The 144,179-nt window shown below is 38.3% G+C and overlaps 5 protein-coding genes and 1 long non-coding RNA gene across 13 annotated transcripts in view; 2 read left to right on the top strand and 4 right to left on the bottom strand.

The window, feature by feature from the left end:
• Positions 1–2,801, top strand: part of LOC111582940 (hydroperoxide isomerase ALOXE3-like) — a 10,399-nt gene extending 7,598 nt beyond the window's left edge. Inside the window, exons 6-8 of the mRNA XM_055014096.1 lie at positions 413–513; positions 1,602–1,772; positions 2,028–2,801. Of these exons, the coding sequence (XP_054870071.1) occupies positions 413–513; positions 1,602–1,754 (254 nt within the window). The 3' untranslated portion in view covers positions 1,755–1,772; positions 2,028–2,801. The remainder of the gene's footprint in view (positions 1–412; positions 514–1,601; positions 1,773–2,027) is intronic.
• Positions 2,802–3,326: 525 nt separating this feature from the next.
• Positions 3,327–6,007, bottom strand: LOC111582939 (trafficking protein particle complex subunit 14-like). Its single transcript, XM_023291825.3, has 3 exons — positions 5,892–6,007; positions 4,297–4,411; positions 3,327–4,218 (listed from the first exon to the last, which is right to left on the bottom strand). The coding sequence occupies exons 1-3, from the start codon at positions 5,914–5,916 to the stop codon at positions 4,062–4,064; spliced, it is 297 nt and encodes a 98-aa protein (XP_023147593.1). The 5' UTR covers positions 5,917–6,007; the 3' UTR covers positions 3,327–4,061.
• Positions 6,008–7,748: 1,741 nt separating this feature from the next.
• On the bottom strand, positions 7,749–8,785 carry LOC111582938 (odorant receptor 131-2-like). The gene has a single exon (XM_023291824.3). It carries the CDS (start codon positions 8,716–8,718, stop codon positions 7,750–7,752), a length of 969 nt encoding a protein of 322 aa, XP_023147592.2. The 5' UTR covers positions 8,719–8,785; the 3' UTR covers position 7,749.
• Positions 8,786–34,349: 25,564 nt separating this feature from the next.
• Positions 34,350–53,708, bottom strand: LOC111582944 (uncharacterized). Of its 6 annotated transcripts, none has more exons than XR_008602950.1 (7): positions 53,568–53,708; positions 47,074–47,354; positions 43,516–43,581; positions 42,845–43,041; positions 42,577–42,670; positions 36,063–40,526; positions 34,350–34,850 (listed from the first exon to the last, which is right to left on the bottom strand). It is a non-coding gene; the product is annotated as an uncharacterized LOC111582944 (long non-coding RNA). The 6 variants fall into 6 exon arrangements; XR_008602952.1 differs by having other exon boundaries at positions 34,350–38,980; positions 40,377–40,526; XR_008602953.1 differs by having other exon boundaries at positions 34,350–38,911; positions 40,377–40,526.
• On the top strand, positions 49,342–62,656 carry lrrc53 (leucine rich repeat containing 53). Of its 2 annotated transcripts, none has more exons than XM_035957964.2 (9): positions 49,342–49,490; positions 54,573–54,681; positions 54,764–54,883; positions 55,785–55,883; positions 56,821–56,996; positions 58,362–58,525; positions 58,623–58,812; positions 59,007–59,199; positions 60,239–62,656. In XM_035957964.2, exons 2-9 carry the CDS (start codon positions 54,675–54,677, stop codon positions 62,458–62,460), a joined length of 3,171 nt encoding a protein of 1,056 aa, XP_035813857.1. In that variant the 5' UTR covers positions 49,342–49,490; positions 54,573–54,674; the 3' UTR covers positions 62,461–62,656. The 2 variants fall into 2 exon arrangements, with proteins under 2 accessions (XP_035813857.1, XP_023147597.1); XM_023291829.3 differs by lacking the exon at positions 49,342–49,490 and adding an exon at positions 53,569–53,706.
• A 6,245-nt stretch (positions 62,657–68,901) lies between these two features.
• Positions 68,902–137,290, bottom strand: tox (thymocyte selection-associated high mobility group box). Of its 2 annotated transcripts, none has more exons than XM_023291827.3 (10): positions 136,700–137,290; positions 116,956–117,021; positions 110,220–110,330; positions 95,010–95,294; positions 85,108–85,353; positions 82,234–82,458; positions 80,991–81,071; positions 78,887–79,378; positions 72,073–72,233; positions 68,902–69,134 (listed from the first exon to the last, which is right to left on the bottom strand). In XM_023291827.3, the coding sequence occupies exons 1-10, from the start codon at positions 136,802–136,804 to the stop codon at positions 69,098–69,100; spliced, it is 1,809 nt and encodes a 602-aa protein (XP_023147595.1). In that variant the 5' UTR covers positions 136,805–137,290; the 3' UTR covers positions 68,902–69,097. The 2 variants fall into 2 exon arrangements, with proteins under 2 accessions (XP_023147595.1, XP_023147596.1); XM_023291828.3 differs by having other exon boundaries at positions 68,902–69,131.
• Positions 137,291–144,179: the final 6,889 nt, after the last annotated feature.

Below are 144,179 nucleotides of genomic sequence, written 5' to 3'. Positions count from 1 at the left end.
GTGCATGCAAATCTATACAAAAGTGAATGTATACAAATACTAAAAATAAATTAGTCTAATAAGTCTCGGTAAATGTGTACACAAATGAGTGTAAACCCGTACATAAACTATTAAAATGTACACAAATCTACAGACAAAAAATATCTACAGAAAAATATATGTGTTCGCAGGTCAGTCATATGTCTGCAAATCTACACAAATACTGTATATACACAAATATGAAAATATTTACAAAATGTGTTCAGATATTTACATATTTATAAAACTGGAAATGTAAACACAAAATTGTAAATGATTATATACAAATGTACAAATGTGTAAATATCTACACCAAAAATGTAAATATGCAACCAAATCTGTAAATGTGTGTAAATATTTACATGAATGTGTAAATGTGAACACGTCTGTGCAGGTTTCCCTCAGTCCTTCAACACCAAAGCTGAAGTGTCCAAGTTTGTCACGATGATCATTTTTTCGTGTTCACCTCTGCACTCTGCTGTTAACTTCTCTCAGGTGAGTCAAACACAGGCACACTACAGAACAACAACAATAGAAATAAAAATAACAACAACAGCAATAAAAACAATAACTAGAAAAGTACTCAGAGAGCTCAGTACTCCTCCAAGGCCACTCATTCCCCCATATGGCATTGTCAGAAATGCAGCATTTTTCTTTAGAAATGCAGTATTTGTTTATTTATTAATTATTGATGATCAGAAATCACAGCACCATAGAATATTTCTGTACTCGCAAACAAAATGACCTTGCGCTGAGCACAGGTGTGTGTTCTGCATGTGTACGTTATGTACAGATACCAAATCACGTGACCTAAATATGTAGTGGGCAGCGGGAATTGATGGGACTCAGAAACACTCCACAATTTAATTAGTGTTCACTTTTTGTCATGGCTATCTGGCAATGATACGGAAATCTTAAACAAATCACCACATTTGTCCAAAATGATTAGAAATTTGTTAAACATCTAGGATGGCTTAGAAGAGTTCCAAAAATGACTAAAAACAATAAAAAAAACACGTACACAATGACTCATAAAATAAATGTGTTCTCAAAATGTAACTTTAACAAATCCGTGGATCCAGACTATAAGCCACATCACTGCCAAAATCTAATTACTTGGTCCTTGTGTCATTTCTGACCTTCCTGAAAATTTCATCCAAATCCATTAGTCCATTTTTGAGTCATGTTGCTCACAGACAGACAGACAGACAGACAGACAGACAGACAGACAGACAGACAGACAGACCAACACAAATCGTCAAATAACTCCACCGAGGCTCTGCCTCCTTGGCGGAGTAAAAATTCTCACTATGATGACAATGTGTATAAAAATATTACAAAGGAGAGAAAAGTTGATCATTGGTTGAGTCATTCTGACTGTATAGACGTGAGATTTAAAACAATTTAAATCTGAAAAATAAAATTTCTCTCACACTGAACCAGGAAGGTTTTCTTTGCTCACAAATACAGGATTCATTTCATTCATGTTTTCTATACTAAAGGCCTCACACTGCTTTTCTCTCTGAACATCTGGAACATCTGCTCCTTCATTCCTTTAACATCTGCTCCTTCCTCTGCTGCAGCTGGACTTCGCTCTCTGGATGCCCAACTGCCAGGTGGCCATGTTGCGTCCTCCTCCGCAGGTCAAAGGCGGCGTGACGGAGGACGACATCCTGTCCTTCCTGCCCGATGTCAACTCCACGTGTCGCGTCCTGATGACACTGGAGATGCTGTAACAGCCTGCCCACGACTCTGTGAGGCTCCGCCCACCTCGATAATAAACAAACTCGAAATTAACGCGTTAAAATCCCAGCCCTAAAAATAATAGTAAAAGTTTTTTTTCTTTCTGTGCATCCCGGTGACGGTCTGCGGCCCGGTGGTTGGACACCCCTGTTTTAGACGAGGCGTGACTTTGGCTGCGCCCATCTTTCCCAGACAGTCTGTGGTCGCTGTCTTAATATAACGCGATATATAATATAAATAATGTGAGTGTGTGTCTCCCCCTGCAGGTTCCTCTGTGCCACTACAACGAGGCCATCTTTGCAGACGGCGCCCACCGCAGGCTGGTGGAGGAGGTGCAGGCTCAACTTGCCACCATTTCTAAAGACATCGTCGAGCGCAACAGCCGGCTGGAGCTGCCGTATCCGTACCTCTGTCCATCACACATCGAGAACAGCGTCGCCATCTGACCTCATCCGACAGCAGCAATTATTGATAACAGGAGTGAAAATCCATCAAACCATTATTATTACTATCAATTAATTGATTCTATTGTATTTTAATCAAATTAATGTTCTGTAAAATGTCAGAAATCATATCTAGTGATTGATTGTTTTAGCTCATGATAACAAAGAGCCAGCAGTGGAAGAAGTACTTTAAATACTGAAGTAAAAGTAGTAAAATTCTACTTCAGTATAACAATCAACGGCCCATATTAGAGTCATATTTATCATGTTACTGGATGAAAACCATGTGTTTGTGTGCTTTTTAAGGTGAAACCAATTTAAATTAGTTGAATTTTCTTCATGTGATCAGTAGTTTTATTTTAATCTTCCATAACGCACCGTGATCTGTTTTCTTATTACATACTGTGCTGTTAATCTGACTCTAATCACTTGGAATGCAGTAAAAAGTGCAATATTTCAGTCTGGATATACTGGAGTACAAATATAAAGTGGTATAAAATCAAAGTAAAGTCCAGGCACCTCAAAACTGTAATACTGCAGCTGCATACATGCCTATAAATGTGATTTAAATTTTAAAAATTTAAATAAAATGCTTGCTTACACTGAATCTTTGGATTCGTTGGTTTTTCATGTGTAATTTTATAGGATTTTAACCTTAATATTAAAATTAATAAATGATTAACAACATTCTAGCCTAAGTATTTATTTATTCATTCATTTTTATTTAATTTTATTATCCCTTATTAATCCCACGAGGGGAATTTCTGATTTTCGCATCTCTCCCCAATTGGGGGAGTCAGAGCGACGGGTCAGCCGCGGTACAGCACCCCTGGAGCAGGAAGGGTTAAGGGCCTTGCTCAAGGGCCCAACAGTGGTTGCATCGGGGCTTGAACCTCTGACCTTCTGATCAGTAGTCCATAGACTTAACCGTTGTGCCACCACTGTCCCCACATTTAATTTAGTCACATAAATTATCATTTGATGTCTTAACAGTGATATTTAAACGTGTGGAATCCACTTTGGCTCCGTTGTTCTCTTGGTTTGAAGATGATGAAAAATAAATGTTGTGACTTCAGAAACACGAAGCCAGGTTGTAATTTCAAAATAAAAGCACCTCCAGCTTTGCTCCTCTCGGATTTACCTGCAGTAAACTAAACAGATGTGGTATGACTGAAACAAAGCAGGACACGTGAATTCTTTTTAATAATAAAATCATTCTTTCTTGCATGCAGTTTATTTAGTTTCTTGTGTCGCATTCACTCAAAATCTGAAGGCACAACTGTCCAAAATAAAACTACTGAGAGAATAACACTGAGAAATGAGACAAAAGTTTCTCTCAATGTTAAATAATACAGTGAAATAACACTTTTTTTTTTTTTTTTTACGGTTCCTGTATTTTCCAACTCATTTCCACTAGAAGCTGTAAATAAAATCCTGTGAAATGTGGTGATAATTATAAAGGGAAATCTTTTACAGATGGTTGCAGATGTGCTTCTGTAAATGTTTTACTGATGTTTCTGCTTTCTGACCTGCAGTGGAAAACAAATACGTATTTTTTAGATTAAAAATTATTTGCAAAACCGTAGCTCTGCTTTCACCGTTTCGCTAATAATTAGTAATTGTGCAGGAAGTTCTTGGAAATTTCCTGATTTTTTTTGTACATTTTGTTCAAATGAGCAGGAAAACATGATCCATAAAAGCTGTGTCTCTGGATGTGATAATACATTAAATATTTCGTGTGAAGTTTGATCATGGCGGCTCCTCTCCTCATGAATCACAGTTCCATCAGACCCGTCGGTGTTTCCTGCAGCTTGCTTCGAGGTTAAGTCTCCTTCCAAATAAAAGCCTCTTCGCCCTCTAGCTGGTGGGATCCACCACCAGGACTTTGCACTCCCTCTTGGCGATCTTGTCCAGCGACAGCAGCGTCTTGTCCTGCGGTGGCAGGTAGAGCGGCCAGCCAACCGGCGAGCCGACGGGCGGCGTGATGGCCCGGTGCTCCATGGCGCTGCCCGTCCTGGAAACACACACCGACATCATCAGATAACTACCTAATCCAATGTGATATCCGCTCGGTCTGGAATGAGAGCTTTACCTCATGATGTGCGATCGAGACGGCTGCTGGTGGGAGAAGGACTGAGATCGACCCAGACTGGCCTGGTGTCGGTCCAATAGGTCTCGAACCGCCGGGCTGGACGGGCTGTTTTTACCTGCGTGATGATGAGACGATGAGATGACAGCTTTTACATTGAGCAGTAGAGGCTTTGTGGTGTTTTAGTGACATTTATTCACATGAAAAAATGAGAACAGATGTGAAAATGTTCAAATGTGGACTAACCTGGAACAAGCATACACTAGTTTATGGACATGAGAAGTTCATAATGTTTAAAGTTTGTGTTGAGATAAAACATTTTTAGACTCGCCTTCAAGTAAAGTTCCCTTTTATTTCTCTTTTATCACTCTCTGCCTTTTTATCCATTGTAAAATGTTCACTGCTTGTTGTCCCTTTTTCTATCCTCCTGATCTTAATCTCTTTCTATCTTTTATTTTCTCTTCAGTTTCTCTCTTAATACCCGTGTGTGATGTTGTCCTTTTAACCATTTATAGTTTTAAATGTGTAATTCATTTTGCAATAAAAACTGTTTATTTTGGATGTTTACCACAGGAATGGAGAAAAAAGGATGAATATCTGTTGAGTGTTTTGTTGTTGCAAGTATGAAATCTCGAACTAAGAATTGGCTATCGCAGGATATTCATGTAAGCATGGTGGGATATAACACTGAATATGTATAAAATGGAAGAGATGACAGCGTTTGTAAACAAAAAACAAGACTGGTTTGTAGCTTGTTGGGGAAAATGGGATATAAAAATTAAAAAGCCCAATTTAATTTTGAGTATGAAAATTTAAAGACAATGTAATGGTCACTCCCTAATGTTCCTAAAGATGCAAATGTTTCCGTTTATTTTATTTTATTTTATTTTATTATTTTGATGGAAAATTGATTTCTGAATAAAGAAAAATGATAATATTGTGCACATGTGAATTATACCCATCACTAAAAATTGTTGAAACTGATAAAGAATTAAAAAAAAAAAAAGTTAATGTTGAGATTTTGATCTGTTTCTTTTCTATTTACAGATTTAGAACTTCCAGAAACGTTTTTCACACCACTTTGCATGTGAGCTCTAGAAAGAAGTTTCACCATGCTGAATGTATTTCCAGCAACTTGCTCCTCTGTTCACTGTTTTTGAGCCATGCTGCATTTATTTTACTGACTCTGTTTATTTTATTTTCCTTTCAGTCTCTGCTCTGTGGAAACTGCCTGCAGTTCATCTGAAAACTTTCAGATTTTTTTGTCATATGAGTGTTGGTGTTTGTTCTGGATACTCATTCTGAGGAGTGCAGATTTTTTTGTCTTTTACAGAATCTACAGAATTTAGTGCAAACAAATGATTTTAGCCTATTTTATTAGACATGTAAAGAAAAGGGATTTGGTAAAGCATCATAATTTTACGCTTATATTTGGTTCATTTTCCTGATGGATCAACGCATCACAGATGAGTAGTCGACGGACCATCAGAAAGCTGAAAATATTACAATTACTTCTGTGGTGTCACTTTTCTGCGTTTTAATAAGCTGAAGCTTTCGTGTCTCTCAACCAAACGCCGGGAAATACATGAAATACTCACACTGCGACTCCATCATCTGCACCATGGCGACAGAGGAGGAGGAGGATGCTGAGGAAGAGGAGGAGGACCAGTGGATGGGACAATGACACAAACACTTCCGATTACGTCACACAGAACAGCCAAGCGGTGCGCCCCCCAGTGGTGGATTCAGAGGAGCAGCTGCAGGCCACTTCTGCACCATCAGTAGCATGGGGGCCAGTACAGAAGTGAGGGACTGCTGAAGTCCATGGGATATATCTTGCATACAGTTCTATTTGAAATTCATTATGATCACGTCTTTACAAATTTCATAATTATTTGAAATGGAAACAATCATTTATTAATAAAAAAGTGACTAGATATCACTAAAATGTCAACTATGATACAAAAAATCCCGCAATTATATATTGACCCATACAGAATGACTTGAAAATGATCCACAATTACAGAAAATTCGTCCAGAGTAACAGGAAATTACTTGAAAATTATCCCAAAAACACAAAAATGATCCAAAATGATAAAAAACGATCCAAGCTGACATAAAGCTTGTTGAAAATAACAGAAAAAAATTGTCCAAAATGACTTTAAAATTATCCATAATTCTGGAAAATTGGTCCAGAATGACATGAAATTTGTCCTAAATGACTGGAAAATTTATATATAATATACAATAGAGGGACTTTTGAAGTCCATGGGATGTATCTGCATACATTTTTATTAAAAGAAGTGACTGTATGAAAATGTTCTGCAGGACTTTAAACCTTCATGTTTTCTTTCTGTACCTCTGCATGAATCACTGACCTCTTTTGACTCGGAACTTATTATCACAGACTATTTTCTGTATTGTACACCATGTGTACACTTCATGTTTCATTTCTATTGTCTGGCTAATCTATGTCTTCTGTTCAATCATAATTTGACTACGTATCTGTCGTAGTCATTATGATTTCTATTTTCATTTTCTCAAGCTGCACTGCAGACCTGGTAAAGCTGTCTTTTCTGGTAGGCAATGGAACACAATGATCATCATCTAAATTATGCAGATTTCTGCACATTAGTCTGTTTTGAATTCTTCAGAGTCCTGAATTAAAAACCTGACCTTTGGATGTGCTTTTCTTAATACTTTATTTTACATTGCCTCCCTCATTTCTCTTTTACGGTTTTGTCCTATCTGTATCATTTTTCAACCTCTTATCAAAGTCCCAGATTTTCTTCAAACACAATACATTTGTTGTGATGTTATTTTGCTTTCAGTCGTCCCTTCTTGTAAAATTTTGCCAAACTGTGGCTGCATCAACTATAATATGAATAAAATGACAAACAAGAAAAGGCAACCATCAATCACTTTTGTTATCAGACAACTGTTTCCCATTTGTGGCTGAAACATTTTATAAATGCAAACATATTTTTCTTTCTCTGGCAGCAACACAGCAGATAAAAACTCCAGTGAAAGATGAGACAGAGATGTTTGGAGAGGTTAAAGGTATATTTCAGATGCGGTGGCTGATGCTATGTAGGAAAGAGAACCAGGTAGAGTTAATTTCCTTCAGAGAGCAGCAGAGGAAAAAAGCAGCAGAAAATCCTCAGAACTCAACATGATCAGTGTAACAGCTGACAGTAAAAATTCAAATGTAATGTAACAATCACAAATAATATAATCTCAGTAAGAACAATAATACTTTGTTGTGACAGGATTCTAGTGTCACAGAGAGTTTAAGACAGACTGACAAAACTACAGAACGACATTCTCAAAACAATGTAATGTCTGTGAAGCTCATTCAGAAGCTTTCAAGCTAAATCAAGGATTTGGTAGCTTTAGGATGTTATTTACCATTTATACCACATTGCCAGGCACACATAAAGCTTTGTCCATTTACATTTAAGCCGAGGATGAGACGTCAGACTTTACTCTGACAGTTGAAAGTCTCAGTCGGCAGCAGAGGTAAAACATGAGGACAGGCCTGATGCTCTGATCTCTGAGGCCATAGATGAGTGAACTCAGACATCTGGGCACAATGAAAATAAACATATAAACAAGGCTTTGGATGCGGAAAAACACAACCCTGACCACTACTGTTGACAGAGCAATGAGCAGTGGATAGTAAACTGTGGAGGAGAGGCTGAGGCCCAACTGCACCAGATGCAGCAGCAGTGTGTTTCGAGCCTTATGGGCTGAAGCTTTGTCTGCAGAGGCCGACCTGGCTGCTGCTGCAACACCAATATAGGAGGAAATGATTGCCACACCGGCTGATGTGAACACAAAACCTGCGAATGCTTTGTTATAAGCATGAGATATTGGTCCAACTAACATGCTTAAGCCCGAACAGAATCCTTTGACCTGTAGATTCAGCAGGTTGTCAAAAGGAAGTTCTAACAGCAGAAGAACTCGAATGACAACATTTAGAGAAGAAAACGTCCAAATCAAAATTATTGACACACCTGTGTTTCTGACAGTGACGATATCAGCATGTCTCAGTGGGTAACACACAGCAACATATCTCTCCACAGACATCACCACCAGAGTGAGAGGAGAGATCGTAGTGGTGAGATTAGCAAGCTGGGTGAGGAATCCACATAGAGGATACGTCATTATTACACTATAAGCAGCCAACAGGAACAGAACCTGACTCAGAACCAGCTGCACAGTTTCAGCAAACAACAGGTTATACAGCAGAATGTACCGAGCAGTCTCACAAAACACAGCTTTACTCCTCAGAGTGAACAACATGATCCCATTAATGTAGAGAAACACACAGGATGGAATTGTAGACAGAGTTGAAACCATCAGAATTTCAAGGAACCTGTCATCCTGAGCTTCATCGTGAATGGAATCATTCGCATGAGACATTTTGGAGAAAAACTGAACCTCTCATTATCCCTGGAAATAAAACACAAAGACAACCTGGCAGTTTGTATTCAAACCATGAAGATCCAGAGTCATCACAGGCATCTGTTGAGTCTGCAGGTTGGAGGTTGTTCTGGTTTCCAGGTGAGCAGAGCTGGACTGCAAGGTTTCTACCATCACACACTGTATATGAGCTTCGTCCTCACAAACATCTCACGTGACTTCATCACCTGTCCATAGGGTTAACAGCCGATCAACAGATATTTCCTGCTGTATTGCTGACATCACAATAAAGGAGCTGTTGTGTCCTTGGTGACATGTGGTGCTGTTTTAATTTGTTGTTGTGGGTCAATTCAGACAAAATCCAGGAAATATGTTGCTTCCTCCCAACAATTTGAGTTGGGAAGCCCTTCTAAGGGTTCAGTATTGTTAGAGTTATTAATATAACTGCCATTGTCACAAAAGGTTGTAAAGACTCAGACAACATTACTTCTTCCAGATTTGAATGGCAACAGCTGGTGCCAAATTTTTGATCACTATCCCTTGAAATTGGACAAAAAGGGCAAAAGTTTAAAACAAGGGTGGTTGTGGAGCCCCAGAAAGTTCCTGGAAGTGTGTGTATAGGGATGAATAGATAATCCCTCCTCAAAATATAGTCTTTGGTCAACATTTCACTAACTTTTTAGGCCTCAAACATCAGTGGAACTAAATGTGTGGCATGTATGACAAGACAAGGTTCTAGTTTTTGCTATTTTAACAAAATGGTGATGTGGTTGGAGCACAAAAATTGGTGTGCAAAGTGTACTGTATATTGTCTTTTTTAACACAATTCATTAGAATCACGCTTGATCATTAAATGTTAAGGAGTGTTATATTGATGATGACTGAGTTGAGTTGCTGCCATGTAGGGGAAGGCTTTGTCAGGGATCAGCGATGGCTACCAAGATGGCAGACTCCCAAAAAGCCCCCCCATAAGGATGAAATGAAAGAGTGGGTCTAACATACTGCAGGTCTGAATGGGTGGAGCACATGAAAAGCTGACATGCTTGCAATGACCAACAGCCCATGGCCTGAAATTAGGTGCTTCAGAAAGACTCAGCTGGCAGCTGTTAAAACTGTGCCAATACGCCAGGAATGGCCAGAGAATAGGTCAGAGAAGATTTGGAATGTTGTCAGAATTTGCAGGAAAGGGAACCAGGATCAGGCTGCAACTTGAACAGTCTTGGTAATGAACAGCAGGGTCAGATGGGAAAGTCTATTGACATTTTCTGGTCTTTTTCAGATGTACGAGAGATAGAGAATGAGGGAAACCATGAAAGGCTGATGGAACCATGAATTCCAGAGTGTGGGCTAGTTGATGAGGTAGGAGGTTGGAACGTAGGGTGTTGATGATGGCACAGAGGATGAACTGGTCAGTGACTGACAGCCAAGTAAAGCAGCACACGAAAAGCGTTGTTTACATGGCCATGAGTAAGGTCAGAAAAACTGCTCTTTTAGAGTCTGAGAGTGGTGCACAGGCCATTGCTCTTCAAAATCCAGGAAACACTCGTCAGCAGGCAGCTCAAGCCCTTGGCAGAAGTATCCGCTGGTGGTAAAGGTACAACAAAGACAGATCCTACAAAGACTTGCCTCGCTCAGGACGTCTATCTGGCCTAACTGCAAGAGCCAAGAATCTAATAAGAAAGGCCAAGGGTAAAAGATACCAGTCATGCCAACGATTCAGTCAGAGGCTGAAAAATCTTTGAGAAGATGTTTTGAAGAGCACTGTGCATAGTTATGTAACACAAACATTAGGTCTGAAACTGCAAAAGAAGAGACTGGCTTTCACAAATAAATACATAAATCTGACTCCAAACAAGTGGGAGAACTGGATTTTCTCTGATGAATGCCCTCTTTACTTATTTTTGATACCCAACAGCCAAAACAACCGTATCAATAAAGATGATCGTGAAAAAGTACCATCTTCAGAGCAAGTGAAATTCAGTGCCCATAGTATGGTTTGGGGGGCTATAACTGCTTCAGGTCTCTCAGAGCTGCACATTGTGCCTCAAGATACCACTGTTAATGCACAATATTAGACCAGCAACATTCTAGAAGAGGTACTACTTTCAGTTTTGGCCAGGAGGAAAAAAATCAGGGCCTTTGACTGAACTGAAAATGTTTAACAGATGTTTGGAATTGGTATTTATGCAAGATGGTGCCCTTGCTCACACTGTCCTTATGACCCAGCTCTGAGCATCTACCTGTCTTTCTGTGTAAGGAGGAATGGCCACCAAACTCCTCTGACCTCAACCCAATTGGGAATTGATTAACTATAGAGGTTAAGCTGATGAATTTAGATCGAAGTTTTTGACAAAAATATACATGAAACCCCAACAAATTTAAGGATTGCTTGGATCCTCTGTGAGCAAGCATGGTTTTTATTTTATTTTAAGTGGATTTTGTTTTGTTTTTTGTTCCGTTTTATTTCAGTATTTTACATATGTTATATTTTTTAATATGTATTGGTGAAAATATAGAGGAACGATGTAGAATAGAAGTGAACTAAAGACGATGTTAACATGTGATGATAACGGTTTCCTCTTGGGTAAAGTCGCTGCCATTTGCAGTGAAGATGAATGTACACAGTGAGTGAAGATGAAAATTAAGAAGTGAAAGCTAAAGTTAACACCAAATGGCGTCCCGGTAGCTCAACTGGTTGAGCGAGCAATGCAGTGGTCATGGGTTTGAATCCAGCCCATGGTCCTTTGCTGCAGGTCCTCACCCCATTCCTCTCCCCACTTTCCTGTCTCTCTCCACTGTCCTTTATAACGAAGCCTAAAAGGCCAAAAAAAAGAAAGTTAACAGCAAGAGAAGGTGAAAGGAAACTGTGAAAACAAGAGTTACCAATGAGAAAAAAACAAAAGCAGAGAGTGAATAAAAACAAAAGTAAACACTGACAGTCGGCAGCGAGTCAAAACAAAAGGAAACAAGTGAAAATGAAAGAAGACAGAAAGTGGAGACAACAATTACCAGGGAATGAAAAAGAAAGTAAACTGTGACCCCCTGAAAAAGTTAAACAGCTTTCAAAAATCAATGTTAACAGTGAGTGAAGGTGAAAGTAAAGAGAAAGAAATTGAAAGAAACAGTCATATATGAGATTTGTATATTATGATAATATACACTGTCTATTAGGATTTTACATAATGTTTAATTCGTCTGGATTTGACACCTAACGTCCACATCCATAAAAATATATGAAAACTGTGAAGTATTTTTGCGTTATCGTCTAATTCAAACAACAGCAAAGATAATAAAGAAAGTTATGAGTAAAAGTTGAACTGTTACTAAACTTTGCAAATGATGAGGCGTGTTATTGTTGTTCTGGAAATGTTGTTTTCAGTTTGGTGAAATACTCCGAGTTGTCACAAAGAGAAATCCCCACATCTGACCATAAAGTTTGTAACTCTTCTGGATTTCACATCTAACGTCCTCATCCATAAAAATGTATGAAATCTGTGACTAAACTTATCAGGCTTTTAGCACGTAGTTCATGTTGTGAAGGGATTAGTTTCACCCCAAATCACAATTTTCATGAATTTAACCAAATAAATTTGATACATAAATTTCACATACATAAATGAAAATAAACTGTGAGCGACAATGACAATGATTATTGCTCATTGTTTACTTTTATTTTCGCTCACTGTCTACTTTTCTCGTCATTTTCACTTGCTGTTTACTTCTGGCTTCACTCTGTCTACTTTCATTTTAGCTTGCTGTTTGCTTTTGTCATTGCCTGCTCTTTACTTTTCTTTTCACTCGTCTACTTTTGTTTTCACAAGCTTTTTACTTTTATCTTCAGTTGTTGGTTACTTTTAACCAAGCTCACGAGTAACTGTCTTTTCCAGAAGCTGAAAACTGTCATTTTGCTCTGTTTATGTTCACTTTTACTTGCTGATTAGTTTCGTTTTCAATTGCTGACTTCCATTTTCACTTGCTCTTTGGTTAAATTCATGAAAATTCTGATTTGGGGTGAAACTAACCCCTTCACAACATTAACTATGTGCTAAAAACCTGGTAAGTTTAACCACCAAAACTATGTGGTTAGGTGTCAAAAAATATTCTGATGAGTTTAGATACGACCCTTTTAGAACATGTTTGGATTTTTCCTCCATGTTCTGGGTTAACAGGCACCTTTAACATGTAAGCAAAGTTTTCAGGACAGACGCTGAAGTTTCTTCCATTTACTTTAGACTTGCTTGTGCTTGTTAAACTTTGTCTTTACAGAGGAACACATCATCTCCTCAAACATTAATGAATATTTAATGCATCTAAATGAGTTGTCAGGGGATGAGGTCAGATGTGGGGATTTCTCTTTGTGACACCTCGGAGTATTTCACCAAACTGAAGACAACATTTCTAGAACAACAATAACACGCCTCATCATTTGCAAAGTTTAGTAGCAGTTCAACTTTTACTCATAATTTTGTTTATTATCTTTGTTACATCACAGTTTTCATACATTTTTTATGGATGTGTACATTAGATGCCAAATCCAGAAGAGTTCAAAACTTGATGTAAAATTCTAATAGATGATATGATGTTACATAATAAGCAATAATGAAAGTAAACAACATGCAAAGACCAAAGTAAACGGTATGTAGAAATGAAAATAGACCCTGATTGAAGTCACAAGTAAACAGTGAGCAAAAACTAAAGCAGAAAGCAATTGTGAGCCAGAAAAGAAGATGAGAATAATCAGCAATTAAAGATGAAAATAAACGGTAAGCGAAAACAAAAGTAGATACTGAGTACAAATGAAATAGCAAGGGGACTGAAGACAAAAGTAAACAGCAAGCAAAAACGAACATAGATAGTGATCTGTGACATTATTTGGACGTGGCGTTGATGTTGTTTTAAGGATCTACATCTGCAGCAGAGCAGCCAGCCCAACTACGCTGCATGTTTACCTCATGGCAGTTTGTTCATGTGACTGATGCATTGCTAACTTTCCTTTTCTACTTTGTACAAGTTTCTGAACTTCAGGAGTTAAAAAAACTCAATCAACAGCCTTTGAATTGTACCTTGAAATATAAAGTAAAGATGAAGTTAACTGCAGTGTCACTGTTCCTTCTGTTTAGGGATGTGTTTCCTTAATTAGTCAGGGCCTTTTGCTAACCTCTTGAGGGTAAATGTTGTTTGTCAGCTGCCAAAAATGTTCCCATCCAACAATCTCCTGACAACTCATTTAGTCACATTAAATATGCAGACACTCACTAATTAATGTTTTCAGTAAATGTTGACATGATTAATGACTCCCAGGGGCGTTTTTAGCAGTCTTCATGTAGAGGGGAATAACATGCACCACCATGAGGACAAATGGTGGCAAAGTTTGACAAGAATAAACAAAGTGACAAAAGTTTACTTCGGCGTTTAAATGTACAAAGCATCTGATGTTGACTTTGTTTTAGTGAAAGTATAGATTTTTATTTTTGTTTTAGTCACAAAACTCAAAATATTTAACTTATATTTTAGCTTTTATCTTGTGGACAGTTTTAGGCTGCAGCTTTCACTGTCTTAGTGTATGGTTTCCGTGGTTACCAGCATTATTATGGTCCATGACTCAGTGTCGATCGTCCCTCAGTGCTGCAGTAATACAGCAGACTATCCATAGTAAATGTAGTTATCATTTCTATACTCCAACTGCTTTGTCCAGCTTGGACATTGGACAGATATTGGGGGTAAAAAAATGTCGGGTTAGGTGGGGTTCGGGTTAGGTGGGGTTCGGGTTAGGTGGGGTTTGGGTTAGGTTTAGGTAAAAGTGCAGTGCTCCAATAAGAGCACTGCAAGGGACACGGGCTCAGGGGGACTGCTGGATTTAAAAATCTTAAAATTCCTTTAAAATAAAGGCCAAAATGGTGTGTCAAACCCACTAAAATCATCGAAATGAGGTAAACTGGGCCACCATACAGGAAGAGCAGCAGGATCCTAATCTGTTAACAATTTCCTCTGCTTTTCCCGTGGTCTCAATAAAGAGAGCATAGATCTGTAGATTAAAAGATCCTGGAGAAGATTAAAATAGTTAAGAACATACAGTTCATATACATGTTCACATATAATAAATAAAATACATAAATAAATGACAGACTTAAAATAAGTGCTAAGTAATCAGTGCTAAAAGTAAGAAAGTGCTAAGGAATACATGCTTAAAATATATATACACTCATAAAACCAACTTCATACCAATACAAAAATAAATAACGGACTTTAAATAAGTGCTGAATAATACGTGCTAAGAAAACATGCTAAAATAATACGTACTTAAAAGATATACACACACATAAAAACAACTTCATAAGTCAAAAACAGGCCATCATAAAATCATTATACATAAACCAATAAATAATTATTAAAACACAAACAAGAATAAATAAAAGCCAGGATGTGAGCAGAACTGGAGTGGCTGAAAGAGTAGAGCATTGGAGGTTTGTTTTCACTTTGTCCTATCTGAATCTTATTTGGTTCATTTCAGTATGAGTACTTCCTACCTCTGTTCCAGCCAAGTTGTGAACCCAGACTGGCAAGCTCTGCTCTAACCACCACACCATGTATGACCACATACCTGGATCTCTCTGGAGGTGTGCCAGAAGGCAGTAAGAGCTTTTAAAATGTATGTGAATATGTATGAAACGTGCTGTTTATGCGATTAATTGAAAAATCAAAAATAAGATAAAAACCAGGATCTGAATAGAAGCGGATAGCCAAAGCAGTAGAACTTATGGAGTGCTTTTTCCATATGGATTTTATTCACGTACTGCCCGGGAGTAATAATAAATAAAAATTCTATGAAAATTAACCAATGAAAATCAAACATTGCTTTTGAACCGTGGTTCAACTGAATTATTTTTAAAAATAAACCCTTAAAACAGGCCTGGACAAAAATGATGGTACCCCTAGAAAAGACAGAAAATAATGTGACCATAGGGACATGTTCAATCAAGGTGTGTCCTCTAATTAGCATCACAGGTGTCTCCAACTAGTAATCAGTCAGTCGGCCTATTTATAGGGTTACAGTAGTCACTGTGCTGTTTGGTGACATGGTGTGTACCACACTAAACATGGACCAGAGGAAGCCAAGGAGAGAGTTGTCTCAGGAGATTAGAAAGAAAATTATAGACAAGCATGTTAAAGGTAAGGCCTATAAGACCATCTCCAAGCAGCTTGATGTTCCTGTGACTACAGTTGCACATATTATTCAGAAATTTAAGATCCATGGGACTGTAGCCAACCTCCCTGGACGTGGCCACAGGAGGAAAACTGATGACAAATGGAAGAGACGGATAATAGGAATGGTAACAAAAGAGCCCAGAACAACCTCTAAAGACATTAAAGGTGAACTCCAAGGTCAAGGTACATCAGTGTCAGATCACACCATCCGTCGTCGTTTGAGCCAAAGTGGACTTCATGGGAGACGACCAAGGAGGACACCATTGTTGAAAACAAATCATAAAAAAGCCAGACTGGAATTTGCCAAACTGCATGTTGACAAGCCACAAAGCTTCTAGGAGAATGTCCTATGGACAGACCAGACAAAACTGGAACTTTTTGGCACATCAGCTCTATGTTCACAGATGCAGAAATGAAGCATATGAAGAAAAGAACACTGTCCCTACTGTGGAACATGGAGGAGGTTCTGTTATGTTCTGGGGCCGCTTTGCTGCATCTGGTACAGGGTGTCTGGAATCTGTGCAGGGTACAATGAAATGTCATGACTATCAAGGTATTCTAGAGAGAAATGTGCTGCCCAGTGTCAGAAAGCTTGGTCTCAGTCACAGGTCATGGGTCTTGCAACAGGATAATGAGCCAAAACAAACAGCTAAAAACAGCCAAGAATGGCTAAGAGGAAAACATTGGACTATTGTGAAGTGGCCTCTATGAGTCCTGATCTAAATCCTATTGAACATCTGTGGAAGGAGCTGAAACATGGTGTCTGGAGAAGGAACCTTCAAACCTGAGACAACTGGAGCAGTCTGCTGATGAGGAGTGAACCAGAATACCTGCTGAGAGGTGCAGAAGTCTCATTAACAGTTACACAAATGGTTTGATTGCAGTGATTGCCTCAAAAGGTTGAGCAACAAAATATTAAGGGTTCCATCATTTTTGTCCAGGCCTGTTTCATGGGTTTATTTTTTAAAATAATTCTGGTGAACTACAGTTCAAAAGCAATGTCTGATTTTCATTGGTTAATTTTCATAGAATTTTTATGTATTATTGCTTTTGTCAGATTCAAATTATTTCTGTGACTATTGTGGGCTTTTCTTTCATTAACTGAGGGGTACCAACAATTTTGTCCACGTGTGTACAATTGCGAGGCCGCACTTGTTCCTGCTCTGTCCGGACCGACACCCCGTCCCGGCTGTGGTTTCCTGGTGGAGAGGCCTTCCATTAAAGGTAAGTATCTATCATAGAAATTTCAGGTGTGTACCGTCATTAAGACCGGAAATGTCAAACATAAAATAGTCAATAAAAAATAATGTAAGTGCCTTATAACATTTAAAAGGTAAGTGCTATATACATCAAAATTCACAATCATGCGATAAAAACAAACCAGTTTTTGAAAAGATAAAAAGACAAAAGCAATCAATATTATATCCAAGAGCAATTGATTAAAATCAACCTCAAAATAGTAAGTCAATCAATCAATCAATCAATCAATCAATCAATCAATCAATCAATCAATCAATCAATCAATCAATCAATCAATCATATCTGAGTACATATATTCAGTGAATAAAATGTCCATTTCCAGTCTAAGTGGTACCTTTCTGAAGTAATGTCTCCTTGTTTGTTTCCTTTTTCCTTTTACAGGTATGGCTGCCTTATGAAGAGTTGCAGTTGTAAGTCATTTTTTTGTAGGGACCTGTAAATGAAATTTTCAGTTAGCAATTTTCACATACTCAGCCATTCATTCATCAGTCCATAACAGAGTGACCTTGTGTGTTCAAAGGTGCACTAGCTCCTATGTGGACATAGGCCGACCCATGAGAACCTCATAGGGGCTCAGTCCTGTGGTCAAATTTGCAGTGCTGCGGATTGCATACAGCACAATTGGGATAATTGGGAGAGCATCATGCCATTTTAACCCTGTTTTCAGCATGGTTTTTTATTTTTCTTTGATAGAAAAACTTAATCTTTCTACCTATAGTATGATTAATTCTTTCTACCTATCCTGAGTTCTGTGGAGACCTTAATATTTCTGCTAATCTGTAAATGATTGACTGATCTCATCTATCCCTCTTTTTCCAACACGAGTTGGACTGCATACAGCATGAGAGAATGTAGATGAACAACGTAACCCCAAAAAACACTCCTAAGTGTCTGTACCACATCATCCATGAGTGTGTAACTATTTATCAACCATATTTAACTTAAAAACACTCCTAGTTTTCAGCTGGAAAGAAAATTTCTTTAACCACAAAGCTTTCTTGTTAAACAAACAAACACCCAAACATGACAGAAAACTCAATTCCCTTCTTGAGTTATTTGTTCCTCACACAGTTTTAAACTTTACATACTGCGTGGTCTAGTTAGAGATCCAGCGTTAATTCATCTAATTTCTTTTATTGATTATTAGATGATATATTCTAAAACACCAATAACAAATTTTTAACACCGGAGGTGAACCTCAAAGTTATTCTCACTTCTGTTATCAGTTTAAACCCACAAAATTCACCGAAGAAATATATCAGTGCTCCAAACAAAACTTGAGTTAGAACTTAGAAGTAAATCCTTCCATCTGACTATTCCACTGTTGGTTGGAAATAGAATTTCTGTATTGATTTAGGTAAAACTTGACTTCACGGCATGTTGGAGCAAAACAACCAGATGAAAACTGTGATGGTGTTGGATTGTCAGACTGTAATGTTGCAGCTCAAAGCAGCTTTTCTATCTCGGTTCATTCTGACATTCAGCTATGAATCAACACAGCAGATGGTGATCCATGCTGTGGAAGTCTCACATCTCCTGATTTAATGAAGCTGCTTTGCACTTTTTATACTGTTTATTCACCAACACTTTATTTAATCAAAGTCCCATCTAGTTTTTATGAGGAATGTGATGTTTTAATTTCTCTGAATAACTGCAGTCTAATGCAACAGCTGGAGTTGTAACATCTGTCCTGATATTGATCATGAAGTATTGATCAGAATCAAGAATTAGGGAAGCATATTCTATTCACTAAGGTTATGGTCAGCAGTCATCCCTGAAGTTTTAAATTCAAATCTTTACTTGTGTTGTGAACTTTGGTAAGAAGCAGAAACTTTACCGTTGCCATGGATACGTGAGTGGAGACTGTAAATATTATCTGAAAGTCAGGTTATTGTAGTTTATCAGCAAAATACAAACGACAGGCCAAATTAAAAAAAGATTAATGTTAGGATTACCATAATTTCCGAACTATTGAGCACACCTAAATATAAGCCGCACCCACTAAATTTTAAAAGAAAAAAAGTTTTGTACATATATAAGCCACACCTGACTATAAGCCGCAGGTGTCTACGTTGTAACATGAGATATTTACACAGAAAGATTTTTTTTTTTTAACCTTTAATTAAATACATGCTTTTTTTCCCCAAACAGTGCCTGTAACACGGCAGTATCCATCTTTTAATAAAAGCTGTGTTACCAAGCCGATTCTGCTCGCCGCCGAGCCGTGGTTGGGCAGCCTCGGGTAGTGCTAGTCTGCTTAGCTTAGCGGGGCTCGTTACTGTTAACAGCCAGATATAAGTCTGGACAAACTTGCAGGGGGAGAACGAGGCACTTTATTCAACCAGCAGCAACTGTCCACACATACAGTTCATCCAGGGAACACTGGCTTCTCACTCTTGTCCTGTATATAACTGGCTGTATCATCATGGTGCATATCGCTATGCCTCCACTTCCACACTCGTCTCTGCAACAACACACACCGCTGCAGCGCTCCTCCTCACGTCACCCTCACACACACACACTCTCTTTCTCTCTCTCTCTCTCTCTCACACACACACACACACACACACACACACACACACACACACACACACACACACACACACACACACACACACACACACACACACACACACACACACACACACACACAGCAAACTGCCTAGGTTAAAGGAGAGCAGGCTTGGCCTGCAACAGCTGCATCATATGCATTTCTTTGTGTGTTTTCCATGATGAGGGTGTGTACATGAAGCGCAAAATGACTGATTTGAAGAATTTAGTTTGAGTGTGTTTGATTTAATTGGAACAGTTTCATTGGTCCACTGTGACCTGTTTGGTAATTTTATTGGTCTGATGTGACGAGGCTAAATGTATTGATGGCATGAAGCTCGCACGTAAAAATCTATACATTAGCCGCATCGTTGTATAAGCCGCAGGGTTCAAAGCGTGAGAAAAAAGTAGCGGCTTATAGTCCGGAAATTACGGTATTCCAGTTAAGACTCTATAATATCATGATTTATGTAAATTTACCTCAATAATATAGATTGTACAGTGATATTTATTCTGTAAGTTTATGACTCTGCAATACAATATTATTTATTATTTAAATTTACATAATTTTAATATTTAGGTTAAGACCCTGCAGTTTTGAGATTGAGAAATAAAATATTCTATAACATGCAAATGCACTAATTTGGATATATTTAAGTGAGACTACAATATTATTTATGACACAAATCTGCCTAAAGAATCAAAATTTTAATCATTTTAACTCCAGACTGATTTAAATATTAAAATCACTCCTTTCTAATCCTCTGCTGTACGTTCAAACCTGAGGCCTTAAATAGAAACACACAAGTATCTGATTGAAGGAACTTCTGCAGAGTCCTGGTTCCAGAACATGATGATAGAATTATAGACAAACTTTAACAAAAGCTGCCTGAGAGTTTACAGGTGTTTATGTTAGATTTCTTCAGTAATTTAATGAGAGTTATCAGCAAAAATCAAGTGTTCATTTGATGAACTTCATTTCCTAAAACATCCAGAATTGGAGCTCATATCTTTGGCAGCTGTAAAGTTTCTGCTCCTTCAAAGCTCACAACACAATGAATGAATTCCTAAAACACTCTCAATGCTGGAGAGCGTTTGTGATGCTGAAGCAGTGACCAGTTTTTCTGTTTCTTCTCTGGAGATGCACAATGAGGGACGTCTGCAGAGACTGAGAAAGAGTCTCACCACATCCTGACATGAGGAAAAAGACTTTATTGAAGACTACAATGAGAAAAACTATCAGACAGCAGACGGCTGCATTCAAGGTGAGCTCTGAACATTTGATCTGGAACAGGAATTCAATAACGGCAGCATGAGCTTCATTTCAGTCTGTAGCTGCTGAATTCATGGATGAATCATCTGGCACTAGAGAGGAAGACCATCAAACATCCATGTCAGCTGATGGAGGTCCAAGAGTCTCACCCAACAAACAACCTACAGAATGAAGACCTCCAATCTGAGTGGACGGCCTCCTATTCAGCCATATGTGTGAATAAATGCCTCTAAGTTGATTTTTTTTCTAAAATAAATCTAGTTTGTGTCCTAATCAATGCCTGTGTGTTTTGCTTCTTTACACCGCTGTTAACAGTTTAGGCTGTTAGATTGTTCCAGATAAGACAAGTACAAGATACTTCAGAGCCGTTCTACCACGAGCCTGACAGGAAGAACTCCAACAGCTACTGAATGTTCCTGTGGTTCCCTCAAGGCTACAGGAGGAGTCCTACGAGGACGAGCCGGTCCACCTGATGGTGGCCAGTCGCTGCGGTTCAAAGCCAACACCGACTACATGGACTTCTACTGGACCACACGGAGGCCTTCAAACTGGACCAACAAGTTCAGCGACTCCCCGACTCGTGGGTCTGACGACACCGCCGAGCCTCGGTCCAGCCGGCCACCTGTCTGTGGGTGTTTGAGTGCTGAGAGGTTTGTGGATGCATGTGAACGTTCTGTGTTGAAACTGTTCTGAATGACGGCTCGGGTTGCTTTGACAGCATTTGACTAAGTAATGCCGGTAAAAACAAAGTGCTCCTTTGTTTGTGACTTCCATACTAAAAAAAAACTGATGAAAATAAGTTTGCCAGGTCTCTCACTGATAACAGATTATTAAATAATGAAAATAATAGTTTAAATGTTTCTTTAACCCTTTAATGTCCCACGAAGAAAAAAAGCAATGAAAAAATTCTTTCTTTATATTTCTTATTTCCTTGGGGCACTAATAACAATCAATGTTTTTTTTTTATATGAATAGACCCATCAGTTTTTGAAATATTGACCTCTACCAAACGGGTGAGATGTTGTTTCATGGTAAAAGTGCGATTCAAGCATCTGCATACATTTTAATGTATTTAACTGAAATAAAAGACATTTCTGTGCCTAAATAACTCTTTCTAGTTTCAAAATTGAAGAAATTATAATAGCCAATGTCTCGAAATAAATTTACTTTCACACTTTGGCCACCAGAAAGCAGAAATCCTGTGTTCTGTGTATTATTTTCCTTCATCATTAAGCAGAAGAGGATTCTCCAGGTGAGCGGCAGATTTACGATTTAAACTTTACAAACAACTGCAAGAAACACAATCAGGGCATGTGGAGAAGTTATCTGACACAGAATTCAGCTTTGTTCACACTGACAGTCTTTAAAATTCTTCCAATCATCTTCTAGTTGTTCATCAAAGCCGACTGCAGCTACTGAAACTTCACTTGTTTCACATTTAACACAATCCCGTTAATACATCAGTTTACACATAAAGGCTGCATCCTCCACGGACAAAAAAAAAAAAAGACAAAATGCTTTTGTTATGAAGGAGGAACAGGAAATGTAGCGTATCTGTAATACTGGCTACTTTACGTCGTCGCTGTTGCTAGCTAGTTAGCAAGTCTTGATTATTGAATTAATTTCTATATGGTCAAGTTAAACACAGTCACATAAAACATTACACCTCAAAGTAAAATTCCACTACAGCTCTGTATCTTACCGATTATTTTAAAAGCTACTTATTTATGGATAAAGGATAAGTCCTTTATTTCTCCCCACCCCAGGCTAAATTCACATTGTTACAGCAGTTTATGTAGTAATAAAATAGTAATATTTGCAATATGTACAGGGATAAGAACTGAAATAAAACCAATAAAGAATAAAACCAATCTGGTTTCATCATAATACTACATTAAGCAGCTTCGAGCATTGGTTTGATCACATTCAAATTAAATCAATTTGTAATTTATATTTTAAACTATTGAGAATGCTTTATTGTGAAAGGATCTAGCAGGAAGTGCGGCTGTTCTGTAATTTGACTAACTTTACATACATGTAGTTCCGGTCTGTGTCCACCAGGGGCAGCACCGCCTCATGTTCTGACTGATCATCACTATATGTGGCTTCAGCTCCACATGAACAGGAGGATTTTATTAGAGGAAGTCAGACAATCACAGTGAAACATTAAACCTCAGAGTACAACGGAACTACAGCTCTGTCTCCTGGAGAGTATTTACTTTAAAAGCCGCTAAAGTTACGGAAATAAAACGAGAGGAGACGCTTTTATTTTGTCAGAAGTAACCGGAAACGTTGGTTATCCGTAATTTCGCTAACTTTACGCTGCAGTTACCACCTGTGGCCACAAGAGGGCACTGACCCTGTTCTAACTGATAGATATAATTAATTTTAGACTCTACAGAAGAAGGTAAATAAACACATTTAAACATAAATATGAAGATTATATACAGATGTTCTTTATATATTCACTATGCATCAGTTTTTAAATGTCAAATATATTTTCGAGACATAGTTGATGAAATAAAATAGCTTAGTTTATGGGAAAAAAAATACTGAAATGTATCAGTGATTAATCTTAAGTGTGAAACCTTTACTTTGCACATCATTTATTTATTTTACCGAGGTAATTTTAAAGGAAGACATTAATAGATGGTTTTGTAAAATCTTTAATTCAATTTGTTTATTTCAGTTTTAAATATCTGGAATTTATTAATACAGCTGTGAACTTTTTTCCATTGTAGTGAGTTATATTTTATATTACTATGAATTCTGAAAAAGAGCCACTAGTTATTTTACTTTCTGGTTCACTGAAACCCTTTCAGCTGCACTGAACTTTAACATCTACTGGTTTGAACTGAACCAATCTTACCCTAACACTGGACAACATTAGCTCTCTGAATCTCCATGATTTCATAACACCCCTTCTCTCTTCCACTGCTCAACTTTAATACAGTATATAAAGTGACGTTAACAGTGTATAAACTAACAACCAGACATTGTATTTCTTTATTATTGCATGTATTTGTAGATCCAATAGGGCCTGTAGTAAGTCAGCTCAAATAATATAAATGTAAAATAGGGGGGTTGTTGACCTATAACGTTCAGGTGGGGGGGTACACGTCAAACAGCAGAATGACAACCCAATGTTTCCGTTAAAAAGTTTGTTAATAATTACTACGGCTTACACCCTAGTACCATCAATCATATACATATACAGATTTTTATTAATTCCCAGGCTGGTTTAGTAAAGTTTACCATAATAACTACATCAGATAAATCTTTGTAGCAGTTGGAATTTTGCAGTTTTGGTCCAGACCGAGAGATGGAAGGTTTGCAGTTCTTGTTTTAGCAAAATATGTTAGAATAGAATATCTTTATTGTCACTGTACATGAAATTATAATCAAAACAGCAAAGTGCATTAGTCTGAGATATGGAAAAGTAAATTAGTCAAGGAAAATGCTTCTAAAACTAACAATAAAAAGATTATTTTTAAAAATAGAAGAAAAGCTACTACAAGGTAGAAGTACTTGGGTTCATTACTGATATTGTCAAGTTTTCCTAAAAGTCATGCTACTCGTATAAAATGATGAAAGTTAATAAATTGTATTTGTCTGATCTGTGTTTGATTTTAGAATGCAATGTGCTCCAAATGAAACTAGAGTTAGAACTTAGAAGCAAATCCTTCCATCTGAAAGGATCCAGTTGCATTAATACTGCAAAGAAAATATTTTAATGTAAAACTTCAGGGATGACTGCGGACCAAAAGTATTCTGATCAATACTTCATGATCAATATCAGGACAGATGTTACAACTCCAGCTGTTCCATTAGACTGCAGTTATTCACAGAGAAATTAAAACATCACATTCCTCATAAAAACTAGATGGGACTTTTATTAAATAAAGTGTTGGTGAATAAACAGTGTAAAAAGTGCAAAGCAGCTCCATTAAATCAGGAGATGTGAGACTTTCACAGCATGGATCACCATCTGCTGCGTTGATTCATAGATAACCTCATAACATTCTAATTTTTATTCCAGTCTTGGTTAGAAATAGAATCTCTGTATTGATTCAGGTAAAAACTGAACTTAACAGCATGTTGGAGCAAAACAACCAGATGAAAACTGTGATGGTGTTGGATTGTCAGATCGTAATGTTGCAGCTCAAAGCAGCTTTTCTATCTCAGTTCATTCTGACATTCAGCTATGAATCAACACGTTATCGGATCTTACATCTTGTCATGAGCAAAGACGTTGCATTTTGTTTGGAGCCTGTAGAGAGAGCAACGGCGGCATCCTTACGAGTCGCATGGATATTAGGTAAAAAGAAAAATCCGTTTACAGACTCAGAGACTGTCAAGGAGTGTATGCTAGCATCCATTGAAGAGGTGGTAGCAGATGAGAAAAGCCGAAAAAGCATTATTGATTCCATCAAGCAAATTCCAATATCCGACACGTCAAATATGAGGAGAGTGGAGTCCCTTGCGTTGGACGTTTTCGAGACGCTTTTGGACAAGCTGAGGAAAGCTGAGGTGATGTCTTTGGCCGTGGACGAGTCGACAGAAAACAGTGACGTTGTACAGCTGGGCCTCTATGTGCGATTTTTTGATGGGAAACTTTTTTATGAGGATCTGCTAATTCCTATGGAGGGGCACACTACCGGTGAGATTCTTTTCACCAAAATTATTTGGTTCTTTGAGGAGAACAACTTGGATTTGACACACATCAACATGCTGGTGACAGATGGAGCTCCCTCGATGGCAGGCAGGGATCAGGGGCTGGCAACGAGGATGGCAGCCTGGTGCTTCTCCGGACTTCAAAATTGACAAAAGTTGGCAAGTTTCTGTCTCTGATGGACAACGACGATGTCGAATGCTGCTGTTTGTTTTCTGAGCGACGTTTTCCATCATTTGAATGAACTAAACCTGGAGTTGCAGGGCAGAGATAAGACCGTTGCTGAGCTTGTGGAGAAGCTTCATGCTTTTCACAGAAAGATCTCACTCTTCTCTGCTGATCTTTGTCCTGGAAGGATGCTCCACTTCCCCACATTGAGGAAATCTGGCCTGCAAATTACCGAGGTGATGTCAGGCTTTATTGACTCTTTGAAAAACAACTTTGCCAGTAGGTTTGATGATTTCAGCATCTCCACTGAAGTTATGAGATTTATGAAGGACCCTTTCTGTGTGAATGTTGAAGCAGACTTTGCTTTGAAAGCAAAGGAGCTGGTATCGTCATTGGATGAGGGTTCTTTACAACTGGAACTCATTGACATTTAGTCGTCAGATGACTTGCGACAGTCATTGCAGCAGGCAGGTTTTGAAAAATTCTGGACCCGTGAAGTCAGCTGAGAGAAATTTCCACACTCAAGGGGTCTTGCACTTTTTCTCCTGACAATGTTTGGTTCAACGTACACTTGTGAGTCATCATTCTCACACATGAATGCCATTAAAACTCACAATCACATATCCCTTACTGACCAGCAGCTGTAAAACTGCTTGCACATTGCCCTGACAACCTATACACCTGACCTCACTGCTCTTGCTAAGTCAAAAAAAGCAATTTCTCTCATTAGATGGCAAATCTTGGCAAACTGCTTGCAAGTTAACAGTAAAGCAAGCAATGAGGATTGATTTTTGAACAGTATGATGCAAATAACATGTTATTCAACTCGTATTATCCACTGACTGTTTTTCTTGAGGTGGAATGGCTCAACTGGACTGAATATTGAGGTGTCTGATGCAATTTCATCAATTCAATCAATTTCAATACAGACAGATAAGGAAAAAAATGTAGTGAAAAGCTCTCACCAGATGTCTGTGTGCTTTTGTCTACAGCAGACGAACTGCTGAACATTGGCGATGTAGAGAGGCCAATGAAGGGATAGTCACAGTGATTTTTCTGTCCTAAAATGGATTAAGTGATTATTGTTAAATGTACTTTGAAGCATTTTGCCTTGATAACATATCTTGCATGTTGTTATAATTCTATTCAGAGGCATAATATGCAAGTTTGTTTTGTATTTGTTGGTGCACTAGGAAGTTGTTTACCAGTTAAATTAATTAAATTCTAAACAACTGATTTGGCTCACCTGAACTGAGTGCTGCAGTTTGAAATACATTGTATTGATCAAATACCAGGCACTGCTATGTCGTTGCAGTTCTATTCTGTACCACACTATGCACTTTGTTATTTTTGTTGTTGTTGGTGGAGATAAATTTGATGTTGCCTGTTGCTCAAATGAGTGAAATCTCAAATATAAAGGATAGCAACCTGTAAAATTGTGTTGGTACAGTTATGTACAATTCAGTGCATGTTTTCTGTTAGTTAATTGCTTTCCTCTAACTGTCTGTAAATGTGGCTTGGATACTGCTCACCTGGTCAGATTGACAGAACAACAGAACATTGTTGAAAATTTAAATGTAACAGTGCCTTGGGCCTATCTGTGTCAGTGTATTACAGTGTGCATTGTTAAGCAGTTACAAAATACAATATATTGATTTCTTCAGTAGGTTGTTATAATTTCTTTTTTTGTTACCGTGATTACTCATATTGTCCAGCCCCTTATTTTTTCTCAGTTTCATGAACTGGCCCCAATTCAAAATTAATTGAATAGCTCTGCATTAAACCAACCTTTTAGGTAAATGTTCCAGGATGTTGGGTAGAATATACCATCAGATCAACCTTTTAGGTCTACATTGGAAGATTTTAGAGTAGAATATTACTCCAAACCATCCTTTAGGTCTACATTTAAGGTGGAATACTCCTTTACACCAAGATTTTTTGGTCTACATTGAAGGATTTTAGGTGGAATATTCCTTTGATTGAACTTTTTAAGTTTATGTTCAAGGATGTTGGGTGGAATATACCATCAGACCAACCTCCAAGGTCTACAGTAGTGAATTTTAGGTGGAATATACCATTAAACTCACCTTTTAGGTCTACATTGGAGGATTTTAGGTGGAATTTTCTTCCAAACTGTCTTTTAGTCTACATTTAAGGATGTTTAGGATGGTATATTCTTCCAAACCAACTTCTCAGGTCTACATTTCGGGTGAAATATTCCTCCATACTAACTTTTTTGGTCTACATTGAAGGATTTTTTCTAAACCACCCTTTCAGGTCTATATTTGAAGTTTTAGGTGGAATATTCCTTTTAAACAGCCCCTCAGGTCTCTGAGGATTTTGGATGGAATACTCACTTAAAGCAACATTTTAGGTGCATGTCCAAGGATTTTTGGTGGAATGTTCCTTTAAGGTGGATGTGTGAGGACCTTGTAGGTGGAATACTTCCTGAAACCAACCTTTTAGGTCAACATTCAAATATTTAAGGTGGAATATTCCTTTAAACCAACCTAAATTTCTTGTTTTGATCATTATCAAGTGAGAAACCTCAATCCAGACTCCTCATAATGACGTTTGAGATTTATGCTGCTGTTATTTGTTTAGTCCAAACTGAACTACAGAAATCTTTGTCATTTTGCATCAGTTCTATACAGATATTTGACACCACAGCCCAAAGAAACACAGCAGCTAAAGGTCAACATGTCCATGGAGATGAGGTAAACGCATCGTGTTACAAACTGCATTTGACATTTCAGATGTGTTTCTGTCTTTGTGCTTGTTGGGAATGTCATCTAATTATTCCAGGAAGTGAAAACTGGATGCAACAGGTTTGGACTTCTACCGCCAAAGACGATCCCACAGACCTGGCAGCGGTTGATCTGAGGTACATGTTGGTACGAGGACTAACTGTAAAGCTTTTTTCTTTCTGGAAAAAAACATCTTTGACCTGCCGTCCCTGTTCAGCTGTTTGTTGTGGAGACCTTTGGAAGAACGTCAGATTTTCCTCCTGCTGATGGTAAGACATGCAGTTTATTGCTTTAAACTTTCAGGAATTAAATGTTTATGGGTCTGTCAGTGAATTGAACTGGTTGGTTTGTTCTGTGATGAGGAATGAGGAACCCGGATTATTACCCAGATTACAATGAGGGTTCTACTATGGAACCAGTTTGACATGTTCAGGTGTTCTTTGTGTGAAAACTCAGAGATTTCAGGTATCAGAAGGTGGTTTTCAACTTTCTTTGTTAACTTTCTGCTTCAACTTTAAACTAAATTTCCTTCACTAAGCCAGCCCTCTGGACTTCCAGTAAGCTGTGTTCCTATTGGCTGTCCAGGTGGCTGCTTGGTGTTATCAGGAACACCTGAGCAGCTCAGTCTCTTCCTGCTTTATTTAGCTGCAGACAAACATTTCCTCTGCTTCTCTCCACCACTGAACCGGGTTTGGCTCCCTTGCTTTAGTTTGTTCTTTAGGCGTTGGCTTGCAGCTTCCAGCAGTAAAATCATCTTTAATGTGTTTCTTGGTGTGTTTTAGGGCTTTGTACTGGATAGTTGTCTTGGTAAATGTGGTTCTTTAGCCACAGTTAGCACATGGTGCTAGTGTGTGCAGTGATTAGTGGATTTGGTACAGGTGAGTTGTGTCCTTATCTTGGCTGTAGTGAGTCTTTACAGGTTTTTGGTCAGACACATTCTGTATTCTTGTTTGTGAACCAACGTTGGTTGTCCAGAAGGTAAGAGTTCCTGTCCTGATTCTCTGTTCTCAGAGGTTCTCTGGTAGGCTGCAGGAGACTTTAGCGTTTGGGTTGTGCTAGTTTGGTTTTTGTAAGGTTTCATTTGGACGACTATCTTGAGGCCCCTCCATGTGGTTTAGTGAGGTTTTCTGGAACAGTTCTACAAAGCAACCTGCAGCAGAAGAGACTTTGAGAGATTTTAGGAAGCTCTGGAGACCAGACTTTAGAGCAGCAGAAACATTTATCAGCAGTTTGAACAGGAGAAGGTGAGCTTCAGAGTAGAAATGAGACAGAAACCTTCTTGACCCGTGTGGTGAGGTCCTGTACCAAGAGTTTGAGCAGGTTGTGAAGAGTCTGTAGTTCTTTAGTCTGAAAGCACAAGAAGAGTCGACTCATTAAAGGAGAAAACAGGAGATATTGTTGGTTCTTCTGTCGCTCTGCAGTTTCCTTAGACTGAATATCAAGTTTATATTTTAAATGATTTCCCATGTGAGCCCAAGAAGACTTCAATAAACTCCCTCCATCCCCTGGACACGTTTTATTACGATGCTAAATTTCATATGTATGTATATATGTATATGTATATATATATGTGTATGTATGTGTGTGTATATATATATATATATATATTTATATATATATATATATATATATTTTTTTTTAAAAGGATGTTTTTGAGTTTAATCATACTTTTAGCACAGTGTTTTTCTCTTTGCTTGTGTAGTTTTCATCTGAGTGAAAGGTTTGAGACAAATAAAGTTTATTTGATAAACTGAATAATTGACTAACTCATGATTGTGACAACAGAAGTATTGTCATTGTGATTTAAGGTTTTGTTTCATTTTTAAGGTTGGGGTTAAAATCTTGACAGAAAAAATAAGATTACAAAAATAAATTACATTAAGAAAGCAATGAAATATAATAAAACAAAGAAAGCATTTAATATGATAAAACTAATTAAATTAAACACTAAATAAATAATTTAACATTAAAAAATCCAGTTAATTAAGAATACTAACAATAAAGATAAAATATTTAATTAGATAATTAAACATTACAAAATACACAGCATTTAATTACAAATATAAATAAATTAAAAACAATTAACAATTAGAATATTAACCATTAAAGACAAAATATTTTAGGTAATTGAATCTTAAAAAAATACAATTAAACTGAATATTAAACATTAAAAAAGACAAAACATTTAATTTAAAAATTAAACGAATTTGAAAATTAAATCTTAGAAAAGAACATTAAAACATTAAATCGGAAATTAAACAATAAAAATACAATGAAGCATTTAATAAGAAAATTAAACATTAAAAGATGATAAAACCTTTAAAAAGTAAAATCTTAACAAATATTTAATCCAAAATCTAAACATTGGGAAAGAACAGGAAAATGTTTAACCATAAAACTTACAAATGTTGATAAAACATTTGAAAACGCAACAATTAAACATTAAAAAGACAAAACATTTAGAAATCAAATGAGACATTAGAAAAGAAATAAAATGTGAGAAAAGAGCAAAACTAAACATTTAAGAAGAATTAAACTGAAGACAAAACATTTGAAAAGACACCAGTTCGACTTTAGAAGATCAAATTAAACAGAAGAGACAATAAAACGATCAAAAAGAGCAAAAACATAAAGGTCTTAAAGCGTTTTCTAGTCTGAAATGAAAACATCAAGTTGTTTCTTCAAACATTTCCTCTTTCTATGTTCTTGGTTTGATTGTGGACAGATTTACTAAGAACTAATTTCAGAAAACTGCTTTCCAGATAAAGTCTACTAGTAGTTGAAGGCATTGATCAAACTAATGTTACCTTCTGATCTCCACAAACTTTACTCTTCAGTGAAGAGAATCAAAGTTTGTTCAGGATTTCTAAAAAACCCACAGATGAAGGTTTGTGAAGAACTCAGATGGATGGTCTAAATGTGAAATCAAGACTCATGGTCACAAGTTTTAAGGCTTCTGTTAACCAGAAAGTTCAAACTAACAGAGAAGTACTGAGAAACTTTTAAAATTTCAGTCCTCAGACTGTCTGAAGGTTCAAACTAACAGAGAACTACTCAGGAACTTAGAAGATATCAGTCCTTGGACTGTCGAAAGGTTCAAACTAACAGAGAACTGCTCAAGAACTTAGAAGATATTAGTCCTCAGTGTCTGAAGGTTCAAACTAACAGAGAACTACTCAGGAACTTAAAAAATTTCAGCCCTCAGAGTGTCTGAAGGTTCAATCTAACAGAGAACTACTGTGGTACTTAGAAAATTTCAACCCTCAGACTGTGTGAAAGCTCAGGTCCTGAGGACTCGGGAGGTGTGGAGGCTTTGGAAAGTCTTGGAACTGAGGGTTCCACCCTCCAGCTCAAAGGCTGAAGTCCAACCTCCTGAGAAAAATGGTCGAGATTCAAGTTAAAAAAAAAAAACCTGAAAATGGCAAAAAATAGATGATAAATGCGCAAAAAAAAGAAGAATTAGTATCTGAGCGAGTAGCTCAGGGGAAAAGAAGACAGACTCCCAAGCGGAGGGTCGCAGGTTCAAGACCCGTCGCTGACTGCTTTCTTTGTTTGTCTTTGTCAGAATTTTGATAAAACTTAAGAAGGGTCTGGTCTTGAACCAGCGACCTGCAGCTCCATAGGCAAATCCTTAACTCACTGAGCTACAGATCAGATAAAAAGAAATAAATTCGTCGTCCCTTTGGCATCGCAGTTTCTCAAGTGACCACATGGGTGGAGCCAAGGCGGAGTCTGGGTGGAGTCGGGGTGGAGAGTAGGCGGGGAGGTGGGTGGCGGCCTCCCCCCTCTACTCCCCCACCGCCCACCACACCTTCCCCCGCCCGACGAGTTCTTCGAGTCTCCACGAGTTCTTCGAGTCTCCACGGGTTTTCCCGAGTTTCTGGAGTTTCCACCAGGTCGGAGGCAGAACAAGTTGTCATGAAGAGATGTTGAAGTTGGCCAGGATGGACTGACTTTTTACAGCAACTAGAAGGAAGACGACTAGAAGAGCAGGTCTTTAACCACCATCCATAAAATCCATGGAGTCGCTCCAGAGAAATGAAGGGAGGTCAACTTTTATCAACCTCCATCCAAATGTTCAACTTCATATCTTTACTTTGACATTTTTAGCACCACAAACCTTTAGTATCACGCTTCATTATCATTGATTAGGACTTTAATGGAATCCACCAGCAGATTTAGTTTTTGTTGAGAAACTTTATTCTTGTCATCGTGGGACTGCAGTATTTCAAACTGTTCCTTCTATTTGACCTCATGTTTATTAGTTTTAGTGGAGAAAGTTACTTTAATTATTGATTAGTCTCTAAAAAAACAAGTAATAAATTGGATTAGTCAAGAGGTTTAAATTTCTTACTTTGTCATATTTTAAATATGACAAAAAATATAAAGTGTCTTGAGACAATTTGACCTGTATTTGGCGTTATATAAATAAAATTGAATTAAAATTGTATGTATCTTGTAATGTTGGAGTAATTCAGCCATATATGTTGGAAAACACATTTTCTTTGTCCATTAATCTGTTGATTGTTTTCTCCAGTAATTCATCTATTGTTTTGGTTTATAAAATGTCAAACCCAAATATATTCAGTTTACTGTCATAAAAACCAAAAAGATTTACATTCATGATGCAGGAATCAAGCAGTTTTTAGTTTAGTCAGAAAGATAGTTGATAATGTGTGAATTGTTGCAGCTTGTGAGCCGTAGAAGGTTTTAATCTTTGGGGCTGAGTGTCAGAAAACATTTAGAAACCAACATCAACAAAACACTCAACAAAGATTTGAACATCATTAAAGGGAAATCCAACTTTTGCATGGCAATGTCTAATTAAAGGACATTAATTTCCAATGTAAATGTGTGATATTCATCCTCTGGAGCTTTCTCTTCACATCGTCTTCCACCTGGACTGGTTTGGTCAGGAGCATGTGCAACAAATATTTGAAAAACTGCACTTTAACATCAATGAATGACACTGAAGTTTAATCTCTACATAAATGAGACTGAGTCTGGATGTGCTGCTCTGTCATTAACTCCTAAGTTTAGGGAAAGTTCAAACAAAAGAAGACAGTTCAGATCAGACTTGAGAATGAGCTTATTCTGAACAAACATCTCAGACTTTGAGCTTCAGCAAATCTAGCAAGATATTTTAACAACAAGCAACTCAAGAGATCCAGAAGTTGGAGAGAGTTAGCTTTAGCTGAGCCAAAGAACATGTGGGACGCTAACCTAGCAAACATTTCAGACTTTTCTCTGTGAATTCTGAGAAATAATTTACTATTTAAAGACAGAGCTACACATCTTAACTCAGTCTCATTAAAACAGACTCTAATTCAGTGTCATCCATCCATATTAAAGTGCAGTTACCCAAAATGTTTGTAGCATGAGCTCCAACAAAACCTGTCCAGGTAGAAGGCCACTTTGACAAACAGGAAGTAGAAGATTCCAAGCAGATTTATAGAAGGGGGAACCGGACTGTACTAAGTGTGGTCGAGTATAGAGGGGTGTTTTGTGGGTTTTTAAGGCTGATAATGATTATTAGTGAGACATTTGGAGTAGATATTCATTTGCAGTAAATGAAAGTATTTAAAATCTTGGAGTTAAACTTCGAAGAACACGAACTCTAACAGAAAACTTTGTTGATACGTTTTTGTTTTGTTTACAGATGTTAAGTTAAAGGAGTTTTATTCATGACGTATAACCAATCAAATCACTCCAGAAGACAGAGTGACCACAGGTAGATAAAGGTTCAGAGCCAAAGTAGCGCCATTTTAAAATTTATTTATTACCATAAATCAGTAAAAAATAAAATACTGATAATCAGTAAATCAGTCAGCCCACAATTACTACAATTCTACAATGTATGTCTCTTTCCTTTGACTTGTTATTTGTACAATATACGATGTATATGATGGCGTTTTTTCATACCAAAGGCTATACTATGATGTTTTCTAAGAGACATATGATGCTACTGTGGTTGTTCTGGCTGCTGCACTCCTCCTCTGTTGTTTTCTGGATTGTACTCAGCTGCATGCCTTCGTCCACCAGGCCTCCGTTGACTCGTCCCGCCTGCTGTCTCTGGAGCTGAAGCTGGATTGGAACAGACCAAAGTACAGTCCAATCACGATGCCAGCTGCCTCTCAAAAGGCTCCTTCATCTGGTCGGTGGCGGCACTTCTTCTGAGGGGAAGCTGAGCTGGTCCAGCAGAACTTTGGAGATGTGTTCCAGTGGTTGGTGGATGTGTGGGGAGATAGAGAGGGACCTTTGAATTGTTCACAAAGGAAAACAGGGAACCCATTGGTAGTTTTAGTTTAGGGTGCTACTGCGGTGTGTTTTTGGGTTTTAAGAGATGAACAGGAAAAGTTTTTTTTCGTATTGATTATCTTTTACTTTGTTCCTGGTTGGAATGCCCATCAATGTCAACACGAAGTTTACTTTTAGTTCTGTTTATTTATTTTTATTTTACTAACACCCATTTGTTTTTAACCCCCTCACATGTTGTGTTGTTGTAAACTTACTCTTTCAAATAAATTCTCATCTAACCCTCTGGAAACCAGCGTTTGGACTGTTTTTTTGTTGCTCCTCACCTACTGACAGCTGTGGACATTAACATACATTAACTGCTGCTGCTGATACTGGCACTGCTACTACAACTTGTAATACTATTACAAATGCTGATACTACTTCTATGACTCTAACAGCTGTTTATACTACTACTGCTGCTTGTACTTTTAGTATTACTACTACTGCTTGTACAACTATACTACAGCTACTATTAATCGTCTGGTATTTGGTTGTCAAGCTGCTAGCTCGCCTTAATTCAATTCAATTCAATTCAATTCAATTTTATTTATATAGCGCCAATTACAGTCAAATTGTCTCGAGACGCTTTACAGAACCCATATGCCTGACCCCCAGAGCAAGCCAAAAGGCGACAGTGGCAAGGAAAACACCCTTTTAACAGGGAAAAAAACCTTGAGCAGAACCCGGCTCTAATGTGGGGGGACCCATCTGCCTGCTGGCCGGGCGGGTTGAGAGGGACAGAAGAAGTAGGGAGGTTGAGATAGAGGGGTAGAGATAGAGGGATACAGATAGAGGGGTAGAGATAGAGAGGTGGGGGGGTGGGACACAAGGACCATAAAACACAGCCACACATCTGAAGCATCCAGCATCCAGCTCTGGGACCAGGGACACTCGGAGAAAGGACACAGAAAGAAACAGAGTGAATGTAATGCAATAATGGTATATATAGTAAATACATAGGTAGTTAGAGAAGGGCTCAGTGCATCCAGAGAGGTTCCCCAGCAGCCTAGGCCTATAGCAGCATAACTAGGGGCAAACTAAAGGGACGTCAAGAGGGGAAGTCAGTTGTGCAAATGAAAGCGTTTTGCTAGTGGCTAACTAGTTAGCTCTCATAGACTGGAAGCTCTCAACAAGATTTCATAATGAAAAAAGAGCCAAAAATTATTCTTACCTATGAAAAGTCATTCCAAGTTTCCTTGTCTCAATCGTATGACGTAGTGTAATTGTATGCAGCACAGTGAGCCGGCATACTTGTTGTTTCCGTTTTCACGCCGTCTACATCAACAGAATGCACTGAAACTTTTCCCCCACTAGCTTAGCCTCGCTGTAGCACGTAGCTCAAAGGGGCGTGTCCTATCGACTCATTCATATCTATGAGAACAACGGTAGCTGCACATAAGGACGCCTGACGTTGATTAGCTGCGTAAATACCATTATATACAGTCTATGGTAAATACGTATGTGAATCGCATCATTGGCTGCAGCAGCCAGTCACCGGTCACTCACTGACTCATTGAAAAATAGCACAGAATGAATAAGCCAAATCGGAATTATCAGTACGCATGCGCGTTTATCCCTCAATAGCTTCCGGGTCAGAGTTCATCCCACACTACGTTATCAACAAAGCTCGATAAAGCGATACTATCGCAGTGGAACGACCTGCTATTTGTAGCGACTATTAAGTGTTTACACTGCTTAAAGTCTTTTTAAGGCAATATGCCAGGTCCCATTGTTCAGTGCGGGACTGCCACAACGGTACCCGTGGGCTAAAGAAGTGGATGGAAGAATTTTGCCCTATTCACGAGTGCAATAAAGGAACCTCGCGCTGTATATGTGACCTGCTTTATATACTCGTCACATTTCCTACTGAAAGAAAAGATTCAGAACATCGTGCCGACTTTGTAGTCGTTAGCAAGTTTTGCTCGTCCTTGCTAATCAGATAATTATTGATATCTATGTACATGCAGGGTGGCCATTTATTTGCTGCTGTCGACTCATTCTCCCAACCTTCTCTGAGCTCTAAAGGATCTGGAATTCTCAGGTGACACCCGTCAACATCGATCTCGAGCAGGGATTTATAATCAAGGTTGACAGCCTCCCTTTCCTGCTGTTTTGTTAAAACTATTGGGGCCTTTTGAAATGACAATGCCCAAGCCAGGGACACGAGTTCTTTCTTTCGTTTCCCGATAACACTGTATCCTCGTTTCTTACAAAATTCCTTTAAAGCATCGACTTTACAACGCTCAAAGTAATCAATATCTGCGTAGCACTCTGCCATGTTTATGATCTGGGGTATCCCGACCTTTCACCCGGACCAGCATACCTTGCGCGCGGCGAGATTCCGAATTGGAACCAAAATGACCCAATACTCAAAATTTCTTATGTGTTTTTATGTAAGTTTTAATGGCTTTTTTATGATTTGCTTTGTATTTTGACTGTGACTGTACTAAAACAAAATACACTTGGAGACCTAAGAGCGATTCTTAATGCAATATTTCATAAATGCACGGGGTGTCTGAAAACTTTTTTCCACCACTTTATTTTTTTTATTGTTTACCTGCTGTGTTCTGCAGAGCTCGTGTCAAAGCCGGACAAACCCTCCTCATTCATGGAGCCAGTGGAGGGGTGAGACTATAAGTTTTTTTTAAGCATTTTTTTTACTAAGGTTCCAAGATATCTTCACCCAGGAAGTTTTCCATTTGTGTTTGCATGTGAACAAAACACTGAAACACAAATCTATGATTTAAAGAATACTTGTGTACTAGTGAATGCAGCCTTGAAGTTGGTTGTTCATCAAACCTTGTGTCAATTAAGTGGTGATCTCAAAGGAAACAGCAATTGACTAATACGTAATGTCATCCTTGCATTGCTTTACATCATCCAGCTCACTGTTTCACATGTATCACTTTGAAAAAACCCATGTTTACAGTCCGTGTCCTTGAAAGATTACAACATACTCAGAAATTCTACAGCAGAGATGAAACCATGTTCTAAAATCCAATATTTTCTTCATCTCATAGACGGGTATGGCCACCTGCCAGGTTGCTTGTTCCATGGGCCTCAAAGTTCTGGGAACAGCAGGGACTCCAGACGGGATGAAGCTGATTATCAAGAATGGAGCTCACCGGGCTTTCAATCACAGAGAAAAAGGATACACTGATAAAATCATGGTAACCACACACATATAGCAGGAGGATCGACAGGAAAAGGCCTTTGAAACAGTGGTTTTAATAGATATATGGATGAAATATATGCTGTGTGTTTGTGTTTTCCAGGCAGCCACAGATGGCAAAGGTGTAGATGTCATTATGGAGATGCTGGCAAATTCCAACCTCAATAAAGACCTGCAGATGGTGGCCAAAAGAGGACGTATTGTGGTCAGTAGGACTCTATGATCTCAGACAACAGAATGTGTGTTTAAAATGGTATAACAATGACAGAAGCATTTCAGTCACGGTTCCAATCAGACGTCATGCAAAGATGAAAAGTTCAGGCAGATTTACAGATGAACAGACTTGCCTTCATTTCTAAACTCTTCATCTCTCATGTCTCTGCTTGGTCCTTCCTCTGTAGATTATTGGCTCCAGAGGTCCCATCGAGATCAACCCAGAGGACATCATGGCTAAAGAGGCCTTAGTCACAGCAGTTGTCATTTTCTACGCTAAACCGGTATGAAACCGTGACAGTTATATGTATAAATCTTTTGCAAATGAAAAAAAAATTAAACTTAAAGAAACACCTGCATGCACCAGTCAGTTACAGTGATGATATCACAGTCAACAGTTATTCACATGCATCCAATTTACTTAAATAAATACATCCTGATAATATTTCCCATTCAGTAATTTTTCCTCCCTGTTCGTCTCTCAGGAGGAGAACAAGCAGAGTGCAGCCTACTTCTTTTCAGGGATGGAGGCTGGTTGGCTGCGTCCACTCGTTGGTCCTAAGTATACGCTGGACAAAGCTGCCCAGGCCCACAAAGACATCATCGAGTCCTCCGGGGCTGCTGGGAAGATGATCCTGACCATGTGATGACAGCAACATACCTCAGCTCAAAGGTCACAGACTGGCTGTTTTTAAAGGGAGAGTCTGAAGGAGCAACAAAACTGGTTCATAAAGCTTTTCTCTGAAATCATGTTTGATTGTTACAACAGTTGAGCTGAACTGCATTTGCACACAATCTTAAAGTTCACCTATGGTGATAATTAGATGTGCTAATATGAGGATCATTTAAAGATACAAATAATAGTTTTAAGGATGTTTATTCTGTCCTGCAACCTGGTTGCTATGAGTTACATGATGAATAAGTTGTGTAATTAGCATAATTAGGTCATTATCAGGTAAAATTATGATGTAATCCCACACTGTGGTCTTTGTAATCATGAACTTTCAAGACACAAACACATCAGCAAACTTTCTTTTTCAACTGAAGGCTGCTAGGAATAGTTTTTATTGTAAATCAAATAAAACTATTTTATTACATTCAGTATTCATGTTGTGATTCTTGTCCATCCTGACCATAGATGTTGGTCTATTCAGTTCTTGTCCTGTTGAGTAGAAAATAAAGGTCCTACAACCACAGTCCTGAAAATAAGCTGACATCTGAGTGGCTGCATTATTATTATTTATCATTTGCCTAAACCCAGTAGAGCGTTTTTTAATTGAGTTCTCAGATTTTACTTCTTCCATTGTTCTTGGTTATTACCATTTTTTATTTGTTGGTATTTTTAATATTCATGATCATCAGTTTACGTCTGAGTTTTGAACTGTATGTGATTCTCTTAATCTAAACCAGCATGAATGGGGAGCTACTGTTGACTAAATTTTAACCTGGCTTTAGATTCGAACTCTCTCTCGCTAAGAGGTTTCACACATGATGACAAAATGATTTTATTTGATTTTAGCTGCCCTAAGCACACTGCAGATTTGCTGCTACCTTCAGTATTAATGATTTACGTGAGAGAGTAAATGACAATGTCAACAAGTTTGATATCATGTGTTTCAGAACTCTAGAGCTCTACTCTAAAATTTCATCCTGTCAAAAAAGACTTGGATGATGTTTTTACTGAGTCAGTCCTGACAATAGTCACAACCAGAGAGCATTTGATCTGTTTCACAAGTTGTAAAAGCAGTAAACGAATGAAGCCTAATCGCTGGCTGGCTAGATAGATATTTCAAGGCACCATGTTTAAAGTGATTTCAGTGGCTTAAAGTGACTTTGACAGGTAGTATATATGTGTGTGTGTGAAACAAATTTAAAAATGTATTTAAAATAATTTTTTGTCATTGGATAGTTGATTGAGCAATGATTTAAAAACTGGAGGATGATGCAGATCCAAAGGTGGGAGTCGTTTCTAAGATCATTTGCAAACTGACCAGCAGAGGGCGCGGACACAAAACCGGAACCGGAAATCAAAAGTCCAATAGGAGAAGAAGAGCAGACGAAAGAGGAAGTGCGCAAGTGTGTGAAAGTGAATTTTCTAACCGTGTGTGTAGAGTTTGTTTGGGTGCAGACATGTCGGGTAGCAGAGTGATGAGAGCCATCCGGGTCAGTGAGTTCGGAGCCCCGTCGGTCCTGAAAGTGGTCTCCGGTGTGAGCGTCCCTCAGCCCGGACAGGGAAAGGTGAGACACCCGCTGATCAGATCACAGGTGGAGGTTCAGACTCAGGTCAAGTTTAGGGTTTTAATACAGAGATAGAAACTTTATTCACGGTGTCCAGTAGCTCACACGTTACATTTAATAAGAATAAAGACAATATCGTGCTGTTGGAAAAAATAAAGTGCAAAATCGTACTGGTATTTTTGAAAACGTAATAAAAAAAAGTCTAATTGCAGTATAATACCAACAACAATAATAATAACGTGCAGTTATTTTAAAATGCCAAATGTGTTTCTGTGAATTCGTGTATATATATATATATATATATATATATATATATATATATATATATATATATATATATATATATATATATATATATATATACACATACATACATACATACATACATACATACATACATATACACACACACACACACACAAATAATAATAAAAAAAATCTGATGTTGTATTGTTATACCAGTGGGTTTTACAGGGTTAATACAACCATGTAATAATAGACTAACCAATAAAGAAATGTAGGCCAATCTCTGTTGACACAACGTTGAGCATGAGTCTGATAGCAGTGATAAAGCCAATATTGTCGTGCATCTCAAAGTAAAACTTAACAATGTGAAAAACAAGGCCTGTATTTATTATATGTGCATGTGCACTACTGTATATATGCATGCAGTAGTGCACATAGGTACTTCCAACATCAGCCACAACATTATGACCACTGACAGGTGAAGTGAATAACATCGATCATCTTGTTATAATAAAATGTTCTGCTGGGAAACCTTGAGTCCTGACATTCATGTGAATGTAACACCTAAACATTGCAAGTAAAGCAACCCTCCACCCCCTCAATCCCTCATGGCAACAGCAGTCCTTGATGCCAGTTGTCACCCTCAGCAGGACAATGCACCCCGACACACTACAAAAACTGCTCAGGAGTGGCCCAGGGAACACAACAGAGCTAAGCTGTTCACCTGGGTTCCACACTCCCCAGATCCAGATCTTATAGAGCATCTGTGGGATGGTCCAGGATAAGACTGATCTAGGTAGGTCCCACCCTGCAACCCACAGGACCCACAGAATCCACAGAGGTTCTGTGTCCATTGATATCCCACTGGGTCAGAGGAGTTTTAGCAGCATAAAGGGGATCAACACAATAGTAGGCAGGTGGTCACAATGTTATGTATGATTGGTGTATGTCTATCATGCACATTTTATATTGCGTATTTATACAAATACAGTGTCATCCAACCTCAAACGCATCTTGACAGTAATGCTAGCATACTTCTGGATGTCCTTACAAAGGATTTTGGTCTAAATAATATAAAATGAATGTGAAAAGCCACTTTGTCTTGTTTTGATTTAAAAGCCTAAAGAAGTAAAACATTGTTTTCACTCTGTCTGAATACTTTTAGAGGGCACTCTACTGTGTATACTGGTTGTAAAATAGATATAGGAACTCTAAATGTTGCTGATGAAATACAACTAAATTTGAAATAAGGAAATTACTACTGAACATATCGTGTGTTGTCAAAGAACCAAATTAAAAAATCATAAATTCAATTTTGCTTTCAGAATAATTCTTTTTAAATCAATAAGAAGCCAAGTACATTTAGAAAATATGTGCATTTACTTCATCAGCACAGATTATTAGGGTAGGGTTTATGATGTATTTAAAATAACTCAGCCATGTATATGTTTGCGTCTATGTAAACATAAATATGCATTAAAACAATCAGTCATGTAGTTCTGTCTCAACCTGTGCTCAAAGTTGCAAAACGGCTTCATTTTCATAGTGAAAGTTTTGGTTATAAAGAGGCAAAAACTGCAGTATGTTGTCATTTATACGGGTTACAAAGTCTATTTAAAGAATCAAGTAAGTGCATTCAAAATTAGGGTCTGTTGTTTTGTCTTTGATATAATATGCTCTTAAAAATCTTTATTATCTTCATGTGTATACAGCCTTTCTTAATTGTTTCAGCTCTAAGTGTCTCTTCCTCGGTGTGTCTCTGCTGTAGGTGTTGATTCGTGTTCACGCCTGTGGAGTGAATCCTGTGGAAACTTACATCCGGACTGGAACTCACGCCCGGAAACCCGCCCTGCCGTACACTCCAGGCACTGATGCAGCAGGAGTGGTGGAGTCTGTTGGAGAAGGAGTCACTGTAGTGAAGGTCAGAGGATAAAACAATCATATATTAGTACACGTTGGTAAAATTATCCAAATGAAGCACACAGATGCTGCTGTAGAGTATTTACAACTTGTTTTAGATCAAACTTCAAGCTCAGGAAAGTGTGTTTTTAGTTTGATAAGCATCTAGATGACTGTTAAATCACCTGCCTGTGTGTGTTTTCCAGAAAGGTGATCGTGTTTTCACCACAGGCACCGAGTCAGGAAGTTATGCAGAATACACAATCGCTGCTGAGGACTGTGTTCACAAGCTGCCTGATGCTTTAGACTTTGCTCAGGGAGCAGCCATTGGGATCCCATATTTCACTGCCTTCAGAGCTCTGGTTCACAAGTAAGATCACATCTGTTCAGGAGGAAATACAACAGATTAGAAAGATCAGTTTGGTGGGTTCCAGCCAGGAAGTGTGTAGGTCTTCAAAAATGTCAAAAAACAATTAAACTACTTTTGTTATTGTTTTTAATAGTAGTAAAACAAGACAGACAGTTAATAATAAAAGAAAACAGGAGCAGACATGATGTATGATGTCACAATAATAATGTTGGCACAAGTAAAACCACACTCCAGTCTCTTACTTTTGTACCTAAAGTAGATTTTTTTTTTTTTTTTTTTTTTTTTTTTTTTAACCTGCTGTGTTCTGCAGAGCTCGTTCTAAAGCTGGAGAAACCGTCCTCATCCATGGAGCCAGTGGAGGGGTGAGACATGTTTTGAAGTTTTCTGTATCTGTGTGTCCTGTCAATGAAGACCGTAAACAGGTTTGGAGACTAGGGACAGCCCTGGTCTGTCCAGCAGCTTTCCCTGCCATCAGATCCAACTCACCACCAGGCTGTGATCTGTTGACAGCTCTGCTCCTCTCTTCAGTGTCCGAGACATACAGCTGCAGGTCTGATGACAAGAATGCAAAATTGATCACCATCTTTTAGCCCAATACTACTCGTGTTCAGATCAGGCAGACCTGATTCATTAAAGCATCCAACCATCATCTATACACCACTTAATCCTCATTAGGGTCATAGGGGGCTGGAGTCTATCCCAACTGACTTAGTGCGAAGGCAGGGGACATCCTGGACAGGTCACAGGTCGGTTGTTCTGACTTTTGGTTTAATTAAAAGGCCACTGGCAGAAGATCCGAGGGATCTAAACTGTAAATAGGTTGGACCAAGACCATGAGGAGCTTTATAAAGTTAAAAAGTAGCCAGTGCAGAGACTTTGACCAGGGTACTTTGCAAGGGGCAAATGATAACTATTGGTTGATTCTAACACCTCTGTTACTCAGTATTCATGAAGGAGCCGCTGATTTATGTGTAAACGTGGAAAACATTTTGTGTGCAGTAAGTAGTGATCTGAAAAAACACAATCATAGATAGATTCATAACTTTATCCTTACAGTACGTATATCAGTGTGACAGCTTACTGTTTCTGTTGTAAACATATATTTTGCATATATACATTGTAAAAAAAAAACATTATTCCAATCCAGGTCCTTAAATCGTAACAACGTGCTCTAAAATCCAATATTTTCTTCATCTCACAGGTTGGAGTTGCAGCCTGCCAGCTCTCTCGTTCTATGGGCCTCAGAGTTCTGGGAACAGCAGGGACTCCAGACGGGATGAAGCTGATTACCAACAACGGAGCTCATCTGGCTTTTAATCACAGAGAAGAAGGATACACTGATAAAATTATGGTAACCACACATATAGCAGGAGGATCGGCAGGCAGGAAAAGACCTTTGAAAAAGTGGTTCTAATAGATATATGGATGAAATATACTGTGTGTTTGTGTTTTCCAGGCAGCCACAGAAGGCCGAGGTGTGGATGTGATTGTGGAGATGCTGGCAAATGTGAACCTGAGTAAAGACCTGCAGATGTTGGCCCAAGGAGGACGTGTTACGGTCAGTAGGACTGTCGTCTGTAGCTGTAAACTACAGCCTTGTCTACGTATTCTCACATAAGAGAATGAATGCTTAAAGTGGTTCAGTATTGGCAGAACCACCATGAGTCATTCCAGCTCAGACCCTCAGATTTTTAAAACATTTTCTGCTCGTCCATCTCTGACTCACCACAAATTTTTTTAGCATGAACTCAAGACATGTATAAAGATATTTATGCAGTTTTAACTTGGTAAATTAAATACTTTCAGAGGTGAAATGTTTTTAAAAACTGCCCATAGATTGACTTTTGGCTATTTTTTTTCCTGGCATTTAAATTTAAAGGCATGTTTGAGTTATAATGTCTCAGGAACTATTAAAGATAAAAGCCTGAAATGTTAACAGAATCTGCAAATTAGGACATGTAGCTCAAAGGGTTGTTGACTGTAGGCGAGCTAAAATGTGAAAAAAGCCATAAAATTTCACAGATGCCTTTTTGCCAAGACTGGGACTTTAATGCATTAATTACGACTAATTAGTTACAGAAAAAGTAACGTGTAAAAAAAAAAAAAAAAAAAAACGCATTTAATCGCACCTTTCTCAGTTCCCTAATTTCTTTACACCGGTAACTCTGATGAACACTCCAGCCCAGCAGGTGGCGGTAATGAACCTAAAGTCTGTCTGCCAGCTGCGATAAAGAGTGAATCAGTGCAGAAACGTCAGACCAACATTTTATTACGAAAGCTGTTCAGCAAAAAGTATCTTTGAAAGCATTTGAGCCGAGAAATTACTGCTGAATCTGTCCTTGTTTTAGTTCAACGACGGCTAGTTTAGACGTTTAACGAAAATTTCGTGATGCGTCGGACCTCTGCGCCCCGTGCCACATTTGCATAAATGAAACTACTTTATGCAAATGAACTCCGGGGCGACACACCATACGTTAGCTACGACAGTCCTGGTACCGGCAAATGGCGGAGCCATCCCATAATAGACCACTTTTCAAGACATTGAAAGTGCGTAAATATACACAAAATGACCCCAAATGGACACAAAATGACCACAAACATGCACAAAAGGGTCCCAAACAAAATGACCATGAATAGATGCTTAGTCACCATAAAAAGCTGTAAAATGACCACAAAGTGATGCTACATTACCACAGAGGTCATATGACCAGAAATGGATCAACAATGACCACAAATTGACACAAAATGAACACAAACAGATCCACACCTACCACAAAAAGGTAATCTGTGAATGTAGTACACAGATGAAAAATGCAGATAAATATAAATGAAACAAACATTTTTGTTGTTTAAGTTCATGTCTGTTTATCGATTCAGTCGTCAACCAACATTTATTTGAACTGAAAACTTTGCTTGTTGTGTCAGATATTGATATTTGACAAAAATGTGATTACACGCGAGTAATTACTTTTTAGTTATTTATTTAGTTATTTATATATTTAGTTATTTTTTATTAATTAGATGCATTTTTTAATCGCGTCCCATCACTACTTTTTACAAGTACTTCGTTAATGATAAAAAAAAAAAGTTTCAAGCAAATCAGAGATTGTCTGGCAGACAGAACTCACTAGATGATCTGAGATGGAATAAACCAAGTCCAAGTGCAGCAGCAGATTAATAATGACACAGTCTTGCCTTAATAGACTAAACTTATTTCCAGTTCTCATGTCTCTGCAGGTTGTTGGTTCCAGAGGTCCTGTCGAGATCAATCCCAGAGACACTATGTCTAAAGAGAGCTGCATCATGGGAGTGGCCCTTTTCTTCGCTACACCGGTACCAAACATTGACGTCACAAGAAGTCCTACATACACTGACACACGTGTGACAGTTACATGTTACTGTAAACTGCAAAAACTCAAAATCTTACCAGGTCTATTTGTCTTATTTTTACTCTAAAGGTCTCATCCGACTTGATTTAAGATAAATTCACTTAGCAAGTGACATTTCAGCAGATGGATGGACTTGTTTTAAGACAATGCATCTTAAATATCTTGTTAAGCCAAACAATGTTGAAATGATCTTGTTTTGAGTTGAATTTTACAAGAAAACTCAAAATATGTTTAATACATCTCAAATTAGGAGGTTACATGAAAGCAAACATCTGTTTTTGATTGAAAAACTGCTATTTTTGTAGCATATCTGGCTTATTTTAAGACACTTAAGCTTGACAATCCTGGTAAAATATAGCTTAAAATAAGTTTTCCCAGCTAATTTTGAGATCTCAATATTCTAAATATTATTTCTTATTGCAAGAAATCTTACCAAGCCATTTTTCACTTGTTCTATTGGCAGATTTTGTTACTTATTTCAAGGTAAAAGTTCCTTGAAATAAGCTTTTTTCTTGTTTTGAGAGGGAGATTTTTTCCCAGTGTATGTAATGAAAATTAATGAAAGTCGCTGTAATGGATCTAATACAACTTCAATTGTCAATCACAGTGCTGATGTCACAGTCAACAGCGATAGACATGGATCCTTTGTACTTACATAAATAGAATAATTTTCCATTTTTGTCATTTTTCCTTCTTGTTCGTCTCCCAGGAGGAGACCAAGCAGTGTGCAGCGCAGCTCTTTGCAGGGATGGAGGCTGGTTGGCTGCGTCCAGTCGTTGGTTCCAAGTATCCGCTGGACAAAGCCACCCAGGCCCACCACGACATCATCGAGTCCTCCGGGGCTGCTGGGAAGATCGTCCTGACCATGTGATGACAGCAACGTACCTCAGGTCTGAGGTCACAGAGTGGCGTCCGAGATGGCTTCAAATGGAAGGTCTTAAGGAGCAACAAAACTGATTAATGTGTTACACTCTAACATCTTTCATTCAAATCACATTTGCGAGTTACTGCACTAAAGAGTAAAATTGCACTTGCACACAATCCTACATAATAATATTAATAATAGTTTACTAATACTAATAGTTTACTTATGGTGATAATTGTATATGCTGATATGAAGGTCATTCCATTTCAAATGGTCACATTTTTTGAATCGCTTCTGTTCATTGATTTGCTTGAGTTTTTCATAGCATAAAATATAAACACTGATAAAATTAGTTTAGAAAGTTTGATTTATCAAATACTTTGAGATATTTTTTATAGAAATTGCCTGTTGACCCACTTTCAGTAGGTTTTTCTGCAGATTGATATTTGTATGAACAACAACATCTCAGACACTAAACATAAAAGCCTGAAATTTTTACCATTTTTTAATCATCCTGCCATTGATTCAGAATCTGTGATGTTGGACAAGTAGATCAAATAGTCTCTGATTATGGAGGAGTTGAAGCCGTCATTTGAGTCCCATCTTTAAACAAATAGTAACAAAAAGATTGATAATGCAGAAGTCAACTAGTGATACTTTCTGAGCCATATGTAGTTTTAATGTCACAATTATACAAAACATGGAATACTTTTAAATATTAAATAATACTTGATCACAAAAATGAAAAATTATGTTCAATGAACTTCCTGAACTGATTGAGCAGGTATGACCAGTCGAACCACAGAAACAAAGGCATTAGATTGTTTCAGAAAAAAAGTAATAATCAGAGATTGCATCTTCTTGTTCAGTGATATATTTCAGCTTTCAGGCTTTTATCTTTAATAGTCCCTGAGATATCTAAACACAGGTTATGTTAAATGGATTCATTGAGCATTTAGTGATTCCAGTGTGATACGGAGACAAAGTGTTACGATAAGGAGCAGGAAAGGACTGTTAGCTTGCAAACACACTTCCCTTATCTGCATGGTTTGACCTGTAAAGATGAGGACAAGGTTCAAATGAAAATATTAAATATTAACCACTGTGTTTTGAAAATGTAAATAATGTTTTTGGCAGCTGAAAGAGCAGGGTTGGCCAGCACCCAAAATCACGTTAGATTAGATAAATTTATGTTTCTGCCCTCAAGTTAAGAATGAATTATCAAAATTATGTTTGCTTTTTCTGAAGGAGAAAAGACATTTAGATATGAAAATACTCAAAAATCAATGTTGAAATACATATTTAGCTTGTAAACAGATTAATAAACAGTTAAAAATGACAAGATGGAAAACGTACCTTTCATTTCTCACTCTGCTCATTAAAGTTCTGTTTTATTGCACATTGATTCTAATTTTATCATAAAAGTGCCAAAATAATTTGCATTTGCACTAGTTTTTCTACTTTTTTTAGTGTGACTAGTGACAAATCACTTGAATTGTTGAATGTAAACAAGAAAATGAAGTTAAAATGCTGAATTTTCTGAATAAAAATTGTGCGTTCTGGCAAGTAAAGCATCTTTGAGCAAATTTTTGATTCATGTCATTAATAAGAATGTGTTTATTCAGACAGAATACCAAATGTCAGCTGTGTGCTAATTAGTAATGGACACAGTAACTGACCATAAACCCAGATTATTTATCTATTTATTTATTTTCTTTTCCCTCTGTTTTTGGTTTTAAAGACATTTGAGATAATTGGTACGATGCAAAATATACCTTTGAAAGCAAAAGAAAAGTATTTCAATGAGCTGTAAATAGTGAATGAAAATTAAATATATGAATTTTGAAAGTACATATTTCTGGATTCTTTTGGTGGCAATCCTATCAGACTTACTGGCATTTAAGGGTAAAAAGAATAAAGCTTAAAGTGTGAAGTTCAAGGCTCATATTGGACTCAGGAAACGGAGTCAGACATGACATCTGTGCATCTCAGATGACAGCCGACTCTACTGAGCATGCTCAGGAAACAGCCAGGTAACCGAAGCCAGAGACGCTCGTATACGCAGAACATGCTACTGCACTGTAGCAACCAGTCAGTGATGGGAGTTTAATTAGTGAACAGAGCTGCTGATGATACATATGGATTAAGAAGAGAGTGGACTATACCATGTCATCAGCGGGGGTGGACCTCTGGGTTCTGTTCAACAGGTAAGTTCATATGTTTTTAGATTACCTTTCATGATGATCTGAGCATGGAGTGTTAGTTTAGTGAAGTATACGGACGTTCAGAAACTAAAACCAGACAAGAAGCTGCTAATAATCTGTCTTTGGTCTGTACTTTTGATGTAATTGTCCAGTCTCAGTTAAAAGCAGGAGGTGACTGAACATTTGTAGGAAACGCTGGGAATAAGTCAGATAGCAGCCTGAATGAATCTGATTTACAGATTGCTTGGATAGTTTTGAATTATTCCAAAACTGACAGAAATAATTCACCTCATGGAACACTCCACAATGGGACCCTAAAGGGCTTCAGTGAAAGCTACACTAATGCAATTGTTTGGCAAATTAGCAGTTCATTAGCAGCAGCTCATTAACTAAAACAGCTGACAAGGAAACCAAAGCTGCTTCAGAAACCAGGCAAACTAAACTACTCTCTGCTGTGTTATTAAAACAACTTTTTACTCGTGATTATTTGCAAATTTGTTTGCTAAAATACCCATATGATCATATAATTAAATAAGTGCATGAGCAAGTGTATAAAGTTTAGTGCAGCATTTTAATATCTGTACTATTTATGTTGAGATTATTTGGTTAAATCCTCAGGGAAATTTGTGCTTAATGAAAATATGAATAATTAGAATAAAGCAGACCTGCAGCTTCACAGTAGAGGTTAAGTCTACCTTGATCTAAACCATTCAGAAAGAAAAAAACACTGAAAAACTACAGCCAACAGTCAACACCACATAAAACCAGACAAAGCTTTGAATTTGCAAATTCTACACAGAATTCTACCTACATTCAGTAACATTAAACCATTACCTGATTTTGACTGATATACTAGGAGCAAAAACTACAGAGACACAAAACAGCTACAAAGAGACACTAAACAACTACAAAGAGACGCACAACAACTACAAAGAGACCCAAAATGGCTACAAAGAGATGCTAAACAACTACAAAGTTGCACAAAACAGCTACAAAGAGACAAAAACAACTACAGAGAGGCACAAAACAGATACAAACAACAACTTTGTAGTTGCAAAACAACTACAAAGAGACACAAAACAACTACAAAGAGGCTAAACAACTACAAAGAGGCATAATACAGCTACAAAGAGATACAAAACAACTACAAAGAGACACAAAACTACAAAGAGACTAAAAAAGCTAGAGATGCAAAACAACTACAAAGTTGCACAAAATGGCTATAGAGAGGCACAAAACAGCTACAAACAACAACAAAGAGACACAAACCAATTACAAAGAGATACCAAACAACTATAAAGTGGCACAAAAAAGCTACGAAGAGGCATAAACAGCTACAAAGAGATACAAAACAGCTACAAAAAGACATAAAAAAGCTACAAAGGGATGCTAAACAACCACAAAGAGGCACAAAATGGCTGCAAAGAGACAAAAACAACTACAAAGAGGCACAAAATACAACTACAGGCAACTACATCTAGACAAGAACAGCTACAAACAACTACAAATAGGCACAAAAACAACTACAAAGAGACAGAATGCAGCTTCAAAGAGACAAGAAACAACTATATGTAGGTACAAAACAACTACAAAGAGACAAAAACAACTACCTTGAGATGCAAAACAACTACAAAGAGATAGGAAACAACTACAGAGACACAAAACAACTACATCTAGGTGTGAAACAACAACAAAGAAACACATAACAAAAAGATAAACTACAAAGAGAAGCACCACAAACAGACAAAACAACTACATGTAGAAATAACCACAGAGATGCACATAAACTACCAACAAACACAGAGACACAAAACAACTGACAAGCTTTGAACATCAATCATGACACATGACCAAAGATGTGCAAAAACAATTACAATGACTTAAAATATTACAGAGACCCACTGCTAAGACACACAAAACGACCTCAAAGAAACTGAAAATGACCACTGAAAGAGACACAATGGCTACTAAGAGGTGCAAAATGACCACAAAGATGACAAACAATGCTGCCAGTGCGGGTTTTATCCTCCTACATATAGTAGGACAAGCAGGGAGGCCTATAGTCTGCTAATCCGTTCATGTTGACACCAATACTGAAATCACCAAATAAAAATAAAAGCGGCACCACCGTACTTTGTAAAAAAGTTGTTCTCTGGTTGGCGAGCTGCTCTGGTTCGTGGATATTATGAAGAAACTCACATTTGTCCATCAAAGCCTCAGCAGAGGAACAGTCTATTAGTAAAAGAGCTTGGGCAGAAACATGATAGGCCTCTTTCTGCTGCTCTGTCTGGCTGTCATCCATCAGTCAGCATCCTCTGGGGAGAACCTCCACCTCCCTGATGAAACCGCAAACACACAGTCACACTGGTGCGTTGCCAACACACTCATTACTGTTTGCTTGCCTAGCAACCAGAGCAAAGTGTCAAATCAGGCACACAGATGACGTTTACCAACACGTGTAAACCACTCTGAAGCAAAACTCATACGCTACTGTTCAAAAGTCTGGGGTCACCCAGACAATTCCATATTTTCCATGAAAACTCACACTTTTATCCATGTGCTAACATAACTGCACAAGGGTTTTCTAATCATCAATGAGCCTTTCAACACCATTAGCTAACACAATGTAGCATTAGAACACAGGAGTGATGGTTGCTGGAAATGTTCCTCTGTACCTCAATGGAGATATCCATTATCTATACACCGCTTATTCCTCACTAGGGTCATGGGGGGGCTGGAGTCTATCCCAGCTGACTCAGGTGAAGGCAGGGGACACCCTAGACAGATCACCAGTCTGTCACAGGGCTACATACAGAGACAAACAATCACTCTCACATTCACACCTACGGGCAATTTAGAGTAATCAATTAACCTCAGCATATTTTTGGACTGTGGGAGGAAGCCGGAGTACCCGGAGAAAACCCACGCATGCACAGGGAGAACATGCAAACTCCATGCAGAAAGATCCCGGGAAAGCCGGGACGCGAACCAGGGACCTTCTCGCTGCAAGGCGAAAGTGCTAACCACTATGCCACTGTGCAGCCTCTCTATGGAGATATTCCATTAAAAATCAGCCGTTTCCAGCTAGAATAGTCATTTAGACTGGACTTCTGATTCATTTAATGTTATCTTCATTGAAAGAAAAAAAAACTGCCTTTCTTTAAAAAGGACATTTCTAGGTGGCCCCAAACTTTTGAACAGTGGAGTACATGAATTAAAGTTGCTCTAAATGAGTTAAAGTGGCCCTATATTAGTAAAAGTTGCTTAAAATGAGTTAAAGTTTCTCTATAATAGTTAAAATTGCTCTATATTAAAGTCACTTTACATTAGTTAAAGTTGCTCCATATTAGTTAAAGTTGCTCTACATTAATTAAAGTTACTCAAAATTAAAGTTGCCCTATATTAACTAAAGTTACTTTACATTAGTTAAAGTTGCTCTATATTTGTTAAAGTTTCTCTATAGTAAAATTGCTCTATAGTAAAGTTGATCTAAAATAAGTGAAAGTTGCTCTATAGTAGTTAAAGTTGATCTAAAGTGAAATTTGCTCTATATTAAAGTTACTTTACCCGTTGCCCTATATTAAAGTTACTCAAAATTAAAGCTGCTCTATATTAACTAAAGTTATTTTACATTAGTTAAAGTTGCTCGATATTAAAGTTGCTCTATATTAGTTAAAGTTGCTCAAAAATGAGTTAAAGTTGCTCAAAAATGAGTTAAAGTTGCTCTGTATGTTACGGTTGGTAGGAAAATTGAACCCAAGGTGAGTGTGGCACAGAGCAGACAGTAGGCAGACTGTCACAAACAGGGTTTTATTAACAACTGTTAAGCAATATGGAATTTGTACGCCTTCACTCATTGTTTTGAGCCATGCTTTTATTGTGGACGATGTGAGCGCCGGAAGTGAGGTTATTCGGTGAGTGCCGTAAATTGTCGCTGTTCTTTTGGCGTTCTGTTGTGGATGGTGCTGCTAATAATGATGAGGCAGTTCTATATGTTCCAAAAGAAGCCCGGAATTGAATTTCCTTAACAACAATAATACAAAAATACTAACAAAAATGTCAACTAAGGCCTGAACTCACTACTAGTGATGGAGGGGAGCGGCCGGCCGATCGGGGCAGTCCAGGGGCGGAAGGTCCACGTCCGCTATCTGTCGGACGGCTGAGGGGAACGCAGGCTGCTCCGTCGGCTACGTCTCCGCAGTGGAGACCCCAACGATAGGTAGAACTGCATGCAGCGCCGGTGTTTATAGTGGGAGGATGATGAGGGATTAGCCGCAGCTGCTCCTTATCCTCTCTCATCAGGACTCAAGACTGACACTATATTAGTTGAAGTTGCTGTAGATCATTTGACTAAATGACTGTTAAGTTTGTTCACAATGAGCCACCGTACTTATGTCTCTGACGTCTGTTACAGCTCAGCCAATCACATATACACACTGTGCTATGCGCGATCTGGTGTTGTCATGTGACCAAAGTGTCGTCTCTGGAAGCTATCCTGTAGCTAATAACTTTAGTTAATAAAGTGGAACGTTTTGCAACACTGTGTGATCCTTGACACACAAAGGAACAAGTTTCAACAGTTGCTCAAAAATGAGTTAAAGTTGCTCTATATTAGTTAAAGTTGCTCTATATTAGTTAAAGTTGCTCAAAAATGAGTTAAAGTTGCTCTATATTAGTTAAAGTTGCTCAAAAATGAGTTAAAGTTGCTCTATATTAGTTAAAATTGCTCTATACTAGTTGAAATTGATGTAAATTAATTAAAGTTGCTGTCTATTAGTTAAAGTTTCTTTAAATGAGTTAAAGTTGCTCTAAATGAGTAAACTTGACCGTAAACTTTTGAACGGTAGTCTAAATGCAATTTTACATACAACATGTCACAAACTTACAGGAGAAACTGCACTGATGTTGATGATGGTTTGGTGCTGGTCATGTCAGGGTTTTCAGTTTACAAATACAAGCTGCAATCACAGTTCAAAACACCTCTCTGTGTTTTTCATCGCCCCGTTCATTTTCAGTGCTTGTTCCCATTCATACTGATGTGACTATACGTGACTATAGTGTTTCTACAACAATGTGTCTTCATAGACCCAACAGATGATGATGGTGATGATGATGAAGCTGCATCAGTTTACAGCCCAGTAGAAGAGATGTCACCTCATCACCATGCTGCCTCCACTGTAACGCATCATGACCAGTGAGTTTTCATCAATGTGTTTCCATCGCAGTTATCAGATAAATGCATGGATGTCAGGCATTCAGAAGGTTTCTGTCTCCAGGTGTTTGGCTGATATTGCTGCTGCCAGTCATCACAGCCCAGCGAGTGTCTCCATGTCCTGCTTCCTGTGTGGTTTGTTCTGAGGATGCTGTCATCTGTCAAAGACTGGCTCACATTATAGGTAAGAGACACGCCATCAGTAATTAAAGCCTTACAACCCCGATGCAATTAAATAGAGCTTTTTTGACAAGAATCTACAAAACAAGCCATTTTTAAAAACGGATTTCTGTAAAGTAATATCAATTAATTAAAAATATAAATCCCTAAAATAAGTGGTTGCATTCACTTCCTTTAAGTCAGTATTTAGTAAACGGAAGCTGAAGCTTGTAACTCCTTGAGAGGAGTCATACGTGTCTTGGTGGCCTCCCTCCTAGTCTCTTTCTTTCTGCTTTAGGCAGATTTACACATTCATTCCATTCCTTAATGTTCAATTTAACTTTACTCTAAGGTATACTCAGCCACTTGGAAATGATCTTGTATTTATTCCCTGACTAATGTTTTTCAATAGTCTTTTCACAGAGCTGTTTAGAGTGTTCTTTTGTCTTTATGCTGTATTTATAACCAGAAGTACTGATTGACTAGCGACTGGACCTTCCAGATACAGGAGTCTTTATGCTACAATCACTTCAGGCATATTCACTGAACTCATTTAATCTCCATTTCACTAATTGAACAACTTTTTGGCTGCACTTGTGTTGAATTAGGTGAGTCGGTTCAAAGGGGGTGAATACTTTTATTTACTTTATTGACATGAAATGATCTTAATTCTTGTCAAAAAAGCCAAATTAAATTGACCATGATTTAATGTTGAAGCGGGTGAATGCCTTTAATGGGTGCAGGGCTGCTGTAATGCAGTAATGCGACAAATGAACCTGTGTAAATATTTTCCACCGAGTTAAACTGACAATACGATCCTCTAGTACAACGTAATATAAAACTGGGATTTAATCTCAAGCGGTTGCAGTGTACGTTACCTCTGAGGCCTGATGTGCTGATGCTGCTGTGTGTGTTTGTGTGAACAGATGCTCCAGATTCCACTCAGGCTCTGCTGCTCACTGAAGGCTTCATCTCTACAGTCCAACCTGCCTCCCTGTCTGACCTCAGCAACATCACTGTCATAGGTCAGCACAGTGTGGATCCATATTCATGTACATGTTTACTACACTTCTCATTCATCTACATAATCCTTCTGGATGTCTCTCTTCAGCACTCCATAAATGAGAACCTTCTGTCTACAGCCAGAAAAAAAAAAAAAATTCACATTTCAGTAGAATTAATGTTCTGTAAATGGGACGATGAATGATAAATGAATAGAAATGTAAAAAACCATCAGGTTGAGATGAAAATGTAAAGTCTGGTGTATGTAAGTGTTGCTGAAGTGGCTCAGAGCATTTTTTTTCTGTATTCCAAGTTTCCTGAAATGTTATGTATAGTCGTGCAAATTGGGTTTTATCTTATTAAAGATTCAGTAATTCAGTAACAAAATGTATTAAAATTAAAATCCTGATGTGTATTTTGGATGTTTTCTTTTAACGAGACTCAAAAAAAGACATGTTCGGTGAGAAAAATATCCTAACATCTTCTACATCCAATCTTAAAATTGACCAGTGCATGAAAGAAAAGGTTTTACCTGTAGTGTTTCATCATCTGATAAAGAAAGGATCTGAAAGAGTAACTACACCCAGGCCTTCAGTCTTTCTGTGCTGTCTGCTCCTTCTAAGAACTGCAGTCTGTTAATCCGCAGAGGTCAGCGATGGAAAGCTCTTCGTACAAGATCGAGTGCAGAGTTGCTCTTTAAATTATGAGCCACCTGGTGAATGTTTGAAGGAAATCTGCCAGATGGCTTTGGCACAAAACTGGCAAAGAACACCAAGTATCAAGCAATGGCAGGAAGGGTAAAGCAAAAAATCTGTTCCAACTTATTCTCTTTCAGGTTCAGGTAGCAGGAGGTCAGCTACACATTATGATCTGATGTTCTCAGCAGGGGAGCATCAGAGTCAAACATGTTACTGATTGTGGCTTTAATATGTTGAATTTGTTCACCTGTCTGCTGTCCAGGTCTCAGTAATAACCGGATCTCAGAGCTGGGTGAAGAGTCCTTCAAAAAGCTGCCCTTCCTCCACACTCTACTGCTGGACCACAACCTCCTGACCAGCCAGGCTCTGCAGGGTGGAGCTCTGATCAACCTGACCCAGCTAGAGGTCCTCGCCCTGGGCCACAACCTCATCAGCATGGTGGGTACATCTGCTGGGGGAGATCTATGGAAACTTTAAGCTAGTTTCAATATTGATTGGATGAGTTTGTTTGGTCCGGTGGGTGAGAGATTAACAGAGGAGTAAGAACCAGTCAGTAGATGTTGATTTTAAAGGATGTCCACCGTCTTCTTATTGTACTGAGTAGGAACATGTACAGTATATTATACAGCTGTGAACAAGAGGTTGCATACACTTGTAAAGAGCTCAGTGGCAAATTAACACAAAAGAACAGTGATAACAGAAAGAGAAAAGGGACGGTGGATGCTGATAAATCAAAGAACCAAATAAAACCAAACAAAGGCCAACAGAGTTTACAAACTAAACACAAACAAAACAACTATACTCTCTAACCAAAACCAAACCACAATAGCAACACCCACCACAAACAGAAACTAATACAGACAGTGCACAGGACTAACTAAACAAAACTGGTGCCTCTAAACACAGATATTTAACACACAATACACAAAGGCTCAAATAACGAATAGCTTCCCACGAAGTTGGAGGACTGCTAACAGGAGCCACAGTCTCCACTAAGACTTGAGGCTCCACAGCCGCCAACAGAAGCTCTAAATGTCCGTAGTCACCCCTCAGTGACTACAGACCATACAAGAATACAAACACTGGTCACAAATAGCAGCCGCCAAGACTGAGCTTGGTTGCAGATATATACTCTTCATGTGTGGTGACAGCTGCACCCGGTTGGCTGAAGGTAGAGGGAACTGGGTGGTGGCCCAATCAGACGGGTGGGAAGGCGGGGAGAACAAGGCTGGAGTGTAGGTCGTCTACTCCGGAGTCATCAGTTGAGATGGCTGGGAGCTAGGGTTCTGGAGACGCTCTGAAAACAGCCACAGCTGAACCCACACATGTCATCTCCCCATACAAAGGCCTAAAAGGAATCCACCCCAGAAATAAGACGGCACACAACTACCTGTGGCCGTAACATAGGTCCTCTAGAAATATATCCGGATCTGCTGGGTCAAGAATACTTTTTGCAGCCATCCAAAAATTAAGACCTATCATAAATCTATGAAAGAACTAAAGTGCATGTTTATTTTTTGTGACTATGATGCATGTGTTTCTATGAATCCAGTCATACAAGTCAATAGAAACTCCAGACTACCATTACTTTATATATGCGTTATACAAATGTATGTAAATTTTAGTTCCTGACTGTATGCTGGATATCATGACTTTACCTCTTTGATGTGCAACATGGGTCAAAAGTGACCCAAATCCAATGGAACATGGGTATCTCCTGACCCACACTGCACATCAGAGGGTTAAGTACGTTGTCAGACTGAATTTGAATTCCCACTTAGGTGATTTTCTGTTGCTGTGCAGATCCAGGCCGGATGGTTCAGAGGTATAAAGGCTCTGCGGAGCCTGAAACTGGAGGGAAACCTGTTGACCAGTTTGGACTCTGGTTCTTTTCCTCTGAATGACCTCAGAGAGCTGGAGACTCTGGATCTGTCAGATAATCTGATCCAGCATATGGACAAAAACAGGTTAGTGTGCTTATTCAATCCTTTCTAAAACTGTTTTGTTAGTGCTTTATTATGACAATGCTCCTAATATATGTACAATCCCGTCTTCTTGTCTTAGTTTCCGTGGGTTGGTGAGCCTGAAGACTCTGGATCTTTCCAGAAACCGTCTGAGTTCTGCTCCCGTCGAGGATTTTTCCTACCTCACCTTACTGACCAACCTCAACCTGGACCTGAACTCGTGGAACTGCTCCTGTCAGCTGCTGGACTTGGCTGCCTTCCTGTCCACCTTCATGCAACAACCTGACAAGGTGAAGGAGTTCATCGACCACCTTTGCAAATTCACATTCACCTGTTGTCAGAAACTGCTGCATTAAGAGGAATTAACGAAGGAATAGTAACACAACAGAGTGATGATGATTGGAAATTATGACTCATACCAGCTCTGCAGGTAGATGTTATGAATCAGTCTTTAAGCTAACATGTTTCTTCTTGCTGCATTCAGACTCTGTATAACGGCCGGAGGTTGGTTTGTGTGAGTGCTGATAATCCGGCTGTATCCACGGTTCTGGAGCTGACCGATGCCAACTGTGTCCCGTCCAATCAGAACATCACAGTGCAGGTAGAGACGAGAGACAGCGTGACGCCTCTACTGTACGCTCGAGATCTGGCCATCACTGCCGTCATCTGCTTCATCGGTGAGGCTGATCCACAACACAGTGACAAGAAAAATGGTATAACTAGATTAATTTTGCTGTTCCAAGTCACTAATGAATTAACCCCTGATGTCCAAGTCTATTTCTACCAAATTTAATGCAGCAGAAATTAAGCATAACAAATATTATATCAATTTATGTAGAAGTAGGTTCCCCCTTCAGTTCTTCCATCAACCAGTAGATGGCACCACAGTGGCTACATCCATCTTTTACATACAGTCTATGTTGTTATAGTAATATTAGCTTATTCATTAGCTGCAATGGCAAAAAAAAATATACACTGGGACAAACATTGTTTAACTTCTCCACAAGCTGGTTGGTGAGCTAACAAGGATGCTAACTTGTAGCATACAAATTTACTAATAAAACAACCCTATTTAGCATGCTAAGTGGCTTGGACAGCAACTGTATAGAAATTTAATAGACAAACTGAATCACATACTGAACCTACTTATTGTCCTGTGTAGTTTCTGTAGAATTAGATGTTGGAACAGACTTAATATGACAGAATTCTCCAGTTTGAATTTCCATGGTCAAATCCAAGATAAAATCCATCAGGCTGCTTTTTTTTGATGAAATTTAGTTGAAAATGTGTTTTACTAACTTTAGCATTCCAATTTGTGGCTCTCTGATTGCTCATTATTGTAGAATTAAGTTTATTGTGATGCAAAAGGACATTATGCATTGTGTACCTGTCAATCACACAGCAGCCCTGCCCTGAAACATAACTTGTTTTATTGTCCATTTCATTCAAAATGGAACCATAATGTGCAAAATTAACTTTATGTCATATTGGAGGAGACTTAAAACTAGCAATGAAGACCATAAATTTATTAGGCGAATGCTTATTGAGGTAACAAACCAAGGCAGAAGTAGATTCTCATAGGCTTCTATGCAATCTGACTTCTGCCCCCTGCTGGCCACCAGAAAGAATGCAGGTTTAAGATATTTACTTAATGCAGTCTATGAATGGTAGAGATGAATGTGAATACCCATATACACCCATCCTGCTGTGCTTCAGGTGGTGTTGGCTTGACCCTGCTGATGGTCCTGATCTACCATCAAGTGTCTCAAAGGAAGAAACGGAAACAAAGCCAAAGGCTGAAAGAGGAAGAAGAAGGAAACAGCACCACAGCAAACCATTTAAATCATCTAGATACTGTTGAGGGCAGGAGGGATGTTTTCTTACAGGAAAACAAGGAAGCAATGATGTTAGATACAAGGAATGATGTTGGCCAGTTCAGGTCCAGAGCTGAGGAGAATAGCGGCTATTTAAGGTGCCCCAACTGCAGCACCAACGGGTCGAGGATGAACCCAATGAGAAGAGACAACAGGATGAACGGAGGGATGGAAACAGAGGAGGACAGAGAAAGAAGGAGAGTGAGGATGATGATGGAGGAAGACAGGAGGAGGACGGGCTTTCAGCAAGGCATCTTGAACAGGGATACTCCCAACAAGTTTCCTCCTCGAGGCAATATGAACTCATCCTCCAATCCCCAGAGAGAAACCTTCAGTCAGAGAACAGAAAACCTGCCTCCCTATAAGACTGGAAGAGACGTGGACAATCACAGGACTGACGTGGAAGCAAAGAGCAGAGGATTTGAGACTTTACACTGTGAGAGCTGCTACAGGACATATAGACCACCGGATCAGAACATGAGACAAGGTAGGGTTCAACCTAATCCAAGAGACTCTGCAATGTTTGATGGTTTCCCTCCACAACACCGACAGAATGACAGAGGAAGGAATGTTAGTCACCACTTAGACATGATGAAGAACGCCGAGTCGAGAAGGGGAACAAGAAATGTAACATTCGATCTGGAGAGAACCCTCGAACAAGGAAGCAGTCACATTGAAGACAAGATGGAAGGGAAAACCTCCAGAGACAGAGAGAAGGAAAAAGAGAGGCGACACAAAGCCCAATCCAGCCGACTGCTGAAGGTTAAACTAAACTTGAACCCACTACGAAAAAGCAAAGTCCATCCCAAGAGGAAAAACGAGCAGCGGCACTCAGAGAGAAGCAGCCCCAAGAAAAGTAAAGAGAAAAGACGGGATGGAAAAGAAAGAGAGGAGAAGGAAGGTAGAGGAAAGAAAGCAAAGAGTGGCAGCAAGTCCTCCAAGACGGAAGGCTCGACTGAAGATGGTGAGGAAGAAGGCAGAGAGAAAGGCAAAACCTCGAAGCACAAAAAAGCAACTTCCAAAAGTGAGCAAGACGGCCAGGAAAGAACTGAATCCAATGTGAATAAACAGCCAGAGAACTCCCAACCTGCCGATAGCACCGACGTTGGCGCCCCATCAGCCACTACTGCTGTCACTGGACTGGCACAAAACCTTCAGAATGTTCAGTATCAGGCAGCTGGAATCACTCAACTTCCCTCCCAGCATCCCTTCTCCCTCTTAGCCCCTGACAGGAGTCGAACTACTAACCTCTCCCTGCTGGGCTCAGCCGGCTCACAGCTGACCGGCAGCAGCCTCTCACTTCAAGGCGGGAACTTTCTGCTCAACAACAAAATGGACTCAGGATCTAATGCACTGTTCCCCAGCGGTCCGGCTGCTTCTGTTGCTCCAGGTATAGCACTCAGTGGGCCCGGTTCGGCTCCAGGTGTTGCCCCAGACAGTCGACCAGCTGCAGCAGGACTCATGTCCTCTGGTTACCCTTTTCTAGCTAACACTGTACATACTAACCCTTTGCAAGCAAGTGCCGTCCATGCTACTGCTCCAGCAGCAAACCCAGCATTTAATCCCGTCCAGTCCGTCTCTCAGAGCCAGATGCCTCCCGATAGCTCTCCTCTTGGACCCAGACTAAAGCCTGATCCAGTACCAGTTACACCACATCAACTACCCACTGAATCTCAACCACCCCCCACCAAAGAGAGCCTGCCTGTGCAGGGTCAGGATGAAACCTCTGCAGTGACCCCTCTGAATCTGGAACCAGTGACCACAGTGGAGAATGTGTCCAACAATAACAGTCAGACAGGCACCGGGCAGATCCCTGCTGGGTCCACAGGCGGTACATCAGCCGGGGTTGTGGCTTTAACTGAAGGAGCTGAAGGAGGGGCGTCTGGTGTAGCGTCCACTCTGTCCACACAGAGTGGATCATCCACAGGAGCTGCAGCCAACCTGCTGCAGCAGGAGTATCTGTCCGAGGAAGGAGGCTCCTCCCCGAGGAGGAAACTGAGGCTGGTGATTCCCGAGAAGACGTCCAGCCGACCTCCCACCGCTCTGGAGAGGAAAATACGCTAGCAGCTCAGGTTAAAGTGTTCTTTCAGTAGATTTGTAAAGAATAAAGTGTAACATCAGGTACAGAACATACCACAGCTGAATCTGATGCCGTCGTTCTTGTACATTGTTAATGTGACGTTATGAACTGATGCAAAATGTAATGTTGTTGTTTTATGTTGTTTTATTTTTATAAAGCTGCAGAAGAGTAAAAATCTTCGCTGTTGTTTCTGAATTCTAAAGTTCATTTATGAGCTGGGAAATAGCATTAACCCTCGTGTCGTCCTGCGGGTCAAATTGACCCGTTTTAAAGTTTGAAAATGTGGAAAAATAGATATTTTCACAGTGAAACTTCTGATGTCCACATTTTCAACATTTTTGGGAAATCTTTGAACATTTTTGGTGGAAAAAAAGGAATGTTAAAAATGTTTCTTAAAAACATTCACATAAAAATCAACCAAAATCCAGTGAAATTCGCTGGATTTTGGTCGATTTTTTGTGAATGTTCTTAAAGAAAATATTAGAAGTTTTACTGATATATATGGAATCACTTTAGATATTTTTAGGATTTTTTGGAAGATTTTTACTCATTTTTTGATTTTTTTGAAAATATTTACAAGAATTTTCTTGCCAAATTTGGGGTATTTTTTTTTTTTTTTTTTTAAATAAAACTTTTAAGGGAAACTTTTAAGGAATTATTGGAATTTTCTTCCTGAAGGTTTTGATAATTTTCAGAAATTTGGGGATTTTTTTGCTGAATGTTTGGATTTTTTTGAGACAAGGAAACTGTATTTTCTGGTGCCCGTAAATGAGGACAACAGGAGGGTTAAAATCATCTTTGGCTGTTCTGAAGAGGAAACTAACTGAGTCTGTGCAGATTGCAGCAGGTTCCTGAGGTTTTGGTGTTTCAGTGCTGGATTGTGTTTCAGTTTTGGCACCATGACGGTTGTTTGCAGTGTGTTTGGTTTCACACAGCCGACCTCTAAACACCGTCTACAGAGGGTTAAGTTTACATCAACCAGACCTTTACTATATGCACCATGAGTCACTGTGATCTGTTCCACCGCTGACCCAGCCTTCCACGTCACTCTCTTATTCATTTTTTTGCCGCAGAATAAAAATTAGAACCTGGAGGAGACATTTTACACTCAATGTATCTGCCATGGTGACTATCAGAGGTCAGAAAAGGAAGATTAATCAGTAAAGATGAATAAAATAGTGACAAAGTGAGAAGTTCTTAATATTGGTTGGGAGTTCAAATAGTATCCAAGACACTAGAAGTTTAAATCTAAAAATCCTTCATTATTACATGAATAAACCAACGTGTTTCAACTCCAAGAGTTCTCATCAGGGTGTTGAGTTCAACGGAAACAGGTGTTGCATTTAAAATTCATTAAGCAGTCATGTGATACAAGTCACATGATACGTGCCACTCCAAAATAAAACACACACATGCAAAACTTTACGGAATGCAATTCTAAACATCTACTATAATGACTTCCCACTCAAAAAAAGGAGAAAATCTTATTTTAAAAGGACAACAAAACAACCAAAAGTAGTCTGACAAAAAAGATACATACAATCATAATAACCACAGACAAAATCAAACCAACAACAGTGCTTCTCTGCTTTGACTAAGTAAGCTGGTACAAGAAGTATGTTACAAACATCTTAACCCTCGTGTCGTCCTGCAGGTTAAATTGACCCGTTTTAAAGTTTGAAAATGTGGGAAAAAAATATATTTTCATAGTGAAACTTCTGATGTCCACATTTTCAACATTTTTGGGAAATCTTTGAACATTTTTTGGTGGAAAAATTTTTTTAAAAATGTTTCTTAAGAACATTCACAAAAAAATCAACCAAAATCCAGCGAATTTCACTGGATTTTGGTTGATTTTTATGTGAATGTTCTTCAAGAAAATATTAGAAGTTTTACTGATATATATGGAATCACTTTAGAAATTTTTAGGATTTTTTTTGCAAGATTTTTACTCATTTAAAAAAAAATATTTACAAGAATTTTCTTGCCAAAGTTGGGGGATTTTTTTTTTTAAATAAAACTTTTAAAGGAAACTTTTAAGGAATTATTGGAATTTTCTTCCTGAAGGTTTTGCAAATTTTCAAAAATTTGGGGAATTTTGTTGCTGAATTTTTGGATTTTTTCCAGGCAAGGAAACAATATTTTTTGGTGCCCATAAATGAAGACAACAGGAGGGTTAAAGCTCATAATAAATCACTCTCTGTGGTTCCTGTCTGAAATCAAAGCCCATAATATCAGCAGCTAGAAAATGTTTTAATTGGGAAATGATGATGATGACCTGAAACAAAATCATCACAAACACCAGAAAATAGTTAAATATTTTTTTGAAAAGCACCTAATTTGGTATTTTCTTCACTTTTAAACAACCAACATCATTGTTCTTCCTATTGTTCTTTCAAATAGCACATAATGTTGATTATCTCGTTGCAAATCAAGGCCCGTGATATTAAGTGAATGTAATGTGTGGATGCAGGAAAAATGGAGCCAAATCTTTAAGACCAAACAGCTGGACGGCGTTCTGAAATAATTCTGATCCATGGAGGCTCCAACCCAACAATTTCTAGGGTTTAAAGGATCTGCTGCTAACATCTGTGCACCTGATACCAGAGGACGTCTTCGAAGGCATATTAGACAGCAGGGGTCATACTGTGTTAGCTTATTTGCTAACAAAACTGATGCAATTCCAACACAGGATCAAACAAATCAAAAAACCAACAACAAAGAGCTTGAAAAGTGTTAAAATACTTTGTGATTTATCTCAATTTCACACATTTTGATCAAAAATGTGCAGCTTTAAAGGGCCTCAGTCGCACAGCTGCAGGATCTCTGCTATGTTTTTGGCTCTTATATTCATAATTTATCATTTTGAAGCTGTTTTGTTGCATCAATTTAGTTCAATTACCAATCATTAGAACACTAAACCACAGAGGCTGATTTGAGGGTCCTGCAACAATAGCAGGAAGTGTAAAATGCCTGTATCTGAGCGTGTTGCAGGTCTGTGCTGTGGTCAGTAGGGGGCAGTATGTACCTGCTGACACACATCCAATCAGCCTGTGCTTTTGATTTATTGCTGGGATAAAACTGAAATGGAGACAAAATGTAATTACAGCGGAGGAGAAAATACCTAATCTGTTTAATAGAGTTACGGAGCTGTGTGAACAATCCAAACTCATTATTTTACAAAAAGGCTAATTTATTCCAGGAAGGCCGACAGAATAGAATCTAACCAGTTTTTGACATTTGATATCATCTTCTAAAACAGTAAAATGTCAGCTGGGAAAAGCAGAAAATCCAAACCGTCCAGAATAAAGGTTTTAACTCCCGACACATTTTGTTGGCAAATCATGATTCCTGTAAGAAAAGACACTGAAGCAGCATAAAGAAAGAAAAGAAAGGAGTCAGGGAATGAGACTGACTAACACTAGCCTGCAGTAATAACTGGACTTCACCGCTGACACCTTGCATTGTTGGCGCTAATGTAACTGTGTCTGCAGGCATCTGTGTGAAATGCAAATGCTGAACAGGAGAAGAAACGCCTGGTGGGCTGAGAATGGTTCAAGCTCCCACTCTCCCCCACACCCACAGGAGGCTACGGGAGAAAAAAATGGAAATATATAGCAATGATCTGTCAGAACCAATATCTCCTGAGCTCGGCTAAGTCTCTCATTACACCACATTAGTGCCCAGATGGAGCTGAATTGATTATTAATCACCTGGAGGGTTATTGGTGTTGATCACACTGATAACCTGCAGCCTAATAAATCATGTTCAAATCATAAACACACCATCAGCTCTTCAGAGAGGATCCTGATCTCATTAAGTGGAGCTGAGAGAGACGCCTGGTGTCCAATCAGTGATCCTTATGGACAGATGGAGGTTCTATCTATCTATCGATCTACCTATCTGTCTATCTATGTATAGTATATCTATCTATCTATAGTGTATCTATCTATCTGTCTGTCTGTCATCCATCCATCCATCCTCCTTCCTTCCATCTATTCATCCTTCCTTCCTTCCTTCCTTCCATCTTTCCTTCCTTCCTTCCTTCCTTCCATCTTTCCTTCCTTCCTTCCTTCCTTCCATCTCTCCTTCCTTCCATCTTTCCTTCTATCTTTACATCCTTCCTTCCTTCCATCTCTCCTTCCTTCCTTCCTTCCATCTTTCCTTCCTTCCTTCCTTCCATCCTTCCTTCCATCTTTCCATCCTTCCTTCCATCTTTCCATTCTTCCTTCCTTCCTTGCTTCCTTCCTTCCATCTTTCCTTCCTTCCTTCCTTCTATCTTTCCATCCTTCCTTCCATCTCTCCTTCCTTCCTTCCATCTTTTCTTCCTTCCTTCCATCCTTCCTTCCATCTTTCCATCCTTCCTTCCTTCCTTCCATCTTTCCATCCTTCCTTCCTTCCTTCCTTGCTTCCTTCTTCCCTTCCATCTTTCCATCCTTCCTTCCTTCCTTCCAGAACCCTTTGTAGTAGTATAGAAGCCATATTTTTTCTAATACTTGAAACTAGTTTAAGGGATATGAATAGTTTTAGACACAGTACTTCTAGTATAAACATAGAAAGAGTTAAATTTAATCAATAACTCCTCTAAGACAACATCTTACCATCGTTTCCCACTTGTTTATGTATATCCTGAAGAAACAGGCTAGTCTAATAAAAACTCAAGGTAAATCAAAATTTAGATTGGGTATGAAATCCAACTTATCTCCATATATTAAAAGATTATTTGAGGAATCTAGAGATGATTTCAAAAAGCAGCATGTCCTCAGACAGCCATTATATGAAGCACAGACTGGAGGCAGATCAAGTTTAGCCCTTTTTTATATTTGGAAAGTCAAAAGTTGTTTTTGTCTAGTCACTTTTTCAGACTGGACTAAGGCACAGCAGTGTGTTTGAGCTAAATGGTAATGGATTTACAGCCTGTTAACATGAATAATGATGCAGGTATGTAGCACATTAGCATACCAAAATCTGCTATTAAGTCCAAAATCCAAAGTACAGCTGAGGACAACGGAAACCGTGAAGTTTTCAAGTATGAGACAAAGTAAAATTTCCGTCTGAGCCACATAGTTTGAGAACAAAAAACAAGAAGCACTGAAATAAGATTTACTATTTGAACCAGCGTAGGTTAAAAATACATATTTTCCAAGACTTCAAAGGCATTTGTTTTGCGATTGTGAGCTACTTTGCATAAATGCAAAGGTCAAGATAGAGACAGAGAGGTGTGTTGTGTCACAGGAGTGGTAAAGGTGTACATTATTATGTGCAGTTAATTAAAGCAGCTGTCACCAAGTGTTCACAAATAAACAACATGAAAGAGGCAGGGTTTGGAGTAACGACTGCACATCAATGCAGCGCTGACTTTATTCTCAAACACATTATTAGAATCTAAAAATAAGAAAATCTTCATGGTTGTTGTTGCCCAGAGTCCTTTCATCTGCCAAAAAAAACACATTAATACAAAGAGATACAGAGCGAGAGAGATGCGTCCCTCATCATCATTATCATTAACACTAAAACAAAACTTGATTTGATTAAAAAAAAACAACATTAAAACACAGCCCACCCAGCAACAGTTATAGTTTCTTAAATAGCCTCTGTGCACAGAGAAAAAAAGAGATGACAAAAGAGACCATGCAACCCAATCAAGCACTCTGCGTTCTCATTAACACTTCACACACTCACACACAGTTAGGATCCAAATCAATATCATCAACATATGCCAGGAGGAGGAGCCGTCATCTTACAAAGGACTATTTTTGTTTCTTTTTCTTTTTTTTTTCTCCACCAAACAATTGTTTGACATTTTCATTATTTCAAGGACTAAAATACATCGGACTTCATTAAGAGAACAATGAAAGTTCTTTAATCGTACACAATTATTCACAGTCGCTGCCTGGTTAAGCAGACAACAAACAGCTCTGCGTGCTGCTCCACACCTTCCTCTCATTTGTCTTTAGCTGAATAAAGCAGCCGGATTTCAGTCTTTATCACTACATTTAACTCACTGTAGGTTTTCTGTCTCCTCAGTCATCAAATCGAAGACTCTTGTGATTAAAGAGCCGGAGGGGAAACACAATTTGTGTAGTATTTGGTATTTAACATGTCGTGTTTTTTGCTGTGTTCTTCTGGTTTTGGCTTTAGAAAAACACGGCAACTATGAGGTCAAAGAAAAGCAAATCAATTGGGTTTAAACTGACAACTCAAACTGGTATGTTACAGCAATTTACACGGAGCTGATGGCAAACACCATCCTTACAAAACGAGGAACTAGATGTGACGTTGTTTTCAGAGCAGACAGGAAATTAGACGGAGGTTGGAGTATTTACACCCATCAGCATTACCTCTCCTCACAGGTAGAAAAGATACAGCGAATAACAGACGCTCCTCTCAGTTCTTAACACTGTTGTACCTTAAAGAGATAGTAGTAATACACAGAAACGACTCGGCTGCTGGGGGATTTAAGTGCTGAACTCAGGTCTGGTTCAGGTGGAGGTGGTCTGGAGGTCCACTGGGAGTCGTTGGTAGTCGGCTCTCGGTGGGGTTCAGGTTGGAGAGGCGAGGCCGGAGGTTTGGCGGTGTGGTAGTAGAAGTGTAGACGTTTGGTGTCGTTTGGTCCTGAGATTAACTCAGATACAGAGGTTTGTCTCTCTGAAGACTTCTGGAAGCACAGAGAGGAAACAAAATGATGGTAGAGGTTAAAAAACATCACCAAGAGTAGATCAGTAGAGACGTTTACTGTGTGTGACAAGCATGTGACATCCACTGGAGAGACGAGAAACAGATGAAAACATCAGATTTGTGTGGAGCGATGAGAAAAATGGCATCTTAAACAGAGATGCCACATTTCTATCGAGTTTGTCTACAGTGTTTGTTGCTGTGAATCACTTCTTTCATTGGTTTAATGACACTGACTGGAGGATTTCTGCCATCAGCTGTTATGAACAAACCAACTCTGGATGGAAAACAAACATTTTCTTTGGCACAATTTCTCAAACTTTAAAGTTATGCTACATTTGGAAGGAAGTCTAGCTACCGTCGCATCTTGGCGTTATATCTTAACCCTCCTGTTGTCCTCATTTACGGGCACCAAAAAATATTGATTCCTTGTCCGAAAAAAATCCAAAAATTCTGCGAAAAATTCCCCAAATTTCTGAAAATTTGCAAAACCTTCAGGAAGGAAATTCCAACAATTCCTTAAAAGCTCCCCTTAAAAGTTTTATTAAAAAATAAATAAATAAATAAATCCCTCAATTTGGCAAGAAAATTCTTGTAAATATTTTTTTAAAAATTAGTAAAAATCTTCCAAAAAAATCCTAAAAATATCTAAAGTGATTACATATATATCAGTAAAATTTCTAATATTTTCTTTAAGGACATTCACATAAAAATCAACCAAAATCCAGTGAAATTTGCTGGATTTTGGTTGATTTTTTTGTGAATGTTCTTAAGAAACATTTTTAACATTTATTTTTTTCCACCAAAAATGTTCAAAGATTTCCCAAAAATGTTGAAAATGTGGACATCAGAAGTTTCACTGTGAAAATATATTTTTTTCCACATTTTCAAACTTTAAAATGGGTCAGTTTGACCCACAGGACGACACGAGGGTTAATAATATGTAGGCTGTATAGCACTGGCTGATTTACCCAAACGGAAAAATAATTCTGGGGGAAACACTGACATGGAAATTTGACCCCAAATACTGAAAAGCTAAAGTCCAGTGAGCCTTTTAAGAGTAACTCAGCACCTAGTTTTAGCTGGAACACGCCCCCTTCACCATTACAGAAAGTGCCATTACAACCCGACAAACAGAGCTACCTCCACCTGGAACCACCCAGAAGTGATGTGTCGATCTCCTGGAGAACCCAAGGAGAACTTTTAGAGGAACTTAAATGCCCATACTAACCTTTTAGCACACTGTAATTCAAGTAGCCTGAGAGGAAACTGGATTTCTGCACCTCCTCGTGGTTCCATTTTTAGGCTTTTAGAAAATCAAGCTCATGATGGAAGATTTTAGCCAATCACAGGGCTTCACCAAAATCAAGTGAGAGAGAATAAATAGCAACAAAGTCCACTGTTGGACAGATGGAGGACTTTGACTCTGGAGAGTGGAGCGTAAATCTGTTGTAAAACCACAAATAAATATTGATTTCTGGTGTGGTGGTTGTTGGGATGTTAATGATTGTTGCTAAACCAATGAAGTGCCCATTAATGATTTAATCGATAATAAAGATTTTAACTGTCTGTAGATCAGCTGTAGTACCTGGCTGCACCACCAGGTGGAGCATCTTAACGTTTAGGGCCTCTCTACACTGTGTGATTTTAACAATCTTACAAGTTAACAGTTTGCTACGCTGTATGACATGAATCTAATAATCTTTGGGCACCAAGTGAAGTTTGCTGTGTGCAGATTGTACGATGAAAACGCAGCTGAATCTCAGCCTACGATGTACATGAGTCGATGTGAATGGGCAAGAATAAAACGTCATCAGTGTGCGCCGTCCATCCATGAAAAATAAACAACCGAAGCATAAATGGAGCTCCTACAATCACAGGGAAACTAGCCAAACATGAACGGCCTTGTGACATCTATGTGATTGGAGAGAAATCCCAAAAAAGGAGAAGGAGAGAGAGGCCAATCTGGGATGCCAATTTTGCAAAGGGAACTTGAAGTAAGTACTTGTTAGCATCTATTAGCATTTTACGTTAGCATTTACAGCTATTGGTCTGTCATATTCCCATAAAAACACACTACATGTAAACGTAACAAACAAAAATGCTTTGTCCAGTTGTGGTCTGAGCTGGAGGACACGTCTAAAAGGCTTCTGCTGCCACAACTCTACTAGACTGTCTTCTTTGTTTAAATCCCACATACTTGTTTTGATGCGTTTTGTCGCTGCAAATCATCTATTTGGGTTTAGCTCCAGTGTTGCGATTTCATCCTGCATTTCTATTGGCTAGTTACTTGACGTAGGTCGCAGCAGCAGTCACACTGTGAGACAATCACCCCAAATTTCTGACACTTGAACCTGTCTCACGGTGCAACGTAGGACCACCGATTTAGAGCCAAGACCGAAGATATCGCCACCATCCTCTCACGGTTGTTATCTTTCGTCTGGGACGGCCGAAAATCGTACAGTATGTAGAGGCCTTAACACTGTAGCGACCAGAGAAGGCGTGCCTTTAGAATACCTGCAATTCATTGTTAGCAGGCAGAGAGCATTGTGGGAGTTCAGCTACTAAAGGGCCACCATGAGACAGTCTTCTGTGACACTTAATGTCCACCAGCCAACCCTTTAGATTTGTAGATAAACTGCAGTGTGCCAAGAGTGTCATAGTGGCCCAGTGGCTGATGATGTGTGGAACCAGAGCAACCACATCATGTGACTGCATCGAGGCTGCAGTGGGACACGGAATGATGTCCATTGAGTTATTGATTATTAAGGCTACTGGTTATTGGTTAAGAAATTTGTGCAAACTTTGCATCCCTTGTGGTACCTGTAAAAATTTCAGATCAGTTGCAGTACTTCATGTTTTCGCATTTCTAGATGTTTTCTTAGTGCATTTTAAACCTGCAGTGCAGCATTGATGCGTACCCGTTGCCATGGTAATCAGTGCTCCAGTCCAGAGAGGGGTGGTGGTTTGGTGTGTGTCGACCCAGCTGGTGGTAGTCCACTGATGATGACATCACCGGTCCACTATTCAGCATACCTCCTCCCATTGGCTGGTAGTCAGACTGGAGGGATGGAGGGTAAGCCTGGAAGTAAAAAACACACAGAAAAGTTCTGTATTATAATTTGCTATCAGAGGGAGAAATCTAGTTACAAAAACCCAGAAGAGGATCCAGGTTCCACAAGATCTGATAGATGTTGGATGCATTTGAAGATGATGCTTGATATCTGTTGATTCTACTTTGTTCTGCTTCAACTGAAGTCACAAAAATACTGAGCGGTTGAAAACACCACAGGTGACGTGCAGGTAAAAGAAGCCCAGCTGTTCAAACTGGATAAAATTTCCATCGCTCCTCCAAATTTTTCCGACGGAAAATAATGAAGAAAACCAACGCATGTACATTGAGAACATGCAAACTCCATGCAGAAAGCTGACGGGATCTTCTAGCTGCAAGGAGAAATCAGCAAGCCACTGTGCATCTGAACCAAAACAGCACATTTTAAATTGATTTATTTTTACTAAGAATAGGTTGAAAATAAAATAAAAAAACAAAACACTACCAATAATTGGAAAAATGCTGAATATTGGATCCAATAATCAACCAGGTCAGCTGTTTCACTCCTTTAGTTGGCTTTGCCTCCAATCGGTCGATCACTAGATCAACCGATTGGAGGCAAAGACAACTAAAGGATTTAAACAGCTGATCAGTCATGTGTGTTAAAGCATCAGAACTTATTCAAAAAAGGTGTTTTGACCTCCTGTGAAGTTCAATAACTCTTCGGAAAAGCTGAAAGGCATCCTAAAGCGAATGTAAAAACTTTTTTTTGTAAAAATGGTTTTCAAATTTTGCCATTTCCATCAAACCTTTCTGCTGTGATACTCCATGGAAACACAGCTTGTGACATAAAACCTCCACAGACAGTTCAGGAACTTAACTGCCACGATTTACATCAAAGATAACTTTCCTTTAGGAAGTTAGAACAAAAACAAACATCCATAAACCAGAACCTGCCTGCCTGGGTGAGTTTTTCTCAGTATATAATCCAGTTACATGGTTTTCTATATATCAATCATAATGTCACAAACAGAAACTTACATCAGCTAATTAACACACTTTTAAAATGGTTGTCTGAAGTTTGTCTGAGGGAGTCTCGGCGTCAGACATAACTTCTATTTAAATGGAAATTGACTCCACTTAAGCACTAACAGGTCATATTACTTGGCAAAAGTGATTAAAAAGTAAAATCCTTCATATGCATTTAAGTGTCATTGAGCGGGTTTTATCGGAAGCCTGTTTACTTCCTCCTCCAACATGAATCGCTCCTTTGACAGTTGATGGTTTCTGCAAACCAGCCATTAGCGCTTCTTCAGTAAAGAAAAAAAAAAGGATTCTGATGAACGGGGACGTGTGAATGAGGTGAAAGGGAGACAGATCAGTTGCAGGTTCATCAGCGGTAATTACACAGTTTGGAGTATCTGGCTGATTTTATCATCTGCCAGGAGGGATGAGGAGGGCGGAGGAGACGTGGAGATGAAAAGGTAAGAGGAGGAGGAGGAAGAGGAGGTGAGCGTGTCTCCAACCACGAGAGGGAGGAGAGGGAGACGGAGAGATGAGTGTAAGCGATGCAGAAGTGTGTGTGTGTGTGTGTGTGTGTGTGTGTGTGTGTGTGTGTGTGTGTGTCTGTGTGCAACGGGGGAGAGAGAGAGTCTGAAAGGGAAGTTAATCTGAGTGTTGTGAGTGAAAGAGGAGAAAGAGGAGGACAGCAGGTGGTTGGGTTCTCCCCCACTCTCCTCCCCCTCTCCTCCTCTACCTCACCTATTCATCTATTGTTGGGCAAATTCTTCTCCTTCACTCCTTCACAAAGACCCCATCTGCCTCTTTTGTCTCTCTCTCTCTCTCTCTCTCTCTCTCTCTCTCCTCTCTCCCCCTCTTTCCCTTCCCCCTCCAGTTCTCACTCTTCACCCGCAGGAAAAAAAGAAAAGAAAGAAAAGTTGGGAGCTCTGTCACTGTGTCCTCTCCTTCTTTTTTCCCTTCATTTTTTCTCTTTTTTGTTTGCTCTTTTTCTTAAAAAAAAAAAAATATGCAAAATGGAAGAGAGAAAGGGGATTATGGGAGTGTGGGATTTAAAAGTGCTCTATAAAAAGGGGGATAAAATGTGAAGTGAGACTCAGTGGTAATCTATCCCGACCGTTTTAACCATTTGCACAATTTGCACGTCGCACCGTCTCATGTTGGACTTTACATGAATTCATACTGCAGCTTCTCATCCTCGTCTTCCTCCTGTCTTAACGACTATAAACAGACCAAATAACTGTGACAAATGAAGAGGAACGTCAACATCAGAGTTGGTCAAAACTGACGAATGAGTTTTCTATCTGGGGTCTCCAAACCTTCACCATCACTTCCTGGAGCATGCAAACTACTTCGTCTAGTCACTATTTCTCACATCCAGGCAGCAAAAGACTTCATATTTATTATTATTATGGTACAGCGGCTCTTCCTTTCACTACTTTAACCCTCCTGTTGTCCTCATTTACAGGCACCAAAAAATAGTTTCCTTGTATGAAAAAAATCTAAAAATTCAGCAAAAAATTCCCCAAATTTCTGAAAATTTGCAAAAACTTCAGGAAGAAAATTCCAATAATTCCTTAAAAGTTTCCCTTAAAAGTTTTATTTAAAAAAAAAAAAAAAAAAAATCCCCCAAATTTGGCAAGAAAATTCTTGGAAGTATTTTCAAAAAATGAGTAAAAATCTTCCCCAAAAAATCCTAAAAATCTGAAGTGATTACATGCATATCGGTAAAACTTCTAATATTTTCCTTAAGAACATTCAGATAAAAATCAACCAAAATTCGCTGGATTTTGGTTGCTTTTTTTGTGAATGTTCTTAAACATTTTTAACATTTCTTTTTTTTTTTTTTTAACCAAAAAATGTTCAAAGATTTCCCAAAAATGTTGAAAATGTGGACATCAGAAGTTTCACTCTGAAAATATTTTTTTTTCCACATTGTCAAACTTTAAAACGAGTCAATTTTAACCCGCAGGGCGACACGAGGGTTAAAGGTTTCACATGTAACACACCGAATGAACTAATCCTGTCAACTTGCAGGGTGGAGCTTCCTGTGTCATTGTTCTTCTTCAGAATTGGTTTCCAGTTCAAACATGTTCTACTCCAATATTACAACTTGCCATTGTGTAGCGTAGAGTAGTTGTACAGTGTTGAGCTGGTGTGCTGAGCTGCAGTGAACAGGGACGCTTGGGTCTTTACAGAGGCAAGAACTTCACAAATCTGCACATTGTTGAGAAACCTACAGTGTAGGGTTACAGCTAAGTCATTTTAGGACAGGAATGGGTTATTTTCATGGCAAAAAAAATTAAATTTGTAACTTTGACAAATAATCAAAGTGGAACAAGTTGCCCTGTAAAGCAAATATAGGGAGATTTTTGTTATTTTCTGTCATGTGTTATTGTAAATGTATAAAAACATTCCCTGCCTGCTTTGAATGCCTCATTTACAGTGTTCCTTCTTAGCAATGAAACTAATGTCAGATTTTTCCCAAAAGACTCTGTTCTGTAGCCTTTGTTGCTAAAGTTGTTGCCAAGGTTGTTTTGGGGTTGTGTGCCCAGATACACATTAAACACACTGTTTTTCCTGCTTCCAACACTTCAGTTTCAAGAACTGATTGTTCACTTGCTGCATAATTCATCACACACACTGACAGGCGCCACTGCAGAAACATAATTAATGTCATCAACTTTACCTGCTTTAATGCTGTGGCTGATCGATGTATTTTTGATCAGATTTGGGGTCGAACAAACAGATGTATTCCAGAAGTTTATATTTTGAGACACAGAAGTGAAATCTGTCTACTATGGGATATTTTTGCTGTTGGCCAATGAGAACACCTCAGTGTGAAGAGCCTCAACCCTTGTGTCGTCCTGCGGGTCAAAATTGACCCATTTTAAAGTTTGAAAATGTGGAAAAAGAATAGATTTTCCCAGTGAAACTTCTGATGCCTACATTTTCAACATTTTTGGGAAATCTTTGAACATTTTTTGGTGGAAAAAAAGAAATGTTAAAAATGTTTCATAAGAACATTCACAAAAAAAATCAACTAAAATCCAGCGAATTTCCCTGGATTTTGGTTGATTTTTATGTGAATGTTCTTAAAGAAAATATTAGAAGCTTTACTGATATATATGGAATCACTTTAGATATTTTTAGAATTTTTTGGGAAGATTTTGACTCATTTTTGAAAATATTTACAAGAATTTTCTTGCCAAATTTGGGGGATTTTTTTAAATAACACTTTTAAGGGAAACTTTTAAGTAATCACTGGAATCTTCTTTCTGAAGTTTTTGCAAATTTTCTGAAATTTGGGGAATTTTTTTGCAGAATTTTGAGATTTTTTTCAGACAAGGAAACAATATTTTTAAATGACGACAACAGGAGGGTTAAATGAGATAAAACTGTCTGTTTCATATAGAGGCTGAACTCAGGATAAGATGATTAAGGAGTTTTTTCAATGTTCACCCAGATAGACCAGCAAAAGCCTAGAATGAAAACAGGGTTCTGGAAAAGCGCATGATGTCCTTTAAATATCTACAATTCAAATCACTATTTCATTTGAGAATGAATCTCATTTGTCAGCCTTTTCACAGCGTTTTAGCTGAGTCACTGTACACAGAGCAACAGAGAATAACAGCTTCGACACTCCACACACTGAATGCAGTCTGAAAATGACCTCATTAACTAACTGTGATGGAAACAGAGAGGGAAGATGGAAACGGAGGCAGAGTGACTCAGAGAACAGCGACTCGTTCTGTCGGCTGCTCTGCTTCAGAAATGAATGTCGGCTAAACTACTTTTGAACCTGACGCCGGTTCAAACTCCTCTCATCTACCTTCCAGTGTGTTCGACCCTTCAGCTGACATCCACACAGCGTGGAGAAACTGCGGTTTGTGCAGCTGAACTCTGACCAGGATGCACACTGTGTGTTTCTTGGACTGTTTGTAGATGTGAAGTTTTCACATCAGAGACGATAAATACATTAAAGTCATTAAAATGTGAGTGTGTTACGCTGTTAGGGGCTTTCAGTGTGCTGCAGCTGCTCTGCATGCGGCCTGGACTGTCCTACATCTGGGTGGAGGCTGTGAATAATGTATTACTTGCACAGTAAAAGTACGCAGGAGGAAAAACACATCAGTGAGAATTTAGAAAAAATGAAATGCATTGTTGGGATAAAAATCTGAGCTATACACGTGGAAAATATAATCACTTAATCAGAACATTTTTAGGCTTGATAACAAAAACTGACACCAACAGAAACACACACAAAATGCTTTAAATCATCTCACTTTTCAGTTATAATTTTAGTTTTTAGTTTTAGCAATGAATGAAACATATTTCACGTCACTTTGGTGTGAGGTTGAAATGACTGAGTTTTACTGATATATATGGAATCATTTTAGATATTTTTTAGAATTTTTTGGGAGACTTTTACTCATTTTTTAAAAATAATTTTCTTGCCAAATTTGGGGGATTTAAAAAAAAAAAAATAAAACTTTTAAGGGAAACTTTTATGGAATTATTGGAATTTTCTTCCTGAAGGTTTTGCAAATTTTCAGAAATTTGGGGATTTTTTTTTTGCTGACTTTTTGGATTTTTTTCAGACAAGGAAACAATATTATTTGGTGCCCGTGAATGAGGACAACAGGAGGGTAAAGGTGTAATTATACCTGAGCAATTTATATAATTAAATCAACTTTACTTGACAATACTAGATATTAAGGCTAAGACCCTACAGAGTTATTAATTATGGAGAATAAACTAACTAATGTAATAATGTAGCCAGGCACTATGGAACTGTAGATTACAGAGCATAACCTAAAAAATTTAAATACCGTGGCTAAAATCCTACTAATTCTGGAAATTACCTGACTATCACAGAACTTCTCTTGTATTTTTTAAATGTATTTTATATTATATTTGCAGCAGTGGAGGGGAATGACTCCCCTGGTAGCAAGTTTAAGCTACACTGTTAATGAATAAAAACAGACGGAGACAAGCAGCCAGATGAGTTCTCAGCTCCAACATATTAAGCCCTTGTCCACACGTAGCCGGGTATCTCACAAAACGAAGATATTTTTCTACGATTCGGCCTATCATCCACACGAAAACGCAGATTTACGTCATCAAAAACGATTCTTTTTAAAAACTCCGACCAAAGTGAAGATTTGCGAATTCTCCGTTTTATGCGTCTGCATATGGACATCAGTAACCGGGGTTTTGCGTTTCGAAGCGTCACCGCCTGCGACAAAATATGTTCTTACATCACCTATGCGACCTGTGTTTACATTCGGTAACAGTATGGATGCTCTCACAAGGTTTTGGGCGCTGTTTCTTGTACTTTATATTGCAAAACTACGTTTAAGAGCAATTCTGCCTCCTTATCGGTCCACACGAACGAGCCTGGCGCCATGTTTCATATTTCGTGGAAGTGACGTTAGAGACGGAAGCTTACTCTGATTGGATAGGATTTGGGGAACTACTGCCACCTAAAGGTCCGGCATGCTTATGAATGTGCTTAAAAACGCACCTATGCGGTTAGGTGTGGATGAAGTTTTTATCTAAAAACGAGGTGGTGTGTACGTAAGTTTTTTTCTAGACAGAGGAGGCAGGATATTCGGTTTTACAAAAACCCTGCTACGTGTGGACAAGGCCTAAGTGTGACTGACCTGTGTGATGGCGGGGGAGTGTGTCATTCCCAGTGAGTGTCCACTGAGCTGCTGGTGCTGGTGGTGTGGACTATGCAGGCCTCCCAGGTGTGCCTGGCTGTGGAGGGGAGGGCTGACCTGGAGAGGAGGGGTGGACGCCGCCGCCACGTTGCCGAGGGACAGGGCTCCCTGGTGGGGGACGCTGGCCCGCGGCACGGTCCCTCTGGAGGACAGAGCCTGGAGCTGGGGGTGGATCTGGGGATGAGGAGGGGGTAGGTGGGGCCCGAGGCCGGGGCTGGAGGCGTGGGAAGGGTGAGACGGGTGAGGGTAGGACATGTACATGCCAGGGTGTTGGTGAGACTGGAGAGGGTGAGGGTGGGAGAGTGAGTTGGAGGAAGGGTGCTGGCCCGGGTGGCCGGGGTAGACCGAGGGTTTGGGTGTAAACATTGAGGTAGAAGAAGAAGATGAGGAGGAAGAGTGGGGAGGCTTCATGTCAGATGGGTCACTGTAGCTCTGGAGAAAAAGGAAAACGGAGAATCAGTTTGTAGGTTTCATTAGGACCCTATCAGCACCACGTCTCCACAAAATGACCGTCCTGCACAACTAAACCGCATTCTCAGTTACGTTTTGAGGGCAACATCATTTTGTTTTGAAATAAATTTAACATGTCAACCGTGACATTGTAGGAAAGGCGGCCAGTTTGAGAGAGCGGAGGACAGAGGCTTAAGGCAAAGGAAGATCAAGGTTCACATCCCATCATGGATGAGAGATTATCAGGTTCAGACTTAAGCTACATTGTCTCTCTGTTTATGTTCTGTTGTACAGTGGTCCCTCGACACATTGCGGTTCACTTTCATGTTCTCACTTGCGCATTTTTCGCGGGATTTTGCGGTAAATAGGTATTTTTATATATTTATTATTGTGGCGAGCTGTGATGAAGAATGACACTGGAGAAAGGATAGCTACCTTTTATGCACTCAGCCTCTGGCAATGCTTTTATTTTGACACACACAGAGAGCGGCACTATAAAAAATGTGGCAGGAAGTCATCAAACACACTCACGGTCCTGACAACAAAACATGGAGCCAAACTAACCAGGCTGACTAAACCACAAAAACACAAACACTAATAACACTGGAACACGAACATAAACCTCGATAATGACATTTAAACCTCCAACACCCCGAACTCCCATGGTGCATTGCAGCACAACAGATCAACCATAGCTATCGGCTCTGACATCGCTACATTATCTTGATTATTTTTGCGGTAAAATAAGCATTTTCTAGCCTAAAAAATTGAAACAATATAAAAAATAATAAGTAAAACATGCATATATTGGAATTGTTTTTTATTTAGAAAAATTTTTTGTTTTGTTTTTTATCATGGCGAGCTTTTTGCATTGAAATTTCAATCATAATGTGCACCAACTAGTGTATGTTCTGGTTGACAATAAAGTAGCCATTCTATTCTATTCTATGTCTCCTGTGTGTAGCAGTATTCAGCATTTTGTCTTGCCCATTTCACAGACGTATGATCGCTGCGCATAGTGTAGCTTTGCGCTGTTGTGCGGTGTGTGGGGAGGGTTTATAAAGCCTTAAAATATATATAAATAATAAAATAAACATAGTCGCTACTTCGCGGATTTTTGTTCATCGCGGGAGGATCTGGAACGTAACCCCCGCGATAGACGAGGGACCACTGTACTCACTTTTGGGTTTGGTTTAGGCTCAAAAACTACATAGTCAGGTTTTGGAAAATATCATACTTTATGGTAGAAGCTTAGTTAAAGTTAGATAGCAACATTACTTTGTGACAGTTAGGAGAAACATCATGGTTTGGGTTGATATGTGATCCTTTCACTACATGTTTGAAGCTTCTAATCCATTTTCTGGGTTACCTGGGTGACGAGTGACTCCATTTAATTTATGATCGGTTAGTGGAAATGTGTGACAGCAAGGAGATAAAACAAATGCATTTTTTGTGATGCATTACAAACATAGCCTGACTGAAAATACAGAAATACAGAATGCAGTTTAGGTGTACAGAACGTAATTCTGTGGCGACTGAGTTGGGCATCGATTAAACACAAAAAAACTTGAATTAAAGTGTGTGTGTGAAGCACCTGTGAGACCAGACTAGCTCTGTAGGCAGCCAGTTGTTTCAGATACTCCTTCTTAGCCGTCTCTGTCTTCTTCTTGTACACCTGAAACACAAAATCCATCACAGTTTACAGCATCTGAGAGACAAAAACATGAAAACTCTTTAGTAAAACACAGTGGTAAATAACAGAATTAGACTGCATCTGATCATCATAACAGTGTAAAATGTGCTCTGGTACAACCATCACGGGGCTCATAGTGTTTCCCTCAGCTGACAAATTTATCTAATAACACATAACCAAAATAATGAATTCCCAGAGCACCTCCTGCAACTCCTCTCTGAATCCAAACACTATTAAATTCAGTTGATACGCCACTTGTTGAAGTGTTGTGAGCACAGTAATGACTGATGGTCTCTGCGGTGTAGTTAGAGCTGATGTTTCTCCACAAAAACTGTTGATTCCTGTCATAAAGATAATTCTGCTACTTATTGCACTTCTCACTGCTGCTGCATTTGTTTCCTTTATAGCTTCACTGAACAGGATAACCCTGTTCTTTATCTTCACAGGGCTGAGAATCTGCAGCAATGATTTTAAGAGGCGGTACTTAGACACAAAATGTCAAAAATGTTACAGTGTTTGGTAGATATAATGCTTGCTGTGGTCACCGTCTTCATTTTGAATGTCTCCAAGCTAAACTGGCTCTAAACTGGATGAGTTACAGACCTGATTTGAAAAGCTACAGGGTCACTTCTTGAGACAATCATTCATATCTATACTAAATTTAATGACTATTTATTGAAAAAACACAGCTGAGGCACCAGAACCTGTAGGATTTATCCTGTGGGGACCATAAATTTTGTCCCAATCCATTGCAAACGGGTGCCGGTGTCAGATGAAAAGTCAACAGATTGCTGAAGCTGTTGCAGAGAATATTTGTACCATTTCAACCCATCCGACATTGTAAAGATATTTCAGTCCAAATCAAAGTAGTGGATGGCTAGAGTGGCGGAAAAATGTAGCTTCTGAATCTCTTGAAGCTTTTAAGTAAACTATGAAAACAATGAAGTCGATGCATTCGATTGATTAGATTTACACCACATCATTTTTGGCAGGAGCTTCACTAAATTACTTCCAGTTTGATTACAACTACAATAATGCTGATAAAACTTTATCATCCTAACAGGCACAGTGACTTTATTTACTTCCTATCAGCAGCAGTGAGGGGTTACATAACGCAGACGAGCTAATTGAAAGGAGAACCTACCTGTTTCTGCTCTTCTCCCAGGCCGTCCCACATCGAGGCCACGATCTTCGACACTTCACCAAAGGTGGCATTGGGGTTCTGGGCCTTGATGTTGGCTTGGGTGTCCCTGAAGAAGAGAGCGTAGGCAGACACCGGCTTCACCGGCTCATTGGGGTCCTTTCGTTTCTTCTTCTTTGGCGTTTTGGGTTTCTTGGAGATGTCCACTGCTGCTGGACGTTTCTCTCCCTGTGAAGACAAATAAAGGATTGAAACTGTATGAAGAAAGAAGTGTCGATGGATGAAAGAACAGATGGAGAAAACGACTAATGGGAGAAAAAATCTAAGAGTGGCATGAACTGCGGTGACTAAAATGATGGGCAGCATGAGTTGTGGATTGAATTGGCTAAATCATTAAAACAGTTTGAGTGTTTAAGGACCAGTTTGAACAATTCACACCCAAAGTGGTGTCTTTGAGGACCCACATGACTCGCATGTGACCTCAGCTGTTGTTGTTTGATGTGAAGCGATGTATGGTTCAACCACAGGGAGGAAACGTGGGGAAAGTCCCCAGCAGTCAACAGACCTGATGAGGCCTTTCAGATGAGTGATTCAAATTCATCCATGCTATAAACAGGTCAAGTCTCCATGATGCCAAAGCAAAAACAGCAGCTAGTGTCAACACTGGACCTGTTTTGTTGCGTTCCTGAAGTCGAAAATGAGGGGTATGTTGTAAAAAAGTGAAGTAAAAATGTTGTGCAGCTGGTGTTACCAAGGGACTAATTCTAAATAAATGGCAAGCTAGAAATGTGAAATTTACTGTATGATTAAAGAAATGACATTATAAAAAACTGTGTATTTGGACTAGCTCCTGCTGATGACTTCCTCTAGAAATGAGATAAGTACAGACTAGTAACTTTTTAGTGACTGTCAGTTTGCCAGCTTGAAAAATGCACATTTCAAATTTTGCACTGATTAAAACTGATATCTATTTCAGTCAAAAATGCAGCAGAAATGTGTCACATGTACAGAGTGTGACACATTTCCCTGATTGTATTCTCATGTATTAGTCACAAGGATAATGTGTCTGTAATGTGTTACCCACAATTCTTACTGTGATCTATCAGTCTCAGTAGCTTAGTTTTACCCCAAACACACCCACTCCTTGTCTAGAACTCTGTAATATATGAACATCTACAGCTAGTATTGACCTTTTACAGCATGGTATCACTTCTACAAAAATGCAACTAACTGTCACTGACGTTGCCCACCATAACCAGGACAGGAATTGTGGACTACTCAGCCTTTCTGGATAAAAATAATAAAGTTTTTAAAAGCACAAGTGAGATCAGGCACATTAAATTAGTTGAAACTAAACCCTTGACCACAATTAAAATAATGAGTTCAATGGCTCTGCAGGGTTCACTAAACTTTTTTATACTTTTATTTAATCCTCCTGTTGTCCTCATTTACAGGCACCAAAAAACATTGTTTCCTTGTCTGAAAAAAATCCAAAAATTCTGCAAAAAAATCCTCCAATTTCAGAAAATTTGCAAAACCTTCAGGAAGAAAATTCCAATGATTCCTTAAAAGTTTTATTTTAAAAAAAAAATCCCCCAAATTTGGCAAGAAAATTTGTGTAAATATTTTCAAAAAAAAATCAGTAAAAGTCTTCCAAAAAATCTTAAAAATATCTAAAGTGATTCCATATATATCAGTAAAACTTCGATTATTTTCTTTAAGAACGTTCACATAAAAATCAACCAAAATCCAGCGAAATTCACTGGATTTTGGTTGATTTTTTTGTGAACGTTCTTAAGAAACATTTTTTACATTTCTTTTTTCAACCAAAAAATTTTCAAAGATTTCCCAAAAATGTTGAAAATGTGGACATCAGAAGTTTCAATGTGAAAATATATATTTTTTCCACATTTTCAAACTTTAAAACGGGTCAATTTTGACCCGCAGGACGACATGAGGGTTAAGAGAGCATGAGCTACTAGTTTTTCAAAAGAGCTCATCTAAACTTCTTTATCAGGACTGTATGTGTTTTGATCAAATTTTATTGAGGAAACTATCCAGCAGCTGCCGTCAGATTCAGATTCGTGTTACATCACCGTCTCAAGTGCATTAACCTAAATTGTTGTTAAATTTGTGTGTTTGTGCTGGAAATATGAAAAAATCTGCAGCATTATCTGTGAGTTTAATGAGCCACAGCCTTGCGCACTTTCAAATATCAATTTAAAGTTCGTATACCTTGTTAGTGCGCCATTATAACTATATTTGTTTGGTCCATTTTTCTGTTTATTTTATTCCGTTCCTTCATCATTATGTCATTAAGTGTTGCTTTTATGTATCTCTGTGCCTCCTTAAAGCAGTTTGAATTACATGTTTGGCTGATATACAAGTTCAATTTGCATCTGTTTATTCAAGGTTAATGGCTGGTATAACTCAGTTACATAAGTATAGCCTTTGTTTTTATATTTGTAGGTACACCGTAAAGACAAATCAGGTTCCATTTTCTTTATTTTCCATCCATCCTGAAGCTATTGTTACCTGTGCATTGGTTAATAATGGGTGTCCGTATACGACTCATGACAAGAATGTTATTCAGTAGCATAACAATGGTTTCATTTCCCCAGAATATGAACAGTCTGTTTGGTGCAGAGTGCTTGTATCAGACAGCTACAGTGAGGAAGCTGATTTCTGTCTAGTAGATATGCAAAGAGAAAGGGTCTATTATGACACATGACATTATCATAATAACTCTTCACTGTCTACACACACACACACACACACACACACACAAATAGCTGTTACAACCCAGCCAGATATGACTCATACAAACAGAGGATAGTGTGTGTCTTTGTGTTGTTTTTTTGTTTGTTTTTTTTTTACCCTGAGTCCATCATCGTTGTCGTCCTCGTGTGCTGAACTGGAGGGAGACGGGGTGGCGGATTTACTTCCGGGAGGTGAGGGGGAATTATGGGCGATGGAGTTCCCACTCAACCCCAGCTGGGACTGGTTGATGGTGGATAACTGGTTTTGTTGGTTCATGCCTGATTGGCTCCTGGGTCCGAGTGCCGCTTCGATTGGCTGCTGGCTGCTGGTAAACCGAGAGTCTGAGTTCACCATCTGCTGCATCTGTGCAAAGACAGCAAGAGATTTGGACAGTGGATGAATTTGATGACACAGAATATTCCAGTGTGCCACTAGAGTTTCTGTACATTTACATCCCTTCACTTTCCATTCAGCCACGTGGTGCTTTAAGGCCTTCAGAATAAGCTATTTGCGGCCATTAATTCTTGTAGATAATAGTGTTTTATACTGTGTCAAGACAGAAACGGGATCAACTCGTTCTCCTTCTAAAAAAAAAAAAAAAAAAAAGCAAATGTGAAATAAAATGACTCATTCTGAGCCTCTTCGTGGTCCATTTTAAAGCTTTAGTGTGCACCTTTTGTGGCGAGACATATCAGAAACAGTAGTTCTCCTCAGTTGGTCAGGTTCTGAGTCGAACACTTGTCATAAATCCTGATGAGTTGTGTCATTTTGAAATGGCACCAGTAACGCCTGAGGTAATCGACACCCACAGAACCCCAAAGCAGCGTTTATAATCTCCTTGGATTCGTGTCATTACTGCTGTGACATTGCTATGAGCCTGCTTGATTGGCGTAGCCTCGATCTGTCAAGTCCTCCACCTGTTGGGTCTTAGTTGGGCTTCGGTACTTTCAACTTGGCACAGCAATTGCATTTAAAGACTTTAGATAACATTCAGTTCAACTAATCTCAACCTGATGTGTTAATATGGTGCAGTAAATGTTGTGAAATGTCCAATATTTTGTTTTCCCTTGGTATTTTAGACTAAATTGGTGGAGAGATGCATTGATGATGTACTAATAAAATACAGTGTGTTGCACAGCATCACATGAGCATGATATGTTCTCCAGAATCACTTTGAATTCTAAATGCGGCAGATACTCTGACATGCATGTGAATTAAACAGTTGCATGCTTGAGGCAACAACACTGAGTCTGCATGGAATTAACCAGGATAACCACACCACTCAACAGCATCTATTTAAAATCATAAATGTAAAGAGCACTGTTTAAGATCAACTACCAACGTTTTTACCAATGGTCGAACAATCTACTGCATCTGAATCTTCTCACTATACTTTTATCATAATTTATACGAACAAAAGGAAAGATCTTTGTAAAATTTAAGACAATACTAATATGAAGCAAGCCCACCTTGTTTCAAAATATATAGGCAAATACAAAATAAATGAAGCAGAGTTAAATAACTGATGTGTCCATGTGAATATGGAAGCGAAAAGCTAAAAGATCGAGCGCATACATGGTACAAATGTGAATAAAACCAGACCTACGCCCACAGTGAAAATCACCTGCTGTTACATCTTTTACCTGGATGTTAGAAATCATAATCATCTGTAAGCAAACATCTGTGCTTGCCTCATTTAGCTGCACTAATTTATAGTTTTCTATCAACAACAGATCAAACTATTATGTGAAATGTTACAAGAGTTGGTAGTGGTTTCAAAACTACAATAGAAAATGATTACAGGACTCTGCAGTGATAAATCATTTAATAGAGTCTGCTTTCATCAGCCGTGTTTCCAGAAAAAATACTGTTCTAATAAAGTCAGTGTATTATACCTTCTCACCACCAAGCAGCACACAGACAAAGCATCTAGTTAGCTCTTTAACCAGGCAATAAAGGGCTAAACAGAGGGTGGTCATTCCATCTCACATCATCAGGGGCCTTCTGCTCAACCATGACTCATTTGCTTGAAACGTTTTTATCATAAACTACAGATCTTTAAAATGACTTTTAACTCTAAGTGGAAATTTCAGGCTTTTATCTTTAAAAGTTCCTAAGATATTGTTGAAAAATAGCCTTAATGCATGGAAAAAAACACGCTGAAACTGGGTTAAACAGGTAACTTTTTAAGATTTTTACATCAGAAAGTACTTGATATGTAAAGCTAAGATGTCACAAATACCTTTGTAAGTATCCACATTTATACTAGAAAGATTTCAGGAAAATCAGAGAGGGTTGAGCAGAAACTATTCTAAAATTATACAAGAGGATTCCCTCGAAGTGCCAATTCATCACAATGATCTTATAAAGCAACTTCCTGGTAAATATAGCAGAGCATTTTGCAGCTAAAGAGTCAGATATTCCCCTAAGATGAAATTGGAGATAAAAACAGACTTAAAACCAACTAAAATGTAATTAAATAATGTGTTAAGATGAATTATTGTTAAGTTTGTTCCTTTATTTCCATATTGGGCTGAAACTGTATCTGAGGCTCGTAACACGCTCATGTAACAGACGTGGCTCTGAAACAGAATCTGAGTGCTCGGCAGGGTTAGCACAGTGTGCAGCCGCCCAGGATTCACTAATAATGAAATCTGATAGTAACCGTGGCAACAGGAAATACAGGTCTGAGGGAAGACAGGATCAGGAGTCATTTTAACATCAATTCCCACCCATGTGTAAGTACATCAGTGGAGATTTTAAACTCCATTTGCTTCACTCCAGAAAAAGTTGCCAAATAATTTTATATGGAGGAGTTCACAGGAGCAGACTGAATAAATACAAGCACTGATTTATTTTCTTACAGGATATAAAGTGACCAGACAGCCTGATCACACCTGTGAAGAGAATGGAGGGAATCTTAACCCTCCTGTTGTCTTCACTTATGGGACCAAAAAATATTGTTTCCTTGTCTGAAAAAAATCCCAAAATTCAGCAAAAAAAAATTCTACAAATATCTGAAAATTTGCAAAACCTTCAGGAAGAAAATTCCAATAATTCCTTAAAAGTTTCCCTTAAAAGTTTTATTTGGAAAAAAAATCCCCCAAATTTGGCAAGAAAATTTTTGTAAATATTTTCAAAAAATGAGTAAAAATCTTCCAAAAATCCTAAAAATATCTAAAGTGATTCCACACATATCAGTAAAACTTTTAATATTTTCTTTAAGAACATTCACATAAAAATCTACCAAAATCCAGCGAAATTCGCTGGATTTTGGTTGATTTTTTTGTGAATGTTCTTAAGAAACATTTTTAACATTTCTTTTTTTCCACCAAAAAATGTTCAAAGATTTTCCAAAAATGTTGAAAATGTGGACATCAGAAGTTTCACTGTGAAAATATTTTTTTTCCCCCACATTTTCAAACTTTAAAACGGGTCAATTTTGACCCGCAGGACGACAGGAGGGTTAAATAAATCTCATATAAAATGGAATCATTTTGAACAAATGGATGAATGTTTTTTTCCCATTTTTGAGTAAACTCTGAGCATAATGAACTTTTGCCCTCGAGTTCAGCCTCAAGTGGCATTAATATGAGTAGTCTCATAGTGACTCAGTCATCAGAGATGTTCTGTCCACTTCTCAGGAAAACAAAAGTTAACATCTCTTACACCCTCAGTGTGGGAACTTTGACACCTAACGTCACAAATATGAAGACGGAACTCGACTGATAGCGTGCATTTAGAGTTTCCCCTAAGCAAGCATTGAATAATAACGGATGTGGTGCGGTGTGGCGTGGCCCTCTCAGGAACACATTACCTGAACGTATTTACCGGCAGCAGCCTCTGAATGCTGCTGTGGTATTTAGATGGAACACCGAATGACATTTCTCTAACATGGGAAGAGGTTTCAGACTGATGCACGAGCCGGTGGAAACGCTGAAAATTAGTAGCTGTGGTTTGGCATCGGCTGGCTTCAATAAATGCCATTTTAGTAAACAGTCAAAGCACCCCGCTGTTACAATCTTCCAAGAAGCTTTTACTCTCTGTCAAACTCATTGGACAGCTTAAATCATCTACATAAAATGGTTGCAGTAGGATTGTTTGAGATATTGGTGATGCATTGATGCGTAAAAACGTATAGTTTTAAAGGAAAAAAATGAAAAACGACTTGTGAATATCAAACTTAACAATTGAAGTTATTGTTATTACATTCTATAACATATAATTATCATGATCACAGAGAAAAACTTTGAATAATGAGAAATTGTCTAAATAAATAATAAATGCGCGAGAGGAAAATACAAGACAAGTGAAGAACGGAAATTTAATTTCCGCTGCGTTGATTCTGCTGTAGCATCACGACAGCAGCGAGTGTTGACAGGAACAGGAGGTCACAAGGTCTCACCGCAGGCTGTAGAGGCTAACTATGATCATCACAATTAGAAAAACTGGTTCACTACTAAAAGCATTACGAGTGGAAAACACATAACTGAGATTTTCCTTTTGGGGTCATTTCTGATGAGGGCCTAAGAGAAAAACAAAGGGGGAACCCCTGATGGCTGAGTAATGATTGACTCATGACACGATGAGGAAAAATCTCTGGCTGTAGACAGCAGGTTCACATCACACACCGAGGCGTAAAGCACAGCTGGTAAATTCTGAATCTGTTCTGGCTTTGAGTCTAAAAAAATAAGAAATCCGGTATGGTATGAATGCACAAGAACACACAGTGACCAAATAATCTTTTACCTAAATGATTATGAAAAATTTCCCGGATAATATCGAATGATGCTAACCAAGTAATCAGAGTAATAAAGCAGTGAAATTAAATCGTTAATTCTGTAAAGCTGTTTGCTCGTCATTTAAATGATAAAAGGAAAGCTTGATAGGTATAAGGACTAACTTTCAGGATCAATATGGACATTTTGTTTTCTCTGGTTTTTAAAGGTTTGCTTAAACAAGAACAATCTAACGGAAAAGTTCATTCAGCTGCTGTTCTGGAGCTTTTGAGACTAAAGAAATAAAATTAGATTTTATGTGGAAAAGTTTTCAAAATGCACTTAAAAGCACTCAAACCTGCAAATATCTCAATGCTGATATTCAAAGGTCCTATTTTTGGACTAGAGGTGTACTAACAATTGTTTTCATCCCTTTTCTTGATGAATAGTTTAAACCAAAAAATACCAGAAACAATGAGAAGTTCTGAAAAAAAAATTAATTTACAAAACTATCAGACTAAGAAAAGTAGCAAAGTCTAATATAGGTTTATTTCATCTCTGCTCAACCACCTCTGATTTGCTTAAAACATTTTAGAATAAACTATTATTTAAAATGAAATTCTAAAACTGATAGATCAAGCACTTTCCAAGATCTTTAATTTTTTTTAAATCGCCCTTTGGCCCACTTTCAGCTCCTGTTTTCACACATTGAAATTTGAGGTTATGTTTGAACAATAATATCTCAGGAAGTATTAAAGATAAAAGCCTGAAATCTTCACCGTTATTTCTCATCGTGGCTTTGGTGCAATATTAGAGAAGTAGTTGAAATATTATGCGATTATTGGTGAACCGCACTAAAAATCTGACGATGCAGGAGTTAACGACGGATACTTGAGACGAAACAAAACATGCAGAGTACTATGACAAAAATGACAAAAGTTATTTTCATTGAATTGCCATCAGTGATTGAGCAGATATGACAAGTTGTTAAACAAAAACAAAAAAGGATAAGTAGCTCAGTCTGTTGTGGAGTCCTTTTTTTTTTTAATGTTTCTCAAATAAAACTTAGAAAATATTTTTTTACATGTCCAAACCCTGAATCAATGTCATAATGAGAACTGAAAAATTCTGACTTTTATCTTTAATAGTTCCTGAGAGATTGTTTTTTAAACATAGCCTGAAATTTTTCAAAGTGTGAAAAACGTGCTTTAAATAGGTCAACAGGCATTTTTCAATGACATTTTCTGGCTAAGCGAAGATGGTAGAACAGAAATTCTTCTTAAAGTAACCTGGTCTATGAACCTCGTCATCCAATATCTGGCATTAAACACGAAAAGTATTTGTACGATCAACTATTGAATTCATCCCCTCTATGGGACAGTAGCTGAAAATGATCTTACAGACACTTGACATGCTGCATTGAATGTTTTATCACAGTGCTAATATATACCATTATGCACGTTTTCTAGGAATATAATTGAAAAACTGAGAGGGGAATGTCTACTTTGGCTCATCTGTTTACAATGACTGGCACTTTGCATAGTAATGTCAACAATTTTCAGTATTGTTTTTTAAAGACAAACCCAATAATGTTTCCCTTTGAAGATGCACTTTGGTGAGAGTAGGGGAAAAAAACTCCCTTCTAACTGGTAGAAACCACCAACAGAACCAGGCACAGGGAGGGTGGTCATCTGCCTCGCCTGGGTGGAGTGAAACCAAAAAGCAATATCGGAAATATTAGAAAGATTGCAAATTTGGCATAAAGGGTGTAGTCTCACTGTAAATATTGTTGCACTGCCTAACCAAACGGTAATGTGGAATTTGTTCTTGAAGATTTTCTTGCAGAATTTTGCTCTTTTCTTTGTTCATACATTCAAACTTCATTCAGACAAACTGCTGGTGCCAAGTTAACAGAGCACAGCTAGAAAGAGGTCTTTTTTCCACTACATCAGTGCATAAAAGACAAAAGGGGGAAAAAAATGTAATTTATTAAATGTAAATGTCACAGAATATGACTTGGAACTAGGGTGGAGCAATATCAGCAGCAGAAAAGCGGCAACACATTCTGTAAGCTAATAATTCTGGAGTCAAACCTTCAATCAGACGGTAAGCACATAGAGAAACAGAGCAGCCCACATCTTAAAATTAACTGCAACTGAGTAGTCTTTCCTCCTCTAGGAATAATACACACACATTGACTTGAGTCTTACACCCCCCCCATACACCCCGATTAGGCTGAGCCGAGAGCGGTTGCTAGGCAACCATAATTCATGGATTGGTAGTAAATGTATGTTAGTATGAAAATATAAAAGTGAGGTAGAGAAAAGGAGATAGAGAGAGAGAGAGAAAAAAGTAGGACTGAGACAGACAGAGATGGAAAAATAAGAGCTTCCCTTCAGGCAACTAAAATAATTATCTCCATTGTTGTACAGTTAACAGACAGGTTAATCACAAGCAAAGAGAAGAGAAACAAACCTGAATTTAATTAAAAGTTATTAGAGAACAGTCTGTGTTGTGGTGTTTAACAGTCATTCTCATTCAACTAAAGTCACAGTTCAACACGTCTCATGTTTTGTCAAACTGACACTTAATATTACAGCAGGCACATTCAATATGGAGATGGAGACGACAGACAGAAAGACTGAGAGATCAGGAGTGGGAGGTGAGAAAGTTTCATTCTTAATAAAAATGAGAGCAATCTTTATTACAGATACTGACACTTGAACACTTCTGGCAGCCCTCTGAACAGCCAGTTTCTGTGATAGTTGAAGAAACTACGAGTCTGGGGTTTCTTTACTGTACGACACACAGTCAGCCACATCTGAATGTCACAGCTAAAAGCAAGATTTTCACTTTACTGTGAAATGAAGACTTAAAATATGAAGCAAATGTCAGATCGACCAGCTGCCATGACCGGCCTTCAAATAACACTGCCCCGGGCAAAATCCTATTTCACACAGTTAAACTGAATAAAATATGAAAGAATACAGTTAAAACATATCCGCTGGCAGTCAGTTCAAATCTGAAGACTTGCTGAGATTCTCAATTTCCTCCTAATAAGTAAAGTCAAAGTACATCTGAGCGAGACTCAGATTCAGAGTCCACCCTGAAGTGTGTCTTTTTAGTATCAATCACAAATCAGTGTGTCGTTTCCTCACTGCCGGGAGCAACAGCTGGTCAGCTAGACTTTACCACAGTTCCAATGACTTTAGTGCTGAGAGGTTTTGCTTCAGTAAAATGTCCCAATCCAACATAATGCAGTAAAGCCTAATGTAGTCCATCTGTGTGGACATTAGGTTTCAAATGATCACAGAATTACCAAAATATGACTAAAGGCACTGATGCTGGCAGCACTTCAGAGGCTCCAGAACTGATTTAGACAGTCAAAACCACAGAATCAGCAAATTTTAATGAGGTTATTTCATGAAATGTTAAATAAACTAGTTTATTTGATCTGTAGAAAAACACATTTATTGCAACTCGAACAAAAACTTTCTGCTTCTCACTTGCTCTAAATGGAAACAGAAACGTATTTCTAATTTCTGATTGTCAAACTAAATGGAAAGAGCTCATTTACTTTCAAATAAATGGGAGAACACCAATGTTTGGTCCCTATTGAGGTCAGCAAGAACTCAATCTTCCATCCTCCACAGCTAGAAATTTACTCAAAGTTAAAAAATGACTAAGAACAGAAGATACATAAGCAGACGCAGAAAGACCTGCATACCACAAACGTGAGTAAAAACTAGAAAAACAGCAACATGTTACTTCAGAGAACAGAAAGAACCCCCAGATACAACTCAGCTCACAGCTATAATGAACATTTGGTGCTACTTGGGCATAACAGAATGAAACAATAAGTATGTTTTTCCAGGGTAAATGGACATAAAGAACCAAATTGTTAAATTAAAGAAAAACCTGCTCCATCTTTAATGACTTTACCCAGAATTACACTTGCAAAAACTGACATCTAACAAGTAAAATAAAATAAAAAACATCCGATGACTGCTCCTGTGAATTTCTCCATATAAAGTTATATAATAAATTAAAAGTCTAGAATAAAAATAAATTGCACTATTTTTTTCAAACATTTTTGCCTTTCAACATTTTTTCAAGATCAAAATATTATGAAGTTTCCACCCCTGCTAAAGCCAGAGTCGCACCACTTTCACCTTCCATTAATTTCATGAAAAACAGTCATGACAGCATTTTGTGCAGAGTTCAAACTAAATGACACTCGATATGCGTAATCACCAGTTCTTTCTGTGTCATGCCATTGGAAGAAAGAGGACGGGACTGACCTCTCCTCTCCCTGCTGTGTTAAATTTTTAGTCAGAAAAAGCAACTGAAAACGTGTGTGATTGTGCAGAGTTTTTAAAATGTTTTGCGATCCCGTATGGACTCATTTGTAGGGGATAAGCACGGTAGAGGTCATATTTCTGGGGTGACTCTTACAACAATACAACATGGGGGTAAATGGCAATCTCCTGCTCTCTTTCTCTACATTTTCTGTCTCTCTCCACTGTAAATATCAAATAAAGGTGGAAAAAAAACAGCAGACAAAGTAATAATCAAGCAGTAAATATGCTTAAATATCACAATGGTCAATTTCATGTTGTTTGACGAATTGATTAACCTTCCTGTTGTCCTCATTTACGGGCACCAAAAAAAGTTTTTCCCTTGCCTGAAAAAAATGCCAAAACTCAGCAAAAAATTCCCCAAATTTATAAAAATTTGCAAAATCTTCAGGAAAAAAAAATTCCAAAAATTCCTTTAAAGTTCCCCTTAAAAGTTCAGTTTTTTTTTTTAAAAAATCTCCAAATTTGGCAAGAAATAAAAATTTAAAAAATTTTAAAAAATTTAAAAAATGTAAATATTTTCAAGAAATGAATAATTTTTTTAAAAAAAATCCTAAAAATATCTAAAGTGATTACATATATTAGTAAAAGTTCTTATATTTTCTTTAAGGACATTCGGAAAAAAAAATCTATTTTTTTTTTGCTCCAAATGTTCCTAAAGAAACACTTTTTTTTAGCATTTCTTTTTTTGCACCAAAAATGTTCAAAAATTTCCCAAAAATGTAGATGTTTTCTCTGTGAAATTTTTTTTCTTCATATTTTCAAACTTTAAAATTGATCAATTTGACCCGCAGGACGACAGGATGGTTAATCAACTAATCGGTGCATTTTTAGTTATATGCATGAATCCTATTCTAATTCTACTCCCCCATCTCCCTACTGCCTGTTCCTGTTGCATACATGCCAAGTATTCACACTGTGTGACTTATTTGAGTCCACTCACCACAGACAGGGTGCTGGTCATCGGGCCGCCGTCCGGGCTGAACGTGCCGCCGTCCTGGCTCAGCATAGCGCTTCCATCCTGGCCACCGGGCATACCGGGCAGATCCATGCCCTGCAGCTGGTAGGGGTGGTGTGGAGCTGAGCTGGAGGGGGGGTCCATGGGGTGGTACGGTCCAGACGGGGAGTCGTGAGGGAGGCGTGGGGGCAGCATGTGGTCTGGCAGGGTGGGCGGGGTGATGGGCGGGATGTTGAAGTCGTCATCGCCCAAACCACCCACTTGGTACGACTACAGACAAAAATGAAAAAAACACAGTTATGTACAATTCGCATGGGATCAGTATTCCCTGGGCATCTCTGGTAGGCAAAGCAATGCAACAGCAACAAAAAAGATACATACAATCATAATAACCACAGACAAAATCAAACCAACAACAGTGCTTCTCTGCTTTGACTAAGTAAGCTGGTACAAGAAGTATGTTACAAACATCTTAACCCTCGTGTCGTCCTGCAGGTTAAATTGACTCGTTTTAAAGTTTGAAAATGTGGAAAAAAGTATATTTTCACAGTGAAACTTCTGATGTCCACATTTTCAACATTTTTTGGTGGAAAAAAAGAAATGTTTAAGAACATTCACCAAAAAAAAAAAAAATCAACCAAAATCCAGTGAAATTCGCTGGATTTTGGTTGATTTTTTTTGTGAATTTTCTTAGAGAAAATATTACAAGTTTTACTGATATATATATGTAATCACTGTAGACATTTTTAGGATTTTTTTGGAAGATTTTTACAAATTTTTTAAAAATACTTCCAAGAATTTTCTTGCCAAATTTGGGGGATTTTTTTTTCTTTTAATAAAACTTTTAAGGAATTATTGGAAATTTCTTCCTGAAGTTTTTGCAAATTTTCAGAAATTTGGGGAATTTTTTTGCTAAATTTTTGGATTTTTTTTTAAGACGGAAACAATATTTTTGTTTCCTTAATAGGAGGGTTAATATTAACCCTCCTATTAACAGGAAGGTTAATAGTGAAAAAAATGGGGGAAAAAAAGCAAATCACAAGCATGAAAATTGCATAGTCCACCACACATCATTCACCTTCCTCTTCAGGCGTTACATTTGAGTTCTTGCCATCATCAATACAAGGCCGCCATATCTTCTTAAACACGTGTTTTTTCGATTTCAGTATACATGTTATTCTTTCAAATGGAAGGCTTGTTGCATCTGTCTCAGCCACTGAGTCACAACTGGTCTATGAGTCTTTTTCCATAACAGTGCAATGCATTTTTTGGCATTAAGCAGTCTAAGGTCTATGAATTTTCTTTCACTTTTATTGAAGTTATGTTTTTCTGGACCCAACAAAAACAGTTCAGGGTTCAATGTGATTTGCTTTGAAATTATTCTTTCAATTGTTACTCTCACCTCTTCCCAAACAAAGTCTGTTTTTTACTCAACTTTATTGACATTACAGCCCGGATGTGATGTCAAATCTGTGCACTTTGCAACATCTGCTGTTGTCACGCTGTTAGCGCTGTATGTAGTTGTCACGGCAACAATATATAATATGTCAAAGCAGTAACGTGACATGAGAACAGCGGGCAGTGTTGTCCGGATAACGGGCCGTCAGGGTGTTTTGTGTTAAGCCTGTTGAAAGATAGGCCTAGAAAAACGCATGTCATCCATCTCAATATCCTCCCAAATTTCCCTCTTCTTGTTTCTGATTTTGTCATTTCTGCGAATGATCCATAGGCCTGTTCTGTATCGACCTACTCCTGCATTTGCTACTAATATGCTGTCAATAATTTCCACAGCAGCCTCCGTAATTCAACCGGGAAAGAGGTAGAAAAGGCATGCAATAAAAAAAAAACAACCCCCCAATCACAACATTTAGTCACAGGTATCTGGAACTGAACGATGTAGTATTTTACTTTATGATCAAATCAACAAAAGTCAGACAAAAAAAGGACAAAAAAACAACAAAAACAAGACAAAATATTCCAAAAACGAGACACAAAATGAAAAAAATTAGACAAATGACATGAAACAAAACAAAAAAAGAGACAAAAAAAGTTACAAAGCAGCAAAAAAGTAGACAAACGAAAAATATTAACAAAAAATTATACAAATGACACAAATGAGACAAAAAAAAGGCAAAGGGGGGAAACAAAATGACAAAATAAAAGACAAACAACACAAGCCAGACAAAAAAACCCACAAAATGACCAAAACAATGCTCAAAACAACAAATAAAGCAAAACATAAAATAATGACAAAAACAAGACAAAAACCACAAGCGAAACAAAAAGGAAACAAAAACTGACAAAAAATGACAAAAGTCAGTTGTCACAGAAGGCAAAAAACAACAAAAACAAGACAAAATATTACAAAAACGAGACACAAAGCGACAAAGAAAGTGGACAAATGACACAAACGAGACAAAAAAGACACAAAACGAGAAAAACAAGACAAAAAACAACAAATAAAACGAAACACAAAATCATAAAGCTAAGACAAAAAACACAAATGAGACAAAAAGGAAACACAAAATGACAAAAACACAAGACAAATAAGTCAGGCAAAAAACAACTAAAATACCCCTCAAACACTGAGATGCAGATTCAGACAGGACTAGTATTATCACAGGACGAAATATGGTGAGTAATTTGCAGTGGAATTTTTACTTTACAAATTACAGACATCCTCAGCAATTATTACAAATCACCACTGGTCCCGAGGTAATACTACTCCCGTGCAAATAGGGCTTCAGAGCTACCTGTTAAACTGGACTTTTGTATGTTCTAAAAGTGTATTCTTAATCGTATTACACCAAACCAAGCACACATTTTTGTTTTGAATCACTGATGTGGGACAAAGTCAAGTCTGGGACTCTGACAGATCATGATGGGCAACACTAAGAGCTTGGGTGGATGGGCAATGTTGCCTACAGCAGAGTGACAACTTGGAAAAAAATCAATAGGAATTGCATAGGGGACTATAAGAGACCCAAGTGTTATGAAACATTACTGTCAGAGTTAATAGATGGACTAGAGTGGAAAAACCACCCATCATCGTTACCTCAGAGTGCTGAATCCAGTCTGAACTAAAGCTCTGTGTTGTGTCAGGTAGTCATTCTTCCTCAGCCGGAGCTCCTATCACAGACTAATTATCACTAATGATATTCCCAGCCTTGAAAGAAAGCCTCGAGAACAAATAGTCGCTCTTTCAGCGGCAGAACAATACAGTAATTTATATGTACGAGCCCATTTTGCTTGAGAGAATAGACACAGGCAGATCTTTGTGTATAAAAATACATCAGCGCTAATCTGACATGCAAAAAGAAAAAACTGGGAGCAGCTCCGTATATGATAACAAATTATTCTGAGAGCAAAGACACATGAGGAGGGAAATGGAGTGAGAGAATCATGCAAGAGAAGAGTGAGAGATACAAGAGTGAAAGGAGAGAGAGAGGCAGTGTTAGAGAAGCCCTCTAATACTAATCTGACAGAGGAGATCTTTTATAGAGACTGACAGCCTTTTCTGCTTGGCTGGCCACACCAGTCTCTCCATCTCGTACTCTTTTGCTCTTCATCTCTTACCATCCTTCTCCTTCCACCCCTCTCTGTAGCTCTCTCCTAATCTCATCCTCGATTTCTCTTTCATCTTGCACTCTTTCATTCCCTCTCACTCTATTCCGCTGTATCTCAAACCCACATGCAGCAGCGAGTTATAAGTTGCATGACTGGTGAGCTCAGTGATGAGTTAGGGGTTGAGTTATTTTTATATATATATATATATATATATATATATATATACACATACACACAGAGTATGTTCACTGTGTAATTCTCTAGCCATTATGGTGAACCACGGTTTGAGCTCAGAGCTTAAAATAAAATGTGGGAAACAGAAAAATGAAATGCGCAATAAGGAAAATGTAAAATTATCAACCGCCGACTGTGAAATCTTCCATTATCCCCCTTTATGTTTGTTCATTTACTGGGATCTAATTGTAATTGGGGACAAAGTGGAACATTTTCCCACCTTTAGACGTTCTGTAATTTTGTGGGCATCACTGGGAAGGAGACCAAAAGAAGCTGTACATGTGGAACGACAGAATGTGTGCTACTTTGTGTTTCATTTTAATACAAATTCTCATATCCTAAAGTAACAGCTAGCATCACTCGCCTGGTCTTGGCTGCTCCTTTTGGCAGCTTTACAGTCTGAGCACACATTGCTTTCTTAAATGAATAGCTAAGTTTGAGTCGCTGACAGCATATTTTATGATTCAAATGCAATGATTTCAGGCAAAGCGCACAGAAAAATAGGAAGAAAAGTATTAATCCCAAAGGGAAATTGCACTGAAACCTCATTCAAAATGTTGCAGATGGCTTGAAGAATGTATGACTGTGTATTTATTTTGATTTAACTCCACATACACAATCTTGTTGCTGTAAATGTTGCTGAACCGACTAAAATCTTATTCATCTGTGACTCATAGTAGTCCCCAACAAATGCAATTTAGCTCTCCCTGATTGGTACTTCTATAGGAGTAAAACAAAAACAGTGGCCAGCTGTTATAGCAAATTACTGAGCCTCACAGAGCCATTTTAAAAGATTTATGTCTTGAGCAGGAACTAAAGGGCCTGGAGCTCTTTTTGTGAGATTTGTTGCAAAAAACAACTCTGAATAACATCACCCTAATGTTTTAGGTGCACACAATCCTGCAATGAATCACAACCAAAGAGAACTAAGACATTGAAGGACAAGTCCAGCCATTTATTATTAAACCTCTAAAAGCAGAGGGAAAATTTAGTCTCTAATATAGGTCAGCTCCAAAAACACTGAAGTCTTCGCTTCTTACAAGCAGCTCTAAAGCATATTTTGTGTTCCCTGTGACTAGTAAATTAACCCTGACAAGTAAAATCAGGGTTGTTCCCCTTTAATTATAGGTAAAAGGGATCAACGACAGACATTTAACTTTAGTTTCTAATTTAAGAGATGCGTCATCTGTTCTCACTGTTGTCTTCACCCAAAGTGCTTCTGAAGCAAGAAAGTTTTTGCAACTTATTCAGTCCTTTATTGTACAGGCTCACTATCGAGATTCTTAAATGTCATCTTCAGGGTTGATATCATATATCCTCGAGGGGATTTTTGATGTACCAAATATTCTGGACCAGCGGTTCTGTAATAGACTGAAAACCTTGCTTAATGCATCTTTGATGCATTTACACTGGGGTCATTCCATCTCAGGTCATCAAATTTTTAGAACTATCTCAACTCTGATTTGCCTGAAATTTTTATGGCATGAAATATGTATATTTATATAGATATGTGGGAAATTTGGGCTTAATATAGCATGAACCGAAACAAAAAAGAGACAAAAAATAGAAAAAGAGCTACAAAGTGACAAAAAAGGAAAAATGACACAAACGAGACAACAAATGACAAAAGTGAGAAACAAAACGACAAAAAATAAGAGAAATAACACAAGCGAGACAAAAAGGAAACACAAAATGACAAAAGCATGAGACAAACGACAGAAGACAGTCAAAAAACAACAAAAACAAGACAAAATATTACAAAAATGAGACACAAAATGACAAAAGAACAACGAGCAATCTAGTATTTTACTTTATGATCAAAACAACTTGTCGTGGTCTAGAAATTATTTTAAATTTCTAGTTTTTCTAATGTACAATTTGCAGTTAATGTCTTCTCTGTAATTTTTACACGTTACAAAGTCATCCAACGAGCCAGATTGGACCCTCTGGAGGGCCAGTTTTTTTTTTTTTTTGTAATTAAAGTTTTTATTCCATGTTTTTACATTTTAACCACAGAACACAGACAAAAACACCCAAACAACAAAATGTGAGGTTCAGTACAAAACCAGCTGTCGTAATGCATTAAGTTTGTATTCAGTTTGTAGACAGGAAGGTGCAAAAATTGTCCCATTGTTCCATCGCGTCTTCATTCCTAGAGGTTAGTCGTCCTAACATCTTCTCACAGGCCATATTCTCAGTCATTTTTTCTTTCCACATTTTCAGAGTTGGGGAATGAGGATCCTTCCATAACTTTAGGATCAGACATGCACATGTCACAAGAGCAGTATTTAAAACTCTAAAACTATGTCTGTTTAACAAGGGCACCTCTGTTCTATCTCCTAATAAACATAGTCTAGGTGATTTGGGTACATTACAAGATAACCAACTCTGCATATAACTTAAAACATTGTTCCAAATCGGAAAAACCAAAGGGCACTCCCACAGAGCATGCATCAAAGTACCCTGAGCTTTCTGACATTTCCAACACAGATCATTTCTGCTAATACCCATTTTATAAAGTCGAGAGGGGGTATAGTAATATCTATTGAGAATTTTATATTGAATGAATTTTCCCTTGGCTTCTCTAACATATAATCCACAATTTGACATAATTGAATCCCAAATATCGTCATCTATAAAACAATGTAAATCTTTTTCCCATATTGCTTTTAGACTTTTAATTGTGTTATTATTTGCCCAAGGGCAAACGTTATACCATTTAGAGGCTTTACACAGTAATGGAGGTAATAGCAGAAATGTCTCTACTGGGGTTCTCTCCTGTGATTTATATTTTCCTTTTAAACAATCCCGTATCTGTAAATACTTCCAAAAGTGGCCATGACCCTCTAATTTGAATTTCTGCTTGATTTCATTAAATGTCATAAAGACATCGCCCTCAAATAAGTCACCAACAGTTCTTATACCTTTTCGTAGCCATTGTGCCCAGTAGATAGACTGTTTGCCAATCTTAATTTTGGGGTTGTTCCATAAAGACGAGTACCTCATGACATACGGATCAAGCTTGTATTTTCTATGTACCTCCAGCCATACCATTTTGGAAAATTTTAAGATTGGATTTTCAAACTTGTCTTTGTTCAACTTTTGAGATAAAGTTTCGATTGGCGTAAATGGAGAAGTAAGTTCCTGTTCAATTAAAATCCAATCCAGGTCAACTTTCCCCGCCCAATGTTTGGCTAGTCTAGACATTTCGAAGGATATACTGTAGTGTTCCACATTGGGCAGGGCTAAGCCCCCTTCCTTTTTCGGCTGACAGAGTCGACTTAGGTTAATGCGTGGTTTACGACCATCCCAGAGAAAGTGTTTTATCATGTTATTGTAATTTAATAATAGTGGCTGGGGGATACATATTGGTAACATTCCGGTATAGTAATTAATAAGTGGGGTTATGACCATTTTCACTGCATTTACCTTCCCCCATAATGTCAAATTTAATTTACTCCATTTATCCAAATTTGTCTTAATTTTGTTTATCAATTTGCCCATGCTGTCAGCCAAAATATCCTCAATGTCTGGGTCCAACTCAATTCCTAGATACTTCATCCCTTTATGCATCCACCTGAAATTGAAACCAGACACAGAGCCGTGACTGCAAGATTGAGAGACTGGCATGGCTTCAGATTTTTGCCAATTAATTTTATACCCAGAGTACATTGAGTATTCATCAATAACCTCTAGCAGAGTTGTAATAGAGTTAGCAGGGTCTTTACTTAAAACCAAAATGTCGTCTGCGTATAAAAACAATTTGTGTTCCCTTCCTCCCCCCAACACACCTCTGATTAGTGAATTTTCTCTAATTTGAATAGCCAAGGGCTCTAGAAAGATGGTAAATAAAAGAGGGCTTAAACTGCACCCTTGACGGGTCGATCTGGAAATATCGAAAAAATGGGAGAGTACCCCGTTAGTAAAAACAGCTGCCTGTGGCTTGGAATACAGAATCTTAATCCAGTGACAAAAATTGTCACCCAAACCAAACCTTTTCAGAGCAGTAAATAAAAAAGACCATTCTACCCTGTCGAACGCTTTTTGGGCGTCTAAAGATATGGCTAACACAGGATCAACGTTGTTTTTGTTCAACCATAAGAGATGTAACAACCTTCTCATATTATCAGATGCAGATCTGCCCTTGATAAACCCAACTTGGTCTTTATGTATAATTTGTGGTAACCCAGTTTCTAATCTTGTTGCTAGTATTTTAGATAATATTTTACAGTCAACATTTATTAAACTTATTGGTCTATAATTGGCTGGGTCCGTTACGTCTTTGTCAGTCTTCGGGATAAGTGATATTATTGCCTGATTAAAACTTGGAGGAAGCAACCCATGTTCAAAAGCTTCATGAAATACTCTTGTTAAAAATGGGCAGAGTGTGTCTGTAAATCTCCTGTAAAATTCAGCCGGAAAGCCATCAATCCCCGGTGACTTTCCAGTTTTCATTGCATTAATTGCCTTCTTTACTTCTTCCTCTGTTAAGGGGGTTTCCAATTTGTCCTTTTCTTCTTGTGAAATCTTTGGTATTGTTATTTTATCAAAAAATTCATCTAGTTGTTTCGTGTTAGTCTTATTTTCAGATGTATAAAGGTTTTGGTAGAATGTTTTAAAAACTGTGTTAATATCAGATGACGATGTAACTAACTTATCATCTTTTTTAATTGCTGTAATAACATTTTGGCTATCTATTTTTTTAAGTTGTCTTGCTAATAGTTTCCCTGTTTTTTCACCATTTTCATAGAAATGTGTTTTAAGCCGGAAAAGTGCATACTCTGCTTTCTTGTTATATATGTCATGAAGATTATATTTAAGTTTACAGATTTCTTTAAATTTAGTTTCGTTGAATTTTTCAGCTAATTGTTTTTCAAAAATACATATTTTTTCCTCCAAAGTTTTAATCTTGTTCTTATTTTCTTTAATTTTCTTTGAGCAATAACCCAAACATTTTCCCCGGACAAATGCCTTGAGAGCATCCCACACTGTGGCTAATCTATCAGTAGACCCAACATTCACCTGTAAAAAATATTCTATATCTTTTTGTAGAGATATCACAAATTGTTCATCCTGCAGTACACTTGTATTTAGTCTCCATCTACCTCTATTGACTCTCTCCGTTTGCAAGTTTATACGTAATTCTACAGGAGCATGATCGGTTAAGGCAATGACACCTATTTTACTGTTCACCACTAGATCAACACATGCATTGGAGATCAAAAAATAATCTATTCGGGAGTATGTTTTGTGTGAATGAGAATAAAATGTGTACTCCTTTTCCAAGGGATGAACAAGTCTCCAAATATCTTCCAGGCCAATATCTTCTCTTAGAGATTTCAAAGCCAATCCTGTTTTAGTTGTTAAGGTTGTATTGATGGTGCTTCTGTCTATATATTCATCTAACACATTGTTAAAGTCTCCACCTAGCAAGATATGTCCCTCTATGTTCCCCAACATCTCATTGATTTTGTAAATAAATTTAGGTTCATCTCTATTTGGGGCATAAACATTACACAATACTACTTTTACACCATTAATAAGTGCTTGGAGACACAAAAGTCGCCCATCTTCATCCTTAAATTGTTGCAGTAGAACAAAATGTAACTTTTTATGTATAAGTATCATAACACCACGACTTTTGCTTGAAACCGAATTATGAAAAATTTTGCCCACCCAATCTCTCTTTAATTTCACTGCTTCATTTTCATTTTCAAAGTGAGTTTCTTGAATGTAAGCAACGTCAGTGTCATGAGACTTAAGATAATTCAGTATTTTCTTACGTTTAATTGGTGTGCTGCAGCCATTTATGTTCCATGAAACTATATTTATTCCTGTGCTACCCATTACTCCACATTTAAACGCTCTGTACCTCCCTGTCTGAAATAATTAAACATACACCGACAGCTTAATGTGAACCAAAATATAAACAAAATTAGTACCTCACATTGAACGCTCTCAAGAGAAAAAACAAAACAAAAAATAAATGGCGCTGTTCTAAAAAGGAACATGACAGCGCACATGCCCAATAGGCGAAGCTTCAAGTAGTCTCTGGTCCGTGCGGGTCCCGCAGACAGCGTCCTCGGCTCCTCCAGCTGCCCAGGCTGCACCCCAGTGATCCTGTCCCCGTCATTTGGAATTATTTCTGGACTCTCTCCTGTCCGCTACTTTTACATCCTCGTCAGGCCAGTTCACTCTCAATGTAGTCACGTACAAATCTCTGAGCTTCCTCCACATCATCGAAGCTCTTTCGCTGTCCTTTCCATGTAAATTTGAGTGTTGCGGGATGTGCCAGCGTGTGTTTCACCTGATGCTGCCAGAGCGTTTTCATCACTGGGAAGAATGGTTTCCTTTGCTTTGCGCGTTCTGCAGTCATATCCTCGTAAATCGACAGGCGGCAATCATTCCAGGTAAAACCTTTCTTTTGTTTAGCAACAGTCAGGACTTTATGACGTGCAGTGTAGCGGAGAAATCTTATCATTATGATGCGAGGTGGCTGGTCCGGTCCGGGGCGGGGTTGTAAACTTCTATGGCATCTCTCGATTTCAAACTCTGCTCCGGTTAGACCCAGGCCATCAGAAAGGATCTTCTGTACATAATCACTCAAACCTCCGCCAGTCTCTGAGCCTTCTTTCAATCCAATAAGCCGTACATTCTTTCTGCGACTTCGATTTTCTTGATCTTCAACTCGAGCCCAGAGGTGCTTGAGCGTTTTAGCGTATGCGCTGTTGTCCTGAGCCATAGTAGTTACCTTGTCTTCGATATCCGAGATGCGGCCCTCGGCTTCGGCCATCCGGACCTGGGTCGCACTCAGAGTGTTCTTAAGTTCAGCCATATCAGACTTAATAAACGACACATCAGCTGCTACTCCAGTCATAATTGCTCCCATTTTTGTCATCTCCATGAATAAGGCGCTCATATCCGTGTTTGGAGTTTCTCCGGTGTCAGCAGTGTTAGCATTAGCAGTGTTAGCTGTAGGAGAGCTAGCAGTAGCATCCCCAATGTTCATCGTTTGCAAACGAGTCTGAACATTCTTTTTCTTCAAATTTGCAGTCATCCTCCACAAAAACGTCGAGAACCCTGCCTTGAAATTACGTTTGGAGAGAGTTTTAGTTGCCAAAAAATAGAATTAGGTTGACGGGGTTCAGAGCTCTCCTACGGCGCAGCCATTCCCTGATACCTCACCACGTGACTCCCCTGGAGGGCCAGTTTTGACCCACGGACCGCGTGTTTGACACCGCTGGAATAAACTATCAATTTAATGGAGCAGTTATGTCATTACATTTCGTTTATTTTTGTTTCGCTATTGTCTTATAAGCTCACAAATGAGGTGTCAAAATTTGAACAATGCACACACTTTATGAGTAGGTTTATTTAGCTTTTATCGTTTAATCTGCCACTAAATTCTTTGTGCAGGTGAGTTTGACCTACTAGATGTGTTTCAGAGGCTGGACATCTTGCTGTGTGTAACCAGCATCATTCCTGCTGCTCTGTTGATCAGGTCCTGACTAACCAACATGTCCAGCTTCATGGTCTCACTCCTAGAAACGGTGTCCTGCCAGAGCTCAGGGCTCTGCATAAATTATTCTGCCTGTCTGTTGTCTGTCTGCCTCTCTTTCGCTCTCGCTCCCTCTCCTACTCTATCATTTCTTCAACTTCTGCATAAATTACTCCTCTCTCTCTCTCTCTCTCTCTCTCTCTGTCTCTGCTCTTCCATTCATGTCGGTACAATAGCCTGTTCCTTGTGCACTGGGAGCTTGGAGAAAGACTCAGGATTAAGTCCTTTCACACGTGTTGTGTTCACATTACAAATGCACTTCTCAAAACTCCATGTTCATTTCATACAACACCAAGAAGATGAGTAACGTGTGACTATGGCCATCTTTTACAGAAGTAGAAATGTTATCTGCTGAGGATAGCCAACTGATACATAAAAAGTACACAATGGTCATTAAATTAGACTACCAGAAATGTCTAAATGTAAATATTTCTGTCTGTTTTATTAAATGGTGCATTTTGTGAGGATATTTATGTGCATAGTTCATGTAAATCTGTAAAAATAAACTCATTAATATTTGTAAATGCTATCTACCTGCGTACACAATTAGATTTTATTTGTATAATAACATATTTTGTATGATCTAGGCCAAGGCTGTCAAACTTGCGGCCCCCGGGCCAAAACTGGCCCTCCAAAGGGTCCAATCCGGCCCCTGGGATGACTTTGCAACGTGCAAAAATATACAGAAAAGACATTAACTGCAAATTGTAAATTTGTGAAACTATAAATTTAAAATAATTTCTAGACCATGACAAGTTGTTTTGATCATAAAGTAAAATACTAGATTGTTCATTGTTCTTTTGTCGTTTTGTGTCTCATTTTTTTTGTAATATTTTGTCTTGTTTTTGTCTAACTTCTGTCATTTGTCTCATGTTTTTGTCATTTTGTTTCCTTTTTATCTCCCTTGTGTTTTTTGCCTTATTTTTGCCATTTTGTGTTTTGCTTTGTTATTTTGTGTATCATTTGTGTCGTTTTGTGTTTTTTTTGTCTCACTTGTGTCATTTGTCCATTTTCTGTCTCATTATTGTTTTGTTTCATGTCATTTGTCTCATTTTTGTGATTTTTGTGTCTCGTTTTTGCCTTTTTGTGTCTCATTTTTGTAATATTTTGTCTTGTTTTTGTTGCTTTTGGTCTTTTTTTGGTCGTAGTAGAACACTACAACATTCAGTTCCAGATACCTGTGACTAAATGTTTTGTTCCTTTGCTGAAACACTATGATGTAGAAGATGTAACGTGTAAAGGATAAACTGAGGCATAATGTGGTTGAAATTTAACTTGTTTTTCTTTTCAGGTTGTTCATTATGTTTTGTAAAAAAAGATCTTTCCTTAAATGTGAACATTTTCAGAATGTACTTTTTTGCACCAAAACAAAGGAAAGAGTTGTGTTATTTATAGGTTATTATGTTGTGATTTTACTGGTCTGGTCCGCTGGAGATCAAATTGGGCTGAATGTGGAACCTGAACCAAGATGAGTTTGACTCCCCTGATCGAGGCCATTTTCCCTACATGTTGTATGCATCTGTGCCTGTTGTACTGAGTCAAACTGAGTAAAATCTGTCTACTTTCTGATCTTCATTCTCTCTTTGTAAGTATCTTCTAGATAACTGACATTTTAAATTAAGTGTCTTAATTACCCTGAAGAGACAGACACCGATTACTGTAAAAACACTGTGTGTAAACACTCAAACAGAAGGTACAGTATGTGTTTTATGAATGCCAAATGTCTAGATAGAAGGTGTCTCTTTGTTTAAGCGACAGAGAAGAAAGAAGAAAAAAACAGCATTTTTTTAGCCGTATGCATGGTTATGTAAGAACCTGCCTATGGATGTGAGAGTATGTGAGTGTAAAGCATATAAGTGTGGATCACAGCTGGGAGATTCCCTCCAACCATTCTGGTACCCCACATATCACTTACTCACACAGAGAATTATTAATTCACCGACACTTGAAAGTTTCCAGTCAGCATTAAGACAAATCGATCAACACGCGATGCGGAGGAAACATAAATGTGTCGAGTTTTTTAACTAGAACTCACTCGACATATAAATCTTAAAATAAAACGTAACAATGACAACGGCATGAAGATAAACGGGAAAACAAAGCTCTGAACCTTTCTGAATTCAGTGTTTGTTGTGTACATGAAAGAGAGGCAAAACCGAAGGTCAAGGTCAACGCTTCTAATAATAAACAACAAACCTCTTTCATACGATACAGGGCTCAATTGTCATGACGGCACATCAAAGCAAAACAGCGTTTAGAAGAGATGTACAGAGATTTTTTAGCTCAAGTGCACCCATTTAGTATTCTGGTGATCAAGCAGGACATCACATATTTAATGTGAATGACAGCTGTGTACAGGTTCATGGTAAAACGACAACAGACGGCACTTTGCAAAAGTTTAGAAATTCACGGAACTAGCTGGCACCACCCTAAAAAAAAAACTTGCTTTCAGATGCTCCACAAGGGGGAGCTGTTGTCATGATCAAACCAGTTCAGGACATGCACAAGTGTGCCACCTTCAGACATGGAAAATACCAGCAGGAACGCAGAACCGCAGACGTAAACGTAGGAGTCTTTCAGATCTGTAGTCCGTTCTATTAATCTGACGGCATTAAAGCATGAGCACCCTGTTCACGCTTCTATTCAAGTCATGATCTTACTAGGTTGGATGAAGTAACATTTACAGATCACTTTCAGCACAGTGCAGGTCTGAACTGCAAGCAAATTGCCACATATTTTGAGCTGTGCTTAGTGATTTAGGAGGAGTGGGTTTCCCTCATTTCAGCATCAGTATTGGTCAATAAACCTCACAGATAGAGAGACGACGTAAAAATCACAAAAGAAACTAGGTTGAGTTTTGTCTCAACTTATCTGTAAAAACTTCACATCTGTTACACACTAGAATGTTTAGTTTGTTGCTTTTAGCTGCGTATAGGAGTTGGTTTTGACGAGGAAGAGTAACATATGAAATAAAGACGTAATCCACTACATAAATAAATGCTACCAGAGTAAAATGCTATAAAGTTCTCAGGTGTAATACTCATTGTTAGCAGTTGACTGTTCAGAAAATTAATAATTACAACTAAATAATGACGTTACTGCTGTTGCTCTGTGTCTAAATGTGCACAACTTCCTTTCTTTGGAGATGCTTCTATGGATCTTACTGCTGTCTGACGCTGCAGCTAGTTTATAATCTCTGAGGAAATAGTCCTAAACAACTGGAAGCAACAAACTTCAGCTCCTGTTAACATGTTGTGGGAGGAAAAAAAGAAAGCTGGGATTACATTCATTAATGGTGAGTATCATTAAACTAAGCTGTTTTCATCACAGTAAAGTTTAACTATTATTAACATTTCATGATGTCCACTAACAGATTTTAAATTGTAGAGCACACAAAATGTCTTTTACTCTGTGATGTTTATGGACCAATATTGTTGTTGAAATGTGGAAGAAAGTCTTCCCTAAATGAATTCACACAACACAAAGTAGCGTTGCTTGTGTGTGGTGCATTTCAGACTTGTGCTGTGCTGAAAGTGGTACACAAATGTTACTTGATCTCACCTGGTAAGATTGCAGACTTTTACTCAAAAGTGAAAGTGTGTGCGTTCCGACGTGAAGCCAACACGTTCAGCTGTTGTTAGGTTAACAAAACGAGGTGCATGTGTAAAAGGAGCAGCTTTAACTTTCCTTTCCTATAGGTGGAGCTGATTTTATTGGAGCTGTAGGTCTATAGCTGTGTCTGCTACACCGGAATGAGTGGAGATTATTTGTGAAAATGTGTGAAATCACTTGGAAGAGCTGCAGTGTTGCAAAAGCTCGGTTGTGTGTGTATTCACCCAGGGCAGGCGGTGTGTGTCGGCCATGTGGGCGTCCCTCCTCCAGTGCTGCGATGGTGGGTTGGGTGGCGTCACCTTGCTGAGAGGGTGAGGGGGCTGCGGCACACGAAACTGTGGGAAGAATCACAAAGACAAACAAAGATTCAAATTGGCCACGAGGCCACGAAGAAGTCAAAGGTCAAATGAAAAGGTCAGGAAGAGGAGCAAGGACAAAGCGAGAGGGTGGGAAGGGAAGAGGAAGAGAGGTTAAATTCTCCACAAGGCTTCGCTCGCACACAGAGACACTCAAACACAGTCTACCAGGTCAAAGTGAAGCTTTATCTTTATGGATGGGTAATATTGCTTTTACTTTTACGCCAATGTTCAGCTACAACTGAACTAAAGTGACATGGGAAAGGAGAGAGAAATAAAAGTGCCAAAGTGCTATTTAGAGAAAGACAGAGAGAGACAGAGAGAGAGAGGCTGTAAATAAATTGCTTGTTCGTTTCCTCCACAGCTAATCGCTGATAAGAAAAGGTTACACTGAGTGCTGGACAGGTGCAATGAGGAAAGAAAGACAAACACATAAAACACTGACACACTGCCACAAACAGTCCAGTCAGTTTGAGGAAGACTAATGAGTAAGTGCAGCCATCGCCATGTTCTCTCTCAACACCACAGCGCTGGACCTTTATTCATTTCTGAGCAGTCACACCTGGCAACCACCGAGTAGCTCTGTAAATCTGGGCCGGCATTATACTCATTTAAAGAAACAGTCTGACATTTTAAGGTGGAGGCATATATGCGAACGTGGATAACACTCTCATATCTGTCCATAAATATAAAGTTGAAGCCACATTGGTAACTATTTTTGTTGGATGATATTTTGTTCCAGAATTGTTTTATTGTCATTTTAACATTATTTTATGTCACTGATATAATATAATAACATAATAATTCCAGTACGCCCTTCCAAAGAGCAATGAACTTAAAATTACTGAGAATACTCAGCCATATCTTTAGTAAATAAAACATAAATAAAACAAAACCACACAATATAAACAATAGTCTCTCATGCTCTGATAACAAAAACTGCACTTGAATAAACATTGGATGTTTGGCACAGAGGTTTACACTGTAAAAAATAAGAAAAATGTATCATGAAAAAATCTGTAAACTCTAAAACAGTTAGATGCAGTTTATGTAACACTGAATCACCATAAACAAGTTAATCAGGAAAAAAAGTGTTTTTTTTTTTTTGGTTTTTTTTTTTACATTTTTTTTCTCTTGAAAAAATACATATCCTGAGTCCTGCACAGTTTTTAATGGAAAAATGTGCAATATGTATAACAATACTGTAATTTTTGCATTTAATTCTCGGAAAGAATACAGTTTTCACAGTTAAATGTACATATTGTTGTTCTGGTAATGGAAACATGCAGCAATATTTATAACAAGTAACATTTCTGCATTTATTACATGTAAAAAATACAGTTTGTTACGGGTCAAGATGATGGACTTTTGTGTTAATAACAGACATATGCTTTAATATTCATGACAGCTTTAACCGCAATTTTTGCTAAAAATACACATATTAAATACACTACCTGTTGTGCTGACAATGGAAAAATGCTGTAATATTTATAATAACTTACATAAATTTTATTTTATATGGTATTTTCATGTAAATTTTCAAGTTTTTAAAGGTTACCTTTTTTTTAACAATAAAATATGGCACAAAGCACTTTTTAAACCACAAAATCAACACTATCAATACATTTCTTTACCGTAAATGTAGAAAATGTTTTTGCTGCATTCTGGCAATCACAGCTGCCAGAATTTTACCGTAAAATAACTCTTCTTTTTTTTTAACAATGTAGAGAGAGATTTACTATCTAACATGCGACATACTGCCGAGCCAGTCTCTCTCTGATGAGGACGTTTGCTAACAAAAGTGCAAAGTTACAACACATTAGCTATAACACCTGTTAGCATTAGGTAATATATTATCTTCACTCCACCTGGTTGCTCTGTGTGGGTTTGTCTGAGCCCTACCCAGTGTGACTGTAAAAAGTGTCTCTGCATATACTTTCTTTCTGTTCACCTTTTTTTTGGTGCTGTGAAAAAACACTTAAGCGTTTCTCTCCAATTTCATCCTCATGAAAACCTTATTGTTTTTCCTATTACTCTTTCAGGCTTTTGAATATGTTTTACCACTGTTGCTTCCTATTAAAGCTGGATAACTAGGCATCTACACAAACCTATTGTTTACTGTGGCATCGTGTTAGATACAATTTTGGCCACATTCTTTAGCAAAAAAATAAAAACAAAACAAATACATGTGAAATGAAGTGGCGAGATAAGTGGAGAGCACCATGATGGGACAAAAGCCAGCAGTCGGTTAGTTGAGCATAAAGACTGGAAACAGGGAGAAACAGCAAGTCTGCATCTGTCCTGGCAACCAGGGGAGGTTCCAGGAAATCACTGCTCTCTGCCAAGAAATAGTCCAGCTGGTGATTCCCTATAAAACCACAACTGAATGCTTTCTGCCTTTTTTTTAACATAGAGTAAACAAACAAAATAGACCTTCTTAATTACAGAAAGATAAAGATTTGCTTGTAGGAGCTTGTTTTGTTGTGTTTTATACAGATATTCTACAGCTAAATGTATAGCACCTCATCTGATCATGTTTTCATATTTGTTGATTATATATATCTAATAATGTTCTGACGTTCCCAACAGCCTCATTTGTACTGTGTGTTTAGCATGTTAACAGGCTAAGTTAAGGTGGTGAACATTAAAAATCAGCAAATTATTATTGTTATTGACATCAGAATTTAGTTTGAAAAACTGCTGTCTCAAGGCTGTTTTTTTTGAGGAAAAGGTCATTTTGTTTGAATAAAATTTTATTGGAGTTCCATGTTCATATTCAGTGTTTGTACCCAAGTTATGACTGTTAAACTGAACCATCTGGAGTGAGTATAGAGGTTGGATGTTTGAATCGGGTTTCATACAGACTGACCGTTAATAAAATAATCATAATTGTAAACTATAGAGTAGCAAGCTCATCAGTCGCTGGTTTTAAAGAATCAAACGTTCAGTCTGAATCTTTGTCACTGTGTGTGTATTTAAGATAGTATTTTATAGCATTTTAATGTTTTTACTGGAGAGTCACGCAGTCTTTCAAACCTGCACAGGTATTGTTCCACTAAACCCTTCTGCCTTTCAGAGCACTGGTTGCCTCTCTTATTCTGCCTACAGCATCCCTCTTTTTTATTTTAAACACAGTAACATTACTGTTATTCTGTTAACAATTCAAAAAATGACAAGGATGAGGGTCAGACTGGACTGAAATTGGTCACATTCATCACAACAACCTCTGACTTTATGGAAGCCATGGTGCTTCAATAATAAAGCCATAAATTCTAATTCCACACACCACTTCCCATCTTCTTAGGGCACAACACTATGAATAAAACATCAAATCATACATTTCTTTACCACACGATATTCTCTATATTGTACTTTATGAATAATGTATTGTAGTGCGTCTTATTAATATGGGCTTTGCTTGGTGGTGAGGTAATTCTGTGCTAACAAACACATATCTTATCCTCTAGAGGCTTTCCTGGGCCCCTGGAAACTACATTCTGAATGCAGTTACACCCATAGCCATATAAAAACAGTGTTTGCTGCATAGTGCGGTTCCAGGGCTGTTGCTAAGTAATCTAATAACAGCTGATCTTTACTATGTTGGTCATCGCACTGAGGTGACATAACAGGACAGCTGTTCATACACCGTAGACTACTCTTGAACCTAGAGCTCACTGTATGCATTGAGGGCAATGTTCTCGAGTGGAAATTTCCATCCATCCTCCATTACTACGCATTTTCCATGGTTCTGAAATGTAAGCTCGGAAAGCAAGTGGTGATTATTTTGATGATCTATAAATCTGTGGATTATGTAAAATTAACTAGTTAGTCCACAAAATGTCAAGAAATGCCCATTACAACTTCACATAGCTGAAAGTGACTTCTTCAAATAGCTTTTATTGTGTAACCAACAGGCAAAACCTTCAAGATTCAAGCAAATCTGTACATTTTAGAAACAGTGCCTACCTAAAACAGGGAGTCCTCGACTTACATCACATTTCATCATGCATGTATGAGTCATTTTACAAGAAGATAACAGAATATCTTGCACTGTTTTTACAACTTGATCTAATAATGCCGACGGTCGTCGGTGTTTCGCCCTGTTCTGAGCGTTTTATTAAATCTGATTTCACTTCCATGGTGTGTTGCGCTTAAGGCAAAATTATCGATGTACTGCTATTTTGAAAAAGCCTTTATTTTGAAGTTGTCTGTTGACAGTTGTCACTTACTGATTTTCATGTTTAGTTTTACACACGTACGTGTTTTTCTGGATGCACGGCTCTCTACTTTGTAAACGCCACAGAGGCAATGTCGTAAATAATTAACTTCATTTTTGGACTTACTGGTTCAGTTAAAAGGATTTATAAACATCTGTTTATCTTGTTTTATTCTGTTTTTGTTGCAGTTTTCACTCTGTTTGTAAAGTGTATCAAGAGCCACAGTAAAGAAGTCTAGTTTGCTCTGACTCATGATTGATTTTGCAAGCAGGAGTTGAACTAGTTGGACAGCTGCAGGTTTTACGTTGCAGTGAAGACAGCACACATGGAGACGGCTTTCCTTGTCTTCCAAGCATCAGAAGAGTCTGACTTACGCTTGTGAGCCATAACGAAGGACAGAAAGTTAGTGAATGCAAGTGGTGTACAACCGGTGTATGTAAACAAAGCTGTCTTATAGCGCCACGTGACGACGTATTCGTCCGCTCTGCCAACTAGTTCCACGTAACCAGTTCCGACGTAACGATGAAACGCTGTAGATCGAGGACGTCGTAAACCAAGGACCCCCTGTGCTGGACTATTGAGTTTTGTTTTATAGATGAAATAGAGATCAATCAATACTCAAAATAGTTGCCACTTACTTACTTACGTTTGACTATTCAACATAAATGGCATTCTCAGAAATGTAATGACAGCAATAGTTAGTGACGTATATATTTAGGTCAATGAATTGATTACGTACGGGCAAATGAAACACGCATGCGTAATTTGATAAAAGCAGGTTTGATTTGATGAGTGTTTACTAGTCATGACTGAGTTGGTGCTGAAAAAAGTACATGATTAACTGATTAGTCAATCAGCAGGAAATTCATCTACTGGAGAGAATTTTGATGAAGTGTTTCAGCAATTTATCGAACCAAAATATTTTGCTGGTTCATTTATATCATATGCTTGTCTTCGTCATATATCACTGTAAATTGAATATCTGTTCAATGCTTTAAAAGGTATCTAAGTAATTGAGAGAATTATCTGTTTTTTCAGGTAAATGAATTCCATGCAGCAAAAAGAAGCCCCTGTGTATTGTATTTGAACATACATTAGTGGTTAATGATAATAATACGAAGTACTTTCATAGCTCCCAGTTTGTGTAAGAAAAGAGGGCGCTCAGAGATAGAAATTCATTGTAATGCTTTAGGTGCCTCGGGTTGGGTGCAGTAAGTGATATTGATTTGTACAACAGGATGGGAGGAAGTTTGTTTGATCTAACTGGAAGTAACCAAAACGACTGAAATAGCTAAAGGTGAGTTCAAAGTCGCAGCAGGGCACGATCAAATGATCTTAAAGAAAACATTTTAAAAAAGCTGATGTAGAACCATATCATTAATATACTGCAACGTAAACTAACCTGAATATGTGGACATATGGCAGTGCAGCTGAGTTCTAATAAATGCAAACAGACATCCAAGAAAGCCTTAAGATGTTTATGATAGTGGATTTCTAACATTTGTGTTTTTTTTCTGCAGTAATTAATGCATAGATCTTCTCTCGCTGTGTTTCAGTTTGTCTCTCCTCTGCTCAAGCTAAATCACAACACATGCATTCATGAATATTACATGTTCTGTCTCTTACATGTCTTTAACCATACTCACAAGGAGGAAAAGTAGAGGAATTTCTTGCTAAAATAATAGAAAATGAAAACTTTTTACATGCATAATTTATAATCAAATTAAGTCCTACATTGCACACCTGCCATATGTCTGGTTATGCTGGCAAAAAGACAGTTTCAGACATATGTAAATGCATGTCATTTTATCCCACTGTGCAGAAGTGGAGCCAAAAATTAAATGTGCATAGAAATGTGTGCTGCCATTCACAACCACAGTCAGGGTAGTAGTTAAAAGGGGGGATTGTCAGGATAAAAATGATTGGTAGCTGATAGTCGTCTAGCTAGCTGTATATAAACGACTTTTTACTGCCACCATAGAGGTAATAGTGGCAATAGTTTGTTTGCCTCTTGTTACTTTGCCCATTAAATCTTGGTGCAGATCCAAATCACTTTATAAGTGCAAGAAGGTATTAATCTTGGTTGGTGCTAACTGGAGTCACTTTTGCACAGAATCCAGCTACAAATGTTGTCACCACTGCAAGACGGCAATGTACATTTCAAAGCTTGTCTGGCTTCACTTCTGGGGAGCATGTAGTCTATGTCTTCACTTTTAGGTTACACATTACTGAATGAGATACAGAACATCCAAGGTTACTGCTGAAACACTTTCACAAGTAATGTAGAAGATAGTTCAATGTAACCTGAACCTAGGAAATGTCAGAGAAACAACTTTACAGGGTACACACTGTGTCCCACACACACACACAACCTCATAAACACTAACCTGACTGGTTGAAGCGAAGTCAAGGCCTGCTTCTGGCATACCCAGGAACATGGTGTCCCCATCCAGCTGGAGAGAACAAAGAGCAAGCACAACAATGTCAACAAACTATAATCAAACACAGCAAACACACAGCAGCCAGCAAGGAGACAATAAGTGGAGATGGAGGTAACAGATTACTGGCGAGCAGCCAGTCCACTATCTGTCTGCCATCTTCTTCAGACACTGAAAATCCTGTAGCAGCCAGAGTAAGAGGGTCATAAATAGACATCAATTGACTTATTGTCTATGTCCATCACACTCACTCTGACATCAGGTTATTTTATAGTAACTGTCCATAAGCCAAATTTAGCTTTAAAATATTTATAGAAACACAGATGTCAGCAGTCACTGTTGTTTAAGTTGATTTTTGCTAAAGCCTTTAAGATCTTAAATCTGTTCACCCCAATATTAAAGATGAAGAATGTACATTATACCTACAGTACACAGAACATATAAACAACAGTTAAGCAACACACAAGGAGAAAAGAAGATGATGAAAAGCAGAAGATTTAAAAAAAAAGAAAAACATAATGTAGCAAAATATAAACAGAAATTTCCTTTATGGCAATAAAGTTAATTTATCTCTTACATATTGGTCACATTCTGTTACATAATATGTTAGGGGTTTACCAAATATCCCTAAAATCTAACTACATACGTGTAAAAAACAGATATACCCATATGCTCAAATTGTCAGATACTGAAGCTGGATTTTTCATTGGGTGTTTGCATGTTACTGCGAGATCAGCTCGGCACAGCATTACATAACTTCTTGTTATTACCAGGACATCTTAATAACAACAGTACAAACCACATACTGCTGCAATCTATATTATTTTAGTCCACAATTTTGTCTATTAGTATGCAGCGTGGCCTTCTATTTCCTTATTTCTTTCACTTATCTGCACTACACTTCCTCCTGGGGCCCGTAGCTTTTATTTGTCCTAAAGTTCTAATATCACTGTGTGTCAAAAGTAACCACTGGACATCAACATCCAAGACATGCGAAAAACAGTCAGTGCTGTCGGCTTCTAATATGATGAAGGTCACGTTTTGTCCACGGTTACACTATGCACCAGCAAGAAAAATACTTCAGTCCATTATTAATTATTAAATGTACAATGCACCACAGTATTTTCAACATGTTGTATAGTCTTTGAGTATAAACCAGAGTGTTTTATGTCTTGTAGGTTTGTTTTCACATACAAAAAACAATATGTTACTGGCACCGATATGTCCATTTGATAAAATAGTAAATGAGATTGGGAATTTTCAGCACAATCCTTTGAGAACAATCAATTGCTTTGCTATGGTGACAAAGGCTACTGTGTTTGCACTTCTACAACAAAAGTGAGCTCACCATAACAACCCAATTCCAGTCAAAACTGTCATGTCCTCTCCAGGTGATTTCCTGAGTCACTAACGGGGAACAATAGTGGACGTAGCTAAGCAGGAAACACACGTCCCATTGAGACTGCACAACATTAAAGTCATGCTGAAACAGTTGCTGAATTTACAGTCACATGAGAAAGACATCACTGTGTTTTTTAGACACTGACAGAATTATTGATTGATCAACAAAAAAAACAAAAAAAAAAAACAATTAAGAAAACAACGACATGTCTGATTGAAAGAACATAAAAATCTCACCATGACCTGCAGCACTGTGCAAAAACATGTGAATATGTAGATTCAGTAATGACTCCCATTGCATTTTATGGCTGAAAGTAAAAAATGTGAGAATTCCAAACAGCCCGAGGCAAAAGTCTGACAAAACTATGAACTTGTTTTGTTCAACCAGTCATCCGAAGCACAAAGATGTTCAGTTTACTTTCACACACGGCAAAGAAAAGCAGTAAGTCCTCGTATCTGACAGGCTGGAACTACTGCATATGTATTATCTTTGTTTGAAAAATGACTTCAAGTCGTTTTTCTAGATATGTTCGACATCCTGAATCTGAAGGGACATGCTTTATTATGTGCTACAGACTGCATCAAAGTTCAACATTAACATCATACCAGGACTTTTAGTGCATAACGGTCCAGCAGTGAAAGAATCTATCATTTAGCTGTGTTTTTATTATCTGTAAGTAACCTGCCATTTAGGAAGCCAAATCAATGCCTTCAAATGACTTATTTTATCTGGCAAGGGTGAAAAAAAACATTTAAAATGATGAGGAAAAGATGGCATATGTTTACATTTTTAAAACTACTGTCTACTTTATACTATGTACTGAAAGCAAGCACTGCTTCAATCTAAAAACAGCAGTATTACCTTCAGCTAGTATTACTCACTAAACCCTTCATCCCACACTAGGAAAACGAAAGACCAAACAAATCCCCATTTGAATCCATAAACCATATTCAAATAATTCATGGTATCCTTGGTACATAATCATTGTCTTGGCTGACAAACACGAAGGCAAGAACAACATTTGAACAGGTGGGTCGAGGCAAAGCACTGTCTTGTGTACGCACATGCATGCATGCACACACACACACACACACACACATGCACGAGCACACACACAGGTGGACAGGTGGACAGACAGGTGTAGCTTCCCTGTCCATTTGCCAGCTGTTGGGTATCATGCAAATGAGGTGTAGGTTTACAGAGTCAACAGAAAGTCAAGAGAAGAGGGAAAAAAAATACAATGTTGTGACGGACGGTTTGTTGGCTTGGAGCATTAACAGTTAATTTTTAATGCTTTACATGGAGCCTTTCCACATAATAATAAAACAGCAATAGCAACAGGAAAAGTGAGATTTCATTCTTCCTCTCCACGGGCAAACAGGTTTTTTCCGACAAATCAGGGGAGAGCAACAGATCAGCTGACCTCGCTGAGAAATTAGTTTCTTCCATTTACCTCTGACAGAACCCGATACGCCACTTGTCTCACACAGACACACAAATACAAAAACAAGATGCACAATAGGCTTAGTGTAACATAATGTCACTAACCCTCTTAGAAAGACATACAGACAAATAAGTAACATTAAAATACAGTAACTTCTAGAAGCAAAAAAGTCTAAGTGTACAAAGTGTGACCAGGTTTTGTGTCTAATTGATTTCACTTATACTCCTTTTATATCCAGGATTAATTAGACAACTATCAGCTGACTGTGGAGCCCTAACATCTTCTTATGGCTCCTCATAGTTGCACTATTTCTGTCAACACCTTTAAAGATTTTCACTACATCAGATCAGGTTTTTGATGCTATTTATGGTTGACATTTTTTCAGCAATTAGCAGTTATTCCAGCTAAAGTAACAAGCAATTAGCCAATCAGCACATAATCAAACAGCATTACAGTTTACTAGAAGAAAAATGGTTGATTTTCTATCACACTAAACATAGAGGTAATATATAAGGTTATTTATTTTTGATGGTGCAGCATGACTAAAAAGCCTCAATTCGTAGATCGACAGAATATTAATAGGCTTAGGCATTTTCTAAGCAGAAATGTCAAACGATTGCTGGTTCAAGCTTCTCAGATTGGAGGATTTGCTGCTCTTCATTGTCGTGTGTGTTCCTACATGGAATATATTTGCATTTTAGAAAACAGACGTCAACTTGAGCCATAATAAATAAATCATAGAAGGAATATTCAATATTTTCTGACTTTCAATGCACAAAGAGATCAGTTAGTCATGAGAATAATCTGCATTATGAAAAAGTTGTAGCCCTAAACCACAACACTAACTCTGAAGGATTATCACCCCAAGGTTGAATAAACATTATTTTAAAGTTGGGTTTAACTTAAAATAGTTACATAGCTTACATACAAATGATAGCAGTTTAACATGTATATAATGACGCCTTTCAACCGTCACAATGACTGTCGAGTGATTAAGATTCAGAAAGACTCGTACCTGCTGCTCCATATGGTGCATGCATCTATTTAACCCTCGTGTCGTCCTGCGGGTCAAAATTGACCTGTTTTAAAGTTTGAAAATGTGGAAAATATATATATTTTCACAGTGAAACTTCTGATGTCCACATTTTCAACATTTTTGGAGAATCTTTGAACATTTTTTGATGGAAAAAAAGAATGTTAAAAATGTTTCTTAAGAACATTCACACAAAAAAATCAACCAAAATCCAGCGAATTTTGCTGGATTTTGGTTGATTTTGTTTTTGTGAATGTTCTTAAAGAAAATATCCAAAGTTTTACTGATATATATGTAATCACTTTAGATATTTTCAGGATTTTTTTTGAAGATTTTTACTCATTTTTTGAAAATAGTTACAAGAATTTTCTTACCAAATTTGGGGGATTTTTTTTTTTTTTTTTTTAAAATAAAACTTTCTAGGGAAACTTTTAAGGAATTATTGGAATTTTCTTTCTGAAGGTTTTGCAAATTTTCAGAAATTTGGAGCATTTTTTTGCTGAATTTTTGGATTTTTTCCAGACAAGGAAACAACATTTTTTGGTGCCCATAAATTAGGATAACAGGAGGATTAAGTATGTTGCTGCTATCTAACATCCTTCACACTTGCCAACCAGTGTGAACACCTGCACCTTCCCTTATCTAAACCACTTTAATCTGCTTGGTCTATGGTTTGACCTCAGCCTGATGCCAATGCCCAAACACCGTATGTTGAGGATCAAGTCTGCATTCTGTGAGTTTTTGCTCTGCAAATCACAAAAACAGAATCTCAAACACAACTTAAAAACCTACCAGCAGTTTTAGGAGCTACTTTTACCAAATGAATCGGGGTCCAAATACAGTTATTTGTAGATGGTAAGCTAAGTAGATAATGTGTTCCTGCTATCCAAAGAACAGCTCTCAACTTGCAGTAAGTGCCGGCAGAAGAGCAGAGATGAGAAAGAATGGGGACAGAGGAGAGAAATAGCGATGATTTCTTTTCAGCGGGTGCTCAGTCTGAGAGGCAGAGTGGAACCTATTATGCTCTTCATTAACTCAGAAGGACAGACAGACAGAGATCTCAGAGGCTGTCACTGACTTTAATTTATCTCTGGTCGCTCAGCAGAACAGCTGTGTTGAAATGATGCAGATTCAACCAAAGCTGTCTTAAACGTTCTGAGTTTTGACATGTTGAGGGCAATAATGAGGATGACTATTTGGTTTATTTCTCATTTCAATGAGTATAAGTGCATGTATAGCCTTAAGTGGCACAAGGTTAACGATGTGAACACGTGAAACAGACTGATGTGTGATGAAGACGCAGCTCGCTAAGTCATAGTTGGTTTGAGATATCACCAATAGTTCAAGAAGCAAATCCAAGATTCTATGTGGCCATCCTAAAGTTGTTCTCAATTACTCTCTAAGACAGCATGGACAGCGAAAATTTACAGTGTTGTATGTATTGTTTGCCATCCATCACGGACATCAAAACAAATACCACATGACAAACCATTCAACTCTATTTTAAACACACAGTATGTAATGTCTGCTGCTTGGCGTCTCTTAATCAAAACAATGAAAAAAGACATCGTTTGACAGCATTATAAGGTGTGTGGGATCATAGGACTTGCTGTCGTCATGCTTCATGCAGAGATCTCTGACATGACTCAGGCAGAAATCTGTTTTATTTACATACATTTAGTCATGTATATTCACAGTTTGTCATTCCTTTAAAACTAAATAGTCCCAAGTAACGTCAGCTACTGTTAATCTGTAACTCACAATTATAAGTCAACTGTTTTCTGTGGTCACAACTATCAAACAAAAATAATTGTGATGAATCACAATGGACAAATACGAACAATATGATGAAAAAAATAAGCAACTGGCTAGCTTGTTCGCCAACTTCTTCTTCCTTGTGTTTACCGTGTTTCCCCACCTACAGGTGGTAAAGGGGATTTGATGCAACCCACACACTACCAAAATGAAACATACCATTAGAGTGAATAAACTTGTGTATTTCTATAGGTTTGAACATTATCATAAACAAAATATATAATATTGGTCGAGTTTTTTATAGACATTTTAAAGCAGAAATTTGATATATTGGGCTTTTAATACAACAGTATTGTTTGCATTTTTAAAACTGCACACAATATTGTATGCAATTTCATCTAAGTTCTGGCATTACAGATTTATTGCAATCCATTTTCCACCCAGTTTTTAATATTGAGCATTAACACTGCTGCACTGAATTGCCATAGGCATAATACATACAAGAAAAAATAATCATAAATCATAATCCTGCCAAATATAAGATGTATGTTCTAGGGGAGCTTGAAACAGTCAGTTAGCAGGCTAGCTAATGGATTTTCTCCTACAAATGAAAAATGTGCAGTGCAACAGAGTGCAATGGCCAGGCTCTGGTACGATGCACAAGTGTTTTCTAGGAATCATTCCATGTAAAATCATCACATTTTCAGAACAATTTCTATTCGACAATCTCTGATATGCTAACATTTTATAGCATAAAATATTTCTAATATTTAGAAAGATACTTGTGATATTTTAGCTTGAAGTACCAAATATTTTCTGAGATATACATATTTTTTAAATTATAAAGTATTTTAGATGTTTTATTTGTACTATTGTGACATGCGACTACATATGGTTAAAGAAATATCACTAGTTAACTTCTGCATTGTCAATCTTTTTGCTAATGTGTGCTCAAAGGTGGGACTTTTGATTACGGCTTCATTTTTTTTAACATTTCAACTCACCTATCATGAGACATTGTTTATAATTGCAGATTTTTAATCAATGTCACGATGAGAAATAGCTGAAACATTATCTCTTACATTTATCTTATGTTGCTGTTCAAACACAACCTCAAATTTCAATGTGGGAAGGAATGTGCTGAAGGTGGGTTGATGGGAAATGTTTAACCCTGTAACACCCAAATATAGTGGAAAAAAGCAAAAAAAATTAGCAAAAAAAAAAAAATATATATATATATATATATATAAAAAAACCCAAATATAAAAAAAAATATGAGCAAAAAAATAGCAAAAAAATATTTTTTTAAAATATATTTTTCTCATTTTTTCCTCACCCAAATATAGAAAAAAAAGCAAAAATTTTGCAAAGATATGAGCAAAAATAATGGTATATAAATAATAAAATATAAAAAAAACCTCATGTATTTCTGCAACAGTGGGTTTTATTCAGATTCACATTCTAGGGTTAAAAAGATTTTATCCAAGAAAGTATTTGAGGTATCAATCTAAAATTTTACAGATGCCATTTTAAATATCTATAGTATATGATTCAAAAAAGCAAACAAACAAACAAAAAACAGAGATGGCTGAGTGGAAGACCTCTGATGATTATAGATGAAATGACCCTTTGGATGTCATTTGTATAAATCAACCCCTTTAAAATGAAACATGCTTTACCATTAAAAAGAAAACTCTTCTCATAGATTCCATCACAGGCATATTTAAGCTTTCTTATTATCACAGTAAGCAGATGGGACCTTATGCGTCTGCTTAGGACAGGCCTAGTTAAACCTCACATTACTTTGCATTTCAAAATAATTCAGGGTTCAGTGGGTCGCAGCTGAGGCAGCACCTTAGCATCAACCTGAGCCTGAAAAAACCCCGTCATTAGCATGGGTGGGCTTTCATGTGCAAAGGTGCTGTTTGGGATATTGTTGTCGTTCACAGAGAAATCACATTTTGCATGTTTTACAGTGTGACAAAAAAATCTGTATCAGTACTGAGCATGCATCTCCAACCTTACAGTGAGGATGGCAAGGTTTGTAGTCAAACCAAATTACCCTCTTTCTCTCTCCCTCCCCTCATGCCTCTGTATCTCACTCTCTCATCTCTGCTGCTCCCTCTCTTCATTTCTGTGTGTGTGTGTGTGTGTGTGTGTCTGTATTTGTGTGGGTAAAGCAAAGGTTTGAATAACAAGCAGCCAGCTAAGTGGGTCAGGGTCGGAGGAAGGGGGAGAAAAGGGGGGAGAGAGACTATTAGGATGACAGACAAGGACAAAGGAAAAGAGAGGAATACAGTGTATCAAGGAAAAGGGGAGCAGAGTGAGGAAGAGAAATGGGGAGAGGTTGAGAAATGAAATGTGTAGCGAATGTGAGATAGAGAACGAGATAAAGGGGGAGAGAGATACAGCGGGAGGAGCAAGATTTTACTCCCAGAGAGCTGATTGTTGGGTGGTTTCCTCTTCAACTAAATTGACGGGATTCATTCTGGCTTTTAAAAAATTTAGAAAAAGTAATCTAATTTACTTGGTATTCAATCTGAAAATCTTTCAGAGATAATCTGAGGTGTTCGGTGAAGCGTGAAGAATGGTGAAAAAGGAATTGACTTCACTGCTGTAATTTTCTGACCAGAAAAAGTACAGTTTAAATGATAAATTAAATAACTTAAGGAGAATGTAGCATGCTCAGACGAGTTTCACTGACAGCTAAATGTACAAATATATGTAATGTAATAAAGGTAGTGTAGTCGGCAACCCTGCAAGCTCGTTTGCAGCACTGGGTTCAACTTCCTCTTCAGATAAAACTCATATCAGGCATCTTCTCAGGTTCTTTGCGCGAATGCATCAAAAAGACTGTCATCGTTTCTATCGCTAGTGGTTTTGGTTCGTGTGTGAAACTATTCTGTTGGACGGGACTGAATGAATTTCAGCTGACTCTGAACTTCATCAGGGGGGACATAAATCAGCTTAAAAGTCTGGGGAGTACGAGATAGACGGTGCAGACTTGTGAGTGACTTTGTGTGCAGAGGAAGGAGATTCACGCAGCTGTGGTGGTTCAGCTCAGCAATTGTTTATCTATCTTATCTCTGTCACCCTGACAACAATATAAACCCAGTTTTATTGGGCGAAATGTATCCACCCTCACTGTAAATCTTGATTGTGTGTTTGAAGGCTGTTTCTTTTGTGTTTCATTTCTTGGAACAGCTGTCTAGTAGTCATTTTTGAGCATATGCAGTGCTGTCTCTGTGGTAAATATGTCCCCATTATACTTCCAGTAAAGACAGGCGGGGTTGTCTTTCTTTTTCTTTAAACTATAACCAGTGAAATAATAAAACCTGAATGATTCTTCATGGACAAATCTGTGTTTAGAGCTTCTTATATTTCCTTTAAATTACAGTATCTGTCCATGGCAGCCTAAACATGTGTTCTTGTTCAACGACAGGCCCGGGTTTGTCCTGGTTCACGACAATGCACGACAGTAAGCATGATCATTTTACTACCACACTTAAAGAGGGGGAGGGGAATGACTTTGAGGGAGAGACATGTGGGGCTGAGAGAGGAGAGGCAGACGTTACTCATGATGCTTATAAATTGAAAACAAGCCCAAGTTCATTCATGCGCACCTGATGAGATGTCAAGCGTCTGAGGCGGGAGCAATTTTAGTATCGTAAGTCAATGGCGACTGGCAATCCAGAATAAATGATCTATACATGTGTACATGCAGATGGACGACAAATTAAAGGAAAAACCTGAACTCTCGACCCCTGCAGTGATAGGATCCAGCGGCTCTGTCGTGCTGACATTTTGCTGGCATGGTTTGGGTCTACTTGTCCCTTTAGAGGTTTGATGATGATGAAAATGATGTGAATCATATGTTATGGCCTTCACAGTCACCAGATCTCATCCCAATTGAACCCCTACGGTGGATTGTAGGGCAGCATGTTCAACAGCATTCTCCACCACCATCATCGAAACACAGAACGAGGGAATATCTTCAGGGAGAATTGAGTGCTTTCTACCAGTAGAGGGGAGGAGACTCAATGTCAAGGTGCAGTATAGATGCTCTGATGGCATGTAGTGTATCTGTCCATGCCTGATTAATACACATAAAATAGGCTAAATGTCAGGTGTTTCTTAATTCTGTGTGTTTTTTTAATCGCTGACCCTGCATCGTCTGTTTGTTCTGCAGTGCATTTCTGATGTAATTTGCCTCAATGACAATAAATTAATCCGAATCTGAAATCTGCACCAGGGAGTGACGGAAAGCAGTGGTAGTGATCCAAAGTAGGATCAGTAACAGTGAACAGCTAAACACTGAAATAAAACTCTCCATAAAGCTCTGTAAAGCTGAGGGGAGTGGCAGACTTGGACTATAATTCTCTGTAGGTTCATCTCTACGATTGATGCCTCTGGCACTATTGCATGTACCAATTTTCTCAACCAAAATTTACAAATGTTCCAGACTTGTGGAATGACTCATGCACATAACGTGCCTTTTAACACAAGTGGAAAAACATTTGACGTACGAACTATGAAGCTTAATGTGCAGCCCAATATGACAACTATTGATCCCTTTACAGTCATTATGTTTCTATTTGCTAATTAATGACAGCAGAACTTAAAGCTGTGACAGTCTGGTGACACTTCTATCACTGAAGCTTGTCCATAAACAAATAGGTATGGATCATTAAAATGCTAAAATATCACAACATGCATCTACTAATGAACCTTCATTAAATTAAGACGAGCAATTTAGGACAAGTTAGAGCAGTTAAGAGTCTGCTACAAGCCAGCATCATGAGAAAAAGTGCGAGATTTCAGATAAGACGATCAAAATGTTCTTGCGTGAGGCTCATTGTGAAACTGTAGATGTGACATTTCCCACTGTGGTAAATAAATCACAGAATAGCAGAAAAGTTTTGTTTGAAGTCGCAGATACTTTACCGGAGCAGAAGGAAACGGGGTCAAAACACACACAAGTTTACACATTTCAGATGTGACAAAGTTATTTCAATCTAGCCGCAGTAATTAGCACTTCACTACAACAGTTATGATTACATGATCGTGAACAAAAGCCGAGCGCTAAAGAAAAATGGGCCACAACAGTTCCTGAATAACGCCTTGGGAACTAATCCAATCTCTCCCACCACAATTTAATTGATCCAAGTCGTTGTCACTAATACAGTGCGCACACACTTACACACAGAACAATGCAGCAATGATTGCAGTATGTGATTTGATTGCAATATGTTTGTTTTGGAAAAGAAATCCTGATAATTAGTCTCTTCTGGCAGCGCTCTGTCTCCGCCCATCTGTTCCACTGGCATCCGTCCACCAACCAGGAGTCCCTCATCGCTCCGTCTCTGCGATTCAACCAACTAAAACGCTTTCAGACGCACGACACACAAGCAACAGTGTTGAAAGTCACCCAATCGCCAGCGAGCACCGGGGGTGGGAGCGTAGCGGAGGGGAGTCTGGCGAGGTGTTCTGTTGTGGGAATGATGGCCAACATGGACAGACGGACAGACAGATTGACTGGTTGTGTTCTGATAGATAATTAGATGAAATGCCGACACTTTGGCAGGTTAGAAAACTGGCAGAGGACACAATGAAAGTATGTGATACAAAAAAAAAGAAAAAAACGGCTGGGAAAGAGCCATAGGATAAGATAACTGTACATCTTGTTGAATAGGTGTGAATTATCAGAATGCTGCTGATATATCGTAAGAACAATTCAAGCAGCTTTAGTGTTATCATAGTCGGTCATGTTTCCACTGTGTGCTTCTAAAAAAGCACCCATTACCACAGCACATTTACATATCGCTGCCTGATGCATGACATGTCATTTCATCCACTGACAAATCCATATTAATTCATTTTTGTAATCCTGACTGACAAAAATTGTTTTTTAAAAATGGTGATATTGCTGTTGGGGTTTGGTGAAGAGTGCATTATTTTTTTCAGAGCGGAGAGGATCATCCTGTTTATGCCGTGGCTACTTGCCAGCGATCACAATATACTGTAAAATAAGTCAGCCAACTCATGTGGAGCAGATTTATTATTACATGAACGCAGAGTATGCACCCTGCAGGTATACACTAAGCTGGGAGAGAATAGGCGGTGATGATAATATTCTGTCCCCCAAGGTGACTTACAGTGATTTCATACATAACCAGTGTGGTTCAGTTACAACAAACCCTGGTGCGATTAGTTTGGGCTGGTATGAAACCTGTCGCTTCATCCGAGCGCCCTCTAGTCGGCCTGGAAAATTAATCGAATCAAGTCAAAAGCATAAAGCTTCAATTTAGTAAATAGGTCATTAGCACACAGGGATTAAACTGTCCTGTCAATGGTTTTACAAATTCATACCATTCTCTTTGTGTGACTTTTGATCATATCTCATGGCAATGATCCATTGTGTTGTTTTCTTCCACAATAAAAACTGAATGAAGCCCTGAAGGTTGACTTAGAAAGCAAATCAAGCCACAGCTTCTCAGAAAAAAAAACTCAATGAGGTATTTTACCCAAATCATTCAGCTCTGCCCTCTAGTACAGTTCATAGGGTGAAAGCAAACAATTAATCATTGATCAATTAGACTATCAAATGAGGTGAAAACTTGTATTATTAAGTCAAATACAAAGTGTGTGACATAATGATCCCAGAAATGTCACTGAACTGCCTCTACCAGTTAGTGGTAACAGGCTGATCTGTCTTATACTAAATAATTCTATATATTCTATTTCTTTCTTTGCTGTGTGTCACACCAGAGAAGATAAATGCACACAATAGAAGCACTGAAGGCTGAACAGTTGTCAGCAGAAGGAGCTTGGAACCTCGTAAAAGTACTAAACCTTCTGCAAGTCAGCATGCAAGCCACTCAGGACCCAATCCATACCTCGTGTAATGAATGCAACTTATCATCAAGTGTAACATTCTGTATTTTGATCGATAAATTGTTAGTGACATTAACTGCCAGAGAGTCTTGTGTGTTGCAGCTGGAGTTCACCAGAGATACAGAACATGTCTCATTTTCTGCATTACACAATTTCTACAACTGGTGCATATGCAATGATATGCTTTAGTTGGAAACTAACTGAGCCATGTCCGCCTGAGTGTCATGCTGCCACGATCGGTATATGACGTTTGTGGTGTAATCACACATCGCAGTTCATGGGTCACCCTGATGAAATTAACTGTAGCCAAACAGTGCATATTCTCCCCCTGGGCTGCAATGCGTTTTGACCATCTTAACTGTCTTGAACATGAATGTATGTTGCTTAAATGTTAGAAATAAGTTGATTTAATGTAATTTCAGATCAAAGGTCAGATGCAAAACTTTCAGTAACATCATCAGCAAGTCTTTTTCCTATTAGCAAACACTGCGTCAATAAGCATCATAGGATTTTCTACAACCATGTAATGCCAAGGAGCATTTTGTCTTGTTGTAATTCTGAAGGCGAGTGACACACCAAAGGGCCGTACCAGTAACTGAGAAGCCTTTATCACAGCAGACGTTCTGATGAAGTGTTGCTAATAAAATTAACAATAGCTCTGTTCTAATCTAGCATCCCTGTAAGCCATCAGTGTGACAGTGAAGCAACACGAACGATATCAGGCCCCTGAAACTAAAGCAGCCAACAGTGAGTTTATTATTATTCCTGTGATTTTCCAGCTGTGATAAGTCAAAAGTAGACTACGCTAATAGTCTCATCACTGCAGATCACTACAGAGCTTGCAGGTGAAAACTGCATTAAGTTAAAGATTCACAAATTTGAATATTGCTTTCTTTTCCATAGAGAATGAATAGGCTAAAGCATGTTGACTAAGCTAAAACAATGACGATGCTACACCATGTACAAATCAGACTGCAGTTTAAACATCATACCTGCTGAATTAACGCCATAATCTGCATGATTTGAAAACTATTATTTCAGTTTGTTCTGTGCTTCTCTACATTTCTCAAGCCTTACCCTGTCCCCTGACAACTTTGCAGATTTTCTTTCTATCTAAATTCTCCCGTTCTTCTTTTCTCGTGCCCTCTTCTCGATCCTCTCTGCTCCCTCTTCCTCTGTATTTGCTTTAGAAATACCTCACCCAGCTTTCACAATCATTATGTTTACATTAGGCCTGCTCTCTCTCTCTGTGTCCCTCTTTCCTTCCATTCCTGCCCTCTCTGATTTATCCCATCCTGGGTTTTCTTGCTTTTACAGGGGCACAATTTAACCAAGAAATGACAATGTATTTTTCACAGTTCCACCACAAACACTTAATCTTATCGTACAGACACTTAAATCCCCACTTGACATAGCAATTTTACAATTAATTCACTTTTGGATCAAATTAACTGTTGTTCATTAACTAAAATGTGCACAATTTATCCTCCAATAAAAATACACGCTGCTATCAATCAGTTAGAGTTCAATGCTGCACAAACTCTGCTCTGCAGGTAACAGGAAAATGGGTGGAGCAGAGCATTTAGTGATTTCTTATGCCAGGAAAACCCCACAGACAATAATTAGGAGATCTACAAAGCTATTTTACTTTCTAATTTGAGATTCCCTGGCAGACCTTTGTCTTTGCTTGGATATCTATCCCCATCTCGTTTAATTGGACTGATAGATCTGAACGTCAACCGTGTCCTTCAGCAAATTACAGTTCATGTAAACTAAAGCGTGTAATTGGTAAAACATATCGAAGGAAGTGCACAGCTTGAGCAAAAGGGCTGTCCGGGTTGAGACAGATGTAAAGTTCATCATTTGTGTGACATTTTTAGGACTAAAAGCTCTGAAACAGGACAGAAAAATAAGTAAAACAAAAAAAATTCCAAAGCTGAATGTTAAACACAGTATTATTTCATCACCTCCGTCACCTTCAATTTACATTATTGTTATAAACTACTAGTTTGTATGGCTGCAGAAATGGTTATTTACACTAGAAGCTAATCTACAGATTATTTTCTAAGTATATCTTTCAATTACTTGGTGCACAAAGCATCAGAAAGAATGCAAAGTACAATTTTCCACAGTCCAAGTTCATGTTAGAGGTCTTTTTTGGTATGACCAACGTTTTTCAAACCAAAACAGTTAAACTGAAAGGCTGTAGTACCAAAATAAAAGAGGTAGAGTCTATTTCTTTACACTTCATATTCTGAAGCAAAACAAACAGACACACTCTATGCACCACATTCAGAACAATTTAAAGGTTTTAGAAGCTTTCCATTATTTAGGTTAGTTTTGGTTTAGCTTTATGTTTTTAACTTTTTAACAATTGCTGATTACTTTATGGAGTAAAATTATGAAAACAAGAAAGTAAACTATGAATGTATCCTCACAGGACGCACAAGTAAACACATTCCTCTTTCATGAAATGAACAAATACAGAAGAAAACTAAACACTGCTCCCAAAACGCATTACCAGCTGCAAATGGTCAAATATTTCAAGTCAACTCATATTAAATTAAGCATAAGAAGGCATACAACTGACATTTTTGCTTGAATACAACAGAGAAACCTGTGAAGAATTAATTTTCTGTTAATCAATTAATCAATTAATTGCAACTAATGACTGCAGCTCCTCCAATTTGTTTTGCCAATTACATTCCAAGGGGGTGTTTAACTGCAAACCTGGAAATATTTTTCCTAGTGTACATTCTGCAAGTGTGGCTTTTTTGCAAGTCAAGTCAGGGGAGGTGTAGAGTGGATGGTGAGCATGCACAATGGAGGACTTTCAAGGCCCAGTGTGAGGTTTACATCAATGCGGTTTGATTTAAGGCAAGTGCATTTGGCCGAGGTTAGGAAAGGACTGCAATTTAGATTAATATAAAGTCATCCTGTCTCGGGCTTTGAGTCAGTGCTTCTATTCAAAAAATCAACTGAGAGGAACACGCTTGAAAACTCTACATCATCATGTTTGTACCATGAGAGCAGATATAGCAGGAAATATGCTAATGTGTGGACATTTACTGGAAACGCTCAGTAATGCAGCCATCAACAAGGTTTACTCATTATGTGGGGAAAAACATAATCCAGACAACATCATAGAAAATAAACCATCGAAGGTTTGTATGAGATTTTGTATGTGCCATGTCAGTAGAGCCAGGAAATTGCTACTAGCCTCAGTTCAACTAGATTTTAATTTACCACTGTTAACGCCGAACATCTGTTCCACCACACAATCAGTCACCTAAATCATCATAAAACCCAAATCAGTGACAAAGAATAGACTCGCTTCTTCTGTATACAAAGAAAACGTCATTATCTGCTTTTCAGATTTGAAATATTTTCAAGAAGGGTGCAGTGAGGCAGACATTGCAGCTTTAACACAGCCCTGGATTTGAGGGTTTGAACTGCTGAATCCAGTCACCACATTCCTTTCTGATTCAAGAAGCTAATATATGTACCCAAAAGACTAATTATTGTAAGACTGGTTACCATAAATCCTAATTATGGGCATAACGTAGTGAAACACTGCCTTCTCAGTGGTAACTGTGCAGAGGATTTTTTTCTCCTCCTTAATTGAAATGGAAAATGTAGGCCACCACTGTTATTACCTCTTTAAATTAACACATCTGTAGGACACACCCCTCCCCTCGTAGCTCGCTCGCACACTGTTCCTCTTCTGGGGTTTTTTTCTCTCGTCTCATTTTGTTTCTTCTCTGCTTCCTACTTTCCTCTCCCTCCACTCCTTTTTCTCTACATTCTCTCTCTCTCTCTCTCTCTCCTTCTCTTCTGCTCCCCCATGCAGTAATATGATCTCGTCTATCAGGCCGACAGAGCCGTGAATCAAAAGACACACAGAGAGAAATATAGTACAAACCTTGGTGAACCAACCCCCACTACACTACTCTCTCTCTTTTTTCCCTCTTTCTCTCTCTCTCATCTACAACATCCCTACCCCCAACAACTCTCTCTCTCTCTCTCTCTCTCTCTCTCTCTCTCTCTCTCCCTCTCTCCCTCTCTCTCCCTCTCTCTCCCTCTCTCTCCACCCTACCCCCAACCACACTGATTGCACTCTCTCTCCACATCCACAGCCTCTATCTTCTATCTCTCCTTCCCTCTTTCTGAAACAAACCCACTCTCTGGCAGCAGCAGCAACAACCGTATAGAGTCTTTCTACACATTGTGTGATTCAGAGCATAAGAAACAGCAGCCTGGTATACAATACAGTGAGTTCAACCATCCAATAATAAAGCTAATAAAGGCGCATCTTTTTTTTAATGCCCAATCAACACGTATGAGGTCAGAGGTCATGGTGAGCTACAAAACTTGTGAGAGATCGATGATGAATTGTTGTGTCCCAATTTCTACTGCATGCAAACTGCCTCTAGCATCTACCGTACAATAAATGTCGTAATGTGCTGTTTTTGTTTTGCACTATAGGCCTCGATCAATCTTTGGAGTGTTACTGTCAATTTAATCTCACAAGACGGTTTTGCCTTCTATCAACTTCGTTTAATTTACAGGTTCATTTCTTTTGCACGCTGCACTGGAACATACCAATACATAAAGTAAACAGAATAGGGATTTTTAATGATTAACTCTAAATCAGTTAATTGCTGTTAATAATTTAATTGATTAAAAATACATCAACTTATAACAGCTGGAGCTGCAACGACTAATAAAATTGCTACCACCTATAAAATCAATCACCAACTACTTTGATAATTTAGTCTTTGGTTTGAGTTTTTCTCTTTGTTAAGTCAAGATTCTCTTGATTGCAGCTTCTGGTTTCTTTAGTCTCCTATAAGGTAGCAGCTAACATGAAGACTAGAGTTCCAATGACTAATTGGTTATTCAGTTGAACTATTGAATTATTCACCAACTACTGTGACAATTTATGTACTGGTCTGAGTTATTTTTTCAACAAAGAAAGTCAAAATTTTGTGCTTCCAGCTTCTTCAGTTTGAATGTTTTCTGGTTTCTTTAGTCTCCTATAAAAAAAGCAGCTACTGTAAGGACTAAAGCTGCTTTTTTTTTTTTAGACTAAACAACTAATTAATTGAGAATAAATGACAAGGGGTGTGGTGTGTTAGGTCCGTGTTATACTTTCCATATCTATAAAGGTTTGCTATCTTCAGAGTGATGTAAATTTCTGTCCAAGTCCACGAGAAACCACGCTGACCCCTCTTTGGACATGCAATTCAACTGCACTACAGCGGCAGTGATGCTAACACACAGAAAACATAGACACTGGTCTACTGCGCATGTATGAAACTCGTCCTCCAAACAGATTCCAAGCGGACGAGAAAGTAAAAACAGCAACTGTCCACAAGGTAGTATCATCAAATGCAGCAGAAAGTTGTGAGAATCCCTTGCTAATTATTCAGAGCTGATGCTAATGCTACACTGGGTTCTTTAGATAGATAGATAGATAGATAGATAGATAGATAGATAGATAGATAGATAGATAGATAGATAGATAGATAGATAGATAGATAGATAGATAGATAGATAGATAGATAGATAGATAGATAGATAGATAGATAGATAGATAGATAGATAGATAGATAGACTTTATGAATCCCGAGGGAAATTCAAGATAAGCAAACAAAGGTAAGACTCCAATAAATTGTATTTCTTTCAACTTTATACTATTGATGGTTAATGTGACCAACTATTGTTTAAGGAAATTGCAGTAACATATGTAAGAAAACAACACTACATCAGCAGACCACTCAAAACACACTACATGCCCAAAGCCATTCCAGAAGGGTTTCTTTGGTCGGTAAAGCAAAGTTTTGTAATTACAACACTGCACATTGTCGATGAGGGCAGGACAACCATCCTGTTGGTGATTTAATGAGTGAACGGAGAGCGGGCGGCGAAGGATCAGACAACCCACATGTGAATAATCCCATCAATCACAAAGTTGCGCGCCACCCAGTCGGCAATGACAGTACACCCTGATATTCCTCAGTCCACTAAATCCATGACACATGAGACAGATTAGGATTTAAAGAAAAAACAGCTGGCAAAAGAGCAGAAAGTTATGCGACAGTTTGGTTGAGTCACTTCAGTGTTAACAAAGCAGAAGTTGGGGCTTAAATGGTGGTTGTGGTCCTTCGATAGGTCACAGGCCTGGATTTGCTGTTCCCCTGAGTACTATACGGTTAAATAACTCATAGTACATTCAGTAAAATTACCTCACTTTTAAGTCAAAGAAGATTTTTGACAATTGGAAATTTAACTAATAGATGCCGCTTGTCACGGCTGTGCAGGTAAACTAGTCAAATGGTTGTTTAATACACTATATTCCTGTTTTAATTTCAACATCGAACACCACCACACTACAAAAATGAACCTATTATGTTGCGCTAAGATTGAGGAGAGGTTAATAATCTGTTGTTAACTCTACTGGCTGCACTCATCAGCTGAAACCTAATTAAATAATTAAGCAATTCATCACTGTCAAATGAGCATGGCACCCAGACAGCTCACTCTGAAAAGCATCCCTCTGCATAGACAGATAGTTAATGATGTATTGGAAATTATTTGTGATCCAAGGACTCATCAATCCTGTTTAAGAGGCGTCTTGCTGGGAAACAACTGGATTCCTACCAGGTCCAGTTGGGGATCCGACCCTGACCTTTGGCCTTCCCAAACACCATTTAAATTAACAATCTGTGCACATGAGAAACAGTAATTTAACTATTTTAAGCATCACCAAAAGACGAGCTCTACATGTACTTCAGTCTAACCGCAACTCTTCAGTTTGGAGTGAAAATGTGGAACATATTTAAACTTGATTGCATTTCTGTTACCACAGTGGTGAAGTTTTAATTATAGGTGTCATTACACGAGTGGGGACAAAAAACTGGGAGTGAAATTACAGGCTGTGTGTCATCCATTGAGGGGATTTGATGAAAAGAAGCTGAAATGTGGTTACTTTCAATGGCTGCGTTAATTAACTGGAGCCTAATAAGGCAATTAATTAACACTTAATTGGCAGGGCAAGAAAAAATGAGCAAACAGAGAGGGGGAGATAGACCGAGATAGACCGAGCAGGACAAGAGAAATGTGGGTTTTTGTGTATTTTTTATCCCCTGGTGGGAGTCCTTACCTTGTTGGTTCCGAAGGCCGGGTCTGGGTAGGAGAGCTGCCCCAGCCTGGTGTGGTCCGAGGCGGCCAGAGGCTGAGGAGGAGGCGGGTAAACTGTTACATCCATGGCTGAAAATACATCCACTTCTCCGCCTGTTCTGTATTTCTGTCCGTCCTCTGAGACACTAAACTGAGCTAAATGATGTTTTTTGACGTTTTTAACGAGTCCCTCACACAGAAAGGACGATTTAAAAAAAAAGCTCAAAAACGGACAAATAAGTTGGTGAAATTAGCTTAAACCGAGCTCTGAGAGTCGGTTAAGTTGATGCTCTGCTCTACACACCGGCTCCGGTAAGTGCTGCTCTTGAGGAGCAAAGTTCCCGGTAAACGCACTTTCAGCCGTTAAACGTTAAAAAAAAATGGGGGAACGGTGAGATTTAAAAACAATAAAAGCGTCGGTTTCCCGTCCGTTAGCCGGTGGTTTCCAGCCGCGGTGTGTCGTTCAGGACAGGGGACGGTGTCGGACCCTGTCTGTCTGTCTGTCCCTGCCTGGGACTCGGTGTTTTAACGCTCCTCCGCCGCTGCTGCTGCTCGGTATGCCCGGTGCTGAGGAGCGGGCATACAAAGAGCCGCTCCGTCAAGCTAGCAGCAGTTAGCCGCGACGCACACGGATATACGCGTCCTCGTTAAATAACAACATCGGTTCAGTCAGGAGGAAAACTACAGCTCATAGACAACAGAGAGATTTTTAAAACCCTTTGAAAAATAATGCAATAATTATTCATAGTAATTGTCACTGTTTGAGGACATACCGTAAGTGAAGCAGCGATTGGAGGTATTTTATTTTGATAGTAACCGACACTGCTGTATCCGTTTGCTTCCAACTTCACGAAGAAGAAGGCGCTAAGAGGCAGCATGTGCTCCATCTAGAGGGGGAGAGTCCAAAAAGTCCAGCCAGGTGTCTCTGTACACTCTTAAAAATAAAGAAAGAAATAAAAATTTTAAAAATAAAAAGAATAAAATAAGAAAAGCTGTGGAAAAAATACAAATTTGGCAGCAAAGGTACCAGAAAAAAGCATGTAAACTTTCCAGCTTTAATGTGAAAGTTTTTTCAGTGGGCGCTTATTGATAGCCTAATCCATATAAAACATTTTGAATTGATTTTTCCCCCCTTTCTGGCTGTTGACAGTCATTTCTGATTCCTGAGATAATCAAAAGATGCCCACATTCCCCTCTGTAAAAAGCTTTGCCTTGAAATAAGAACAAAATGAATGTCGAACCTGGTTCTATACAATATTCAATTTTGTCAATGTATGCACATTTTGAGAAGACAATAGTACATTTGCATATTTAAGAAGAGTATTTTCACTGCAATATCTGTCAGTTAATTTTTTTACCCTGTAATATTCTCAAACTGTAAAAATAAAGATTGAAAATAGCATCAACTATCTGTAAAATAATGATGTCTTTAGCTGATTTAAATACACTAAAAAAATATTAATTTCATGGTCACACAGTGAAAAAACAAACAAACAACTATCTGTAAAAATTCAGATTTTTGTTTTTTATATATATTATTCACAGCTTTTCCCTGTTTTATACAGTTAAAATGTAAAATAATACTTTTTGCATTTTATTTTACTATGCATTATCTGTAATTATCAAAATGCATATTCAAAAAAATAATTCACCATTTTGCAATCCTTCAAATATATTCTTTTAAAAAAATTATACCAGCAAATACCTGTAAAATAATAACAAGAAGCACAAACTACTATTTCAAAAAGTATTTTTGTTTTTGTTTTACAGAGAACATATAAATTAATACTTTTTTTCTGTGATTTTTACTTGGTATTATTTGTATAAAAATTAACAAAATGAAGACAGTTTTGGTTTACTTGGAAAAAAATTTACCAATTAAAATATTCAAAAATGCTACCTTTTTTACAGTGTAGCCAATAAAAATATTACAATTTTTAATTAAATTTTTTTAAGAATGAAAAAAGAAAACAGGCCAAAATTATACAAAATGTCCACTTAAAAAAATCTGTAATTTGTTCTTTTACAGTATACTGTACAACTACAAAATGACATTGTATAGTATATTTAAATCAGTTTAAAATGTCATTATTTTGCATATATTTGCTATTATTTTCACAAATTAATAATTTTTTTTACAGATTTTGAACATTATATATAGACATATTCTGTATTCTGCAAAATCAAATTTTCAATTATTATATTTTAAACAAAGGGGGAAGATATCAGTGAATTAAAATATCCGTATTAGCGTGTAAAGGACTTTCTCTGGTATTGTGCATGCTCACTGACTGAATTAATGTTAGTGTTAAAACTGCTTCGGCAAGTCAAAACGACTGCTGTGAAAATGGTTTATTGGGATCAAATGGCGGATTTATTTAAATAGAGTTGCATTAAAACACTTTACCACAGAAACCAGGGTGAGCCTCCATGGTTACGTACAACGTGGAGGTTACAGAATATATACTGTACATACAAACAGGTGGAGGAAGGAGGCCATTCTTATGCTGCAGGATGTCTAAACAGGAAGTCCTGTGGGGCTCATTCTAGTCTGTGCTTCGGGTTTTTTCTTTTTGGTTCAGATTTTGACTCCATAAAACTCATATTTATATTCTCTTCTGCTGTCTTCTTCTCTCTCCTGTCTGGGCCGACCCAGACGAGGGTCGTGGCATCAGATCCAGCTATCTGCCAGCCGGGCCTTCTCCATGGATCTCCTGAGAGCTTTTGAGACCTGGAGGCAGCACAAAGCCCTGAAGGGACTGCAGGTCCATTTATCAGGCTGGAACTACACTATTGTTGCCCTTTATTCTCTTGATTACATACTTTCTTGCACCAACATGAAGACAAAGAACAACAGTTACATGTGGGACCTAATGACATACATCCTGTCTCGGTGAATGCGGCCATCAAAACGGCCAGCTAATCCTTCCCAGACAGGAGTGTCCTCCAGATTTATGGAGCTGAGGTGTGAAAAAAATTCAGCTTGTGGCTTGTGGCTTGTGCGGTGCAGAACACTCTCAGAGGCTCTCTTCAGCTCTCCACCATGATTATGTCATTATTGTAATGCCAGCTGCTGTTTCCTCAGCGAGAAGCTGAAGCAAGATTTCCAGGATGATGCTGATTAGGGCTGTCCACAGTCAGTCCTCATGAGGAGAAGCTCTAATGCAGGGTTCAGGTTGTCTAATAAGATGGTTATTGTAATTACAGAAGTTTAAATTTAACTAAGTAACATGACAGACTAGAAATTGATCCACAACTAATCAGAGCTTTGGCCTACTGTGTCTGAAAACCTATGAAATGTTGTTAGTTAGAAGAGAGATGTTGAACTTTGATGACACCATGAGTTGTCTATCTGTAAATCTGTGTTTTGCTTTCTGGTCAGCATGTTGTGAAAACTGTCATGTGATTGGTTAAACATACAAAAATTCAGTCAAAATTCATCTGTTTTTGTGATATATTACACAAAATAAAGCCAGGAGCTGTCATAACCAACACCCACTTTCAGTTCAAACGCACTTCAGCTTTGGAGCGTGGCTTTTATCAAGCGAATATTATTTAGAATAGAATATCTACTTTATTGATCCTTAATAGGAAATTAATTTGTAACAGCAGCATATTAACACAGACGACCAAGACAACAGAGAAGGAGGAGTGAGGTGAGGTGGGACTGAGCTGACGGAGGTCCCAGAGCTGGAGAGGATGAAGGTGAAAGTTTGGGTTGGAGGAGGAGGGTGGAGGAGATGGTGGACCTGGTCTCTCCAGTCTGAGCGTGTGCAGTAGGAGGAATGTAAACAACAACGGCAACGATCACAGTGAACTCCTGTGGCAGATAGTATGATCTCAGACTAACTGCTAACAGTTCAATGTCCTGCTACAGATCTGTTCTCTGATGGTAACATGTTACAGCAGGGTTCCACCATCTGTTATTCACAAGCAGAGCAAGTCCTCCACCTCTCCTCTTACCACTCGTATAGTCCGGAAGCCTCTGACTCTGGTGTTGTTCTTGGTAATACAGTCTTTCAGCCATGTTTCCGTGTAAAACATGATTTCCCGTTAGAGTCTTTGGCTCCTGACGAGTGTCTCCAGCTCCTCCATCTTATTACCCATAGAGAGAACATTCCCATGATAACAGACAGAAGAGTGGGTCTATAAGGTTCTCTCCAAACCATCCGTCCCTCCTTCCTGTTCCTTTTTACTCCAGCTTATCTCCCTCTACGTCTCTTCCGTAGTAAATATCCGGCTGGCTCTGTTGCTCCGCAGGTAGAACTCCACTGAGCAACGGTAGCAACGGTCTTTTCAGCTCCATTTCCTCTTCTTACTCCTCCAAGATAATCAAAAAAAGTACAATTAAAAAAACACTTACATTGCCAATGATTGTAAAAAAGAAACGTTTGGCATCAAGAAAAAAAATGCACTAAACTGAAAAACACAGGACTAAAAAGCTGCTGTAATAAGTTGCTGCATCACTGGTGCCCTCTTGTTTTCAAGGATTTTGTTTTTCACCCCTTGCCGCCTATTGTCGCAAATTCACATCATACCACAACATACTGCAGCCGAGATAACGTATCCATTTCCCCAATGCCGATTTGTGCATGTTCAGTACGTACCTCGGAACTCTTTGCAAGCACTGGTTTCTCGTAGGACCGATTGGAGTGGGACCTACATGTGATTATTATTATATATTCATGTATCTATGTTCTATGTGTGATGGATAAATTAACAATCTCCATTTATTTTAGCATCAGCTGGAAAGCAAAAACACACACAAGAAAGATTTTTATTTAATTGTAAATAAATTCAGGCGTCAAGCAGTTAATTATTATAACTTATTGTGTTGTTTTATTCCAGGAGGAACTGATGCCTTGTGTTTTCAGACCTTTAATGGAGCTTAAATAGCTCTGCTCTGACTTGCATTCATCAGCATCAGTTTAAATTCATAAGAACTTCATAAGGCAGTTCAGCCTTTTAGTGTTTTGTACTTTAGGCTTCATCAAAACCATTTATCAGGTCCGTGAATAGCTTCTCACACATGAATCCCCCACACCTTTCTGGGTTTAGAGGTGGAGGCTGCACTTGGGTATTTTTGTAACTGTCCAAGCGGTTGGGCTATGTGTTGAAAGAGGAAGTTGTTTTGGAGTGTGACGTGACCCTTTAGTGTTGGATTATGGTCTTTCAGCGTAGTTATTAAAGCTGAAGTAGGGAAACATCGGGCAAACGTTTAAAAAAACCCCCACAAAAACAACAGCCAGATTAGAAAATATACTGCTTTTAATCTGCAGCTTTTCCCCTCTTTGTACTGAGCTCCTTTTGTCAGACTACAACTAACATTAATTTGAGTCCTCCATCTAACCCCATTCTACCACCACATGTTGCTATCACTGTGGACTTCGTTGCAATTATATCATCCTACCTGCAGTGGGTGAAAAGCCTGTGATTGGCTAAAATCTCTCATCACAAACTACATTTTCTGGCACAGGAGGAGGTACAGAAGTCTCATTTTCTCTCAGACCACTTGAGTTACAACAAGCTGAAATGTTAGTGTGGAGTTTCTGCCCAAAAGCATATTGCCTATTCTAGCTTGAGGTGGAAAATCAAATGTGTTAATAGCTGTTCTGAAGAGCTGCACTGAAAAGAATGAAAAGCCTGAAGAAGCCGACATAGAAACGGAGGAGAGAGGAGGGAGGCATGAGAGACTTTTAAAGGGTCTGTGTGAAGGATTTAGTGAAATTCTTTGCAACCAATTAAATACCCCTCCCTTTCCAAGCATGTACAGCGGCTGCCACATCAGCGCCAGTGTTCAGTTTGTCCATTCCAGGCTACTGTAGAAACATAGAAGGCTCCATGAGGTGTGAGGAAATTACAGGATGACACAGACACCCGCTGTCTGACACTGGAAGTGGGAGTGGGTTTCACTTTGGACAGGCTTGTTGTGTCGTTTCTTGCACTGACTTTAAGTTGTTTGCATTCATTCTGCTCATAGCGCTGGAATGAAATGGAAAAGTTCCTGTGGAGAAGAATATTTCTAGATAAAAGGGATGCAGTTGTATTTAATCCTCATGTTGTCCTGTGGGTCAAATTGACCCGTTTTAAAGTTTGAAAATGAGGACAAAATAACTTCTGAAGTCCACATTTTCAACACTTTTGGGAAATTTTTCAACGTTTTTTTGGTGGAAAAAAGAAATGTAAAAAAAAGGTTTCTTTAAGAACCTTCACCAAAAAAAATCAACCAAAATCCAGCAAAATTCACTGGATTTTGGTTAATTTTTTTTGTGAATATTCTTAAAGAAAATATTAGAAGTTTTATTGATATATATGTAATCACTTTAGATATTTTTAGGATTTTTTTGGGAAGATTTTTAAAAATATTTACAAGAATTTTCTTGCCACATTTGGGGGATTTTTTTTTTTTTTTTTAATAAAATTTTTAAGGGAAACTTTTAATTTTCTTCCTGAAGGTTTTGCAAATTTTCAGAAATTTGGGGCATTTTGTTGCTGAATTGTTGGGTTTTTTTCAGACAAGGAAACATATTTTTTGGTGACCATAAATGAGAACAGGAGGGTTAAAACAAAAAACAGAGTCAAATGTGTTCATTTGAAATGTAATAGGTTTTGACGTACACTTGAATTCAGGCTCAGAAAAGGTGTAAATAGTTGTACATTATGGACAACAAGATAATTCATGAATGATCTCTGGAGATTTAGGAAATGAAAGAATGTAGCTGCCTTTGTGTTGTAATGTGACAGAAAAACTCCATTCAGTTCAAACCAAAGCTCTCTGAATGTTGATTTCATTCCTGTGGATGATCTTGAATGACAGACTGACATTTCCATACATGTACACAGATGCACATAAACAAAGAGGTGCTCTCCCACCCACACAAACACACACACACATACACACACACACTTATAGACTCCCATCTCACTGGTTCACACACATGCAGCACACTTAAGCAGATGGTCACACATGCATATCAAATGTAAAAATCTGCTCACACACATAAAGTACCTGCAGCCACACACATAATTATACCCTACATGGCAACACAGCTGCACATAAACACACTCAAGCATGTGTATAAGGTCCACACACACACACACACACACACACACACACACACACACACACACACACACACACACACACACACACACATATGCACTTGAAACCGGTACATAAAAATGCACATACACACACTGCAGGGGTTTATGCACACAAAAATGGGTACCATAAAATGCATTTTCTCCTTTTCATACATTTGCCAGCACTCTCTCTATCACACACACACACACACACACACACACACACACACACACACACGCACGCACATGCCACAAACCAGCCCACACATACTTAGTGAACATACAGTGCATGAGTCGCCCATCCCCCCACATACACGCATACATATATGCACCCCTCCCCTCTGAAAAAGGCATAATTCACTTCCACATTCTCCTCCCCC

This window comes from Amphiprion ocellaris, chromosome 10, assembly GCF_022539595.1.
Source record: "Amphiprion ocellaris isolate individual 3 ecotype Okinawa chromosome 10, ASM2253959v1, whole genome shotgun sequence".
Classification (NCBI taxonomy): domain Eukaryota; kingdom Metazoa; phylum Chordata; class Actinopteri; family Pomacentridae; genus Amphiprion; species Amphiprion ocellaris.
The sequence above is the reverse complement of the archived record's forward strand: the minus strand, read 5'-3'. Positions and strand labels throughout refer to the sequence as shown.

Bases quoted from the DNA above. Each gene is read 5' to 3' on its own strand.
- LOC111582939 (XM_023291825.3), bottom strand. From the start codon at position 5,916: ATGGTGCAGATGATGGAGTCGCAGT. The intron at 4,412-5,891 runs GTGAGTATTTCA...ATCATCACGCAG, and splicing joins GCAGATGATGGAGTCGCAGT to GTAAAAACAGCCCGTCCAGC. The intron at 4,219-4,296 runs GTAAAGCTCTCA...GTGTGTTTCCAG, and splicing joins TCTCGATCGCACATCATGAG to GACGGGCAGCGCCATGGAGC.
- LOC111582938 (XM_023291824.3), bottom strand. From the start codon at position 8,718: ATGTCTCATGCGAATGATTCCATTCACGATGAAGCTCAGGATGACAGG.
- lrrc53 (XM_035957964.2), top strand. The intron at 54,884-55,784 runs GTAAGAGACACG...TTGTGTGAACAG, and splicing joins AAGACTGGCTCACATTATAG to ATGCTCCAGATTCCACTCAG. The intron at 56,997-58,361 runs GTGGGTACATCT...GTTGCTGTGCAG, and splicing joins GCCACAACCTCATCAGCATG to ATCCAGGCCGGATGGTTCAG.
- tox (XM_023291827.3), bottom strand. From the start codon at position 136,804: ATGGATGTAACAGTTTACCCGCCTCCTCCTCAGCCTCTGGCCGCCTCG. The intron at 81,072-82,233 runs GTAGGTTCTCCT...TTTGTGTTTCAG, and splicing joins TGGGAGAAGAGCAGAAACAG to GTGTACAAGAAGAAGACAGA. The intron at 79,379-80,990 runs GTGCTTCACACA...CTTTTTCTCCAG, and splicing joins GAGCTAGTCTGGTCTCACAG to AGCTACAGTGACCCATCTGA.